The sequence below is a fragment of the Dermacentor andersoni genome, chromosome 4 (genome assembly GCF_023375885.2).
Source record: "Dermacentor andersoni chromosome 4, qqDerAnde1_hic_scaffold, whole genome shotgun sequence".
NCBI lineage: Eukaryota > Metazoa > Arthropoda > Arachnida > Ixodida > Ixodidae > Dermacentor > Dermacentor andersoni.
Window position 1 is genome coordinate 126,575,158 of NC_092817.1, and position 144,179 is coordinate 126,719,336.

Sequence of the window (144,179 nt, forward strand, 5' to 3'; positions counted from 1 at the left end):
CTCCTTGTTTTTTAGGTATTTGGATTATTTTATCTGCTTTCCAATCATGAGGTGTTCAGGCTTTGTTTAGTGAATTGTTTATAACGTTTAGAAGGTCGCTAGGAAATAGATCGAATAAAATTTTTGTCACGTCAACGGTAATTCCATCAGGACCAGGGGCTGACAAGGGCAAGTTAGGAGTCACTCGAGGTAATTCGTGCAATGTAACTTCAGTAAACACTGATGTTGAGGCTGACTTTTGCAAATTATAGGACATCGACGATGTGAATCTACTCTCCAAGCCTTTAGCAATGAGTTCAAGAGATTTTCACATTTCATCGGAAGACAGATTTACATGTTCAATATTAATTGGCGATGGCAGAGTTTTGCGATATCTCATATATCTAAACAACGATCTTTTGTTTTTAGGTTTAGAAAGGACATCGCAGTGTTTCCTACCACAATATTTGTTAGCTTGAGCGACTGTGCGTTTAGACACAGCAGCGTGAAATTCGTTGTCTTGAAGGCTCATCTTCTTCTTGGCCCCGTAGTGGGTAAGTGCACATTCGTTGGAAATAAGAAGAAGAACATTCGCCGCGAAGCCGCGCGACCGGTGGGGTCCCTGCCGCGAACCGGCACCGGTGTCCTGGCCGTCGCAAGACTGCCCTGACCCCAGCGGAGGAGGCAGCGCCTGCGCGGAACCGCGACGGGCAGGACGGCGGCCGCTGCGCGAGAAGGGTAACCCCGCTCGTCGTGGCCGAGGGGTCCGATGGGCGCCCGGCAGGGCACCGTGGCCCATTCGGAAGATGAGGAAGACCCTTCTCCTCCGGCGAAGAGACAAAGGACCGACGACCGTGACGCGTCCGAAAAGGCGGTGAGTGAGCGCCATTTGTTGTCGGCATACATACACTGTTAAATACCCTCGGCTGAGACCAACTGGCTATTTACCCGCTTTGAAGGCGTGCACGCACATTAAACAGAATCTGACGCTGTGGACGTTCAACCGCCGTAGTAGTCGTGGGGAGCACATAGTTTCTGTTTCGTCTTCTACTATTTAGCGCGCGCTTGGTTAAGAAAACACGTCTCGGCTTTCGTTATTGCTTTGTGTGGTTAGATTCTGCTAAGTGCTATAACTTGGCAACCGAATGGACGTACTAAAAATCTGCGATGGAAATTAGCTTCGTGAGGGGTCGTTAGAAGCCATAAGGGCGAGGCAAGTCAGCTCAGGGGCGCAGTCGCTCGGTCCATATATGCGTATGCTGCTCGCAATTCACGGACTGGTTAAGCTGCCACTGATGCACGTCGGCAGGAGCGTGAGATCGACCTGAGTTTTACAGGTATGAAACAGTATAGGGAGTGGCTCCAGAAGACTTCCGGTTTCGATTGCGAACTGCACTACTGATGAATTGGGCGTACATTTACGAAGATTTAGCAATACTGCTAAAGCGTATTGTCGGCAGCTAATCACAATTTTATAAGTGAATTTTGTATTCAGATGACGCAAACATTTTACATACGTGAGGTCGAGGCATGGGGCTTCTTTTTTACTTGAACGGCTCAAGCGTGACGCAACACGGGAGGGCTTTCTTTTTTATCGCCAATCACGCTGTTCACAGCAAGTGACTGGAAGTTTTGAGGTGTCCTAAGTACACCACTTCCACAATTCAGTGAAATGTTCTCGAGAAGGCAAAAAAGAAAAAGTCCGAGGACAGCTAAGCGCTTCTTCTGAGTTGCGAATGAGAAAGCATTAATGTCTAATCGAGTGCCTCTGAGCTGTCCTTCGAACTCCTCGCGGGCAATCGAGCGCATTCAGACGCTTGGCGCGTTTGGATTTGGCCTTACCGAGGGGCAGGTAGAACGCAGGCGAGAGCTTGCGCGGACAAAGAACACGCGAATAGCATAGGCTTCCGAGAGCGAGAAGGGTGACGTGGCGTCGCGGCGATGCCCTCTCCCTTCACGCAACACCAGGCGCGCTATCGGCTCTGCTCCGTCGAGACGCGCTCATGACGTGGCGGCGCAGTGGATAGGAACTCCTTCGAGAAGCGCTCGTGACGTGGCCTTCGCAGCCAATAGAAATTTATCTGCCGTTTCGCTGCTACAGATGACAGGCGCTGGTTTTTTCGCTCAATAAGCCAGTTGACGCTTTCACATCGAAACCTCTTTGGACGTTCTATGCCGGTGTCTCAGGGGCGACAAAGTGACGCGTTGAGCTGTGCTGGTTATAGTACACGCTGTGGATGGCGCGAAACAAGAGAAAGAGTTACGTACTGACTCTGGCTGACAACTAACGATTTGTTTTGCAAAAGGCAGAGCGCGATCGAAAGTTGCAGAAAATAGAGAAAGCACGAAAGAAGCAACATTTCCATACAGCCATTATTTAGCGGCTCAGCGTGTCTCAACTAGCGTGCATGATCTCAGAAGCGCAACCCCATTTTTTGATGGGTGTTGGTATGTTCCAAATAAGCCACAAGTAGTAATTCGGCGCCTGTGCAGCCTTCTTATCTGTCCTCGCTCTATTCGTAGTGTGGTAGATATAAAGTGGGGCATTTAACCGTGTCGGCTGTCGGCTGTGCCGAGGCCTTTTGGACCAACGAAAACCCACAACTGCTAATAGTTACTTATTCTCGAACAGCTCTTCGGCAATCATTCGCCATCTCGAAGTCGCGAGCGGAAGCTAAGATGGGCCTCGGACGAATCAATCCTCGGCAGCGCGGTGGCCGTCAGTGACTGTTGAGGCAGTTATTGTCTCACCGTTTACTGGACTCAACCGCCAGCAACAACATCATGCCTAAAGGCACCGTCGCACAGACTTGACAGCATTAATTTACGTCAGCCTCCATTTGAACCTTTATCATGACACTTCAAAATATGTGAAAGCAACGCAATCTGTCGTTGACACAATTCTACTTATTCCCGCAAACGTCCGAACTACATTACTCCATCTGAATTGCCCATTGGCTATGTAAACTTCCTTTGTAACACGTTCATTTAATGGAATGGACCATTGTTTGTTAGTTTTTTTACGCATTGCTTAACCCGCGCAACTGACGTTTCCTCTTATAATCTTAACTAGATTATGTTCGATCCGCGTTAGATCTCTAATCAATGTTTCTGCCTTTCTATACCTTAAAACGTCATGCCTATCAACCTCCTGTCTATCGTGCGCAGCGTGGTCATTAAATTTCTTCTAAGCGCCCCCCCCCCCCCTCAGTTCCTCCCTGAATTTCACTCGCAATAGGTTGATGTTGGCAAATAGCCGCGAGTGTATCATATTTAACTAGCACTAAAAAGACAAGGCGAGAACGATAAGCACACAGGACACGACGCTAGACTTCAACTCACTAGCTAGCCTAACTATAGCCAAGTGGCCCAACTTGCTTCCCTAATTGTACATGCTTTCCTTTGCAGCGGTACTGGTAAGCCGCAGTTCTTCGAAATACGCCCTAGTTCATTTTCCTTATTCTAAAACATTTCCTACTTCATCTTTTTTCACCAACCACATATGTGCGATTATTTGCTCGAGTAAACGTCCACATCTCAGTCTGACCTTTATGCCTTCATATGTGCAGGGACAAGCGGCTACCTCTGACCCGTCGGAACAGAAACCGCCAGACATCGATGAGAGCCTTTACTCTAGACAGCTGTAAGTCAATGGCTTAAATGACGTGCGAGGTCTGTTAAACTGAATGAGCCGACGTCGACCTGACTTTCGGCAAGACGTCGGCATCACAGACCGATCTAGCGAAAAAGGACACAAAGCAAATACCCGTTTGTGATCGGTCAAATGGTGGTCATCATGAAAAATTCAGAAAAAATACAACGCAGTTCCATTCGCGCTAGTGGATGTTTTCGCGAATGAGTGAGGTTGGCGTCGCAGTCAAGGAGGGATGGGGGTCACTGTGCGGATGGTAAGACGGTGTTTGACAAGTGTGGGGAATATGTTTGCTTCAACGGGTAAGCTTTAAGTCTGGCCCAGGTATACTGTCTTCATTCTTACACGAACCGATGCAAATTCTTGCATGTGCATGGAACTATTTGCATTACTCGGCACGCATCTCTTGCGTGCAACAACACATCCAAGAACAATCATTTTTTTGCAGTACTAATCTAAACTTAATGTAGAACCATAGGTGCCATGGGGTGCTGCTTAATCACATGCGCATAACATTTCATTCAACGCCGCTTGAATGGGTAGTTTCGTGAATTATTTAAAGTCTCTGCAAGCCACATCGCACTGCAATACACCCAACTCGTACGATAAAATCTGGTTAAATAACTCCGTACACATGGTGCACGACTGATTTTGACTGACTGATTGATTCAATGGAAGAGCGTTTCAAGTGACTGTGAAGAAAGCAGCCAAACTGAGAAAGACGAAACTAGCGCTTTATTGGGCGAACTTTAGCCCTCAAAAGCAGGCTACACTCAAAGAAGGGCGACAGCGGCGAACACTGTCGACGATGGTCGAAAATCTGATCAGTGGGTCAAGCGCGTCGGCTTTTATACATCAGTCGTCGAATGTTCCAGAGTAATCGCTGGGACCCGCGTGCGTTCCACAAAGATTTACATTATTCGCGTCGCGCACCCATGCGATCAGATTACACACGGTTCGGTCACAGACAGCGGATGGAAGCATCGATAACATTCCAGAAACTTCCGATACATGCAGGCGCGCCCTGCACTGTGCGATAACATTTGTTAGGCGGTGAAACGTGTCGCCTAATAAAGACAAACAAGTACACGCGTGTCAATATGGTGGAATCATGGACACGCTGATGAAGCTGATGACAAAGTTTCGGCTGATAAAAGGACTACAAGCCGTCAAGCGAAATACAAGAGAGTGTGTCGTCGGCAGGCGCTTCAATTCAAAACCTCTTAGACAAGAAGCACCACCACCCTCATAGCAGCTGACAGCGTAACCCAAGCACAACCATTCGAAATCATCGCAGTAGTTTTTATAGACCCACTGCGAGCAAGCACACAAACCAGGATAAGACCGGGAAGATATGCATAGTTATTTTACTTATGCGGAGACGCAAATCGTAAATTTGGAAAATTGTAACAAACGTCACAACCAAAAGCCTCTAACAATCCTTTCGACGGTTCGTAGCAAAGTGAAGAATATGCCAGACAATTTACAGTAACAACGTACCTACCTGCAAGAGAGCCCCCAAGGAACTCAAAGCTGTCAAAGGCATCTCGACTGACCACACCATAAAGGACAGTTACAAGTCATAACGTAATACGGAAGTACGTTCATTCCAGAGAAGGCCCCTTGGTGCGTGATTTTATGAAAGATACATCCGGGTTTTAAAGGCATCCCTGCGCAAGGCCGTTGGACGGCGATTAAGTGGATAACAACTCCAGCATTCCTGTACCAGAAGACATACCGGGCATCTAAATCCTCCAGGAGGGTTACGTCGCCCATGCAGCCAACTTGTTTGGGCAGTTGAACAGCCCCTTCCTCATCAACAACGTTACTGATCCACTGCTACGCTACACGGCTTTTATTAACGGCTGTAGAAGGCGCAAAAAAAGATGCCCCAAGTGACTGTCGGTGGTGCCCTTTAAGTCTACATAGTTCGCAGTGAAAATAAAGTCAGGGCTCTTACAGGCACGGCAACGGTGCGATCCACTCGCTTCTTGTTCGCGAGATTCGAGTAGCACGACCACGGTCCAAACAACGCCACTTCATGTTGTAAGAATACCGAACACCAGGCTGCGCGTAACTCCCTCGGTAGTCACCAGCATCACTCTCCACTCTCCGCCATCCTTCACATTCGGTGGCCCAATTCAGTGGCCTGTATGACTACTCCATTTCAAGGACTAAGTGCTCACGTCGGGTCGGACCGCCACTCCCGAACAAACCAAGGTGTGCACGTTCCTGCAATGAATGGGTACTCAAGCACAGGACATCCTTGCTTCGCTCAAAACGGGCGCCTAGGCCCATGGTTCCTTTGAAACCGTCTAAGAGGTGCTCACTGGCATCCGGTCAAAGAGCTGTACGAATCTTGCCGGTTGCACCGACGTACAGCGGTGCCCGCGGTAACGGTGGACGCCTTCTACACAACGCTCGAAAACATGGTGAAAAAGCGCAAATACCCGTCAGCAACAGACGAGGAACGCCTCGTATGTGAGGGGCTCATCGTGAGCCTGCGCGACATTTGCTTGAGGGACTAGCTTTGTCGAAAATCAAGTGTGATGCTCTGGGACAAGCGCACTCAAGATAGACAGAGCGAACACGAAGAAAACTAAAAGAAAAATGGCAGACACTATCCCACGATGGCATTCGACGGTACGCATTCAGCATTGAATCAAAATATTTACAGAACGTGTCCGAACCGCCAAAAAGGGTTATGTATGAGACGTGTTCTGCAGCGGGACTCTTACATATCGCATTCGTAAGGGCACTCGTCCACATCTAGCGTGGCCGACCAGAAGCGCATGGTTGCAGAAATTCATGGCGCACGGGTGCGTGTGAGCCCATAGAAACGGTAGAAACGCGTCCTACGGCAACCAGACTCCTTTCTCGCGTTCTTTTTGGAAGACGCGCTGTGCCATCTAGTGGCTCTGCCTAAAAGCTTGCGCGCGACCTCCGAGGAGAGAAGCGCGGCGTGCCGGTGTCTGCGAACGCTAACAATTGTTTCCACGCCTAGTGGAAATGTTTCCACACCTAGTGGCACATACTCAATGATCAAAATGGCGAGGGCTTCACTGAAGCTTATAACGACAGAAAGCTGAGCTAGTTGGTAAGGATTCATTATGCAAAAAAGAGGTGAGGCATGCAGACAGGACACAAGAGTAGAGAAGAGGACAACACGAACGCCGACTATCAACTGAAGGGAGCACTGAGGCGAAGAAAGCTGAAGAGCTGAAAATACTCATTGCATTCATGGCGCAGCTCGCTTAAACGTTGGTACACCTCAAGACACTGTCTCGAGACTTTGACTCCCTGAATATACAGTTGCTTCAAGCTCATTGATGGCTCGGTATAAACAAAAGAGTCAATCATCAGTATCTGCCGATTCAAGGTTCTATGGTATGGGATAAATCCTCCTTCAAGGTCAACCAATCAGAAAGCCTAGCTAGAGCTTTCGCATCAAGAGCCTTGACTTTCGTCGAACAACGCTACAGCCAAATCTAAAAGGAGGCGCTGGCCGTCTCATGGGAAATTCGAGGTTCGATACGTCCCTGAGGGACCTCAGCTTTGCCGTTGAAACTGTCCAATAGCCATTCAACATCTTTCTGGGATAGCCTCACCTAGACCTCATGCCTTCTTGAGTGCAACGGTTTCGCATCAGGCTTTTTCACTACCAGTTCACGGTCAAGGTTGTTTCGGGCAAGCTGCTTGCCATGGCTGACACTCTGTCATGGGATCAAGAGCGCTCCAACTCTCCTGTCTTTGTGGACAGCGTTGAGCTACTTGTGTCGCAAGTTGTGAACGCTATTTCATCAGTTTGAGCTGTGTGCCATGAATACTTCAGAGCTGGTAAGGAATCAGAAGAGGAACGTGCAGCGATAAAGGACTACAGCTCCGAAGGTTGGCCTAGACTTGACTGTTTGCCATTGAACGTAACTCGCTAATGGCAACACCAGGGCAACATCTCCATCTGCGATGGTCTTCTCATGAGAGAACGCCTTGTGGTACCAGCTCAACTACGTCTAGACATGGTGAACCTTTGCCTCCTACACGGCAATCACCAAGGCGCTAACCGATGTTTGGCACTAGCCAGAGTCGGTGTGGTGATCAGGTCCTAGGTGCCAAATGAAGTCTGCAGTGGCAAACTTGTCCAACGTGGCCAAACGATGATGGGAACAGAAACACCTGCAGCTGCCTGTGAGCGGTGTCCGCAGACAAGCTTCATCCGGATGGTCAGAAGTTTCCGTTAGTGGTGGAATACCGTTTCGGTACACGGAAGTAATCACCCTTCGGTCCACTTCAACTAAGGAAGTAAGAGCGGCGCTCAAGAGCATCTTCGCCAGGCATGACATTCCCTACACTCTGCTTAGTGACAACTGGTCTCAGTTTGCCTGCAAAGCCTTTCAAGAATTCGCAAAGACCTAAACGTCTAGAAATACCACAAGCAGTCCTCGCTTTCTCAAATATAATGGTGAAGCAGAGCAATAGCAGCATCTTTACTGACGTCTACGGCGACCTCTCTGTTTATATACTGACGTCGTCAGTGATGCGGTATCTCTCCGTTCTAGCATCTCTACAGCCATTGAGTTGTCTGTAGAAATATGCATTTGTAACATGTCTCGTTAATCGAATTAGGCATGGCAAAATGTATTAAATGCGTAAAAATATTGAAAATGCATGCATTCGAAGATTGCTCAAAGCGAAGCCGTAGCGACAGTGCCTACCGTAGCCCGTATAACATCTCAAGGCTGCGGAGAAGCGCACCCTTTGGTTAGTTCATGGTTTGTAATATCTTCTATATAACACAGTTTTCGCGGAAACCAGGTCTCTGTACCTCATATATAGAAACACGCTCCACGGCCTCAATAGCCACACGAGGCCTACATAACTCGAAAAGGTTGCAGGCTCGTTTTATTTACCTTGCCATATTTTCATAAAAGTTTACCGCACCTCTAACTGCGAATGACATTAGATCCGTGCACGTAATCATATAAACAGGGCAACTTTTTAATGACCCAACACCACGTAACATTTATATGTGACTTTGGTTAAAAAAAAGAAAACGTTAGGTCTTTGGTCCAGTTTTTGGAGGTCGTCTTTTCCATTACTCGCACTTAGTCGTACTTCAAAAGTTCACTGTTCGAACATTCGTAATTTCAGGTGTATTGCATTGGGGTTGCCTTTTTATTTAGAATAGAGTTTGTTTTAGATCACCCGTGGTAGAAAGCGTAATCGAAATCCTTGAGCTGTGTCACACTAAGCGGCGCAAAATACTGGCTCGAGAAATCGAAGCGCATGATTGAATAATTAGCAAAAATAATTATTAAATTTTAGTTACTTAAATTACAGCACATGTTGATATTAACGAATTGTAGTCGGCTAATCTGCAAGGCGCGTAAACTTGGAACGAACTTTAAGGATGGCACGGGTTCTTAAATATGCGTCTTAATATTGGCAACAAATATGCAGTATTGTTTAAATTGCATATTCGACAAACCACCGTTTTGTGGATCGAAGCTCAAAAGTAAGAGAAATGCCCACCTATTTCGTTGGAAGCTTTGGCAATGAACATCTCTGAAGTGGTGTTATCATGCAAATTCGTCCAAAATGAATAAGCCTTGGGAACTCACAAGCTTGAATTCGTAAATTGGAAAACGCACAATGAAGCAGTAAATATGCGAATGAGATGTGTCTGCGACTGCAAGGGAGAGAAACCGCACTTTCACAGCATCTCCATGTGTAAGCCTCAAAAATTGCTTCGCCAATAACTCGCCCGTTGGAACCATCCTGTTCCTTGTGCTTTCCTTAGGCGTCGCTGCAGGGAGTACCCTTCGTGGTCTTAGCCCCGGCAGTCACCAGGAGGCGCCTAGTGAATACGACAGCTCTAGAGGATCATCACTAAGGAATAGAGGCAGAGTATCGCCAATAATCTGCTTGTAACGTTGGTGCTAGGTATATTCACGTTGCGCAAGTAAGCAAATACTGTGCACCTCTTGCCCTCCTGCATTTTGCGTGTATATACATCGAACTGCAAAACAGGAAAGCTGCCATTGGAAAATATCACATGACTACTCATCGATTACTTTTTCTGAGAACATCATTAGGCGCTATAGCAACTTGACTCACCATTCCCAACGACTGCAATTGGCTTGTCTGTGCGTAATAGTTAGCACAAGCGTCTGGTATCTTTGCAGTCCCAGTTGCCTGTGTAGAGTACACATATGGCCGGAATACGGTTTGTGGCTTCACTACTAACCATACTCATACCTCTCCTCACTGGCGCAGAAAATACATACGGGGAAAAGAATTTAACATTTTCTGTGCATTTCAACGAGCAGTTGATCACCACTTTGTTTACCTCCATCTCAAGTCATGATCACGTGGCACTGGCTACCTGCAGAAGGCATTGGGAAGAACAAGACAACGTTTTGCTTCACCACCTGCCGTGGCCAATCAGTGTATGGAAACTGCCCAGGATAACATTTATCAGTGATTTAAAGAAAAAAGTTGCAAAAAGTGTCAAGACAAAAGTACTTGTCCGAGATTTAGGTTCAAACATGCATACATGTCTTAATGAAACATTTAAGTTTCATGTCGCGTCATACTTGGTCGATTGGTTGCTCATAGATGATAGCGTTGAATCGAGGGACGCCATGGATCGTTTCGTTTGTAGAACACGCTTGAGAAACTTCACATGTGGGCCCAAACTAAAATATGAAACCGCAAAAGATCGGATGACAGCGTCGCAATCGCTGCAGAATGCATTTGTATCTCTGTACACAAAAGGCTCCACATTAAAGGCAACAAAAAAATATAATATACTTCTCAGCCACAACGAGCTGAGAAACAGAGAAATGCGCGTAGGGTACACATATGTCGTAACACCACATCAAAACTACTTTGAATCAGCATTCACCTTGAAGACACTCAACATGTACAACGTTACGCTCACGTGGATCCACTACAAACAAGTAACAGCATTAGACAACGACCTCTTCGACGGCAATATTGACATCAGCGGGGACGTAAGTCCTGTGAACTCATGGATGATTCGCACTTTCTCCTTTCCTGCAGCATACAGCCAAACCGAAGAAAGATTTTACGTTATAAACATTCAATCAGTGCCCGTCTCCTTCTTCGACGTTCTGGTCGAGTCAAAGCTCGGCCTTTGTTTACTTGTTACAGCGTTCTCTTGCACCTTGCTCACTCTGGCTTTTTTTCAAAGGCAAGCTGTGGGTCGACGTCCTGGAATGCGTAGCAACATTAGTGGCTCATTCATGTTCCTGCTTGCTTCGTTCTACTCCACTTCTGCGCCGCTTCCACGCCCGCGACGTTCAGCCGTGAAGCGAGGTATGTTGTGTGGTGTATGGCTCTTGGCCATTCTCCCGCTTTCGAACTACTTCCGAAGTGAGCTTGTCTCGAGGCTTAGTTCCAGGCGTGCGCCGGATGTCGTTGACACTATCAGTGAACTTGAAGAAGCCCTCGACAATCTGAAGGTAAATCCGTGCGTGCTGCTGGGCACAATGGTACATATGATTTTGGCAAGAGCGCACACGCAGAACGCTGGTATTTATGCGAAGCTCGACGCAGCATTTCAAAGAAAAGAATTCAACTGGGTCAAAGATCCTTTGCGTTGCGTGGAATGTGCAAACCGAAAGGGGCGTGCATGCATCACAAGGCGGTTCCCGCCGTGCTTATTAAGGCATCTGCGTATGCATGGCTTTGTGGAATCAAAGGAGGAATTTCTGACCGTATGGTTAACAATGCCCGCTCGAAAGAACTTCCCGTTTCTGCGGGGATTCCGGGACTACCTCCGCAGAATTTTCGAAGGTTCTCTGCTTCGATGGCCAGAATTAATGCATCTTCGTCAATGCGAAGTAAGTTCATTTGCTCAGCCAAGTATTGACGTCCCTCCGAACCAACTCGCTCACCTGGCGCCGTTCTTCTTGCTTTTCTTCACACTGTTAGGCTTTGCGACTGTTGTTTTTCTCATGGAGTTGGTCATTGCAAGGCGTCCCTTGAAGATCCCTAGAAAAAGCTTGGCTTGAGTGTTAAGCCTGACATATCTCGCTTCGAAGAAGTCAATCAGCGCAGCATATTGCGTGCTGACAGACGTATAAAGGTTGTAAAGCTTTTCACCTATCTATAGCACCCGTCACAATTGTTCCCGTGTGTGTGTGTGTCTTTAAAATAATTGAGGGGTGTCATATTACTGAGAAAGCATTGTATGTTCTATTACGCCAAAATTTGGTGTTGCCGTCGGCGGCGTGACGGAATGAGGGTACCACAAATGGCTGGCAAAGTGAAGAGTAAAAACACATCAAATGTACTCGGATTGACACCAGATTGGGCAGGCAGGTTTCTCTAAACAAAGTCAATTAATGGAATTGAAGAGAAAATTTGCTACATTACGGTCAGCGTGGGGATCGAGCCTGGGCATTCGAAGTGCGAGACGAGAACGCTCCACTGAAGCCACGGTGGCTCCACGGTTACGTTCGACTAAAGTTGTGCGTTGTGCGTGCGTCACTGCACACGTGACGTCACTGCTTCCTGCGCGTAACTTGCTCTTCGCACTTCATCGCTGCTGTGTCTACTGCGATGCATTCCGACGCGTCTACCTCCGCGGCATCTCTGAAACGTGGTCGCCCGCAGAAGCATGCCGCAGAAGACGAAGCAAGGGAACAGAAAAAGGAACGCCGTGCAAGCTTACAACGTGCACGACGACATACGGATGAATACATAACCAAAAACTTTTCCCCAAAGAGACTACAGTGCTTTCGCATTCCCACACGTAAGCAGTCTTAAGTGACTGGTGAAGTTTTTTACCGGTCATTTCTCACTGCCTCCTTTGCCGTGTACTCATATAATATCTTCATTAGATGCAGTGGAATAACGAACAAGCTTGCTATTCCGGTTCACGTCCCGGTCCAAAATTTTCACGTCCTGTTCACGTCCCGGTCCAAAGTTTAAGAGATTGCGAACCTCCGGTGTGTGATTCAAAGCTTGAGTTAGTTTAGATGAGCGCTTCGGCTGCGCAGCTGCTTGTGGTTGTGTCGCTTCGCATACATAATTCGTCAATTGTAACCCACTTGCTACTACGTCTTTCGTGTTCTTTGTCACGGTGCGTTAAGCACATACATTGCGTGTCTTTTCCCTGTAACCAGAACTCGCCTTCTTTGCCAATAAAGCTGCTGTCACTTACATGTACATGTCGAATCGTTTTGATTGTACTTAATCGACGAATAAACACGTTTCATTTTTAATTCACAGTGTATCATCAAGTTAAACATGTGATTGATGAGTAATAATGCAACAACACTAAGAATTGGAAGTATGATATGAGCACCAACAGAAGATAGCTGAACTTTTGTAGAAAATAATGTAAGAGCTATAAAACATTGACTAAGGTAAGAAAGAATTTTGTCACCTTCATGCTATGGGCTGTTCCAACGGCGGGCCTCCATCTTAAGGTCTCACACTACGTACTCAGCTTCCCACATTTCTCCTGGTGTCACAGGTGCAGACTGCGACGGATGGCGGGCGTTCACATACAGGCAACAGAGGTTTGCTAACAGGAAAAACATTTAAAGGAGGAGGCAGAAATAAAGAGGGAAGGCAGGGATGTTAGCCAGAAATGCGTCTGCTTGGCTACTATACTCTGGGTGACGAGAAAGACGGAATAGAAAGACAAGATAAGAAGAGAGGGAGGGTGGGGGAGGAAAGTCGCGGTGAGTTCGCGCACTCTTTAACCACTGCCTATTGGTCAGTTTGCAACGTCAAACATTTATATACGTCACGAATTAATAGGGTGTGGCTAAAGCTATATCCGACATATCCGTTTACCTTTTTTTGCCACAACCTGCACCCTTGCACCAGCCTAAAGACACCACCTATGTCCAGTGCCACTAGCTCGTGGCAGTGCCAAGGCCAATAACAGTCTAGCATCACAGACTGTGCATTCGTCACATGAGTTTGGTGACACCGACGACATATCACCTAAATTGTGCCTTCTAAATCACGTCTTGTACGGCACACCCGTTTAGCACGGATAGTTAAAACACCCCACACACTGGACTTGTGATATGCACGGCTTTTGTTTTCTTTCTCTTACCAGGCTTCCGGCGTTTAGTTTGTTTCGTCAGGCAAGTCAATATAATGGGCTTTGTATTGCTAGAAACCGATGGTCCTGAAATGAACGGATGTAGTGGGCGCAATAGGCATGCTCCAAGGGATTGAAAGGTGACGCCCTCCAAATATGTATTGGAGGCGAGCTCCACCACGGGAAAAGCTGGCACCATCGTCGGCATGACGTGGTATGAGGGATCACGTGGACACAGCGGCCGCGTCGGCTGCTTCGGAAGCGCCGACACGAACTGAAAACGAAAGTTTAAGGTCCTGCTTGCGTTGCGGTTCTGATTAAGTGGTGATGTTTTCCCGCCTTGGGTATCTGCTTGACAACATTTGAAAGCACTGTGATAGGTAGTAGTTGCTTTTGGAGGCGTGCAGCATGGTGGGCTACTGCTCGACGCCGCAGTGCCGGACGTACGCAACGGAGCCTGGTGTCAGTCTTACTCACACGTAGCCGCAGGACAAGAATATGCGTGAAGCTTGACTCGCGAAACGCCGGCAAACAGCCATGAGCTATCACTCGGGTATGCGGCAAAGCACAGACGCGAGGAAGATTTTTGCTAAGGCGTCGGGACTGCGATGTCTGGCGAGTAGCAGAAAACGCGCACTGAGACGCTCGCCCGCACCCTCTGCCCGGCTAATGTCATGACGCTTTATTTGGTCTATGAAGTCGATGGTGCTAGACTCCGGCAAGTTCACTGGAATGGAAAGGGAGCGGCAAGAAACACATTATAAAAAAAGGCATGTCGCATGGTCATGTTGGTATATTGAATTAACGTACTGGATTACGAAAAAGAAGCAGCGGGAGATCGCACGATGAGAAGAATGATAAACATACAGTGCGATGCAACTGCAGAAATAATATTGAAAAGTTCAAGAATTTAAAAAAAAAAGAAAATTGAATCGTTGCGATGGCACATTCCAGTCGCCGTAGGCGTCGAAGTCTATAACGAAATTATTTTTTAACAGCTCTGATAGCGTTTCAACGGAACAAATTTCGAATATGATCAGAAGAGTCACAAACAGACAAAGGGGATTGAAGGAGGACGATGTACTGACGCTCGTCCAGGCCTTCTTGACGTCGCGCATCGTTTACGCGGCGCCGTACCTCAAATTACTGAAAAAAGACAGGGACCACTTGAACGTCATTATACGAAAGGCAACCAAGATGGCGCTGGGCATTCCGAAGCATTCTTCGACCGACAAGCTTCTCGGCATGGCCAAGCACAACGCCGTCGAAGAGTTAATAGAAGCTCATCTGTCTAATCAAAGAGTTCGGCTCAGTCAGACGCCGGCGGGACGTCGCGTTCTTGCCAAGTTGGGCTGGCAAGAGGCAGAGCGGAAGGAAACGGGGCCGTTACCCAGGTTGTGGGCGCATAAAATCCACAGTAAGCCGCTGCCTAGAAACATGAGGTCGGGTCGTAACGACGGCCGTAGAGCGGCTCGTATAGCGGCCTTGACGGAGACTTTGGGTCAAATAGTAGAAGAGGAAGAGGGAGTCACTCTCTTCACAGACGCTTCGTTACCCAAGTTTTCATCAAAAGCAACGCTGGCAGTTACGACGCGGGATGTGCTCGTAACCTGCGCCTCCATCAAGACGTCTTTTCCAGAGGTGGCAGAAGAGGCCGCGATAGCGCTAGCACTCGCGCAGCCCAAGGTGGGAAGAATTGTCACCGACTCGCAAAAGGCGTATAACAACTACAGGAAGGGGTGGGTGTCTCTTGCGGCACTAGATATTCTCCAACGTAAACGCGACGTACCTGAAAGGAAAGTTGAGTTAATATGGACACCGGCTCACTCTGGGCTGGAGGGCAACGAACTTGCCCACCAGTTCGCCCGAGAGATGGAACACCGGGTTGAGGAAGGTGAGCCACAGTCCATATTTAGTTACAGAGACATTACGAACCATTATAAGACGGAGAGGCGCCGTTACCCCGATCCTCACAAATCGCTTAGCAGAGAACAGCAAGCGATCTACAGGCAAATACAGGCAGGATCATTCCCGCACCCTTACCTTCAAAACAAGATGTACCCGGAAAGGTACGACAAGGATTGTAACTTCTGTAAAACTCAGTTAGGCACGCTCCAACACGTCATTGGAGTATGCGATTTCATCAAGGCGATCCCCCCACCTCTTAACTGCCCCGCTACCTTACCCCACCCCTCATCCACCCTTACCGAGCGATGGGAGACCTTGCTAACCAGCACCGCCCTGGAAGACCAGCTCGTCCTGATCTCCAGGGGCCAGGCGGCTAGGGAAGCATATGGGTCCCGTGAAGAGGGAACCACTTCCATCGACGGCGTCTAAGAAGATGTCGAGCTCGGCTCAATGAAGTTGTTTCTCTCTCTCTCTCTGATAGCGTCCACACAACAATGGTTGCCTGTGTGCTGTAAGATGCTCATATTCTGCCGCAAAACTCACGGCATGGTTCGAAAACGCGCTCGCAGTGAAAGCAAAACATTGTGCGCGGGCATGCATGCAGACGTGCAGTCAATCGCTGCGAACCCGTCCGATCGCTGCATTGAGGCTTCATTCTGTTATTCTCCATTCTGTTATACAGACAGCCCACTATAACAACATATTTCACATAGTTTGCTCTCAGCGGTTGCCTACATTTCACGCAAGAAGCTGGTTCGGGGAACACGATCGTGGGGACCGCGCGCAGGGGCGTTCACTGTACATATTCGGTAAAGAGATATAGCGTCTGTAAACGATTCTCTGCTTTCAGTTTGCCGAAGATTATTATTTTGACAGTAAAAAACTTCCCTGGTTTTGAGAGTACTTACAAATAAGTCCTGGAGGGTTGCCACGTGGTGTTTTTATTGAGCGCCGTAAGCAAAACCTATGACGAGCGCGCCGCGTTATCCCTCATACTGCGCAAGGGAGGCGCTTCCGACAGATGGCGACTCCGTAAGTCCTCGGCCCCCAATTTTCTTGGTGAAAATATTGTCAGGGTTCTCGAAGTCACAGTAATCGCGCGGTGCATTCGCTTCTTTCTGGCGAGCTCAAGGTAGAAGGCCATGCCCCAATCAAAGTCCCTTCTACGGCGACCTCCGTGCGCTTTACTCACCCCGTCAATGATGCGGTTTCTCTCCGTTCTAGCATCTCCGCAGCCATGAAGGTGTCGGCAGTAGTGTGCATTTGTAATACGCATCTTAGTCAGCGTAACTGCTGTAAAAGGAGTTAAATGCGTAAAAATATCGAAAATGCATTCGAAGGTTGCTGAAAGCGACGGCATAGCGACCGTTAGGCCACTCGCCCATTCCTGCACTAGCCCGTATAACATCTCAAGGCTGCAGAGAAGCGCACCCTTCACTTAGCTCCTGAAATGCATTATTTTGTGCTATATAATGCAGAGTTTTAGCGCAACTGAGTTCTCTGTACCTTCCATACAAACAAGCTCCACGGACTCAATAGCCACACAAGGTCTGTACAACTCGACAAGGTTGCACGTTCGTCAACTTTACCTTGCCATGTTTTCATAAAAGCTCGCCGTACGTCTAACTGCGGCAGACATTAGATCCCTGTATGAACTAATATGAGCAGGGCTCCTTTCTACTGAGCCAACGACATGTTATCTTTATATTTGACTTTTTTTCAAAAAAAAAAAAAAGGTTGCAGTGCCGCCGGAAAGACGAAGCACCGATTGCGATAGCAAATTAGTACATAGCTGTACGAAGCAATGAGAGTAGTTTTATCGGCCGTATAAATTTGTAAACCTTCGCTTGCAAACTAAATTAACAATGATAGAATAAATAAGCTTGAGTGAACGAGGACGTAGAAAGAAACAGACACCCAGAGACAGCGCTGTCTTTGTGTGTCTACTTCTTTCTACGTCCTCGTTCTGTCGTTCTGACACATTCTATCATGCATTCAAACCAACTAGACCACCAACGTGTTTCAACAAAATTGGCAGTGGCTTAGCTCGGCTATGCCAGGATATACGTAGCGAAAGCTAAGGCATGGCATGGTTAGCCTTGGTTAAGCTTGATTGCAAGTCGAGGTTAGTCTGGTTGTCTAGCTATGTTGCGGCGTTTAGCCAGTCGTTCGGCGCGCTGTTCGTCTGTTTCGTGGGCGATTCGTTTCCTTTTCATCTCGTTCAGATGTAGATTCCAGGCCTCCTCCTGCTTATCAGAATTGTCGCCGTCCATACTGCCGTCTCAACTGTGGTTGCGGCGCACGCGAGCTCTCCATTTCAATCCTCCGACACGTTATGAGGCATGCGACGCAGCTGGCGAAGCGAGCGGAGGCGAACGCAACGACGACGAACGCGGTGTGACGTCATGTGCCTTCTCGGAGCACGTGCCACGGCGAAATCGCAAGTTCGCAGCCAGTTCTATAAAATTAACAGGCACGGTCTCGCGCGCGCCGGTAAGCATGAACTCACCTCGGTTGATGTGCGCGGAAACTCGCTTTCAAAATGCTGGAGGAAAGAATCGCGGCAGAAGCAAGCGCATTGTCCTTCATGCATCTCTTGCTTCAACGCGTACGAAACGTCGAAAGCACAGCGCATACGAAGCTACCGGCACTACGAGCACTCTGCAAACTCCGCAGATCGCTTTCAAGAAACGCGAGCGCCGACAACGCGTGCTACGCTGTTCGCCATTCGCGTGCCCAACGCCGTAGTAGACACCGCGGATGTCTCCGCTCGGTACGGAGTGGCGGGCGAGGAAGGCATTGAGACGCCCTAGCAGCCGCCTGAGGAGAATGCCGCCCCCCCCCCTTCCCCCCTAGCCTGGCCCCTGTGCCGCGCGCAAGACCGGAGAGGGCACGCTTCCGGCCCGCGTTCCTCGCCAGCGCACGCCAGATTGAACCGCGTTCGCCGGCTCACTCTCGCAAGATGTCGCTCGCAAATACAGCACACGGCGCGCGGCAACGCATATAGCGCCCTTGGACTTTAACAAAACCTCACGGCGACGTCAACGGCGTCGCCGACGGCAGAAATGCGCCTGGAGTGTCCATATAATTGATATCGCAATAAAAAAAAATACATCATCTTCGGTCATTTATTCGGAGGTCGTCTTTCTCCATTACTTGTATCTATAAAGCTGACTATCAGAACGCCCCTAATTTAAAGTGGTTTGCAGAAGGGGTGTCTTTTCTTTAGAGCAGATCTTTGTTAAATCGTCTGTAGTAGAAAGCTTATTTCTAATCATTGAGCTGTATCACTTGAAGTGTACAATACTCGCTCTAGAAATCGAAACGCATGATTGACCAATTAGCAACATTCACGAATTAAACCTTAATTATTTACTTTACGGTACACATTGCAATTGACGAATTGCAGTCAGTGAATTTTCAAGGCACATATATTTGGAACGAATTTAAAGATCGCATGGGTTCTTGGATATGTGCCGTAAAACTGTCGACAAATATGCACTGTTGTTGCCCCTGCATTATCGACAAATCGCTATTTTATGCATCGAAGCCTAAAAGCAAGATCAACGCCCATGTATTTCGTCGCAAACTTCTGGAGCAAGCATATTTAAACTGGTGTTATCCTTAAAATTGGCTCCAAGCGGATACGCCTTGGGACCTCACGTCTTGAATTCGTAAATAGTAAAATGCACAGTACAACAATAAATATACCATGAGAGATACATCTGCAACTGCAAAACGAGGAAAACAGTCGAGGAAAGTGCACTTTCTGAGCACTCCATTTATATGCATCGAAAATTGCTTCGCCAATAACTCCTCCCCTTGGTAGCCTAATGTTCTTGTTGCTTTCAACAGGCATCGCTGCGGAGGCTGCCGTTTGTGGTGTTTGCCGCGGCAATTTTTAGGAGGCGCCAAGTGAATACAATAGCTCCAGAAGATGTGATAAGAATAACACTCAGCAATAGAAGGAAGCGTAGTGGGATAAATATGGTTGTTACGTTGGCGCCAGGTATAGTCATTTGGTGCAAGTAAGCAAATAGTATCCACCTCCTGTCCTGCTGCATTTTGCGCGTAAACACATTGAACTGGAAAACAGGAAGGCTGCTATGGGCAGAAATCACGTGCTTTTTTATCGCTAAGGCTTTCCGAGAAGATCATTCGGCGCTATAGCAAGTCAGCTCACCATCCCCAACGGCTGCAAGTGGCTGGTCTGTGAGTGAAAGTTAGCACCAGTATCAGGCATCTTTACAGTCACCGTTGCTTATATGTGTACAGTACACATATGGCCGGAATACGGTTTATGGCTTCAATCCTAACCATGCTCATAACTCTACTCACTGGCGCAGGAAAGACATGCGGAGAAAACAACCTAACATTTTCTGTGCAATTCAACGAGCAGTTGCTCACCACTTTCTTTGCCTCCATCTCAAGTCATGATCACGTGGCACTGGCTACCTGCTAAAGGCATTGGGAAGAACAAGACAACGTTTTGCTTTTCCACCTGCCGTGGCCAATCAGCGTATGGAAACTGCCGAGGTTCACATTTATCGGTGATTTAAACAAAAAAAGTTGCAAAAAGTGTCAAGACAAAATTTCTCGTTCGACATTTAGGTTCAAACATGCCTACATGTCTTAAAAGAACATTTACGTTTCATGTCGCGTCATACTTGGTCGATTGGTTGCTGACAGATGATAGCGCTGAGTCGACGGACGCCATGGATCGTCTCGTTTGTAGAACACGCTTGAGAAATTTCACATGTGGGCCCAAACTAGAATATGAGACCGCAACAGATTTGAAGACAGCGTCGCAATCTCAGCAGAATGCATTTGTATCTCTGTACACGAAGGGCTCCTCATTAAAGACAACAAAAAATATATTATTTTGAGCGAGCTGAGAAACAGAGCAATACGCGTAGGGTACACACATGTCGTAACACCGCATCAAAACTACTTCCAATCAGCATTCACCTTGAAGACACTCAACATGTACAACGTTACGCTCACGTGGATCCACTACAAACAACTAAGAGCATTAGACGACGACCTCTTAGACGGCAATATTGACATCAGCGGGGACGTAAGGCCTATGAACTCCTGGATTCTTCGCACTTTCTCCTTTCCTGCAGCACACAGCCAAACCCAAGAAAGATTTTACGTGAAAAGCCTTCAACCAGTGCCCGTCTCCTTCTTCGATGTTCTGCTCGAGTCAAAGCTCGGCCTTTGTTTACTTGTTACAGCGTTCTCTTGCACCTTGCTCACTCTGGCTTTCTTTCAAAGGCAAGCTGTGGGTCGACGTCCTGGAATGCGTTAGCAACATTAGTGGCTCATTCATGTTCCTGCTTGCTTCCTTCTACTCCACTTCTGCGCCGCTTCCACGCCCGCGACGTTCAGCAGTGGAGCGAGGTATGTTGTGGGGAGTATGGCTCCTGGCCGTTCTCCCGCTTTCGAACTGCTTCCGAAGTGAGCTTGTCTCGAGGCTTAATTTGAGGCGGACGCCGCATGTCGTTGACACTCTGAATGAACTTGAAGATGCCCTCGATAATCTGAAGGTCAATCCGTGCGTACTGCAGGGCACGGTGGTACACATGATTTTATCAATAGGGCGCACGTAGAGCCCTGGTATTTACGCAAAGCTCCACGCAGCACTTCAAAGAAAAGAATTCAACTGGGTCAAAGATCCTTTGCGTTGCGTGGATAGTGCAAACCGAAATGGGCATGCATGCATCACAAGGCGGTTCCCGCCGTGCTTCTTAAGGCATCTGCGTATGCATGGCTTTGTGGAATCAAAGGAGGAATTTCTGACCGTATGGTTAACAATGCCCGCTCGAAAGAACTTCCCGTTTCTGCGGGGATTCCGGGACTACCTCCGCAGAATGTTCGAAGGTTCTCTGCTTCGATGGCCAGAATTAATGCATCTTCGTCAATGCGAAGTAAGTTCATTTGCTCAGTCAAGTATTGACGTCTCTCCGAACCAACTCGCTCAGCTGGCGCCCTTCTTGCTTTTCTTCGCACTGTTAGGCTTTGCGACTGTTGTTTTTCTCACGGAGTTGGTCATTGCAAGGCGGCCCTTGAACATACCTAGAAAAAGCTTGGCTTGAGTGTTAAGCCTCACATTTCTCGCTTCGAAGAAGTCGATCAGCGCAGCATATTGCGTGCTGACAGACGTATAAAGGTTGCAAAGCTTTTAATCTTTCTTTAGCACCCATCACAATTGTTCCCGTATGTGTGTGTGTGTGTGTGTGTGTCTTTAAAGCAATAGAGGGGCGTCATATTACTGAGAAAGCATTGTATGTTCCATTAGGCGAAAATCTGGTGTTGCCGTCAGCGGAGTGACGGAATGATGGTACCACAAATGGCCGGGGGAGTGAAGAGTAAAAACACATCAAAAGTACTCGGAATGACATCAGACTGGGCAGGCAGGTTTTTCTAAACAAAGTAAATTAATGGAATTGAAGAGAAAATTTGCTACATCACGGTCAGCGTGGGGATCGAACCCGGGCATTCGAAGTGCGAGACGAGAACGCTCCACTGAAGCCACGGTGGCTCCACGGTTCCGTTCGACTAAAGTTGTGCGTTGTGCGTGCGTCACTGCACACGTGACGTCACTGCTTCCTGCGCGTAACTTGCTCTTCGCACTTCATCGGTGCTGTGTCTGCTGCGATGCATTCCGAAGCGTCTACCTCCGCGGCATCTCTGAAACGTGGTCGCCCGCAGAAGCATGCCGCAGAAGACGAAGCAAGGGAACACGAAAAGGAACGCCGTGCGAGTTTACAACGTGCACGACGACATACGGATGAATACATAACCAAAAACATTTCCCCAAAGAGACTACAGTGCTTTCGCATTCCCACACGTAAGCAGTCTTAAGTGACTCTGGTGAAGTTTTTTACCGGTCATTTCTCACTGCCTACTTTGCCGTGCACTGGAATAATATATACATTAGATACAGTGGAATAACAAGAAAGCTTACTATTCCAGTTCACGCCCCGGTGCAAAATCAGTGGTTTACGACGGTGCGAACCTCCTGTATGCGGTTCACAGCTTGAGTCAATTCAGATGAGCGCTTCGAAGACACAACGGCTTGTCTTAGTGTCCCTTTGCATACATATTTGTGAGATTTGTAAACCACTTGCTACTACGTATTTCGTGTTCTTTCATGATACGTTCTGCACATACGTTGCGTGTCTTAATCTCCACGTAACCAGAACTTGCCTTCATAGCCAATAAAGTTGCTGCCACGTACAGGTACATATGTAATTGTTTTATTTTACTTACCCGACGAAGAAATACAAACTCCATTTTTCATTCCCAATGTAGCATCAAGCTAAACATGTGATTCATCATCATCATCATCATCATCATCATCAGCCTGTTTTATTTCTTTAGGACTAAGGCCTCTCCCTCGATGTCCAATTACCCCTGTCCTGCGCCAACCGATGCCAACTAGCGCAGCGAATTTAGAAATTTCATCTCTCCACATAGTCTTCTGTCATCCTCGATTGCATTTGCCCTCTCTCAATACCCATTTTTAACCCTAATGGTCCAACGGTAATATAACCGCCGCATTACATGACCTTGCCAGCTCCACTTTTTTTTCTCTTGATGTTAATTAGAATATTGTCTATACGCATTTGCTCTCATCCAAACCGCTCTCTTTCTCTCTCTTAACGTTATGCCTAGCACTATTCGTTCCGTCGCTCTCTGCGAGCTCCCTAACTTGCGCTCAAGCTTCTTTGTCAGTCTCTAAGTCTCTGCCCCATATGTCAGCACTGGTAAAGTGCACTGATTGTACACCTTCCTTTTTAATGATAACGATAAGCTTCCAGTCAGGAGCTGACAATGTCTGCCGTATGCGATCCAACCCATTTTTATTTTTCTGTGAATATCCTTCTCATGATCAGGGTTCCCTGTGATTAAGTGACCTCGGTAAATGTATTCCTTCGCAGACTATAGAGGCCCACTGGCGATCCTGAACTCTTCTTTTGCCCAGCTATTTATCATTATCTTTGTCTTCTGCATATTAATCTTCAACCCCACTCTCACACACTCTCTGTTAAAGTCCTCAATCATTTGTTGTAACTCGTCTGCATTGTTGCTGAATAGAACAATGTCATTGAGAAACCGAAGGTTACTGTGATATTCGCTGCCGATCTTGATATTCGCCGTCGAGCCTACCCTGTTTAATAGCTTGAATACTTCGAAGCACGCAGTGAATACATTGGAGAGATTCTGTCTTCCTGTCTTACCCCTCTCTTTTTAGGTACCTTCCTGCTTTTCTTGTGTAGAATTAAGGTAGCTGTCGAACCTCTGTAGATATTTTCCAAGGTATTTACGCAAGAGTTCTGTACTCCTTGATTACGTGATGCCGCTATGACTGTTGGTATCTCTACTGAATCAAATGCCTTTACGTAATCTATGAAAGCCATATAGAGAGGCGTATTTTCCTCTGCGGATTTCTCCATAACTGATTAATGGCATGGATGTGATCCATTGCAGAGAATCCCTTCCTGAAGCCAGCCTGTTCCATTGGTTGGCTAAAGTCCAGTGTTGCCCTTATTATAATAAAGATTATTTAGAGTTATCGCTATCTTGTGAAATGCAAGTGACTCAGCCCGACTCGGCTGGCTGAGAAACGGCCGAATGTCACCGATAGCGTTGCGCGCGCCAGAGATATCCACTAGCGCGACGCAAGCGCCGGCGCTGCCATCTCTTGTTCATTTCGCTGGTTACTCGCACCGCGGGAGGAAACTTCAAGGCGCCGCCTTGTGTACATTTCTTTTTATAAATTAGAAAGAGGCCGTTGTCATAACTTTTGATTGTGCGAAAAGGCATTAATATTGATTACAATACAAATGCAGCAGTGAAAAGTGGACAACATTGCCGAAAGGTTGCTATGTTCAACCAATGTTATTTCGTATAAACGCGTTCTTTTAAAAAATGATGGCCCCAAACACAAATGCCAACACCACCCGAGAGCGATGCAAATACTATGAGCACGCGTTAAGAACAAAAGATTTTCGTGGTGCCGAATGACGGGGAACATGTGGCGATACGCATTCCTCTCGGCTGCCATTGCATATGGTTGCTCATTAGCATAATTCGCGCGGCTCGTCGCAGCAAAAATTATGGTGGGAAATCTCAACAATGGCGGCCCAGCGCAACGTCACGCATCGTCAAAATGACGTTTACGAAACAGCCCTTCCTGTGACGCTCCTCACGAGATATTTCTTCAGCCAATCAGCAAGCTGGCATGGCGCATATCTTGGATCGCCACCACATATTCGCGCAATTGCAGATGCATTGCACTGGTTGTGCATGCTACCGCTCACATTCTTTTTGAAGCGCTAACATCGCAATATAGCTGCCAAGGACCAAAAAATGTATAAGTCCATCAAATTTGCAGCTCCACGTCACGTTTCGTCATCTTGATGAAAACGCAACATTGCATTTTGCAACACTTCCGCTTCGCGGCACAAATTTCAAAACACGTGACCTCTCGACAGCCAATCAGCGAGTAAACATGGCGGATAATGGCGGCATGCGCATGCGTGAATAGCGCCCAAAATCGTCACTCGCTCGGGGTACAAGTTCCAGTGTTGCCAGGTTTGGCTATATATAGCCAAATTGGGCTACAGAAAAAAAAAATTTTGGCGTCGACTTGGGAGAGTTGGCTATGTGCCTATATTTGGGCTACTGAAAATCTGCGACTTGGTTTTGTTTAAACAAATATCGATGGCTATGTTTTAGATCGTTGAGCAGCCGGCAGTGCGGTTGTGCGTGTGCGCGTGCGCAAAACGCCCGCATCCCCATCAGTGCGCCGTTGTCTGAACTGATGGATTTTATCTTTGATGCAGCTAAATTTGTACCGCGCTTCACCGTACGAACATCTGTGCCAGCAACATCGTTTCATCATCGCCTTATCGGTTTCAATCATCAGAGGCCCGATCACCAGGCATCGGAATGATCCTGGAAGTAGAGGGTGTTTCACAGTACACTGTACTAACATGGCTATGCTCAAAAAGGGAGAGCAATAATATAGGGTCGGGCAACCGTGCATGAAAGAAGGGTAGCACGAATAGATGACACGCTCCAGTTTGTTTATGACCATCGTTTCTGGGTGGAGTATCACGCCGCGTGCAGCTTTCGACTTGCTCCCCGTTTGTCGCGGTAAGATTTACTGCCATTTTCCTTTACCTGCGTGATGAATTTTAACGGAACAGCGTTAAGGGCACCGTGCAGCAAGAAATCCGGTGTTGGCGCGCCCGGTGTTTACGCCGCTGTCCGTATGAGAAAAATGATCCCGAACCACGCAGGGCCTCCGAATGGCGCATAGGCGTTACTGAACTAACTGAATTTCTCGAAGTAAAATGCGTCAGAAAATTTTGTAAGTACGACTCGCACACAACGTACAGGCATGATAGCGTCAGATTGTAATTTGAATGCACGAGAAAACATATTTCTATTGCGCGGAAACCCAACACAAACCCCATTTTCTGGCTGCCGTTTGAGGTCTGTCTTATGACGAATTCGGCAAATCGCACCGACACGCACCGGGCCGTCCTGGCGCGACGATCACTGGATGAATCGGCGCATTGGGGTGCGGCGGTGGGTAGCGGTGCGATTTGCTGAATTCGCCATTAATGGGAATGGTGCGCTCGGTTCTCTGCAACACCGTCCCGATGGCGCTCGCACGCGCGGCAGCGGCAGCGCCTGCCGTGCGACGGAAAGAAAAAAAAAAAGAAAAAAGAAAGAAAACAGAAAGCCCGTCTCTGTGCATAGGGTGAGGCGCCGGCGTTTGCTGGTAAGCATTACGTTTAGATAAGCTGCAGTTGCAAGGAAGCGTGAGAAACAGCAAAGGATCTTTGAATGCTATAGCGTTCCACTTTTAAAGGCAAAGCGCCCTCCAAGTTTTTAGAGCGAAAGCTCTATATGACTAACCTTTCGTCGTTTTTTCGGCGTCCGGCAACAGAAACGCATTTAGCGACTTCTTACGAACCAATGCGGGTGCACTGCGGCGGCGCAGATGTCAAAATGCGGAACAGATCATAACGCTCAGGGTGAACAACAGCGTGACGTCAAGGTTATCGCAATATATAAGCAGGAGAGGTATCGGCGCTAAAAACAGCTGCGTTATCGATGGGGCGGACACGTATAGTTCGTACACCCGAGGAACAACATGCCTACGAGGAGCGCCGGAGGGAACAGCAACGAGAATGTTAACGGCACCGGCGCGAAACGACCACCGACGAACAACGTTCCCGCGATGCGGAACGAAAGCGACAATCGCGAGCCCGGGCACCTCCGCGAACGAGCAACGACGCCAGACTCGCAACGCAAAAATGACAATCATTCCCCTCTGTGAAGGTGGAATGGCAGCGAAAGCAATTTTCTTTTCGTTTGAAAGCTTCGACTGTCGTCAGCTTTCGCTGCTATTCCATATTTACTTTTTGTTTGTTCGTGCTTACATTTAAGATTCATCTCGATAGGTTCGCCCTGTGCAGCGATTCGCCGGCACTTGAGTTTCCTGGGCCAACTAAAAAGTGTTTGTGCAAGCATGATGTCGCTGTTATTGATGCCAGGGGGTCGACCGTCACATACTTTTTGCTACGACGGGTTGCGCAAAAAGTGATTGACGTAGTCGAATGTGAAAATATATATATGCAAATAAAACTGCAAATAAAAGTGGCTATATTTGGCTACAATTTTTCCTTGCTATTTTTAGTGTTTGGCTACATTTAGGGTGCAATTTTTCTAGCTTTGGGCTATGCCGCCTTGTCCAACCTGGCAACACTGAGTACAACTTGTAGGCGACGAGCCACGGAGGAAGGAAACTAAGGAGAGGCCCTACCCCCTCCGCGCGCTAGGAGAAAAGTGTGGCGGAAATGACGTAGTAGGTTCTCTTTTTTTTTGCTGCTTTTTTATTTGTTCTGTTGTATGGCCACGCCTTTTGGGCCACAATGGCGGCGTTGTTATGGTTTTGAGCGCTCACACGTGTTGCTCTGGTAGGTTTCGGGCCGTGGCAAAGGCGCTGAGTGGGCGGGTTTGCGTTAGTCACCGTGTCTTGTTGCGCTGTGTTACCTGCACCGTGCTCTGCCAGATGTTGCGCGAGCGCGCGACACCACGCGCAGCGCGGCGTGGTTTCGCGAAAGATGTAAACAAGCGAGGAGGGTGGCCCAAAAGGCGGAGCATCGCCATGAGCAACGCCAAATTCCGGCTTCACTTTTGCTTCACAAAGAGTGACGTCAGGGCCTCTCCTTAGTTTCCTTCCTCCGTGCGACGAGCGAACGCGACAGCCATCTCCATCGCATCGCTTGTAGCTGCCGCGCGCAAGATAGCTTATATGGGGTTTATACTTTATTCAGCATAAAACATGGATTCCTCGTGGGTTTTCAGTAAGTTCAAGATAACGCGCCCAACTGACCCTTTGCCGCATGCAGCTGGATGCCTGCGGCAAAGTTTCTAACTGGCACTGGCGCTGCACGTAACTTCAGCGATCGCAGATTACCCATGAGCGAGACACCACCAAGCGCGGCTTATTTATAACGAAAGCATGCCGCCAGCAAAATGACGCCTTCTATTATGTGACTCCTTATTTCAACAGCGTTCCGTAAACCGTAGACAGCCAAACTGAATAAATTCAAACACACAAAACACACGCTAAGCACGCACCGCATAGGTTCGGAATCATAGGCTGGTGAACAAACCATTTTAAGCGTCGTCTCGCTTCACGTCTTATTGAACATACCATGGTTCTGGCAGCGTTTGCGATTTTCAAGCTCTTACGGATAGCGGTAAGTGATAAAATCACATGCAATTATCGCGACGACTGGCTTTTTCGATTGACATCGAGAGAGACGGCGCGCTTGCCTAGTCTCTTGTCAATCGCGTCGGCTAAGCGCCGCGACGACTTCCTGGCGATAGCATGTCATACAGCAGAATGTGCACCTAAGTTAGAATTTATTTAGCGTGGAGGGTTTGTTGTGATATCCAACGAATGAAGAACGAGTGTCGTGTTTTCACGTAGACGCGAGATGGCTGACACACGATCTCCCTTGGATGGACTTCGTTACTGCTCGCTGGAAGGATCACCTTCTCCGGCGCTGTGCTGTTCCGCGATGTTGAGCGCGCGCTCAGTAGAGCAACTCCGAGTGAAAAAGTAGAGCAATGGCTCCACGTTCCTTTGAACTGTGGCTGCCTGTTCTCATAGAAGCAAAACGGTGTGTTCTTTGCTCAGCGTGCGTGAGTGATACATCGCCATGTTCGGGGCCAGCCTCCTACAGTTGAAGCAGTTGATTACGCTACGTTTTGTTCTCTATTGCCGCAAGAGTAGAACGGGCATTCTACTCTCCCTCAGAAGGTCAGAGTGAAAAGCACATTTCACTCTCTCCTTGGTGACGGAGTGAATAATGCATTTCACTCCACTTGACATTTTGTGAGAGTAAAACAGCGCTTTGAAGAGTAAATCGGCCGCTTCACTCCTGCGATGCCCTCCCTAGTATTTAGAGTGTAGTTGGAAACGGTTGGCGCAGGACAGGGGTAATTGGAGATCGCAAGGAAGAGACCTTCGTCCTGCAGTGGACATAAAATAGGATGATCATGATGACGATGGTGGTGAGGTTGATGATGATGATGATGATATCTCAATTAGGGACGTGATTTCAGTGACTCTGATGCTCCACTGATTTACAAGTGGCTGCCCATGGCCGCCACTTGTGTTGTGCCTAAACATAGTAATAAACAGGAAGGCAGAAATCTGGTCACGAGACGTACTCGGGACGACTTGGGCTTCATGGCACTCTCCTAGGAGAGGAGGTCAGATACTAATAAGTCACGACTCATACTGCAGCTACGTGCTCGGGCGCGAAGCCATGGTCCGCATGGCCCAATCGGACGTGCTCATTTCGGGCATGGGTGGCCTGGGAGTGGAGATTGCCAAGAACGTCATCCTGGCTGGCGTCAGGTCCGTCACCATTCATGACGAGGCGGTGTGCACGCTGGCGGACCTCTCTTCTCAGGTTAGCGGGCCTTCCTATCACTTTGGGCCGTTAGCCTTAGTTTCATTGTATAGAGATTGGTACTGACAGGACATTTTCGACTGTTCATTTGGTTGCGTTAAATGAAATTGGTAGACTTCTAAACGATAGAAAAAATAGCGACAAGCCTCAGAGCACCGTAAATGATATGTTAACTGTTCAACATACAGTTTCGGTTTCGTTCCCCAGGAGGATAACATGTTGTGACGTCATGAAACAGTATGTGGTCACGTGGGAGCTGCAAGTTGCAATGTTTTGACACTCGCTCCGGCTCGCTCGGTTGCTTCGTGTGCTGCTACTCAGTGCGAGGGCCAATGTAGAAGCATAGCGGACGACTAAGCTAGACTGTGTGATTGTCAAAACGTCGCAATCTCCGGCTCCCACGTGACCATATATTGCGCCGTGACGTCACAACGGATTATCTTCCAGGAAAACGAAACCAGAACTCACCCTAGAAAATCTATTATAATGAAATAGTTAGGGCACTGTGAGGCTTGACAGCGCAGTATCTGGGGTTTAGAAGTACAGGACTTTCATTTAAAGCAAAAAAAGAAAGAAAGATTCGACAATATCCTGTCAGTACCCCTTTAAAGCTATATATCTCTTTCTCTACGCGCAATTTGGTTGGATGGACGGACGACTTTCTTGTACAATAAACTGGAGAGGGCAACAACAGCAAGGAAGAGGAGGATAGCAGACGAGAAAGCGCAAGTGCGAGAGAGGAGACAGGGGGCACCTGAATGCCTGAATGGTTGGCGCAGGCGACTGAAGCCGCGAGCGGAATGACGTCACCGATATCACGTGAGGCCTTCGCCTCGTCGGCGTGCGCGCAGTGCGAGTCACCATATATCGCAGGCGTAGTGATGAGACGTTTGATTTCACCGTGTTATCACCGCTATCCAGATATGGCTAGACGCGAGATGCTCCTATACTCCACGAGATTTCCTTGATGTTGACGCTGATTCTGCAACAAAAGCGTATTGTCTAATCACATTGTACGCACAAGCAGGGTTGCCGTGAATCACGGGAAGGCATGAAGATTGAATCGAATTGTAGGTTTTTACGTGCCACAGCGTCGTACTGGGGTACGCCGCACGAGGCACGCGGTATGGGGGACTCCGGAAATTTAGCCCACCTGAGGTTCTTTAACGCGCACCTAAATCTAAGTACACGAATGTTTTCGCATTCCGCCCCCATCGAAATGCAGCCGCCGTGGCCGGGATTTGATCCCGAGACCTCGTGCTTGGCAGCCCAACACCAATAGCCACTAAGCAACCGCGGCGGGTTGGCATGAAGATCGACGGACAGCATAATTGCATAGGAACGCTACTGCTCAGTTTGACCATCATCTACGATGGTTTCTGCCACTATTGCTAAGGGCTTGACGCATATACGCTATAGTCGGAAACCTCCGTACTTCTTTAGATCACCTGGTATTATTTAATTTGCACCGAAACCTTACCACGCGGGTGTTTATGTGCCGTTTCTACTTAAGAATATCACCGCGGTGCCCACGAATTGATCACACGTCACTGCAGTCACACGCCTCACGTTCCACGTCATGACACGTTACTCGTTCCGCAGCTGCGGAACGTTATAGGTGACGAGACACTGCGACGGCTAGCGCTTTAATATCTGTTTGAGAGGCACGTCGTATATACGCCAAAGTTTACATAGCATCCATGTCACTTTTCCAGCAACCATGGCTTAGGATTCACGGCACCTCTGGCCACATTGGAATGAAGTAAGGCTACCGGACTGCTAGGTATTCAGTCTGTAAGGTGTTTACAAATAAATATAGCGGTGTAATTTGTTAAAGCAGGAGTAGGGAATGTGGCCGGGCGGGAAACGACCACGATATTCGATCGCAGTAGTATCCAGCTTTCGTCTAACTTTCCAAGTTTTACCTGAGCCACACGTATATATGGCTGCTTTCATTGCCAATTTTTATACTTATTGAAGGAAAGTGTAAAGGTTCATGAATATTGGTATTGACAACATAGCATAAATATATATCTTAAACAACAACAACAACAATAACAACACACCGCTTGGAAATTACTAATCACTACCTCATCAAAATAAAACGTTAAACCAGGCGCAACCAAGTTTGTAGTTGAATGTCTGAAGCTCAGTCACTCGAAAGCGCGCTGTCTAGAGTCCGGCACTGCGGAGAGACTGGCTAGTATTTGCTGTAAAGCTCGTGTGCACAGCACCAGCGGCGTCCGCTCGATTCTTTCGTTCGTTGCAGTACTACCTAAGTGAACGAGCCGTGGGTCACAACCGGGCAGACGCTTGCGAGCCTTTGCTGGGACGGCTGAACCAGTACGTGCAGGTGAAAGCCCACACGGAACCGCTAACCGAGGATTTCCTGAAGCAGTTCACCGTGAGTGATCCGACCTCCCCTGAATGCCTTCCGCCACATAAAGTAGTGCCACTTCATTAAAGCATAAGCAGTGAAGCGTTGTTCGCACAAGTACACTGCTAACTTGTAGAAGTACGCATGAAAAAAAAAAAAATGTTGCAGAGCTTCGCTTATGAGTGTTTTACGTCAATGTTTTAGCCATGACTCTCAACTTATGTAAGAATGAAAATGTATTTATTACATTTTTTACATTTTTTTTTAGTACAGTGGCTGTATGTCACCATATTTCAATACGCAGCATTTGCGCGGACAGTGTTTGTGTTGTACTAATTCCTTGTTTCACTCGCCGTCGTGCTTACGATGCGTGTCACCACGTACTGAGTTATCGTTCAACAAAATATCGCAAATATATTCACATCCCTCCCACTCCCCCATCCGATGCGTTTGCAGGGAATGCAGGAGTCAGCAATAAATAAATAAATAAATAAATAAATAAATAAATAAATAAATAAATAAATAAATAAATAAAAACTCGTCACAGCACTGAAATGCCGCTGCCGACGTACTTTTCGTGGCCTTACTGTCAACTAATTTTGCCTACTTTATGATCAGTGGCCAACGGTCATTACGCATTGCTATCGGTACTTCGTCAATAACAAAATTGAATGACTACTACATTCATTTCGACGCACAAAGCGCGTGATTAAGCACCACCGTTGTTTCATCAGTACTGGTTTCTCTGTCGCATTGCAACTCTTTTAGGACGCGTATCGTGCACTGTAAGTATAGACTAACTAGCCTATCACCAACAAAGGCCGATGACAGTCTTGTATATTTGCTAGTAAGTTGACAAGGCAATCCATAAACACCATTCCACGTGAATAAAAATTAAACCATTTTGTTCCCCTTTATTTCTGGCCACGGATTGTGCATTCCAACAAAATGCTATCGACTGTGTTCTTAATAAAACGAATTAGTAGGCCTACAGTAATAAATTATTCAGTGATCGGCTTCTTGCACTACTCACAACTAATATGACACTTTCCTTATTTACCCGTGCACATAATCAAGAGTTCGGAGGTGTGCAATTGAACGTATAAAAACGATGCGTCAGGTTAATGGGGTGTAATGCGTCTCATGGCTCCACTCCAACGTTAAGTTGGTTGTCAGTGCAGCTTGTCAACTGTTTTGGGGAGGAACAACAAAGGCATTGCCAAGTTCACTGCAACTACCACCACCACTACTACTACCGCGATTAGTAATTACAGTAGTGCGATCGACAGTTGCGCAAACGAGGGGAGCGTCAGTCTGAAACCGACGTTTCGACAAGAGTCCCCTTCGAAACGTTGGCGGCCAGCCTAAGGCCTTCCACGAGTCGCCCACTGTGGTTCACTTCGAGCACCATATTCCTGCGAATATATTTCGTCTGCACAAGGCGAGTAGATTTCTAGGTTAATCCGTTCACATTGGTGCTCGCAGCAAAATCTGCTGAGACGCTGAGAAACTTTCAGTTATGTTCTGCTGATTTCCGTTTTGAATGATGCTGAACATGCAAGAAGTAAGGCAACATAATTTTTTTTTAGGTATGGAAAGATTTTTTTGTGATAAATAAATAAATAAATAAATAAATAAATAAATAAATAAATCTCAGTGCCCTTCTACTCCGTGAAGAAGGATGACCAGCGAAGCTGTGTATGTGGGTCCCTTAATGGCGAACTGCACCTCCGCCGCGAGTCGGTCCGATATTGTACTATCTTCGGTATCGGCCCACGTATGGGAAGTGCTTGCCGCCTGCGTCACCTCCGCCGTTGGTGGGCCCGTCATTGCACTATCTTCGCAATATTGTTCTACACGCGTAGCACGGAAGTGGGAAGAGTAGCCCTTAACAGTTTCACTGCAAAATAAATAAATAAACTTATGCGGTACGTATTGGTTACAATACGAACTAATAAAGATCAAAGCCCCATTCTTAAAGAAAGATGGTGGAACGCGAAGCTTTCCCCCAATGGACACTGAATCAAAGTTAAACTCCAATGTTGACGACCACGCAAAGAACACAATAAATGCTGAGCGGCCCGATTTGATTGCGTGTTTAGGGTTGTATTTCTTGAACGCTGAACTTGAATAAAGACACAGTTCGTTAAGTTGCGTAGCCTGTATTTTAACACGCACACACTCACACTTTCACGGACGACGCTACACTTGCATAGTATATATATATATATATATATATATATATATATATATATATATATATATATATATATATATATATATATATATATATATATATATATATATATATGTATGTATGTATGTATGTATGTATGTATTGGTCGAGAGTCGGTACAACTGCGAATGTAAACTGTAGTGTTCTACGCGGATGCGTAAGTTGGCTTTTCTGCAGGGCTTTTTCGGAGAAAGCTTCGCTTTAAAATACGCGAACTCAGGTGCCTTTTGCGGTAGTTGGACACCGTCACCAAACAAAATAATAAGTTAAGCGTAAACACACAAGCAAGGCAAGAGAGGACGGCTGTACACAAGTACAACCCATATTTGATTCCCCACTATAGGTGGTGGTGCTGACAGAGACCCCATTGGAAACGCAGCAGTCCATCGCGGCCTTCACCCACGAGAACAAGATCCCTGTCATCGTCGCCGATACCAGAGGCCTTGCTGGGTGCGTACACTGCAACCAGGTCGCTATACGTGGCGTCCAAATCCACGCACTCGGTGACCTCTACCCCCGGGCAACAAAAATGAATCTCGAAGGCTATGCTTTTGCTGTCAGCACGCGCCTGAAGCAATGTTTTGGACATCACCTGTAGCGAGCTGTCGCTTCCCATTTGCGTCACTGAAATGACGCGAACTATTGTGCGTGTGTGTTTCCACCTTGGTCCTTCTCTCCGCAGGCAGATCTTTTGCGACTTCGGCGACAAGTTCCGCGTGCACGACCCCAACGGAGAGCAGCCGCTGTCGGTTATGGTTCAATCCATCAGCGAGGTGTGTGGCAATTAAAAGCGTTCTCTCATACGCTCCCCTGCCAAGCTCTCCTTTAAAAGCGACACTTAAGAGGACTGTGGAGCTGTAAGAGTAAACTACGCTTCTACAACACCAAAAGAGCCACTCTTGCCGTGAGGGGGGGCCTTGCTAAGCTAGAAAAGACGCAAATTCGAAAGGTTGGTGGCGACGCCGCCGAGTGACTCGCTCGCCAGGTCGCCACCACGCCACAAATTTTGAGTGTCTGTTTGGGCCTAGTAAATTGTTTTGCTTATCGCAAAGGACGGACCACATTGTATTCTAAAGGAACAAAAGGTCGAACTTACGAGTTTCCGGAACATTTGCTGTGCTGTACAAAGGCCCAAATACGAAAAAAGAAAGGAATGCTTTGAAAGACATGACGTCACATCGACACAATGGCGCTGGGTCGTCGGCGCGAAAGTTAAAATGAAAAGAAAGCTAAGTGGAAAGCTTGATCCTAATTTTCAGTTTTAGAAAGCAGTGCAACTTTTACGCTGAAGTTAACTGCAATAGAATTTCGGGATAATACTTTGTAGGACTAAATCGAATCAGCGTTTCTCCTTAGCGTCCGTTTATAGGGCGGAGAAAAGGGGAAGGGGCAGAAGGTAGGCCCATAGAGAAAAAATTGCAACAAGAAGGGACACTCTCATAGAGCCCCGCGGCCGAATTGACTGTAGCGCACCAAGCCGATGGTATTAACACCTTCTGGTTTCGGTTTCGGGCGCGCGCGTATCGAACACCAGTTGGTACACGGAACGCCGGCTCCGCTGATCGCTGATCATTTTTTTTTTCGCTTCTACGGCTGAACCACGCGCGGTCTTGGCGCGGAATCGTTTTATTACTTAGTAAAAATGATTGCGAACGATCTTTACAATCCTCCACCGAATGTGTGTCACGTACAATTTCATAAAGAAAACGCAAGACGTCTTCTGAAATGATGAAATGTTTACTCTATTCTATATAAATGCTTTTTCCGGGCTTCTTGTGCATTCATGCAAAGTTGTGGCACTAGGTACGCAGCAGTCGTTGCCGTACGAAGCTCCACCGGATGCCATCTACTGAAAAAAATTAAATTACAAGCATGTATCATTTTGGTATATTGACCTAACAGGAACATTGCGTGTAGAGGCGAAACGTGCGTAAGTGGTGAATGAGCGGCATTACAGGTAAATTGACTTTTATGTACATTTCCTAACAAATAGACTCCTCCCAAACAATGCCATAAAATCTGAAGAAAACATCCGATTTCCAAGCATCCCTCCCTTCCCGGGCATTACTTCCTGCACTTTAAGAGCACAAATACACGGGTGACTGCGCGTTTGTAAAACAACTTGGCCTCCGTCGCCGCGATAGGACGCCAAGTACACAAGGGTGGCTACAACACAGGCTCTCAAGCCAGACCACGTTACACGCTCGCAGAATGCCTTCTAGTCGCTCTCAAGATAGATTCGTGGGTGCAAAGCCTGTTTTGAGTCATTCAGAAGACAGAAATGTCAAGTTCTTGAGCTCCTTGGCGTTATCTTTTACGCGTCCTGCCGGCGCAAGCAACACGCTCCCGTGTTATCACTCTCGGCAATCGCTCGTCGGGTTTTCGACAAGTGTGAGTACCGAAATAAGGTATATGTTGCTGCATGGCCATAAAAGGCGTCACAAGCTTGTCCCACTAAAATTCAGTACACGCAAAACTAACTCACCACGGCCTGCTTGCTTTTTTCCAAACAGCTTCACAACCCGAGGCGCGGCGAGCTTGCCTCAAAAGTATCCCAAAAAGTTACGAAATGAATTACAATAATTTTTGGGTCAGAGAATGCGTCACGAACTTCTCCCAGCAAGATTCAATACACGCGAAACTAACTGCGGCACACAGCGGAGCGCGGCCAGTGTGCTTGAAAAGTACCCCAAAAAGTAGCGAAATTAGTTAGAATAATGTCTGGGGTTAGAGAAAGCGCCAAAACTTGTCCCGGTTATACACGCGAAACTGCGTCACACGGCCGAGGTACTTTTCGTCACAGATCCAGGTGCGGCGAGCGTGCCCAAAAACTACCGAAATAAGTTGTAATAATGCTTGGGCTCATAGAAAGCGCCGCAAACATCTCCCAGTACGAACAGTTAACTGAAATTAACTAGGCCTGGACGGCGGAGCTGTTTTTCGAGAACTGCGTCACTATCTAGGTGCAGTTTGCGCAGTAAGCCTAAATGTGCTTGAAGTGCGTCGTAGACTGCCAAACAAAATTCTTCACCTTGCTGTAGTCCAGTAGTGCAGCGGTGCCGTATCGAAATGCAGACGGAACACAAGAGAACGCCGGGAACACCCCCTTCCCCCCCCTCCAAAAAAAACGAAAAAAAAAAATTACCGACGATTACGTTACTTCCTAATGCGAAATTTGAGCGCAGCAAATAAGCTGTTTCACCTTTTCGATAGATTGAGGCAAAGAAATCGAGCAACACATGTATGCGCTATCACAGAATTTTTTTTTTATTTTTCACACGTATTCCTTTAACAAAGACTCCACTAACAGTTCTTGACAGTCATGAAGGAAGCTTTGTGGTCGGAGAAATAGACTGATATATGTTCGACTTGGTACACCAATGCTTGATTCTCAAAGACGAGATCTATACAAGTGCCTCGCGAGGTTGTCACAGCCGTGGGACGCGTTACGAGCGAGAGGAACGGGATGTTCTCCCGCATAAGTGTTAGGAAATTGCTGTTTGTCTTTATGTCAAGCCGCCACCGATCTGGCTCTCTGATTGCCACCGCACAGGGCGAACGGCAGCGGCAATTTCGGCTCGGGCGGTGCACATATACAGATCCGCCGCCACCGATCTGGCTCTCAGATTGCCACCGCACAGGGGTTGCATTGGAGGAGGAGCGAAGAAAGGAATTAAGTTCGAGCCGGCGCTTTGACAACCGGAGACTCACAGGAAGAGGGGGGAGGGGGGCGGCGTGTACACCCAGCGGCAAACGATGGGGGCAGAAGCGCGCGCAGCAAGCGGACAACACGATAAAGGGAGGAGGGAAGAGATAGCAGCGACTGACTGATGCCGCTGACGCCGATAGTGAGTCAACCCCAGCTGCGGAGTTGGTTTCAGGGACAACGCCGCCGATGCCGACACAAACAATATGATACCCTCGCTTCCGCAGCGCTAAGAACCAGGTCTAGCCGTGGGAAGGTGGTCACGTATTCGTCGACGTGCCGGGGCCTACGTGAAATAACCGGCGCGTCGGCAACTGAAGAGCACCCTATCCGCCACACAAGAACAGGGGGGGGGGGACCCTTTCCTCCTCTTTCTGCATGGCGGCGACGGTGTTCTATGCAGTCACGTTATCTTGACTCTCTAGCGGCGTCAGCGGCATCCAGCGGTATCAGTCGGTCGCTGCTAGCGCTGGGGGGATGAAAGGGGGGCGGAGCTGGTTACGAAGCCGACGACAACGCCGACGACGACGCGAAACCCAGGAACGGACGCCAAAGAGCTGCGCTCTAAAAAAACCGGGCTACATTCAAAACAGACCAGTCGTCGAGCATGCCAGCTTCGCATGCGCGGCCCACCTCGCTCGCTCCTGTGGCATGTCTGGCGCATGACGTACGCACGCGCGTCTGGCTTGCCGCTAGCTTCTTGCTAGACAACGCAAGAAAAATTAGTCGCAAAGTATAAGTTCATTTACACACAAAACTTTTTTAGTTTTAGTGGCAAACATTAAAAAAATACGAAACATCGTCTGTAAGTTCATTTCATATTCTTTTTTCCCTGATGCTCGCATCAACGGATGGAGTCGACAATAGGCGTAAGGTGTTTCCGGTTGCCAGTTTTACAGAGTGTCGCCTCTCGTTGAATTTCTTTCTCTATGGGAGGCCTCTGTAAAGCCGGCTAGTCTCGATATTCCGAGTACACTAATCAAGTAATATTAAAAACAATAAACAGAAGCAATATGCGCAAGCACACGTGGCAGTCACATGTTTTACCTCTCGGTCATTCGGACAAAATGATTTTCGAACCACACATACCCAGGCCATTCATGTGACGCAAGCAATTCACTGAACTAATTGAATTTCTAACGCTAAAATTCGTGGAAAAATCGTAAACTACGACTTAAACACTACCTAAAGGTATGATAGCTCTCGGACTGTAATTTGAATATACGAGAAAACATAATTCTGTTAGGCGAAAACTTATGCAAACTTCTTTTCCAGTGTTTTTACAATGCACAGACCGGAGACGACGTCCGCCAATTGCGCACGCGGGCGCGTAAATATCTCCGAGTCCACGAAGCAACGCGCCCGCTTCCTTGAAAGAATTGCAGATGGCGCTCGCCTCTGCTGCATCGCCACCGCTTGCTGCGGAAAAGCTAGGGAAACGATGGCGCATGTATTATTAGAATGTGAAGACGTCTGCCCAGTGGCCGATTTCGGCACTAATGGCCTCCTTGAAGCCCTTGGGTCCAGCGAGAGCAGGGGAAAGTAAACATGTCCGCAATAGAGATTAGTAGAGGCTATTGGAAGATTGGTGGAAGTACACTCTAAGAAAAGTTTATACCATTTGGAGTGCCCCTTCTGCCACACAACGATAATCGTCATCTGCCTTGGTGCGTTTCCTTTCTTGAAAACGCCGCGCCCGCTACTTTTCTGTCGGGAATGCTATCATGCTGATAACGCGCATGTCGTTCGTTACTGGAAAGTACCGGGCTCGCAGCGTTAAAGAAAGGAAACGATCAAGGCAGATGACGATTATCGTTGTGTGGCAGAAGGGGCACTATAAAGAGTGTAAACTTTTCTTAGTGTAGGGGAAACAACAAAAAACGGAGACGCACAAAAACAAAGTTCACAATAGGGAGTCGGAAAATTTGGTTATGCGAATTCATCGTGGGTTCTTTCTTTTCTTTTTTTTCTTGTTTACCCTATGTAGGACATTAGGCAGTATAATAGCAAGAGCTTGGTGGCGCAACCAACCGCCCCGTTCCAAAGGGGGTGCTCATAACATCCATCCATCCATCCATCCATCGCTCCCACTGCAAGAGGCCGCGTTTCGACCAGAAAGCCCGCCTTTGCGCATAGCGTTCGCCGCGAGCGTTTTGCGGTAAACATTACGGTTACATACGCTGCAGCTGCCGGGAAGCGTGATAAGCAGTCAGGGATCTTTGAATGCTATCGCGTCCCACTCTTAAAGGCGAAGCTTAAGCGTCCTCCAAATTTTTTTGTTGCTGTCGTCGACGTCGTCTTGCGCGTTTGTGGTTGTTGCTGCAGTCTAACACACAGGGAGAAAAAAAACGAGATGGCTGTCAGGCAGGCCCGCACTGGACACCACAACCGTCCCATTACCCCGGGGAAGCATTTGCATCGAAAACAACTAAAATTAAACGCCGATGTATGGAATTACGGGGCTCCGAGCGCTCAATATAAACACTTTATCAAATCTCAGTAGCTAAAACGTTCCTGAGAAGCATGTAAGGAACACTATAGTTGCGGGCCCACGTGAATGTCATATGAATCGCACAGCGCAGGATCAGCAATTCGGAATTGAGCGGGAGCTGACCAGGTTTTCCCGCGATGCTGCTCACGATTGATGGGCTAAAATCTGGCTCTGTATATGGAAGCCCATGAAAGGCTGGGTTTTGGATGAGGCTTACCAATGGTTCTAACACTTGAATTGGGCCCATTACTTTCAAGGGACGCTTAAGAGGAACGATAGGCTGATCTGGGGCCCTATAACGTAAAACTATTCCAATCTCTTTTTATACCACTCTACTGACGTCAAATTTACGTAACCACCGACGCAAGCATCGGGCGGCAACCCGCAGCGCTGTTTGAAAAACCCAATCAAGACAGAGAGAGAGAATAAACATAATTATTGGATGAGTGCAGCTTTGGAGAGGCGTCCTCATTCCAAATGCCTTGAGCTCGGGCCGCGTCCTGGGCCCTCGCAATCAGCCGTTGCTTATCCTCGAGGTCAAAGCTGGCCAAGGCTCGCTCGCAAAGCTCGTTGGTGGGGTAAGGGTTCGGAGGATTTAATGGTGCCGCTCTGCAACACCCTGCTATGTGCATGAGGGACCCGGGCTCTTCGCAGAAGCGGCATTGCGGAGAGAATTGTGTAGAGGCTAGCAGGTGATTTCTGGTTGGGTGGGGGAATGTATTGGACCTGTAGAGCTCGGAGGAATCGCTCCTGCTCTCTAGGTAGTGACTTGCGTGCGGGTGCATATGTTCTGCGGGTTAGCTTGTAGTGTTTTGTGATGTCTTGGTACGAAACTAGAGGGTGCTTGCGCTCGGGTTCAGATTCATCGGCGTCGGCTCGGTGGGTCAAATCTCGAGCCACGTGGTTGGCGACCTCGTTGCCAGGAATGCCGGGATGAGCTGGCGCCCAGATGATCATGACTGATCTCGTTGGCTGCTTTTGATTGATGATCTGGAGCGTAGTGGTATGAATTCTGCCGCTAGCAAAGTTGCGGGACGCCTGTTGGGAGTCGGTCACTATTACTTCAACCTCTGTTTGGGAGAGCGCGAGGGCTATGGTCGCTTCCTCGGCTGGGAGGGGATTGTTTCGTGTGAGCGAAATGCTGCTCCTATGTTCTTTGTTGACGACTACGGTGGCTGTTGTGGCTGCGCGTCTGGGGTAAGAACCTGCGTCCGTGTAGTCTGTAGACGGTAAAGTCCCGTATCGCTTGTGTATGGCCATGGCCCGGGCCTCCCTTCGCTCTGCGTGGTGCACTGGGTGCATGTTGCGAGGTAGAGGACGTACGGTGATGTTGCTCCGGATGGCAAGGGGTAAGCTCACAGTCTGAGGCGGCGGATGACTGAGAGGGGCAGAGAGCCCCACGCGCAATAGGATGGACATCCCCGCTTCCGTAACTGCCAGCCTTGTTCGCTGACTGGATAAATATGCCTCGTTCAGCTCCTCGGCCGTATTGTGCTCACCTAGTCGTAGAAGGCGTTCTGTGGACGTACTGATCGGCAGGCCCATCGCCTGTTTATATGCCTTTCTGATCATTGTGTTGATTTTTTTGAGTTCCGTCGCGTTGAGTAGTGCGTATGGAATAGCGTAAGTTATTCGAGGCACGACGAATGCTTGGACAAGCCGAAGCGTGTCCGCCTCCCCCATGCCTCTTGTCTTGCTTGTTATTCGCCCGATCATGTGGGTAACTTGGGCTGTTGTATTCTTAAGCTTGTGAATTAATATTGACACGTGTACTTATATTTAACGGGCAACCACGTTTCGCCGCCTAACAAATGTTATCGCACAGCGCGGGACGCGTCTGCATGTATCCGAAGTTTCTGGAAAGTTATCGATGCTTCTAACCACTGTCTGTTGTCGCCGAACCTTGTATTATCTGATTTCATCGCGTGACTCGAATGTTGTAGGACTTTGTGGAAAGCATGCGGGTCCCAACGATTAGTCTGGAACATTCGACGACTGTTGTATAAAAGCCAACGCGCTTGACCCGCTGATCAGATTTCCGACGATCGCCGACTGTGTTCGCCGCTTTCGTTGTGCTATAAGTGTAGCCTGTTTTGTGGGCACAAGTTCGCCCAATAAAAGTTAGTTTTCTCGTTCACAGTATTGCTACTGTGTTCTTCTACGTCACCGCCACGTGACAATATTGTATTGGTGCGATCCGACTGGAAAACCATTCCCAATATCTTTACGCTCTGAGACGGAACGATGGTGTGTCCCTCCAGTTGTATGTTGATAGTTGGCGAGTCGGATGCGCGCTTCTTTCGCGGTGAGACCAGGAGTCGCTCCGACTTTTGGGGGGCGCAGCTGAGGCCACATGACTTAGCATAGTCGCTCACCACGTCTGCCACTTCCTGCAAGCGGCTCGCCATTTCCCCGATGGAACCTGTGGACGATCAGATGGTAATGTCGTCGGCATATAGGCCAAGCCGGATCCACGGTTTGTTATCGAGGAGTGGTGGTAGGCCTATTAGGGCGATATTGAAAAGGAGAGGGGATAACACTGCGCCCTGTGGTGTGCCGCGCCCGCCCAGTAGGAAGGGGTTTGTGGCTTGGTCCCCGACTTTTAGGATGGCTTTTCTATCTGAGAGGAAATCTCTGATATAGGAATACGTCCTTGCCCCACATCCCAGCGTGTTTAGCCTCTGTAAGATTGCTGTATGCTTGACGTTATCGAACGCCCCTTTAAGATCTAAGGCGAGGATAGCCGTGGGGGAGTTGCGTGTCACTAGTACAATCACCTCCTCTTTCAGCTGAAGTAGGATGTCTTGAGTTGAGAGGTGCGGACGGAATCCTATCATCGTTGTTGGAAGTTTCCCCGAGTCCTCCAGGAATTGTTTGTAGGAGTTGTCGGATGATCTTGCCGCTGCCACCAGTTGTAAGATTTGGAGAACGATCCCACCGCTGGCATGCAGTTGTAGGGGTTGTAGGTCGTAGGGAGGAACTTGGGAGGACAGGACTAGGCGAGCAGGATTTATTTACAGATATTTACATTAGAACAAGGGATACATTCGACAGTGTAGCGCGACTCCCAAATGGAGCACGCAAGACGAAGCACACAGCATGCGAGCACGAACACAGAGCACGATGACGAGCACACTGACGAGCACACTGACGAGCAGCCGACAAACTGCCGCTTATAAACACTCCGTTCTCCCTAGATCCCTAGGTGAGGGAAAAACGGCAGTTCACCCCCCAATTCGTAGCGTCCAACGTCATCGAAGTTGGCCCGCCTTTTTGGAGGAGGAGGGCTCACACACACACGTACACACTTTGGATTCCCAGAACCCGAGTTGAGCGCGTCCTCGTAGCCAGGTGGCCACGCCTGACCCCAGCCGGCGCCTCAAAATTCCAGAGCTGGCTTTCTCCTGTAGTCGCCACGAGTGTCAGCAGACTGTGACGAGTCCTGGGGACCACGCACCGCAAAGCAACCTTTTGTTAGGGTAGCTCTTCTTGCTGCAGAGAGACCATAAATACCCGGCAAATCAACCAACAATACACGGGGCGCCAAACGTGGCCAGCCCTGCTGCCGTCGCCGATTCTCCGAACGAGGCACATTGTGGATTAACGCTGCCGTAGTCTCTTCTCCGAAGGAACTTAATGGTCGGTTAGCGCTGTCGTTCTCGCTCGTTCTCTGAAGGGCACCACCACCGCGGGTCGATCGAAGCACGTGCAGCGGGCTGAGATAATTTTGCTGAGAAGTATCCCTGCAGGCCGATCCTAACAGGTTGTAGCGGGTTGAGAACGATGTGCTCTAGGAGCCTTCCTACACACGAAGTGAGGGATACCGGTCGTAGGTTCTCAATGGCTGGTGGCTTGCCTGGCTTCGGTATCAGACGAACCTCGGCCATTTTCCAGTCCTCGGGAAGGTTTCCTTCCTTCCATACTTCGTTAAGATGAGCGGTAAGCTCTAGTAGCGAGGGGCTGTCAACATTTACAAGTACCTTATTGGTAATTTGGTCCATTCCCGGGGCTGTGTGGCGTCTCAAGCCCATTATCGCCGCTGTTACTTCATATAGATGAATGTCCTCATCTAGGAGCTCGTTGGGGGTCCGGTGTAGGGTGGCAGAGGCTCCGATGACTGTGTGGGGAAGTACAGGGCTTTGAAAGTCAAAGGGAGGTCCGCCTCGTTTCCTGGAAATTGGTGAACTACTGGGGCCGTATTGTGGTGGGATTCCGTTTTGCTGCTGGCCGGGTTGATTAAATACTTCAATAACTTCCACGTCTTGGAAGTACTAAGTCTTTCTCTCAAGCTGTCGCAGAGGGATAGCCAATTTTCTCGGCATAGCGTGGTAGCGTATTCCGCAGCCTCCTGTGTGAGTAGTGCGATTTGCCTTTTGAGCTTGCTATTTAATCTTTGCCTTTCCCAACGCTTCAGCAGGCTACGCCGGGCTTCCCACATGCGGAGCAAGCGAGCGTCGATGCTCGGAGTGGTGGTGTATGTTTCAAGCATTTTAGTGGGCGCCTTCACATCCTGGTGAAGGATGTGAAGGCGCAGCTTGGTCCAATCCGTGAGGCGAGCACTGCCTATCCTGGCTTTGTATTCGAGTCCATGGGGAGTGGTGGTTAGCAGCGCGTGGTCGCTGCCTAGGTACTCCTCCAGATTGGTCCAGCAAGCTTGGGGGATACTTCTCGTGAGGGTTAAATCGGGGTTCGTGTCTCTGAAAACTTGTGCCGAGCCTCGTGCTATTCCTTGGATCGTTGACGAGTGTGAGATCCATGTCCTCAATAACTTTGTGAAGCAGGTTTCCCCTGGTGTTGGTTTACGTATAACCCCAGAGGGGGTGGGCTGCATTAAAGTCGCACACTATTAGAAGCGGATGGTTGCCGGCTGCGCGCTTGGCTTGCTCCGAAGCCTGTTTGAGGACCGATGGCGCGCTTTTCGGCCGACAGCAGACGTTTAGAACAAACATGGGATCCTTCTTTTTTGCCTGTGGGATAATTTCGAGCAAAATGGCAAGCTTTTCGGATTGTTGGAGATGGTGTTGAACGGCCACTAGCTTCTTACTGAGCAGGGTGTGAATGCTATCACTTGTATCGTTGGCATACGTGACGTATCCGGGTAGGCGGACGTGTGTGTTCGTTTTTGAGGTGCGATGATTTCAGGTGGTCTTGTTGATGCAGCGATGTGTTGTATCAGTGATCCATACTTGTTCTTGCAGCCCCGGCAATTCAACTGTCACACCGTGGTTTCGCCTGGGGAGCCCCCACGCTTACTGCATATATGTTGAGGCGGAGCCATCTTGGTTATTAAGGGGTGGTGATGCTTGCACAAGATGAGGTTCTGGGGAGCCCAGAGAATCTGGGCTCCCCAGTGAGTGAGTGAGTGAGTGAGTGAGTGAGTGAGTGAGTGAGAAAAACTTCATTTGGAATCAGAACGATTCGCGTCCGGCGAGTTAGTGGGCTGGGGCCCCCGCCGAGGTTACGGCGAAGAGTTCTTGCCTCTCGGCGGCTTCCTTGGCCCTGCTGGACTGCCCAGAGTTCGTCTTCCAGGTTCGAGCTGAGCAGCGCGGCTTGCCATCGCGCGTGGAGGCTGTCGATGGAGGCTTCGCTCGCATTGTCCTGTATTAGTCTCTGGCATTCCCATAGCATATGTGTTCTAGCGTGGCTCTTGCTCGAAAATTTTTTGACCAATCCTGGAGGGCTGACTGCAGAATTCGAAGAGAAAAGTTTGGAATAGTTTTACGTTACGGCGCCCCTGTATTGGTAAACTGAGCTTACGAAGTGCAAAGACAAAGTTTCATTGTTAAGCCGCCAGTAAGCCATATAAAAGACGAGAAAACGATAGACGGGCTTGAAGATTCCGCGCTAGCGTGCCGTGACGCCATCAGGAGTCGACAACATCGGCTGGAACTAGTTAATAGTATCGACAAAACAATGATCTCATTGCACTTTGAAGAAACGAACGACTCTGCCTGTCGAGCTTCGATAACGTTCTTATAGAAAAATGTCTCAAGCACGCGAGCAACTTTGAAGTCCGTGACGTCAAACTGAAGTACAAGGGCTGCGTTTTATGAGCGAAATTCGAAAAGGCAAATGCCGGTCTTAATTTTGTCCGCTAGTGACAAACATTTTCTTGCCAAATACAGCAAATCTAGCCTTGGAAAAAACACTTCACAAGACTGAACTAACCTTGTTTTACTCTTTGGCGCCCCTTTGACGTCGCGTCGCGTCGTCGTAACGGTTACATGAGTTCTTACACTGCCAGTAACTGTCATACCCGTGGATTCCATAGATATTAATTGCTATCACTATAGAACAACGGAGCTAAATGCTGTCATAGAAAGCCTTGAGCTTAAGCCCTTGTATGCTTCTCATGCGCTCATCGTAACGCCTTCTTTTTGATTCACCTGTCTACGTACGACAAGAAAGGAGAAGTCAAAACCTTGGACAAAGTACGGCATGGTTTCGAAGACGGCGACTACGTCAAGTTTTCAGAGGTCAGGGGCACGCCCGAGATCAATAACTGTCCGCCCACGGAGGTAAAAGTTTTATGTGAGTGAAGCTACCTTTCCTCTACAATGCTGTGCCATATTTTTTTTTACTTTCAGCATATCACCGTTATGATTCTTAAAAATATTGGTGAATGATTGTTGCATGAGTTGCCATGTTTCTGTAAGGCTCAGACAAACTTTCATTTTAAGAAATATTGAAGCTACCGGTTGGCTGGTATTTCTGGCTATGGAGAGTACACTTGTACAAAAACAATGACATATTATTTCAGTAAGAACCTAATTAGTAAACTAATTAATTAGCCCCTTCGTTTCCTAAACTCCCCACAACTCAAACTTCGCTACAGCTTATCAAAGCGCCACTACAGGAAGTCACGTTTTTTCGGTGCTTAAATCAGAATTTCGAGGTATCAAACTCAGCGTAGCGTTAGAGATACGTTGATCATTACAGAGACCTGAATTCTTTTTGCCTTTAGTTAGTAATATAACAGAAAAAAGGATCAAAACGCCATGTAAAAAAGGGTAATAGGGAGAGTATATGCACGCTTTTCGCGTTATAGATACTAACTTGTCCTGAATAATAATAATAATAATAATAATAATAATAATAATAATAATAATAATAATAATAATAATAATAATAATAATAATAATAATAATAATAAAACGGGTCTTTTGTGACTACTTGGCCTAGATGAACTATACCATTCACAAACTTTTGGATAGCTGTAGGTTATTGAACTAGCAACCAGTTTACCATCGCAGGGAAACAATGTCGGAAATGGAGTCATTACATAACCATAGTATGTGCGTCAGGAAGTGCTACGATATGGAAGTTTTCAAAGTTGAGCAAGTGTCTCAAATTCGCGATAAAATGGCCGCGTTTGCATAGTACGGATAACGGTGTTGTACGGACACAAGTACAAGAGGTCACTGGGTGTCGTTGCGAACGCACTCTAAGAAAGATCTGCACCTCCTGAGGCTTTTGTCCCCACATAATAATAATCGCCGTCTATGTTGCGTTGTTTCTCTTTCTTGAACTCTCTGTGAGCTCTCTACCTTCCTGTATATGAAAGCTGTATACGTCATGCTCGTATACGTGCACGCTGTTCGCAGCGTGAAAATACCCTGCGCTCAGCATTAAACAAATAAAAGGCACGCAAGACAGATTACATTTATCGTTTCGGGAGAAGAGATGTGCTCGAAAGCGTTGCAGACATTTCCGAAAATGTGAAGTGGCCTTCGTAACTGCAGTGGGTATAAAATATTGTAATGATTAAATCGGGTAGCTTCGTATGGCTCACGCGTTATCGCCTATACTGTAGCGGTTATTTTGCAATAAAGACCGCTTATGGCTGTCTCGTTTACCTTTCCTGCTTTTGTCCTTCTTTCCTTTAGGTCCACACACATTCTCCGTGAAGCTTGCGACGAAGTTCGGAGAATACGCCATCGGAGGCGTTGCAACCGAGGTTAAGATGCCGAAGGATATCAAGTTTGTAAGCGGCTATTTCAATCGGCATGTCGTATAGCCATCAGAGCGTGACGCTGCATGTATCGCGGCATGCTTCACGTGACTGTAAGCAAGCTTCAAACAAAAAATAAAGTGGTGCATTTTAGAAAAACGAGACCAGCGGCATGTATTGTTCTTATTCGTCTTAATTATGTTACTCAGTCTATTCGTCGAAGTGTGATTAGTTAAGTAGTTGCGCTTCATTAGCGAAAAATAAATGTGTGTTTTAAAGCATAACTCATTTCCGAAAAGCTGTAGAGAGCGCTGAAAGCATCTAGTAAAGTTGTTTCTATGACGTCGTATATCTTATGCGGGGATCTCCTTTTCAGGGCACTGCACCCTGTGTTGTCTATTCCCCTCCAATCTTTTCGCTCTGTTTTCCACGTAATATCCCAAGAAAACCTGCCAAATATGAAAAAGAAGGAAAAGGAAATGGGTAGGCTGTAACAGGGACGCTGCCTCTGTGGGCCGCGTGAAGTATCATATCCGTACTGAAGACAGTGTATGGGCACTACGGTGCAGAAATCACGTAATGAAATACATAAGTGACATTTGTTCACGCATTAGAAAGGTTACTTGCCTAACTTATGCTAGAGCTAGTGGGCGTCTTCGTAATGGGCCCGTTTCTTTCGCAGAGGCTGTTTGGACACTAGGGTAAATAAATAGAAAAATAAAAATATGGATGCAGGCATAATCGTTTGCTCACGACAGGCATGCGGGCTTCGTTCTGTTGAAACATGATTGAGAGCACTGCATATCCAGATTGCGCCAGCACGCAGGGACGTCATCTTGAAGCCATTTTTGATGCGTTAGCATTAGAGAGGAGAAAAGTGCATGTTTGGGAATTGTGGGAAGCCAGTCACATGGTCTGACGGTGATATGCTCCGGAATCCCGCCAGTTCCTCGAAGGGGCAGGACGTGCGTCGATGAGCTCCTGAAAAACACTTTGCAATGTGGAGAACGCGGTTTAAACCGTTGATCCGGGACCTCAAAGAAGTGCGGTGTAATGCTAACGCATTCCTCTTGCATTTACTGCTAAATCTCCATTGAATTGTTCTCATACTTCTTGGGTTCCTACAGAGCCTGGTAAAGAAGAACCATTTAAAAGATATAAGGTGATACAGACAACATTATTGTTTGTATTACCTTGTTTCTTTTTCTTTTGTATTCACCGTAAAGATTGTGAAATACGACTTACGCCCTTAACAAACATTTATATTTTCCATAACAAAACGGATGTAATTAGCTATAACTAATCGCATTTCGGAAAATAGCCTGGGTAAGTCGAGACGACCATGCGGATAGCACAAGGCTGGTCTCATTTGTCTAAAATGCATCACTCTAATTTTGAAGTTTAAAACTTGTTACGTGAAACACACAGTTTGGTCGGCACGTATACACATCACTTGCGGAAATAGGGTTCTTAACGTATGTCTTCATTAAATTAACTGCGGTTGTGCGGAAATACATGTGGTGGAGGAAGTTCCCCTTTCACGTAAACTTCCTTCGCCTGCCAGTTTCAGCGGCACTAATTTGATTATTCAGTGTTCCATGGCGGGGAAGAATTAATCAGCTGTACCTTGCCCTGCCATCTATTGGCCTACCGACAAGCTCACTTGCTAGGCTGACCGCCCCATGGTACCGCGTTCTACAACTGCGACGTGAACCGCCCAGAAACGCTAAGCGATGGAAATGTCAATGCCGAAAGTGCAATGCCTGAAGATGTAAGCATCTTTACAAATAATCAAAAGTCATATATCGCACTGAAAAATGGATGGGATGTGAAAAATGGTGAGAGCGATGTGCGGGCATTGTTACAATTAAGTGCGGGGGTTAATTAGCTAGAGTTTCGTTAATTGCTTGACCAAGTCATTGCCCGGTATTCAAGGGCGTTAGTGCATTAGTCTCGTTAGTCTAGTTGGGGCATTGTTCTCGCCATCAGCTTTCCTGAAAATGAGTTACCAAACTGCCCGCTTTTGCTGTTTTCTTCTTTGTTCAACTGAAAAGCTCTCTTGCTAAGGAGTGCGTATCGATTTTCTATTTAGCTTCGAGGTGCTTTCTTGTGGATGCCAGTGTTTCCATTCATGCCTTTTTTTTAATTTGTTTTTCAGAAACCTTTGAAGGAATCTATGGTGAACCCAGAATTTGTCGCTCCTAACTCGGCAAACGCACATCATCCCGCACAGCTGCACTTGGGGTTCCAGGCTCTACACGCCTTTCACAAGTTGCACTCGCGACTCCCGCGTCCTTGGAACATGGTACGGAAGCATTGAATGCCCGTGAGGCTAGCGTACAGTGAAGTACAGAGCTCTATGCTATCACAGCGTATGTGGACCGTGCGAAGGAAATTACTTGTGGAATGGCAGGGAGTACTTACGGGGCTCCCTCTTGAAGGAACACTAAAGGAAAATATCAACTCAAGGTGGATTGAAAGATCGGGCTTCTGTGATAACGAATTCGTCAGTGTCGCGAGAACAGAGCTTTTCTAAGCGAGAAAATAACGCAATTGGGAAATCGGAGTGGCGCTACCTGTTTTGGACTGCGGTACCTCTCATGCGGCATCAGCACAGGCTGATTCACAGAGCGGCATAGGTCATGTGGACACTACGGCAGCTCATGCGTATTGGCGCGAGTGGTTCAAATCAAGAACAGCGGGACCTTCAGCGGAAATTTTCTATGCAACAAAGTGATACACGTGTTGGGACACAGAAAACGATTATATATTTCTAGATGAATAGCCTATCGATCTAGCTCGACATAATATTTTCCTTTCGTGTACCTTTAGGTGACTGACAGTTTAGCGACATGCTTGAGGATAAAGTAAAATCTAAAGGCTATTTGCATAAAACTGCGACTGTGGCGAATTGGTATTGCAGTTTCACGGCTCATAAAGTGCCGATGCCGTACGGGTTCTTCCTCATCAATCACCACTTCGAATGTATGACGAACTTGAGCTGCAATGCGCAAATACCACACGTCTTAGCAAAGCGGCTGCGCTTGTTGCGGCGCTAATGCGGCGCGGTATTGTGGCGCCACCCAGCAGGTACTCTGCAACGGCTTTTCCTTCAATATTTTTCTGTGCACCTCTGTCTTTTCCCACTTTTTACAGCGAAGCAGTTTATCTCTAGCCCCCGTATGCGTCCCCTGCATGCATTATCATAAGGGGTAGGCTTGCGTCCGTATCGTGGACAGAAACGCTCGCAGCCGACCATTTAAGGGAGAGGGGAAATAGTGTGGCGACGGTGCCTGTGCACGTGGCCTACGCTTCAGCAGTTACAACGTCACGCGCGTCGGAGGTGCCGGCGCTGCTGGAATAGAGACGGGTAGTGGAGAGGGCGAAGGTGTGACGACGGCGCTGGAGCAATACAGACGGATAGGAGCGAGGGAGAAATAGTGTGACGACGGCGCTGCAGCAATGGAGACGGGTTAGGGAGAGGGAGAAAGATCGTGGGCACAGCACTACAACAATGGAGACGGGTAGTGGAGAGGGGGAAAGAGTGTGGTGACGGCGCTACAGCGGAGATGGGTAGGGGAGAGGGAGAAAGATTATGGGCAAAGCGCTGCAGCAATGAAGACGTGTAGGGGTAGAGGGGGAAAGAGTGTGGAGATGGCGCTTCAGCAATGTGGACGGTAAAGCCCGTTAAACTTCCTAAAGTAACGACATTCTCCTCCTCCGCCTTCCCTCCTCCTCTTTCTCCTCTCTTTCACGCGCCCTCCTCAACCGTGACACCGCCTACACCGCTCGAGCGTAGCAACGGCGCCAACATGCGCTCCTCGCCACTCCGTAGAAGCTTCTCGAGTGAAAATGGCGCTGAAGCATGGCGCGAGGGCCCACGTGATGCTATTAGGCCAATAGCGACGCGTCGTCGGCCTCGGCCAGAGCCCGCGAGGAGGAGGCGGCATTCTTCAAAGCTAGCCGCTACTTTACGATGTTTAAGGGGCTTTAGTGGACGGGTGTGGGAGAGGGGGAAAGAGTGTGGAAATGGTGCTGCAGCAATTGAGACTGGTAGGGAGAGAGGGCGAAATAGTGTGCCGACAGTGCTGCAGCAATGGGGACGGGTAGGGGAGAGGGGGAAGATTGTGGCGACGGTGCTGCAGCAATGTGGGTGGGTAGGGGAGAGAGAGGAAGATTGTGGGCACATCGCTGCAGCAATGAAGACGTGTAGGGGTAGAGGGGGAAAGTGTGTGGAGTTGGCGCTTCAGTAATGTGGAAGAGTAGGGGAGAGGAGGAAATCGTGCGGCGACGCGCTGCAGCAATGGAGATGGGTAGGAGGAGAGGGGGAAATAGTGTGCCGACGGCGCCTGTGCACATGGCCTGCACTTCTGTGGTTATAACGTCCCGCGCGTCGGAGGTGCCGGCGCGGCTGCAGCAGCGGTTACGGCAAATGGGTATGATTTCATAATGTATGTAGCCCATATATGCAGCCTACACAGCTTCACTGGCGATCAGTCCCCTTATGAATGTTGCGGCCCCACTCATACTTCCCTTTCTCGTTCTTGAGTTTTTTGCATGATTAGATGTATTACACATTAGAAGCCTCAGGCAAGCTGACACGAATGAACCACTGCATGGAAACACTGAGAATAATTTGCCATTGAAACTAAAATATTGGATAAGGAGAAACACGTTCGGCGCAAATGGCTTCAGACAACAGAATTCACGAAGTATAGCAAAACTATTACGTATAACTTGATATCGCGAGTAATAACAACATCAGCCGATGCGCAGAGTCTTTGGTTTACGAAGGCCGCTGATCGCCATGGCGCAGGACGACGCAGCGGCGGTAGTCCAGCTTGCGAAGGAGAAGAATGCCTTGCAGGCCAAACCATTGGACAAGGTGGACGAGAAGCTTCTCACTACGCTCTCTTGCGTGTCAGCAGGTTCCCTGTGTCCCATGCAAGCCGTCATCGGCAGTATTGCCGCACAGGAAGTCATTAAGGTGAGCTCTCAACGTGTTGCTCCACGGGTTGTAAACGCACTCGCTACGCATACTGCGGCCACTTTAATAGTCGGCCCTTTCGAAATAGCAACGCTTAAAGGATCACTGAGAAATAATGTAGTTGACATCAGGCAGAAAAATAAAATGAAGCTGGGCAGGCCATGTAATACGTAGGGCACATAACCGGGATCGGTTAGATTGACAGAATCTGTGCCAGAAAAAGGGAAGCGCAATCTCAGATTCACCTCTGCCATTCCATCACCGCATTGCAAGCCTGTCATTCATCTCACATCTTTTAATTCGCAAGAATTTTATGGCGAGCATCCCAGCCCCGTCACGCGAGAAGTGTAATGCCTTGTATCTGCACAAAAATACGTCATTTGCAAAGCCATTTAATCGTTATAATGGTGTAAATGTAGATGATTCGTAGGTTTATGAGGGATAAGGCACAATTGAAACAATAAAAATAAAAAGAGAATACCCGTCGGAATACATAGGACTCCTTAGAAAAATGGACGGGGAAAGTTATAGTAGGGGTGGGTCAACCCAAGTTTGGGGGTGGGTCAACTTGAAATTTGGGGGTGGGTCAACTTGAAATTTGGGGGCTGGTCGACTGAAATTTGAGCGTGGAACAAATTAAATTTAGGGGTGGGTGAACTTAAAATTTGGGGGAAGGCCAACTTAAATTTGAGTGCGGCCAACTTGAATTTCGGGGGTGGGTCAACTAAAATCCCAATGGGGTGGGCAACATGAAATTTGGGGGTGGTTCAACTGAAACTTGGGGGTACGCTTACGCATATTTAGACAACTCCACTAGAGTTTCTGCATTCTTTCTTTTGTTGTTCTATGTACTGCTCACCTTATCTTAAACTCCACAGATATTCGACGTGTTGGCCATTCTTTACAGGTCGCCCGACCGCGTGTCCGTACACCAACTCTTGTCACCTATTTTTTTTTTTTTCATGCAGCCACAAGCTGGAACAGCCTTCCTCATCATATGACCCCCATAACATGCACAGAAGCGATTACAAAGGCTGTCACTTCGCATTTTGCCCTTTTATATATTGATCTCATTCGGCAGACGTGCGTCTCTGATATTGAATTGTAACATCAGAATTGCGTTAGTACTTGTGTGTTTGATCTTTATACCTAAACATATGCCCCCCCCCCCCCCCCCCATAGACGCAAAACTTTCTTACGCTAAAAGCGTTTCTGCCAGCTTACAGTGATGTAGGACATATTATTAATGAAGGTGATTAGCCCATGAAAAACAGCACTTAGGAACGATAAGCTTTGTGAATTCGGCCCCTGTTCAGTTACGGGAAGTAATCGTCTTGCATTACATTAAAGTGTATTTATTTGCAGGGTCTTTTTGTATTGCAACGTTTAAATTCACTGTTATGAGTCTGGGGCTGTAACTGACCCTTTATGTAATACTTAACCGCTCAGAGGGTTATTGAAATGAAGTAAAACCTATTTACTGTAAAATGAAACAAGTCTGCAGGCCAGTGTTTTTTAACTAACCGTTAATTTCGGTAGGCTGTTGTAGAGGTGCGAAGGTTCCGCGAGTTGGAGTGGTGCCGCCGTCGTCGTCGTGCTGTCTCGCCATCGACGGCGCATGCGCCGCTGGTGCGCGGAACGTGAGAGGTTTTACAGAGTAGCGGAGTGGGCTTGGCTGAACGAGATGGCAATTCCTCCCGGAGGCAAAACACAGAAAGCGATAGCAAGGCTTAGCGTTGCGCACCGAACGCTGTTGTGAGGAGGAGCGTGCGAACGGCGGCGCGGCAGATGTCGCACCTCGACGACGCACGAGGTGAGAACGAAGGAAAACTGCCGGTGTTGGTCAGCGTGCAAGGAGGGGATTACACAAAGTTAGCTTGGCGTTCGCCACGGTCGGATGTGCACACGGCTGCTCAACGCAAACGCTACCACGTGTGCGCACAGCGCTCACGCCGCAGCATGGAATACACAACACTGCCGGTCTGGATCCGGTAGAGCCGACTGAGCGGTTTGGTATACGATGCGTGCACTTGGCTTCGTCGCTTTTGGCAGCCGAACGCGCTTCGTGTCTCTGGAGGCCTTGTAACATTCCATGCGTGCGCCGCGCATGCGTCGTTGATAGCAAGACAGCACAACAACGCCGACACCAATGGCGACGGCGCGCCTGGAACGTTCGCGTAATTACTATCGCAGTAAGACGACGGGAAGAATTAGGAGTGCGGATCAACTGCGAATATCTCAGCAACGTTCGGTTTCCAGATGACATTGTCCAGTTCGGCAACGGTGGGGACGAATTGCAACGAATGACGGAGGGCGTTCACGGAGAAAGTCTAAGAGCAGGGTTGATGATTAATGTGCAGAAGGCAAATGTAGTGTTCAAAAGCCTGGTGAGGAAACAAGAATTCATTATCGCCATTAATCCTCTGGAACTTGCGATGGAGTACGTTTATTTAGGTAATTTACTCACAGGGGGTCTTCGTTATGAGAACGTAATTTTCAGACGAATAAAAGTGGCTTAAAGCGCATACAGCAGGCATTACCAAATGAAGAACAGGAGCTCAGCGCTGTCGTTGAAAAGAAAAGTGTGCAATCATTGCATTCTACCGGTATGGGGGCAGAAACTTGGAGGTTAGCAGTCGCGGGTAATTGGAGATCACTGGGAGAGGCCCAGGACAGCGTTCTACCTTTCACTGTCGGCGTGAGCATTGTGTGCAAGCATGCTATAGGAGCACTAACGTTTTAGCTAAGCTGCTTTTGTGTATGCACTGGTCTGAGCGGAACGGACAGTATACGTCGGGCTTAAGATTCTCTAATATTTCACTGGATGCTGATTAGCGCCGGCTCTTTGCCGTCAGTATCGTCTCGTGCACCATCCAGGCGCGGGGGGTGTCTGACCGGGGCTCTCCAGGACCAAATAAAGTTCATTTCCCCTCACCTCACCTCCAGGGCCACTGGCGGCACCCCTCCTCACCTGAGCGTCGTGAGACGCCTGGTATAGCCGCCAGGGGGTTTGTACCTTCTGACCAGCAGGAGTTGCCATGTGTACGGCGTCGCGCCAACACGTCGCACCCGCGCATATCGTTAGAACATCATCTGAGAAGTTCGAGCGCGATAACAAGGCTTGATCTCGTTATCACTACTTCGCTCTTCGGGGGAAACTGCCAAATTTTTAAAGGCATTTCCTTCTCTGCTGACTTCACATTGGCTTAGCGTGTCTGGGATCTGGCTATCTTGTAACCACTACCAAAGAAATGGTTGGTTAGGTCACTTGTAGATGTCGCATGAACGTGATCTTGGTATCGGATATACCTCTCCATGCCGAGAACACGCGACAGTATTCAGTAACGAAGATTATTAACAAAAGTAAATATACTTAGCCTGAAACACCCGGGGTTGATAAATTGCGCAATATTTATTGCTAGAGCCGTCTGTTTAGTATACGCTAGCCTACACTCGTATCCCGGATGTTCCAACGTGCCCCGAGCTCTCGCCGCGCGTGTAAACTTTGCGTGCTTTTAAAGACAAGGTCTTCTTTGCTGACTTAACATGGGCTTGGAGTAGCTGCGATCTGACTATCTTGCAACAGCTTCCAGTAAAAGAAGGGCCAACCTGAATGTATTCTAGCGTTTACGTTCTAAAACCACGATTTGATTGTGAGGCACGCCGTAATGGGGAACTCCGGAATAAATTTGACCACCACCTGGGAATGTTTAACGTGCCCTCAATTCACAAGAAAGGACAAATCTAGTCTCGACGCTAAAGAAGACAAACGTCTACACATTCGCGCATGAAATACGAAAATACGAAATGAAATAATAATGAACACGAAAAATAGACAAAGAGACAGAATAGAGATATATATTCAACATATAATCATCTAACCATTTGAACCATCATAAACACCGGCCGTGTCTTTTCTAGCGTCGACAACACCCCTCTCCCCCCCCCCCCCTTTTTTTTTCTAACAGTGGAAGTTTTCGCAAAGGCTAATAATCTTAGTGGTCGCGTCAGTCCCATTTCTAAACTGGGTAGCACCCGTGCTGCAAAAGCATGGCTCGCGTCCTGCGTTGTAGCGGTTGTACGCATGTTTGCTAAAGCTTCAGACGACCGAGATTGCAGACCGACCAGCAATTTCACTCATACCTCCGCGGTAACATTGCTGCTAAGCACGAGGTGGCGGGAGCGATTCTCGGCCGCTGTGCGGCCGCATCTTGTTAGGGATGAAATGCAAAAAACTATCGTGTACATGGAGTCCCCGTTAAGGAACCCCATGTAAACAATATTGATCGGCAGTCCCACGTTGGAGCGAATACTGTCTCAACCGACGTGCTTCCTTAATCGAAAAATTGCGATAACAGAATTAAACGCGTACCACTCAATATATGTCGCAACCGGAATGGTTTTCACAGCGACTTGCGTCGCTCCGATTAACGCTGTTGTTTCGTTCTTGTAGGCGTGCAGTGGCAAGTTCACGCCGATCCAGCAGTGGTTTTACTTCGACGCCTTCGAGTGCCTCCCACAGGTGGGCGAAGTTCCGGAGGTGGATGCCAGTGCAATGGTGAGCACTACGGCCTGCGTAGATGACTCGTAGCTATGAAACCGTCCACTTCACTTTAAATGATGCCAACTCCACATTATGTTAGAGAGAAGCTGTTAGTGCGACTAGAAGTGATCGAAAATCTTACATGCGTGCTTTCAGAGTCCCCCCCCCCACAAATAAAAAGAAAGGAGAAGAAAACTAGGTCATTCAATCAGTTTATATTTGAAGGAAATGTGGTGCATGTTATGACTGATGTATAAGAAGAATCTGAAGTGTCTTGGTTTAGAGGCTTCGTGAAAAATGCTAAGCCTTCGTTTTTCATAAGCATATATTACGAACCTCGTAGAAAATCTGCTCAATGGTCTGGAAGATCTTCATGTGCCACAAAGTCCACATTTTGAGAGAATGGGGAGCATTTTATTAATGATATGTGGTCAAGTGTGAAGAGCGTCAGTTAACTACAGATCGTGCAAAACATTTCTTAAGCAAGCGTTCGAAAGCGTCATGCTGCCGTTAGCAGCTGTTTCTCAATATCCCGAGAGAAAGATATAAGCCACAAGTTGCCCGGCTGTTTTAGGGGAAGTAAACAATGTACCAGGTTTGTATTTAGTGAGACTAAAGGATGGGCTATGCGTGATGTGTAGGTAAAGTTCAAAGCGCGTGGCTTAATTCCTGTTTTTGTAGTAGATTACGTTTTCAATCGCTCCACAGCGCTATCAGTATATGTTTCATGAACGGCTCAAAATTTAGCCCTCTGTCCTGGAAAACTATAACTGTCACTCAAGCTTAAACTGAGTGAAAATAAGGGGAATATTAAGAACAATTTGCACGCGAAGTTAAAAGTTTGTGGATGAATTACAGCCGTTGTAAAAAAGAAAAGGGTCCAGCAAGTACTCGAAAGTGTTATACGCATTATCCGTTATCCGCTGTTTCCCAGTGTAAGGACACAATTCTGTCTAAGTTGGTGAAAATGGGAAGCATGTTAAGTGTATTGTGAGAGTAAACTGTAACGTTTCTCGATTATTTATAAGCTTTGAGAATAACTTGTCGACCTTCATTTTCCCCATATTTTCATGTGTTATACGAAGCGCCCACGGCGTTCCCGGTCAACTAAACGAGTCACAGTTTTTATATTTCGTCGAAGTATAATGGTGATTTGTAGGCAAGGGTCTATTGGTGTTGTTTAGTTTCAGCATTTGCAGTGAATTACGAGTCACAGTTTTTATATTTCGTTGAACCATAATGGTGATTTGTAGGCATAGGTGTAATGGTGTTGTTTAGTTTCAGCATTTGCAGTAAATTATGCAGGCAAGCGCTGTGAGTGTGCCCATGCAAGCGTGTCTTACGAACTGCGAGGAAATTAGCCCGCAGTCTTGGCAGAACTGTGATTGTCGCCGACGTCACGTCTGGCGAAAATGAAGAAAACATTGTCACCCACTTGCATGTGAATTTTAATGCGGGTGTATATAGTGCTCGAAACAAATTACTTTAGCAAGTGCTCATAAGCGGTATACGGCCGTTAAACTCAATGTATCCACGTAGAGAACTCTTCGTGGCATTCAGTTCACATTTATTGGAAATCGGAACATTGTTATAGGTGACGTGTGGGGAAAGTTTACCATTACTGCTTTAACTACGATTTGTTGGAAAAATGATGGAACCCTCAGTTTTTTCCCATATTGATGGCTTATGCGAGACTCCCGTAGTGTCGCTGAATAAGTAAACAAGTCATTCAAAGTGGTGAGGTGGGCTTGTTGGTTGCTAGATTTCGCCTTCATATGTTTGCAGCATGGATTTGAAAAAAAAAAACAGTTACACAGAAAGAAACGAGTACACCGGACGAGCACTGGACCAGTTTGGTCCGCTGGTCCAGTCGGGTCTAGCTATGGTGACTGGTCCAGCGCTCGTCTAGCCTACATGTTTTTTCTTCGCAAGTGTTTTTTCAAACCCGCACAGCAAGCATGAATGCAAAAAAAATTTTCTTTTTTGTATATATTTCGTTGAAATAGAGAACAGCCTATGGTTGATGTGGAGGCGAAATTCAGAGTGAGTCGATCTAATACGCACCTTTTAGCCCATAGTCGTGGAAGACCTATAACGGACACCGAGATGAAATTTGGTGCCAATGAGGTGTCGGGGACGTGGGGGGGGGGGGAGGAGACATACGAGGTCACGGGACTGAGTCTGCTGTGTGAGCTATGAGCGAAATAAAGAAAAGCTTATGATTCTGTCCAATAATATGATGTCTTGCTAGTGTGTGACGTAATCTTAGCTTTCTGGGGTCATTGACTTTTCTTATTGGTACATTTTTTTTTCACCATTGTCTTTGCGATCCGGCCAGCTGTAAAAACTGCGGACTGAACCATGAGTAAGGAGCAAGGAAGTACCCTTAAATTTCTTGTTCGTTTGGAGAAAAACTCCCTCAGAAGCGCTCCAAATGCCTCGACGGGTATATGAAGATGACGTCACGGGACGCACACGTGCGCTTGAGTGACACAAAAGGTTCAGAGAGGTGAGCGAGGGCGTGGAAGATGACTCAAGAAGCCGGAGACCGTCAACAAGCAGGAATGATGATAACGTTGACCGTGTAAGGCAGATGCTGTGTGCTGATCGGCAGGTGACTGTTCGAATAATCGCCAAGCAGTTGAACATGCGAAAGGACAGCATTTGGAGCGCGATCACTGAAGATTTTGGCATGCAAAAAATCTGTGTAGGGATGGTGTCGCGGCTGGTGAATTCTGGTCAGAGCTAGCTCCGCGTGAGCATGTCTGAATATCATCGCACCACTTTCAAACTGAACCATGTAGATGCTTTTTCCAGTGATTACCGGTGATGAGGTGTGAATTTTTTCAGTACGACCCAGAATCCAAGTGCCAGAGATGTCAGTGGAAGTCTCCGTTGTCCCCGCGCGAGGCCGAAGGATCAAGGCACTCCAAGTCAAGCTGTTGGCGTTTTTCGATGTCAGAGGCATCGCCAACAGTTAGCTCTTGCCACGTGGCCAGATGATAAATGAGCATGTTTACAAATAGATTTTGCAGCGTTTGCTTCGCTCAGAGTGCGAGGAGAGACGGGAATTGTGGCGGGACAAATTCTGGTTGCTGCGTCAAGGCAATGCACCGAGTCTCAATGCCTTCAGCATCCGGCACTTTCTGCCCAAGAGAAACATTGCCACCCTAAAGCTACCAACCTATATTCCCCCGAATTTTCCCCCTGTTACTTAATTTTGTTCCCCAAGCTCAAGGGAATTATCAAGGAAACCGTTTTGAAGGCGTGGAGGTGATTAAGAGAGCCGTGACTACGGAGCTGCGGAACATCCCAAAGGAATCTTACCAGCGATGCACAGAAGCGTGACAAAAAAGGATGAAAAATTGTGTTACACTGAAGAGTGATTACTTTGGAGGGGATGCCAAATAGTTTGCCATTTGGCACATAAATAAATTGTTGGTCACTTCAGTGACTTTATAGACAGACCTCGTCTGCGAAGTTAAACGTCCGAGGGCGAAGCACGGTCTTGGCTACATAAAGAAATGCTCGAAAACATTACATGTGGGAAATATTGCAAATTGGTGAGTAATATGCGAGCAACCTCTATAAAGTGTGTGCTTTATTACAGGCAACTGAAATTCTTATTGCAACTGCTCGAAAGAAACAGCTTCGCTGAAAACTGCGCTGTTATTCCGCATGGTCGCACAAATCTGCTGTCTTTTTTTTTTCTTTCTCTTGAAGCGAACCCTTCTTAGCGAGGTCTCCCGAATTTTAATGACCACGGCTGGTGCTGGTGCTGACGACGACGATGTTGTTGTTGCGTCGACGTCTTGCCGAATAACTCCCACAACTACATCACTCATATAACGAATCCGCCTACGTGTAGCCTCATCTGCAATAACCCTGCAGATGTGTCGGCGGCTGACTCTGTTCTCTACGGAATTGCGCAGGTCAAACCAAAAACAGGAAACGGTTCCTGCGTATCCCCAGTACAACAATTGTACCCCGCCAAGCGCACACTTATTAAAGAGCAGATTTCTATGCCATCTTTTCTGAGGTTCGACGCCTCTTCTTGATTGGTCTCTAGCCGTGTAAAATGAGGCGATCCTGGATGTAGTGTCATAGCAAAGTGGGCCGATCTCGCAGGCAATGTATGTCCGCGGTCGCGGGAGTGGGTGTTTCAGAGTCTTTGTGGTTTGCCGGGCAAGAGCGTAATGGTTATGCTGCTGAACGCGTCGCACAGGATGAACAGTGCTTTAGCGCCTAACTACCCGCTTCGCGAAAGCTTCCTTTCACACAGATTCAATATGTGCGTTGAATCTTCATATATTTTTTTTTTCACTTTTACTGAGGACTGCAGTTAAAAGCTCGAAACAGTGTTCTGTGCGCCTGGTCCTTCCGTTGCACCGTCGTAGTACAGCGTCGCCGTCAGATCACCATTGTCTGGACTCGTATTCACAGAAAACGTCCAGCGCTAGAATGGTTCGTCAGAGAAAATTTCAGCCAATCGTGGTGCTGGATATATCAGCGAATTAAGGTGGCTGACCAATGGCAAAAAACGCGTGTACGAACGAAAAGCGTTGTTAATTTGAGCCCCTGCTGATTCTCAGCTTTGTCCTCCAGCACAGGACAAATAATAACAAAACATCGCCTGCCACGTATCACAGCACCTGGAAATAGAACTTATCTCCCTGCAGCAATGTGCGATTGGAAGGCGGACGCACGATAACCACTGAGCTGTCTCACAACGTTCGCGCAACATTCGCGCTTAGCAATTCCTGCGGAGTTGTTTTGCGTCACGCAGATTCTGAGAGAGGCGACGCCTGTACGAGTATTTCTGAGGCCGCGGCATGGCAATACTGTCGCAGTCGAAGATTCACCAGAAGTCGATAATTCACCAGAAAGTTGGTCACGTTGCTTCAGTCTGTTGATCTTTCCATCTAGATATGTTTGATGTAACAGATATTATATTTCCATTTTTGTTACCTCTGTTTCCTTCTGCAGGAGCAGACGCGGTACGCCGGGCAGGCCCGTGTGTTCGGTACCCAAGTTCAAGACCTACTGATGGCACAGACGTATTTCGTGGTGAGAATCGGCTCGGGAATTTCCGCAATTCGTGCTTCGTACGAGCGAATTAATATTTTCTAGCACATTGTATGGAATAATTCGTGTACGTAACTTGCAGATCAGATCAATTCGCTTCCATTGGTATTGTTTTGAACAATTTTAGATCGATTTTCGTATTGCTTCTAATAATAACAAAATAAAAAGGTGAGTGAGATGTTGTTCTCATGGCAAAAAAAAAAAAAATGTTACGAACAAAAATCAAAAGTTAGTACGGCTAGGATGACCCGTTTTGACACCGCAATAGAATGTGAGCTCGTGCTTCAGTGATTAGCCGACTTCCTGATATATTACTTACTCTTCCACGGTGCATGTATTCGACGACAACGCACCGTGTGATAGAAATGCATCGGTCAACTGCACACGCAGCAGGTCACTGTCAAATGAGATTGCAGAGTATCATTTATTCAATTTGCGCAATACGGCAGCACCATATAGGCCCAAGCAGGAAAGGCAAATGCAACAAAAAACACAATCGCAACAAAACAATTGCGCTTCCGGACGTACGTACGTACGGACGGATATAACCATTGCTGAAAACGCGCTAATGCGTGACACGGCATTTACATAGTGATCACACCTAATTCACCATAATTTTCTAAATAGTGCCTTCTTTAAGTCCACTGGGGAGCGATTGGGAAAGCTACACTGTAGAAAATAACGTCACAATCAGCAAGAAGCAGATAAACCGCTATAGGGTGCATTATTATTGCTGAACAAAGCGGAATCCCGTTTAATGAAGAGAAAAACATGCTAAAACAGCAAAATTGCCATGGTGACACTTGCAAAGCAAAATCACTTATGTCAGGGTCGATGCCTTCAAATGCGCAGGTTGGGGCCGGGGCCATCGGCTGCGAGCTACTCAAGAACTTCGCCATGATGGGCGTTGGGGCGGCCGACGGCTGCATTCACATCACGGACATGGACGTCATCGAGAGGTCCAACCTCAACAGGCAGTTCCTGTTTCGGTCCGATGACATCGGTGTGCGTAGGCCGTCTTCGTTTCGTTGAGGTGTACGAGATATCCGTTTCGGTTTGTCAACCGACACAGTTTGCTAAGTTTATCTGCAACGCGAGGGTGGTCTTTTTCTTCCTGCACCACATAAACTTAGCAATCTGTGTCGGTTGGCAAACCGGTCCCGTGTCGTAAAACTGCGTGTGGCCGTTCCAAGAGACATGGAAACCATTTCGTTGATTGTGAAGAGGCAGTGTCGTAGGTCCTGCCGTTGCCCTGTGGCAGGAAGCGCATAGAACAGACGGTACGATGTCTTAACGACCAGCCAGGAGGAGCATAGTTTAAGTGTAAAGAACTCAAGCGGACGAATAAGATGCATGATTCACGTTTCTGAACTATGCCACTATATTTTACGACTTTCGCTAGGCGCTTGTAAACAATGTAACATTTTCACTGGCACTACGATTCCATATGTCAAATTTGCCCGCTTTAATGCCCGAACAGATGCAATTTACCGAACTGCTGCGCTATCTGTTCTTGGTGCAGAGTTATAGGTCTGTAAACATTGTGCTTGTATATTTTTTTTACCTAACCCATTGTGGGCAATTCGTTTAGAGCATGTAAAGTCATAAATTAAAATTGTGCTTCCTGAACCAGTTATCATGTAACTCTATCTCTTAAATGCAACACGATTTCTCCAAATTGGTACAACGGTTGCCTCATAACAGAATTTCTGCGTTTTAGATGTGTGTGTGTTTTCGTTTTTTGTTTTCTGTAGCAAAATTTGAATGGGGCCCCAGCTACTGTTTTTATTATGCGTTTCTGGCACAACACGCGCGTTCTTGCAGCATTTTTATTCACTACTGCTTTCGCACGCTTCACATAATTTTATTTCACTGCATGCCATTTAATACAGCTTGCTCTACAACATATAAAGCTGCTAATTTAACGTAACACACTGACGAAAAAACATCTTCGAGCTTCACATACATCTATCCGTTGTAGCTTGTTCTTGAGTGTATGCGTGTGCATTAGTTTATCGTTATTAATATTATATATTATTAAATTATACATTATATTTATTATATTATTATTGTTATTATGTTAACTATCTATGTGAGCTATCATGTCATAATCATGTCATGTAATAATGTCTTAATGATATCATGTGTGTGTAATCATGTATATATGTGCATTTTAGCATGTATGAAAGATGGTTGCACTTCATGTGGTGTGTGTAATTGTAGTGGTGCGTGTTACGTAGTTCGCAGTTATTTTGCCGGATTTACGTGCATGCTGACATGACTAGCCATAGCGGCTACGGGCCAAGATGGTAGTTATTGTACTTTGCCTATAGGAAAACATCGATAAGTACACAACACTACAGGTAAAGCAACGTGCAGAGAAATACGCAGCAAAAGTGGAAAAGTGAACGCCGTGATCGTGAGGTTGTTACGTATAACGTGAATGACGGGCAGGTACCACGGATGAAAATGTCTTATTCTATATGTTGTTACTTTTGCTTTATGCTTCGCCTGCTGTGCAGGCGCCAACTGTCCAGCTTGCTTTTAGCTGATCTTTTTTTGTTTGTTTCTCGTACGTCTCAACGCAGCGCATGAAGTCAGCCACCGCCGCGGAAGCTGTGGTCCGAATGAATCCAGAAATCAACATCAAGGTTCACGAGGACAGGGTCGGTCCAGATACAGAGAGCGTCTACAACGACCACTTCTTCGAATCCCTGGACGGCGTGGCCAACGCACTGGACAACCTGGACGCACGTGAGTGGCCGCCTATTAGTATACTGTGTACGACTCATTAATGCGGATTGCGATGAAGTCGCATCCAACATGAAGAAGCTGCGAAAATGTGTCGTCGCGATTTATTCTCGATTTAACGGAGTTGGCGGGGCAGTCGCTTCTGCCAAACTGACCGTCAGAGAAGGTGACCGGGCCATAGTTGGGGATTTATGTTGCAAATTCACAGCGCAGGAATGAGACAGGGACGAGAAGAATGTAAACTAGGCGTGCCCGTGAAGGATGGTAGGCGGCATATATTACGCACAACCACCTCAGTCTGGTGCCTTCTGATAAGAAAGGTGTATTACTCTACTGCAGTAAAATAGAATTCATACGAAAGCTAAGGCCGCTATTGACTCTACATTTGACATGCAGGGCCATGTTCTTAAACGCATGAATGTTAAGACAATGGATTTACGCAGCGAACTTAGCAAAATTGGCTCAGTCGGTGGGCAGTAGAGAAAAGTTGGCCTTCGACATGGTTGTTCCAGCAAAGTTCAGCAATTACTGATATGCCATTTCGTGTCATAGTCTCAGAAAGAGTAACCTGGCAAAAATCCGCCAAATAAGTGCACGCTTCGATGACGGAGCTTAAGAGAAGGACCTGCCATGAAGCAGTATAGTAGAAAACAAGTTCTAGGCCGCGGATATAAAGTGGCTGACTCATGATGATTATAGTCAACTATACTGCGGTAATCAACTCACTTTTCGATGCCGCAAGTCAAACATGTGTCTTATACGACACTTCCGTCACCTCCACCTCACCCTCACGCCCTTCGTGGTACCCCAGCAATCGCACTCCTTTAACATATCATGCCGATATCTCGTTGACCCGCAACTTTCATTCGACGTAATCCGCGGGCAAGCTTGCCTCGATAACCTTGCAACGGAGTTTGAGTCGTGACTCGCTAAGCACGGTTAAAATATTTGTTTTGTTTCAGTCTTCTGTTGGCGAAGAAATTTCTCTCGACATCTCTTGGCCCCCATGCACCAACCTATACGCCTCTTATATGCAGGCATCGCATCTGAATGACTGTTGCAAATACAGGACCAGGCGCTAGTTTGAGGAGTCTCGCTTCGACACTGATATTAGCGCCCCTACAAGCGAACAGCTACGCTCTGCTCGTTTTTGCGTGAGTTAGACGCTGACGCGAACGTTAAGGTCAGCGCTGTCCCGTGCATACGCGAATGCCTGTGTGCGTACCCTACCCGAGAGCTTGGCTGCTTCATCACCGCGTTTCCTGTAAAATTAGCGCCACCGCATGCGATCTACTTCGAGTGTAACGGACTCACCAAATCACGGAGATGGCGCGACCCGGTTTTAGAGCGCAGCTCTTTTAGGCGTCCGTTCCTGCGGAGCGCGTCGGCGTTGTCCCTCGTGACCGAGCGAACGAGCACAGCGAAAGCGAACGCAGGGCGCAGCGGGAGATGAAAGAAGAGAGCGCGAGTAGGAAAGTGGAGGAGGAGGCTACAGTGAAAGCATGTGGCGAGAAGGACAGAAGGAGAAAGAGAGTATGACGATAGGGTGAGGAGGAAAGCAGAGTGCCGTAAGAGACTGCGAGAGGGCGCCATAATATTTGTGGTCTGATTGTATGCGCGACGCGAATCGTGTATTACTTTCTGGACGCCACGCAGGCACCAGTGATGAAACTGGAACCTTCGACGAGTCATGTATAAAAGCCGACGCACGTGACGGGTTTACAATGTCAAGTACTTACCATGCCTGATCCGTAATGAAGCACAATTATATCTCCGTAAAGGCTTAGGGGTAGATATCACAAAATTTCGTTGGGGAAGCCATTCACGCCTGACTCGACATAATATCGTACGGCGGCTAAGTACATGCACACACAGGCAGCGGCGGATCGAGAAGTGGGCCCTGGGCCCACTCCTCTAGACATTCTGGTTGGGGGGGGGGGGGGTTGAGGCAGGCAGGAACGCGCTTTTGTTATTCGCTATTTACTTTGATGACCCGGCTGTGAATGCTATCCTGGATTTTATCATTCGTTGAAGCGTACGTGCCTTTTTGTGGGCAGATGCACGTAGAAGCCCATACTCGCATTTACTCTTTGATCAGCCCTGCGCCATTGTCCACAGCCCGCCGCAGCCCTTTACGTCGGGTGCACAAATCACCATTGCTCTGGGAAGTCTCGCGACAGCTATCACAAATATATTCTTTTAAGCCAATTTTTTGTGTTTTGGGTCCACTGGTGCACTCACTCTATTTCGGGTCGTTGTCGACACGCTGCCAGTAATCGACAACATCTCAGGTTGTCGAACAATGGTATACGTGTCGCGCAGGCCTGTACATCGACCAGCGATGCGTGTGGTTCTGCAAACCGCTGCTCGAGTCGGGCGTAACGGGCACGAAGGGCAACGTCCAGGTCGTGGTTCCGCACATGACCGAGTCCTACTCGTGCTCCCTGGACCCGCCCGAGGCGTCCGTGCCCGTCTGCACCATCAAGAACTTTCCCTACACAATCGAGCACACGCTGCAGGTCCGTTTGCTCCTTACTATAATTATGCGCAGCCTCGTTCGCTTTACGCGAGGCACGCCTCGTGGCCCGTCGCCTACTGCAGCATCGGTAAACCATGCCCGATATCGATCTGTTTGTCGTAATTAGGAGCCTGGTAGGAAAAGAACTAATAAAAGAAAATAATATGTTATTTGTACGCGCGGCGTTACGATGAAAATGAGTTCACGGAGTCGCTTTCCAAACACGCAGGGAAAAAAAGAAAACGTCTTGAAGATGCAATATTGACCTGCAGCCCTAGTGATGGTTACCTTACATAACTTTTGGCGACATTTTGCGAGGACGTCTCGAGCGTACGTTCTCTAGCTCGTCTTGGCCGTTATGACAGGTTACTGCAAAAGAAAGACGGAGAGAATGAAAGAAAATGATAGGAAAGAAAGTAACTGAAATTAAACGAATAAACGTTTTGTCTTTTCAGTGGGCACGCGATGAGTTCGAAGGTCTGTTCAGGTTGAGTGCTGTGAATGCCATCGAGTACTTGAGGTGAGTGAAACACCCGTGGATTGCGTCGGATAGGAGAGCATAAAATTCGTGTTCTCTGCACTGTGTGAACACCTTCGGAAAGCGAATCCGTAAGGCGAGAAAATTCGCTTGGTATTTAAACGAAATAAATAAAAACCCAGCCTCTTGGAATTAAAAAAAAAAATAGGGGAATGTGGTCTTCGACGCCTTCCCCACTCCGACCCATCAAGTGCTTGGACGCCCCTGCTCAAATGTAAATAAATAATTAAGCGAACGAACGAACGAACGAACGAACGAACGAACGAACGAACGAACGAACGAACGAACGAACGAACGAACGAACGAACGAACGAACGAACGAACGAACGAACGAACGAACGAACGAACGAACGAACGAACGAACGAACGAACGAACGAACGAACGAACGAACGAACGAACGAACGAACGAACGAACGAACGAACGAACGAACGAACGAACGAACGAACGAACGAACGAACGAACGAACGAACGAACGAACGAACGAACGAACGAACGAACGAACGAACGAACGAACGAACGAACGAACGAACGAACGAACGAACGAACGAACGAACGAACGAACGAACGAACGAACGAACGAACGAACGAACGAACGAACGAACGAACGAACGAACGAACGAACGAACGAACGAACGAACGAACGAACGAACGAACGAACGAACGAACGAACGAACGAACGAACGAACGAACGAACGAACGAACGAACGAACGAACGAACGAACGAACGAACGAACGAACGAACGAACGAACGAACGAACGAACGAACGAACGAACGAACGAACGAACGAACGAACGAACGAACGAACGAACGAACGAACGAACGAACGAACGAACGAACGAACGAACGAACGAACGAACGAACGAACGAACGAACGAACGAACGAACGAACGAACGAACGAACGAACGAACGAACGAACGAACGAACGAACGAACGAACGAACGAACGAACGAACGAACGAACGAACGAACGAACGAACGAACGAACGAACGAACGAACGAACGAACGAACGAACGAACGAACGAACGAACGAACGAACGAACGAACGAACGAACGAACGAACGAACGAACGAACGAACGAACGAACGAACGAACGAACGAACGAACGAACGAACGAACGAACGAACGAACGAACGAACGAACGAACGAACGAACGAACGAACGAACGAACGAACGAACGAACGAACGAACGAACGAACGAACGAACGAACGAACGAACGAACGAACGAACGAACGAACGAACGAACGAACGAACGAACGAACGAACGAACGAACGAACGAACGAACGAACGAACGAACGAACGAACGAACGAACGAACGAACGAACGAACGAACGAACGAACGAACGAACGAACGAACGAACGAACGAACGAACGAACGAACGAACGAACGAACGGACGGACGGACGGACGGACGGACGGACGGACGAACGGACGAACGGACGAACGGACGAACGAACGAACGAACGAACGAACGAACGAACGAACGAACGAACGAACGAACGAACGAACGAACGAACGAACGAACGAACGAACGAACGAACGAACGGACGGACGGACGGACGGACGGACGGACGGACGGACGGACGGACGGACGGACGGACGGACGGACGGACGAACGGACGAACGAACGAACGAACGAACGAACGAACGAACGAACGAACGAACGAACGAACGAACGAACGAACGAACGAACGAACGAACGAACGAACGAACGAACGAACGAACGAACGAACGAACGAACGAACGAACGAACGAACGAACGAACGAACGAACGAACGAACGAACGAACGAACGAACGAACGAACGAACGAACGAACGAACGAACGAACGAACGAACGAACGAACGAACGAACGAACGAACGAACGAACGAACGAACGAACGAACGAACGAACGAACGAACGAACGAACGAACGAACGAACGAACGAACGAACGAACGAACGAACGAACGAACGAACGAACGAACGAACGAACGAACGAACGAACGAACGAACGAACGAACGAACGAACGAACGAACGAACGAACGAACGAACGAACGAACGAACGAACGAACGAACGAACGAACGAACGAACGAACGAACGAACGAACGAACGAACGAACGAACGAACGAACGAACGAACGAACGAACGAACGAACGAACGAACGAACGAACGAACGAACGAACGAACGAACGAACGAACGAACGAACGAACGAACGAACGAACGAACGAACGAACGAACGAACGAACGAACGAACGAACGAACGAACGAACGAACGAACGAACGAACGAACGAACGAACGAACGAACGAACGAACGAACGAACGAACGTATAGCTCAAATGTATAGTAAGGAAATGAACGAACTGCCAGAAGCTCTAATTAGAGCGGATATGCAGCAAAGGCTTTACGCTATGTGGTAGTTAGTGTTTGGAACATGTTTTACTTGGCACTTATAAATGTCGTCATAGATATTATATTGTGTTTCTAATCACCTCCAGTCGCCTTGAATAGCATGTTCGTTGAGGTGCAGGGAAATACCACGCGAGATTTATTTTAAGAGGAACGCCTCCACCAGTCTGCGCTTTTCTTACGCCTATATATATGGGACTTCGGGACCTCGCAAGGCATATTCCTCTCGAATTCTCTGTTTGTTAGAAACGAACGGCTTAAAAACATTACCACGTGACCAGGCCACGTGATTCCTGCCTGTGAGATTGCTTAGAGCTGTGAGTGTCGGTCATCTTTATTAGTGCAGTTATTAGAAATACTTAGAGCTTTTCAGGGTACCTGATTCTTCTCAATCCTTCAAACAGCTCGCGTTTGGAGGCACTCGGTGATTAAGCGAAGCATGGATCACGTTACCTGTAGGTTTTGCGTTGGACCATATATAAGCATAACGAATATGCATTTATTTCGAGACATCAATGCATAGAAAAAGAAAAACAAAATGTCCCCCATATTGGTGACTACGTGCGTGAGCCATCAAAATTTTCGGCTTGTTTTCTGACGCCATCGCGGGGCTGATTGTTTTCAGAGATCCCAATTTTCTGCCCGGGGCACTACAGACGATGCCACTAAGCCAAAAGGTAAAGCACTTTTTTTCTCTGTAATAACGCGGGCTGCACAAGTACGCACTAAATTCAGTGCGAGCTATCTCCTATCGCGAGTGGGGCAACACAGTTTTCAATGTCACGACCTTTGGGACAACCTCTCATTGCGCAATCTGTCCCGGAAATATATTCAATTTTAGCATCTCACAAAAGTACACAGCGCACGAGTTTGCTATGGGCTGCGTTCTTTTGTATTCTAGCAACATTAACATTTCTTTTTTATTTGACATGTACAATATTTTATACTCTTGCTTTGTTGCATCAGTCAATTCTCCTGAGGATACCTCCTGTTCAGTGAGTCTTCATGAGGAATGATCTCTTTAAGCGTCGCCAAATACTGGACACATACGAGCACTTTCGGAATACGCGAACAGCATGCATCTTGGGAATTGAAGACGCGCAAGTCGGAAGGCGGAGAAGAAAGAAATTAAAGAAGGCGAATGAGAGTCAGTCTGATTCGTTATTCCCTACAACGTTCATTTTGTTACAAATTATATCGCTTTGCTGCCCTACACTGTCTCTAGACATGCAGATCCTCCAGAAACAAACTTTCTCATGCCCATCTTCCTTGCTAACCCTATGCACACGCAGTAGTCCGTGCTCGCGCAAGACAGGACTTGCAATGCTCTGACGCCTGTGGTTCGTCTTCACAGTCGTATCGATAACTGAAAGCGGCTCAGGGATAACGAAAAGCATTTTCTCTCCCGCCATTTTCTGGTTGCCCACCTATACAGGGCTGATGTGTGTAGGTGCTTCAAAGAAAGTGAGAAAACTGTCGCAACTGTTTTTTCACTTGAGTGAGTGTGAATAAGAGTAATGTCGCGTGCAGTCGGGGTCTGCTTTACAGAGTGATGGTGAGCACTGTTCCGCCCATTTGTAACACTTGATGTTTCTGTGACGGGATCTTGCCTTCAAGAAAAGCGCACCGCCCAGAAAACGGGACAATGAGTCATGACTACTCTCTCCTTAATTCATTCCACGTGGGAAAGTTAGTCTTTTCAAGGAATCAAATCTGACCTTCGCTGGCGCATTCTACTTCCGAGTACGCTGCCGTTGGACACGCGATGTTTGCGTACGCCCTATATAGTCGAGCGTTGAATGCCCCCTGAGGACAGGCACATGTCTTGCAGTTGTCCCGAAATTTAGTTATAAATACGGGTACCCCTGTCTTACTCTCAGATGTGAGGCAGTCGACTACGGTCTCCGCAGACTGCTGCGTACCTAGCTTGGCCTCCTCAATTTGTGCCAGACGCCGTATACTGTGCATTGAAGCGCGGTTGTGCCCTATGTGCGCGCGTACACTTAAGAAGTTCGGACCGTGAATTTGCATTCGGCTGAAAAATCTCGTCACGCGCTTCACCTTAGCTTTGCAGATCAAATATGACACTGACATCAAATATGGAGAGCTGTTTGAACCATTACCTTCCCAACGCTACACCTGGATCAAGTCAGGCGAAGCGTTGGGAATACAGCTCCGGAGGGGTTTCGATGGCCTTGTTTTTTAAGAGCACTAATATCTAGATGCACGGTTTTCTTTACCTCGCCTACGTATTGCGTTACGACTATGCAACCACCGCGGCCACGAATTAAGTGCGAACTCGTGCTAACGGATGCCATGGTATCAGGAGCTATGCCACTCCGTTTCAGGTCGTCCTGCTGGAAGAACTCAAGAATATTCTGGTGGACGAGCGGCCGAGGGTTTTCGACGAATGCGTCGATTTCGCCAGGCTGCGCTTTCAAGAGCAGTACAACACCCGAATCAGGAAGCTGCTCCAAGCCTATCCCGCAGAACAGGTGAGAACTTTATCTTTCGGCGGTAACAAACGCGGAGAAAAATTGCGTGGCACTGGCCCTTTGCCGCGTTCACACCATTAAACGCATTTCCTAGCAATGCGCGCATGCGCAGATGGTTTGACTAGAGTCCGGCGTTGGCATGGTAATAAAGCTATTCGATTTGGCTGATTAAAAAGTCTGCGCGCTAGTGAATGAGGATACACCCAGTGGTAGCCCACGTATTTATATATAGCTTTCAGGTGACGTCACGTACAAAACTTATCGCCGTGCCGGTGCGTCAGCATGGCGGCTAGTATGAGCCATTTATACTGCCTTTGGTGCTTTTGTACGGAAATGTATATGCACATGCTTGTAGCTCCTTTTTTTTTTTCTCTCGCTGCTGCAAGCGGTGCACATATACCATACTCCCAAGCAGAATATCTGTAAATTGAACTCCCTCTGCTTGCAATCCCTCTCTTGATAAAGGCCGTACACCGGTCGAAACGTAGAATTAAGTGTTTGCGTTCGTTCTTCTATATATATATATTGTGAGACGAGGTTTAGGCAGCCAGTCTCCTCTTTATTCTCTCGAGTGAGAGCCCCACCACCAGGCCCCAAAACAGTGATGATGAGTATGTACAGGCGAGAATATGAAGCCTATGAATAATCCTCACACTAATTTCCCGGCACGCGCAAGCGGCCAGCCAGGCCGCGACTTAGCCAGGAGGGGAACGCCGAACGAAGCGTTTTAGGCGCGAAACGTGAACGATCTCCGAACCACGACAACGATGGTCGGAAGAAACGTCTACGGGAGTAACGCGATAGTTCACGGGGGATGTTTGTTCGTTAATAATATAGGGTCCAAGAAAGCGGGATTCAAACTTCTCGCACAAACCGGGTGTACGAATGGGCGTCCGAAGGAGCACTTCCTCTCCAGGACGAAAGGAGACGTCGCGACGAGAGATGTCGTAACGTTGCTTGCGATCTAGCTGACTGACTTCTGTGTTGAAGCGAGCACGTTGACGGCATTCCTCAAGTCTCGAGACGAACTGTTCGGGTATACTGGTCGAGGTGCTGGTTGGGACATTGAAGAAAGCGGCGTCGATGGTGAATGTCGGTGAACGGCCGTAAACTAGGTAGAAAGGTGAGTATCCCTTAGTTCGTTGGATAGCGGTGTTGTGAGCAAAAGTCACGAAAGGTAAAAGTTTGTCCCAATTGTCGTGGTTTGGCCCGATATACATTGATATCATATCTATTAGTGTGCGATGAAATCGCTCGGTTAAGCCATTTGTTTGTGGGTGATATGCGGATGTTGTCTTATGAACTGTGCCACAAGCTCCGAGTACTTCTGCTAGCATTGTTGACATGAAAGTCTTGCCGCGGTCGCTTAACAGTACACGAGGTGCACCATGGCGCAGCACAATGGCATCTAGAAAGAAGGTGGCAACGTCGGAGGCCGAACTAGAGCGTAGAGGAGCGGTCTCTGCGTAACGTGTGAGCTGGTCAACAGCTGTCACGACCCATCGATGACCCGCTGGCGTTATGGGCAGAGGGCCGACTAGGTCTATCCCAACGATGGCAAACGGTGTCTCGGGACATGGAATGGGCTGTAAAAGCCCAGCAGGAGGCGAAGTCGGTCTTTTCCGCCGTTGACACTGAACGCAAGAAGCGACGTACTTGGCCACAAAGGTAGACATGCCTGGCCAAAAGAAACGGCTCCTAACGCGGTGGTATGTTTTGTGGAATCCCAAATGGCCAGCAGATGGGTCGTCGTGCAAGGCTTCAAGGACTTGTGTGCGCATTGAACGTGGAAGAATAGGTACCCAGCGGTGTCCGTCGGAGTTGTATATGTAGCGGTACAGCACATGGTTGTCAAGCTTAAATAGTCGCAGTTGTCGACGTAATCTGGCATTTGGTGCAGATGTAGTTCCGCACAGGCGTTGGATGATGCTGTTGCAGTAGGGGTCAGAACGTTGACACGAGGCGAGGTGAGTGACGCGATTGGAAGATAACGTGTCAGTAACCGATAGAGGTAATAACGGTAATAACGGGAGTGACGACTTAGTCTCATCATCAAGTGGCGAGCAATGGGGAGGTGTACTCGAAGCTAATAGTGGCAGCGGGCAGCGAGAGAGAGCGTCGGCATCTTGATGCTTTTTCCCAGACTTGTAGACAACGTCAAAATCGTACTCTTGTAAGCGTACCACCCAGCGACCAAGTCGTCCGGACAAATTTTTGATTGACGACAACCAGCATAAGGCGTGGTGGTCAGTTATGACCGTGAAATGGCGTCCGTAAAGATATGGTCGAAATTTTTGGATCGCCCAAACTACTGCGAGACATTCCTGTTCTGTGATCGAGTAATTCTTTTCGGCAGGTGTTAGTGCGCGACTGGCATAGGCAACAACTCTCTCTCGTGAGGTGGTATCACGCTGTAAAAGTACAGCACCGATCCCATGGCCACTAGCGTCGGTGTGCAAGCAAGTTGGTGCGTTCTCATCGAAGTGACAGAGGACAGGGTCGGTGGTTAATGCCTGCTTGAGGGCTTGAAAAGAAAGTTCGCATTCATCTGTCCAAGGGAAAGCAGTGCCCGACGTGAGCAACTTTTGGAGCGGCGACGCCACGGCCGCAAAATGACTGATGAAGCGGCGGAAGTAGGATGCCAGGCCCAAGAAACTTCTTAACTGCTTTTGATTTTCAGGGCGAGGGAAGCGAAGCACGGCAGCAACCTTTTCGGGATCTGGTCGAACGCCATCTTTGCTGATAAGATGGCCCAACACTTTGATGTTCTTTCTGGCAAAATGGCATTTCTTTGTGTTGAGTTGGAGTCCAGCGTTGGAAATGCATGTGAAAACTTCGTCCAAGCGCTGAAGGTGCTGACGAAAAGTTGTAGAAAAAATAACGATGTCATCTAAATAGCACAGACAGGTCTTCCACTTAAGGCCACGTAAAACTGTGTCGATCATGCGTTCAAATGTTGCAGGGGCATTACATAAACCAAATGGCATGACGTTGAACTCATAAAGTCCGTCTGGTGTGGCAAAGGCTGTCTTGTCCTTGTCCGCTTCGTGCATGGGGATTTGCCAGTATCCGGATCGGAGGTCTAGACTAGAGAAATATTCTGCACCCTGGAGGGAGTCAATGGCATCGTCAATTCTTGGCATCGGATATACGTCTTTGCGCGTGATCTTATTAAGGGCTCGATAATCGACGCAGAATCGTACAGAGCCGTCTTTCTTGCGAACCAGCACGACAGGAGACGACCAAGAACTGGAGGATGGGCGAATGATGTCTCTTTTTAGCATGTCATCAACGTTATCCGCAATGATTTTCCGTTCTGCGGAAGACACGCGATACGGGCGGCGGCGGACAACCGAACTGCCTTCGGTTTCGATGCGATGTACTGCAGCGGAAGTGCGCCCCAGAAGCTTGGAGTGGACGTCAAAGAAGGCTCTGTGTTTGTGCAGGAGTGCCAGAAGGTCTTCTTTCTGCGCAGCGGTCAAATCGGGATTTATCGCGGCCGTTAAAGCAGCGGCAGCAGTGTGATAATCAGTTGTGGTAGACAAAGGTGGTGATTCGGTGTGAAGCGGTACCAGCGAAAGAGGTTCGGTGTCAGTAAAGCATGTCACAGTAGAGCCCTGGGAGAGCACAACTGGCGAAGAAGTAGGGTTATGAACAGCGACTAACGCTCTACCGCCCTGAAACCGAACTAGGCTAGGAGTAAGGCTAAGCCCACCAGAAATGCAGTAACCGCTCGGTGCAAGGAACACATCACCACTAATAATAGTGTCGGAAGTCAGCGTCAGAATATGCTCATTGCCCGCGGGAATGAAACAGTCGGTAGACGTGACAAAACGCAGGCTATGATCATTGACAGCGGATGAAGATTCAGTGTCTGTCATATGAATAGTTCGCTGACGGCAAGAGATGAAAGCTGAGGCGGAGGACAGGAAGTCCCATCCCAAAATCATCGCGTAAGTGCACGAAGATAGCACGACGAACTGAATGTGGTGGAGGATGCCATCAATGAAAACGCGCGCAGTGCAAACACTAGAGGGCTGAACAAGAACGGCATTAGCACAACGAAGGGGAGGGCCATTATACGGTGTCTTCACTTTTCGCAATCGAGAACACAAGTCAGCACTAATAACGGAAAGCGATGCACCTGTGTCAACCAAGGCTTCGATTCGGACACCTTCAACACACACCAGAAGTACATTTGACGGGCGCTCCGGAGGAGTTTCACGTTGTCGAAAAGATGCAGCTTTCCCTCCTGAAGCTGCACCATTTAGTTTTCCGGGCGGTGATCGGGGGACGAAGTAGCCGGTCGTAGAGGGGAAGAAGAGCGCCGCATCGGTGATGGAGAGCGACGACGCGGGAAACGCAATGAACCGGCAGTGTTGAAGTCCTGTGGAGATGGGGAACGTCGTAGATAATAATCGTAGTCAGAACGCCGCCGTCGTGGTACAGGGCCAGAAAACTGATCCCTTTCAAAGCCGTCATAGCCACGTCTTTCATCTTGCTGACGGCGTCGGCAAAACCTGGAAATGTGGCCACGAATGCCGCAGTAGTAACAAACCGGTCGAGGTGGGCTCCATGCGTTATAAGACGGAACAGGCGATGGTCTTGCAGTGATAGGATTCAGGGACATGTGCGGTGCAGGTGCCTGTTGTGGTGGCTGTTGGGAGGGTGGCGCTATAGAGGCAACCTGAGCGTACGTTGGCGTATGGATAGGGTGCGGGCTCGTGATTTGCGGGCAGGTCACGGCAGCTATCTCTTCCCTCACGATATGGCGTAGGCCGCCACCAGGGGGCGTCAGATGGACCTCAGGACGGTTTGACGAAGCTTGGGCGTGCAGTTCCTCACGGACGATGGAGCGAATCAAAGCACGTAGCTCGCTGTCGTTGGACGCCTGGAAATCAGATGTGTCAGGGCGTAAGCGGAGCATATGAAGGTCATCGAGACGCTGACACGTAGTGATGATGTCGGCGACGGTAGTGGGATTGAGCACTACAAGAGCATTGAATGCCGCAGTCCCAATACCCTTGAGCAGGTGGCGTACACGGTCACTCTCTGCCATCGAGGTGTTCACGCGGCGGCAGAGGGCGAGGACGTCCTCTATGTACGAAGTGTAGGACTCGCCTGAGTGCTGTACACGCTCAGCAAGCTTCTTCTTAGCGATATCGGAGCGGACAGACGAGTTCGCGAAAATCTGGCGTAGATGGTGTTTAAAGATGCTCCAGTTGACCAAATCGAGCTCATGATTGGAAAACCACGTTTTCGCAACTCCGGTTAGGTAGAAGGCGACGTGAGCAAGTTTTGCTGATTCGTTCCAGTGGTTAAAGTCACTCACGCGCTCGTATAGCTCCAACCAGTCTTCAACGTCGTCGCCTGGAAGCCCAGCAAATACCGGTGGATCCTTCTGAGGGGTGGTGACTGTCCAAGAAGGAGTTCCCGCAGGAGTAGGCAAGGTGGATGTCATGGTACTGGTCTGCTGGTCTTGCGACATGGTTGAGTGCAGTTGGTAGAGGCGGCGACCCGAGCGGAGCTCCAGGGATGTAGCGTAGGTGAGTCTGGAGAGAGACCTGGAGCGAGAGGGCGAAGGAACCGGACAGCACACTCCACCACTTGTGAGACGAGGTTTAGGCAGCCAGTCTCCTCTTTATTCTCTCGAGTGAGAGCCCCACCACCAGGCCCCAAAACAGTGATGATGAGTATGTACAGGCGAGAATATGAAGCCTATGAATAATCCTCACAATATATATATGTGTATATATACATCTGCCTGCATTTGACTTCCTAAGCGCCGGATACAAGATAAGCTACTGCATATATATATATATATATATACATATTTCTTCTAACTATAATATTTGGAAGTTGATTAATTAATCGAGACTAATTACCTCATTGGGTGGAATGAAATAAATAATTTGAGTATCTCCAAGCGACGGCAAACAACGTCACCTTGGTTCTGTCCAGCTACGTGGCATTCGCACATTTTTCAACTCCGGCTCAAGTTAGCCGGGACACCATTTATATATATATATATATATATAGGACAACACAGGGGAAATTACTGGTACTTAATAATTGAATTAAGGAAATGATAAATTAATGGAAATGAAAGTGGATTAAAACAACTTGACGCACGTGGGGAACGATCCCACGTCTTCGCATTAAGCGTGCGATGCTCTACCAATTGAAGTACTGCGGCGCTGTTTTTGCATCCACATTCTGGGGTATTTATGTGTTACTACGAGAACTAAACCTGGAAGTTGTTAGCTAGCACCACCACTCACAATCCTTGGCGGCGGATATGGAACATGCTTTTTACCGCAGGCGTCACGAGTACGTGATCTTTTTGCGTGAAGGCAAGTGGTGAGTAAACCCACTCGTGCTACCTGAAGGCATCAATTTTGCCTGATACGAGACCCTCGTTACACAATCAACGAGAAGAAAGGGGTTAACTGAGTGGCCCGATTGCTTAATACTATCATAAGAAGTCAACATTTGACAGTAACATTTAACAGTAAAGTGCGGGTGCAAATTATATGCGAATTTTGCCATGAAGTATGGCTTCACGGCAGCGCGACGCGCGCTGCCGCGAAGCTACACCTCGAGGCAAGGTTCTCCGCCATTGAAAACTTCGTTATCTCCTAGGGAGCTCCACCTCCTCCTCACCCCTGCGTATTCAAGCTCGCTCCTCTTTCGCGGTCGCGCATTCTCTTCCGCTTTGTAGGTCGCAATCTTGCGTGTAGTAGTCGGCGAAAAGTGCACGCGGCACCGGCAAATTCATACGTCACCGATTCCCGCGGCGCTCCCTCATTCTGCGCGAAGTGCTTCGCGATACAGCGCTCAGCCAAATCACCGCTGGAATTTTCGGCTTCGTCGCGTTTGCTCGGCCGCCGTTGCCGATGCAAGGGCTTCTCCGTCGGCGCTGCCATCCGCTGTCGTGCGAGTGCTGGCTGCGATGTGATCCAATTCACGTCACATATCATGTGACTGACTCGTCCGGGATAACGTCCGGCGTATGAATCCAGCTTTGTCAGCATCGCCGAAGAATGGGGGAACAGAGCCGCTGGCCGCACAAGTCGTGCATCTGTGAATAGAGCCCGTTTTTGCAGATTTGAGCAGAGTTGTGTGCAGTTACTTCGGCTGATTATGCATGGGGATATTTTTTTTCTTTCCGGGGCTGTTGTAAGTGGGTACTTTTTAACGCGCCAGATGACAAACGAATGTAAATAAAGTTCACATCTTGGCGGTACTCATGCCTTTAATGCCGACCTTGATCTGCGTGTGTGCGTGTATGTGTAATCAAAACGCTTGTTTATGCATTGAATTGAATACTGAGGTTTTACGTGCGAAAACCAGGATTTCATTATGAGGCACTCCGTAGTGGACTACTCCGGTATAATTTTCACTACAAGGGGATCTTAACGTGTCCCTAATGAACGGGACACGGTCGTTTTTGCATATCGCCCCCATCGAAATGACGCCGCCACGGCCGGTATTTGATCTCGCGACCTCGTGCTTAGCAGCGCAACACCGTAGCTGCTAAGCCACCACGGCGGGTTTTGAACCATTGAAGAACAAAAGTAACTTGAAGCAGAAAAGTGATTTTGTCCCACACTTTGGGAAATAGTATATCAGAGCTGACGTCATCCTGGAGATTCATTTCAAGCGGATGATACGTCTTATAACTCACCGGCTACAATTCGTAAATTCCAATATGTGCCATGAAGTTATTAATAAGGAAGTTAATTAGTAAATTTCCGTTCATTAGCTAAGTGTTCGTTTCTATTTGTCATGCCAGTGATGTCTGCGTTTTCTAATAATTCAGCTCAAGGACAAAGATTCCGGAAAACTTACAAATGATCCCTCCGTCGTATACATAGCTTTTGTGGAAGTAAAGCAAGAAATTTTGGGATACGCGGCCCCCATCACCATCACCTGACGCCGGCTCCATTCGTTGTTTACATCGCGCGTGCTTTCAGCGCACGCAGTAGTCATGGCGATGTGCTCAGTTATCGGCTGCAGCGCGAGGAGGAAGCCTTCTGCGCAAAAGCACGAACACAAAGGCAGGCACAGGTCTGCACTGCTTTCTTAAAGTTATAACTTGACAATGCTGGCGCACAAGAATGCTGTCCGAGAAAAGTCATAGCGCGTGGCTTGCTCGTATTAACAGAAAGGCTATCAGGACTGTGTGCGTGTGCGTGTGTGAGAAAATATACATTGCTTTCAATAAATGCATTACTTCCTTGTTTGTTTCCTTCACTTAGAGCTAGCAAATCCGTATATAACGAACGCATCACAGATCTGTTTAGGTATGTTATAAGCTAGTTTGGGTAATTACTTCATACGTCTAACGATTTCAAGGACAAAAGTCAGTTCGATATAACCGGGTTCGACATCATGTAAGTTTCTGATAGAACCATTTCAGGTAATAATAAGCGTTCATTCTGTGTTCTTCAGTCGTCTGCTTCCCTTCCCGCTTGCATATCCGCGAGTACACGCTAATTCGACCAGTTCGCCATTTTGCTTAAGAAAGAAGAAATTGGGCTATCGCCTTTCTGTCGTTATTCTTTAGTTGCCTTTGTCGCAACATCCTGACCAAACTAGCTCGTGTGATTCCGCGTTACGAAGCGACGGGCGGAATAATACGACCGGCACGTTCTCTGTCTCTTTTCTCCACAGCTCACCAGTTCGTTTATGCCGTTCTGGTCCGGCCGCAGGCGCTGCCCCCATCCGATTGAATTTGACCCCAACAACGTAAGGATTTGCATGCCGTGTACCGACGCCTATTGCGCGTGACACTGATTTGCAGATATATTCATTGCTTTTGCCCTTCTGTGAAGAGTAAACTGATCGTTTCGCGGTTTGTTTGCCTTTCTTTTTCTTTTTTTCTATCCTCTGCCCTGCCTGCCATCTCGCCATAGACGCTGCACATGGACTACATCGTAGCTGCGGCGAACCTGCGGGCAACCATGTTCGGTATTCCGAACAACACGGACCGCGGCGTGCTTGCCAAGATTCTCGAAGAAGTCGACGTCCCGGTCTACGTTCCCCCCAAAAACGCTGAAGTCGTCGCCAACTCGAATGAGCCAGTGGTCACGCCACCTGACGGTGCGTTTGTCACCGGTTTCTTCGCTTACTTCTGCGCGGTTTTCGTTCAGTTTTTAAGTGTTTGAAACGCACATTATCCGCCACCCCGATGTAGTATACTTCACATGAGGGGCCGCTGTGCGCTGGGGAGTGCTTAGCGCCGTTTGCTTAAGCTCGGTGCTCAGTGGCAGCTTGCTCGGACGGAGCATGCGCAGATGGGTGGACGCACGTAGGCTGCATGCAGCATGCTGCTCTAACGGCGCTAGTAGTGGCACGTTCGGCTGGTGGTTACGCTCCTCTGCACCAGAAGAGACTGATCTGTAGCCGCTTTTTCCGTCTCTGACCCTCACAACGTAATGCTCGACCTCTAGTCGAAACCTTGTCGGATTTTCGAAGCACAAAGGAGAGGGCTCTGAAATGCGTGCCTTGTATATAGGTAAGTTACGCTAGCGCTCGCACGAATCGTCATTCGTCATCACGTAACGCATATGCCTACGAACAGAGTTACTTTTGTGCTTGAATGCATAAAACGACGTTTTGTTACGAAAGTAATTGGAACGCCAATGAATTTCTCCGCAAAGTTCGGGAATGAATATCTCGAAACTGATGTCATCCTGAGAATTCATTTAAGTGGATCCGCCTTGCGAACTCCACGGTTAGAACTTGTAAGCTACAATATGGGCCATAGGGTAACTAATAAACACTTAATTAAGTAATTGTTAATTAGTCGATTATGCATTTAAATTTTTGTGCGAGTAATGTCCTTCACTTCGAGTAGTTCATGAACTGGAATTGTGCTATCTGTCACAGGCATCCTTTAAAAATTGTTTGGAAGTGTTCGCTGAAACACCCGGTCTACTCTGCGCATTCACTGCATATGTAACGACCTATGATTCTCTTGTGATGTAGTTAGTTGTTGTCGAGTCTCGCTGCCTTCCAACGGCGCGTGCTTCAAGCTCACCTTTTCGCCTCGTATACCAGCGAAGCTCGTATAAACAGTGAAGCTACGCACATAATTTTTCGCAATATTGTATCGCTGTCGTTCACGCTACTATTGGCTCCGGCCATAATGGGGCGCGATATTACGAATGGGCCCGTCGTCCATGCGCCAGGTGTCCCTCAGCGTCAGAGCATTCTCCACGCTTATGTGGTCTCGCGCACTGACTCATGCCCCAGCCCATAACGCTTATTGCTTCGACCATGGTGCCCAATTACTGCAAACCGGAGAATGGAAGTGGAACATCTTGAGAGTTTAGTTGACTCATGATTAGCATAGAAAATCAGCTTAGCGAATTGAAAGAATGGACACCGCACAAGAACACGCTTACACTGTTCCCGTGTGCCTTCGTGCGTGAGAAGCTATGGTTGATCGGCGATTACCAGATGAAAGTATAAGTGCGTGAACAGAAGGAATGGACACCGCACAAGAAGACGCTCTTCTGCGTGTCCTCTCATGTGCTACGCCTTTCTTCCACTCGCGCAACAATTTCCCGTGATAGACAATGGAAGCTCGTGTTGCGTCGATCGGCCCCGTTCTCCTCCTTCACCAGTGGCTGTCGCATTTCTTCTCTTACGTAGACAATGAACTCCTGGACAAACTGCAGAAGGAGCTGCCCGCTCGAAAGGATCTCGACGACTTGACCCTAACGACGCTCGAGTTCGAGAAGGACGACGACGCCCACATGGACTTCATCGTGGCGGCCTCGAACCTGCGCGCCGCGAACTACGACATTCAGCCGGCCGACCGACTCAAGAGCAAGCTCATCGCGGGCAAGATCGTCCCGGCCATCGCCACCACCGCATCGCTCGTGGCGGGCCTCGCCTGTCTCGAACTTTACAAGGTGCAGGGAAGAGCAACACTGGTTCTGTATTCACGAGAGGCTCTTACGCTACATAATTGTTCGTAAGAGAAAATTCCAGCCAATCTCAATGCTGCACATAAGGCGGCCGGCCAATGGCAAAGAAAACTTACGAAAACGAAAGCTTCGTCGATTAGGCCCATGGTTCTTTTCTGAATGCGTTTTATTGGACCATTATCATACAATCGACACTTTGACGGCCATTTTTTTTAATTTCTATATTCTTATTTAAGAAAGGCAATTGAACGCTGCAGTACTTCACCATTGACCCGGGCTAATTAGGGACAGGTGAACACAAGTTTCCTGACTGATTGAGATGAATTGAGTAGCTAACAACGTTTCACCAAGTAGCCTTTACTTATGACTAAAATAGTCGCATAGCTTAATTCATTCGTAGTTGAGGGTGATCATTCAGCAGCACTGAAGACATTTTTCCCTCTTAACTCCGTAATTCGAACCACCTTCGTAAATACAAAAGAGTGCATTTTCCTTAATGTTCGCAGAGTTATAAACGCGCAGCTTTGCCAGCGGGATGAGAAACTCGTATGACATGGTCTGCTGGAATACGGCCTGCTGGCCGAATGTATCTCATAGATATATTAACAAGCTCTCTCGTTATCTTAGAAAATCATATAAAATGGAATGCCTTAGAAAGTCAGTGTGTTTGAGCGCAGTATCTTAACTTATGCCCTGAAATCAGCAATTAAAACGTTTGTGGCACAATTTCTTATTATTTCTTACCGGCGATATATCACCTTGTCACTCGAGGAACGTGAACATGTCGACATAACTTATCCGCATGGGTGACACTGTGATGTGCTTCACAAGGCATATCTTATAGACTTGTAGAATTAAAGAAACAAGTATGTGGCAGTTTATCCTAAATGGCAAAGCATCGACAGCGATAGCAATGGAATTATTCCACGAAGTATGGCTCGTGGTTTCTACGGTCGCGCAGCATGAATAGCAGTATAGAGATTTGCTTACTAACTGGACACGCGTTCACATGGTCAAACAATCGCGTCATCGGCTTGCCTTCGCCCTAGCACCAGCAGCAGATCGTGCACGTGATCTACAACACACGGCGCGCGATCCGCGCATGCGCGAATGCGCCTGGGGTGTCTGTATATTTGTTACCCCAATAAAAAAGCATCTGCGCGCACACTCCATACACATGTTCCAGATTTTGGATAACTTGTCATCGTGAGTTGCGACATCTCCATAGCTACGTCTACATGAACACGACAAAGTCGAGGCGAGTCGTCTTGTACAGCGGCAGCATCTGGTACGAGACCGGGCTAATTGATGATCCACGTTAGTATAAAAAAAACAGCTGGCATCCGGGGAAAAAGACAGGAATACACGAGGACGAGCACTTGCACTTCGTCCATTCTTGTCTTTGTCGTGGTGTGCGCTGCAATCTGTAGTGACATCCGGTCGCCAGTTCGTGGAAACGTCAGCGGCCGAGCAAATGTCTGGGCGGGTCGAGTCGCACCGACTTGGAGCGTGGCGACTCGATATGATCGCGCCGAGTTCCTAGAAACGAAGTTTCTACATGCTTTATTCATGTCCGAATTCCGCAGGCCACCTGTGCAGGTTACATCTATAGTAGTAATGTTATGCATCCGTGTCTCTTCGGGCAGAAAATTGTTTCAGTGTGGTCGTCGTGCAGTTGAGTATAACTTGTCTTCGTAGTTCCGGAAATATCTAGGGTACTTGTGGAATTTAGGCATTCGTTATCCGTGAAAGCCCCGCTATAGATGTGAAACTGGCAGTTGCTATAACACTATTCGGAACATTGTCCTTGTATCCAAAAAGTTCGAACTTAAAGAACTCAATCAGATGGAGAGAACTCCGAGTTGCTGATTTCTGTTGGCAAAGATTCTGCGATGTCAAAAGTGCAAGACAAGTGTAAACACAAGAAAGAATCCTAGGCGACTATCAACTGAGCGCGCTTATGCTGCTTAACGGATACAGATTTGATAGCCCACGCAAGCATTATTTCGTTCCGATTTTTGTATTGTCGCTTGTATTTTGTGCCGTTTACATCGCAAGCCAGACGAGGGGATCTTGAACTGTATGTGCTCTTCGGTAGCCATATTGCAAAATGAAACGATGACCGGCAGTGCGACATCTTTGCCTTTACCCGCTTTCTGTACGCAGCTGGTTCAAGGCCACAACAGACTGGAGCTGTACAAGAACAGTTTCGTCAACTTGGCACTGCCTTTCGTCGGTTTCTCAGAACCCGTTCCAGCTGTGAAGAAAAAGGTGCACTTCCATTTTTCTTCCTTTCAATGCGATATCATTAGACAGAACGCTATAGCTGACCGCCATTCTTGGTGTCGACGCACAGTAGCGCCAAGCACTAAAACCAGTTTTTCCCCTAAATGGGATGCCTAAATTCCCTAGATTTACCTAGATTCTTAAAGGATGCAGTTGTTCTCCTTGTCAATACGGTTTTTGTAAAGACACACTTTTTTGTTACGCAATTAGAATGCCTATGCATGCTTTATATTTATTTCCAAGCTCGCTTTTATACATTTAAATAATTAGTCACCCCACTCCACCTGAAAGTATGTTGCAGTGTAAATTGTGCTAACCGAGTTATTTGTGCTAACAATACAGCCTCCTTCTTGAGACTATATTCTCAAAAGAAGACGTCAGTACATCTATACGTACTTCGCTCGACATGCAAAACAAAATTGGACAACAGCAAAATGCCAAGATTGACATAGAGCCTTATTCAAATATTAGGGAAGCTTTAACCGGACGGCCCTTACAGAATGTAACAGTGTCAAAACAGTGGGGACTTTTCAGCGCACAAATATAAAGAACGGGCAACAAATTTTTCATGTACGCAGTGATGAAGTGACATATGGCACCACCAAGCTTACGTGCTTACAAGTCATTTTTCAGCACAGCCATGCAGATACGCGTCCAGTTTCTTAATCTCCTCCGTGTCACAACTCGCCCAAACACGTGACCACGGGGCTTTACAATGCAACTTTGTACAATGTTGCTCTGCCTATAGACGGTTTCTGTTAAATTTGCGTTCATAGTCGTCTGCGCAACGCCCCAGCCTCCTTGTTGTGCTCAGAGCTTGGTGTACGTGCCAGCTTACGCCGACACTTTCATGCGCTTCTTTGTTTGGTATGAACGAGAGATGGTTCGATTTTTCTTACTCATGACCACATATGAAGCCAACAGACAATGAAGTCAAGGAAAGCATAGGGGGAAATTAGATGCGATTGAAATTGGCTTGTAGGAAACAACGAAGAAAAGACAAATGAACGTGGAGGCAAAGATAACTTGCCGCCGGTGGAAGCCGAAACCACAACGTGCGCATTAATCGCGCGTTGCACTGTCGATTGCGCTACGGCGACGGCTGTCGATCCGGCCACTATCTAGCGATCTACTAGATCTAGATCTAGACTAGATCTAGCGTTTGCCAGTCCTAGCCCTGGAAGTGTTAGCCAGCGCCACTCAAAGCCATCGCGCGCGGTTGTTGAAAATCCTTTTTTTTTTTTGCTCGATGGCGTCACGTAACACGTGAACTTAGAAGAGCAGGGACGTGCCTGAAAAAATAAAAATAAAAAAAAACCCTCGTATGCTACTTAATGGCATAAAGGCCATTGCTTGTGAGTTTGCGTATTGCAGCGTACGTTTGTTTTGACAGTTACAGATTAACATTTCGTTTAAACGGCGCATGATAATTGACCGCATATATAGCTGTTCAGCGATCCACGCCTTGTCCTTTGCTTGTCGAGAGGCGTTCACTGCCACCCCAGTGCAACCACAAGTTATACTTCGCATAATAACGCGGAGGTAAATTTCGCTGACTCAAATCAAAACACGCCGTCACGTCAGCAGTTACACATATATAGGTCGCATCGGCTCGCGCCTGCGTCAAGTTATCTTTTCGTCCACTGACTTTCTCTTTAACTATAATATTTCTAGATTTCAAATAAACCTAACGATTAATTTTCCCTCTGCTTTTTCTAGCTTCATTGCCTGCTTCTTCGTATCAGTAACAGCGGCAGAACTTATGCAAGCAAGCCTTTGAGCATCGCTAAACAAAAGACGAATTGTCGTGCCGGAACCAGCACCCGCACAGTCCTCCTTTCCCAGCTTTTAGTGAGCGCACGGTAGCGAGTGAGTTCACTGAACACTCTACCTCCCGTAGTCACAGATATTGTTCTCGGTCATATTTCTCACATATACAGTGCAACAATATAAAACCCCGAGGCGTGAAACCTCGAGGCAAGACCGGAGGGACAATTCATCCGCAATAAACCCAATACGCCTCAACGATATGTGGCACCTTCACTATATTTTCAAGCTGCTTAGGCCTCGCCTCCTTTACTTCATTCTTAGTGCATTGTGTTTCTTGTTCCTAACAGTTTCGCGATCGTGAGTACACCTTCTGGAACTGCCTCGACATTGAGGGGGAGTTGACTCTTGCGGAGTTTCTTGACCATTTCAGGGTAAGTGATGTTTGTTTAATTGTGCACTCGTGTACGCGCGCGCGCTTGTGGTTTGTGTCTGCACGTGTGTGCGTTTGCGTGCGCGCGCGTGTGTGTGTGCATGTGTGCGTGCATGTATGTGTGTTTGTTTGTGCTTGGGTGTGTGCGCGTGTTGGAGGGGGGGTGAAGCGGGAGGTGGGGGAACTTTATCCCGTATAGAAACTAAGTGAAGAGAGTATGGCGATGCCGCGCCACAAATACATTGAAAAGGCGTTTTATGCGATTCCTTGTACAGAATATGGCTTTGGATGTCAAGTTGCCTGTTTAACAAGCAAAGTTGTGTCGATACATTCCCGCGAATGCTCTCACCAATTGTATATCAAAACTATTGTGGCAAATCAAAATGCGCGCCAGGCGAACAATACGTGGGGTACATTCTAGAACGAGTGTCTTATCCTTCACCGTCAGAAGAACGTAACAATATTTGCCTCCAATGAACGCAGCCGTAACTGCCGGAGTGAGAACGAGACCTCCAAGGCCGCTTACGAAGCTGTGGATCAGCGGAGAGAACCGGGACACTTGAGTGACGCCACTTTCAACTTGCGAAGCATCTTCGCGTTCACTTGACTCATCTGCTGACTTCCTATTGGCGGATCAAAGAACTTTCTTGGCGACGACAGATATTGCTTTCTGGCCGATCTGCGCGCAGAGTTCTTCGGCGCAATTCATCATCGTCATTCGAGGAGCCAAACGTTCCTAGCGTAAATGCAACCATAAGAAATGTAGCCACGAAATATTGGTCAAGATTACGACGAGAAGTTCTAGCCTAACCTTTTATTGCGATTAGCATTCTTTGGTATAGTAGATCACAGAGTCTTCCGCAGTCGTTGTTTCTAACCATTTTTATTGTTAACATTACTACTCCAGCTACGCTTCATTTTTACGACTGCTTGCTTTTTAATAAATTCCAGTACGTTTATCGCTCACGACGTGAAATGCAGTTCCTTCGCCCTCGTTTATTAATTTTTTTTTCCTTTTCCCACAGAACGAGTTCCAAGTCGAAGTCCTATACCTTTCGGAAGGATCCCGCTTGCTTTACGACGCCTACGCACGCCCGTCGCGGAGTCGCCTGAACCTGGCGTAAGCGGACCTGCGTTAGCTGCTTCAACGAGGCAATGCGATGGCTCAAATTCAGGGTTGCTGCTTTAACCCTGCGGTGCCCTAGTACAGTTACACATCCAGGAAAATTAAAACCGCATGTTCAGTTTTGTTTTTTGGCAAGGAGAGTAGATTTCTACAACAACAACAACAACAACAACAACAACGACGACGACGACCAAAATAACAATGACATTATTTGATTAATAATTTGATTAGTAAACAGCAATACATTAATCAGTAATCGGTATATTAAACTACTATACTAGGAGTTATACTATACCACCACCAGAAAAATTTCCCATGCTTAAATAATAATATTTTTTAAGAGTTGAACTCAGTGCAGCATAAGTGATACGTTGAGCTTTACAGGGTTAAAAGGGACGCAAAAGAGAAATAATGGAACTGAATAACTTGAGATGTACTGAATCATTTACCAATAGCAAACAATAGCGATAGTTTTCATGGAATAACTATCCATTATATTATAATGTGGCCAGAAACGATATACGGTGTAATCCGTAAAAGTGGAAGGGAAAAGAGATCGTCAGCCCGGGGCCTTACTGACCCTCTTAACCCTTTGACAGTTAAAACACTGATGCTTTCGTTTTTCTTAAACCCAAGAATTGAGACGACATTCCGTGGTTTCCTTTCTTTGTATGGTTGTCTCTTTTCACACCACAGACGTGTCATGTTCATTTAGATTTCAAATTTAGTGTGCCAGCTTACATACTGAATTATTGTACTGCCCAACTGCCACGCTCTCGAAGGAGAGCAGCAGTATTGAAAATAAATAAATAAATAAAAAATACAAGTCCTGAAGTACTGTAAAAATCGCATGCCTGGGTGACGGCGACATTTGTTGGCGCTAGCATACGAAGGGTTAACCTCAGAAACATGCCTTTTTGGAGCAGTCAGTGGTCTAAAATCCCAGCTGCCGAAGCACTATGTTTCCACATTTGACGTCACCTGCTTTCTGTTCCCAATGCTGCGTGCGTTGCTTTGTATTAGACTGTAGCGTGCGTCGGATTTAAACTAGTTCTGCGCTTTCCTTTCTGGAAGACTGTAGACGCAAAAAAAAGAGAAGTGCTTTATCACTTAGACGTTGGACGAAGCAGGCACGTACCCAGGATTTTTTTTCGGGGGAGGGCCCACCACCTCCATCATAATCATCATCATCATCATCATCATCAGCCTGTTCTTTGTCCACTACAGGTTGAAGGTTCTCCCTGCGATCTCCAATTACCCCTGTCCTGCGCCAACCGATTCCAACTAGCGCCCGCGAATTTCCTAACTTCATCGCTCCACCTAGTGTTTTGTCGTCCTCGATTGCGTTTCCCTTCTCTTGGTACCCATTCTGTAACCCTAATGGTCCAACGGTTATCTAACCGGTGCATTACATGACCTGCCCAGCTACATTTTTTCCTCTTGATGTCAATTAGAATATCGTCTATACCCGTTCGCTCTCTGATCCAAACCGCTCTCTTTCGCTCTCAACGTTATGCCTAGCAATCTTCGTTCGATCGCTCTTTGCGCAGTCCTTAACTTGCTCTGAAGTCTCTGCCCCATATGCCAGCACTGGCAAAATGCGCTGATTGCACACCTTACTTTTCAATAATAATGGTAAGCTTCCAGTCAGGAGCTGGCAATGTCTGCCGTATGCGATCCAACCTATCTCTATTCTTCTGTGAATTTCCTTCTCATTATCAGGGTTCCCTGTGATTAATTGACCTAGGTAAACGTACTCCTTCACAGTCTCTAGTGGCCGACTGGCGATCATGATCTCTTGTTCCTTTGCTCGGCTATTTATCATTATCTTAATCTTCTGCATATTAATATTCAACCCCACTCTTACACTCTCTTTGTTAAGGTCGCCAGTCATTTGTTGTAACTCGTCTGCATTGTTGTTGAATATAACAATGTCATCGGCAAACCGAAGGTTGCTGAGATATTTGCCGTCGATCTTCACTCCTAAGCCTTCCCAGTTTAATAGCTTGAATTCTAAGCACGCAGTGAATAGCTTTGGAGAAATTGTGTCTCCCTGTCTGACCCCTTTCTCTATAGGTATCTCCCTGCTTTTCTTGTGTAGAATTAAGGTAGCTGTAGAACCTCTGTAGATATTCTTACGCGAAGGACGAGTCAGTAAGACGAGAAACTATTTACAGATTATATTTACAACAACGGTTGCAGCGGTGACCGGTTAGATTCACAGCGCGAGCCCAGTTCGTTCTTCCTCCTCTTTTCTGGAGTGATGGCGCCTACGCGCCTTGTTCAAACAAACAAATACCACACGCATGTAGCAATATTTTCCAAGCTTTTTACGTTTTTTACGTAAGCGTTCTGTACTCCTTGATTACGTAGTGCCTCTACGATTGCTGGTATCTCTACTGAATCAAATGCCTTTTCGTAATCTATATAAGCCACATAGAGAGGCTTATTGTACTCTGCAGATTTCGCGATAACCTGATTGATGACATGGATATGATCCATTGTAAAGTATCTCCTCCTGAAGCCAGCCTGTTCCCTTGGTTGACAAAATCCAGTGTTGCCCTTATTCTATTGGAGATTATTTTGGTAAATATTTTATATAATACTGGGAGCAAGCTAATGGTCCCATAATTTTTCAATTCTTTAACGTCTCCTTTTTTGTAGATTAATAAAATGTCTGCATTCTTCCAGTTTTCTGGGACCCTTGCAGTCGATAGACACTTCGTATAAAGAGCCGCCAGTTTTCCAAGCATTATGTCTCCTCCATCTTTGATTAAATCGACTGTTATTCCACCTTCTCCTCCCGCTCTTCATCGTTTCATGTCTTGCATGGCCCTTCTGAACTCATCGCTAGTTATAGGAGAGTTTCTGTATCCTGTTCATTACTGTGTCTAAGTGAGGTATCGTGACTCCTCTGGGTACTGTATACAGGTCAGCTTAGAATTCTTCCGCTGCTTTTACTATATCTTCGAGATTGCTGATGAAATTATCCTTCTTATCTTTTAGTGCATACATCATGGTTTGTCCTATGCCAGGTTTCTTTTTTACTGATTTCAGGCTGCGTTCATTTTTTACGGCTTCTTCAGTCTTCCTCATGTTATAGTTTCGAATATCAGTTATTTTCGCCTTGTTGATCAGTTTTGACAGTTCCGCGAATTGCGTAACGCTGTGCGGCCGCCAGTCCCATACAACCGCGTAGAGCGCAGGACTCTGCGATTCTAGACGTACTGCGCTCACCGCGAAAGGTTAGAAAAACACCCACATAAGCACAGCAGAGAAGCGGCTACGTGAGGCGGTTCGACCGATAACTGCAGAAGCGTCATTCAAAACAAGCAATTTTTCTCCACTTCCAGCGGCGTTTTCTCTATTTCCTTTTTAAATAAAAAGATGTTGATCCATAAATATTCTCATAAACAACGGTTAACTTTTTTATTATTCGCTTTTGCTCGCAGTTTGGTTGTTGCCTTGGCTCTCTCCCTTAGTAGATCGCTTAATTTCTCAACTCCTTGCGATTTTTGTTTCCAGTTGCCAATTTTGCACGAGAAGTGCTATACAATTAGGGAAAAACAGACGAGGTAACGGGCGACAGTCATCTTGCTTATGGGTTTAAGGGTTATTGCAGGGTTTCATGATGGACGCTCTTTCACATTATGTTATTTCCCACCTTATCTAACCCATATCGCGTGTATATGGTTCCGGGCAGCGCTTCCGGCGCATCTGCCAGCGTCGCGGCGAGCCGTAACTCAAGGAAATAATGAAGCAAAGGGATAAGTTAAACGCAACTGGCGTTTTCTCCGGCCGCAACTCGTTCCATGAGAGTACAGACCAGCTGAGTAACAGCCGCATCCCTCTCCTGGCCCCAGGATCAGCCTAAACAAACAAGGTTGAACTAACAAAAGCAACAGCTATGCGCGTGACGGTTGAATAGATGGTGACAACTGAACGCATCTCAAGTTAATCGCGCGGGTGCGGAATCTATGAGAAAACCGTCCTTCACATTACAAGACATGCCGATAACTACCGCCATCTAAAAGGAGTGAAAAAAGCAGCATAATGCTGACCGATGAACAGCTGCCAAGTATCAACATTGATCTGGCGGTGCTTTAGGAATGTGTGAGGAGTGGTGGCGTGGGTGGGGAGGGGGGGGGGGGGTGTATGCCACTTGATTTCGGGGGGGGGGGGGGGCGGGCCCCCCCGGGCCTCCCCTTGGGTACGTGCCTTGGACGAAGCTATATAACTTCCAGTGTGCAGCAGCTGTTTAACGGTTGTTGATTAGGAGCGTTGTCCATGGCTTTTTTTTTGTTTGTTTGCAGCGTAAGTAAAGTGTTGGAGATGGTGTCCAGGACCGAGATCGACAACGGGAAGCGCGCCCTGATGCTTCAGCTAATGGGCAAAGACATCAACACCGGCGAGAAGGTGGAATTGCCTGACGTGCGATACGTGCTGAGCAAGTGACAGCGCCACCTGCCCGCTCATGCTAAAAGGAATGTACGTGCGATTCGTTCTAAACCCAGGTGCAGTCGAATGCCTTTATATAACGAAGTGCTCGGGCCCTCCGAGATAATTCATTGTACAGGTCACTTCATTGTAAAGGTCGCGAACCGCGCAACTCACAATCACAAAACATACGGGACAAAGTTATTCCTTAGTTGTACAGGCGCTGAACTGTATACAGAAAACGAGGATTTAAAAAAAAATATGTCCAGAACCCAGAGCGTATACTAGACGATATATTTTTGAAAATGATCTAGAACATAAGTAATATATACGCCACCGATAATGTAAGTAACCCAGAAAGTCGCGGATGATCCATATTATTTTTGCTTTATTATTTTCCACATTTATAGAAGTCAAATCTTAAATTCTGGGATCTTACGTGCAAAAATCACGATCTTTTTACGAGGCACGCTGTAGTGGGGCTGTACTCCAGATTTATGCTGACCACCTGGCCCGGGGTTCATTAAAGCACAACTAGACCTAGTGTTGTAGTGGGTTTTTGAGGTGACAGGTTTGCCCCATTGGGGCGCCTGGCTTCCCTGTAGAACTCTATGATAAGTATTAGGGACCGGCACTGGAGTGCTGTTCAATTCTGGAAATGACTGAGACTGTGTGTAGCCTGTAGAAACTATGAGGGCTCTGTTGATCCTGTACTTGGATTCAGCGTCGTGACATGGCTTGGTTGATCGATGACAACTCGAGATGATTGGAGCAATGTACGAGATGGCAATTTCTGCCACTGTGCTAAGATATTTTCCACGTGTGTGTGAACACGTTGGTCGGCTGCGGAACGGTTGCCAGAATTTCTGCAACGTTATTTTCGCTGGTCTTAGCAGCATTTGTTCATTTTCTGGAGCACCGGCCAACCTTCAACACATCAGCGTGAAGAGTCGCTCACGTATGGACATTAGTGGCTACAAAGTTACTATTTTTTACGTATATTTCAACATCCCTCAATATTGTTTTGTCAGTGTCAACATTACAATAGTCAAAACTTAGGTACATTGGCACCAATATGTAAACTCAATATTTTGATTTGCTTAGGGGATCCAAATATTTTCTTTCAGTTACAGTTCTAAAGTATGTTATTCCTCTGTTCATGTGTAATAACGCCAACTCGCTGAATTTAAGAAAAGGGATGTGGATTATTGTAATAGGAAACAGAGACGATTGTAATAAGTGCTTCTGGGTAACATTAAATTACTTATCTATGCTTTTAGTTTCGTATGGTCATCATCATGTATTACTTCATCGCTTTCTCCCTCTCTCTTTGTTCGTCTTTCCTCCTACCCCAACGCAGAGTAGACCGACCCCCCAAAGTCGTTTCTCCCAAAATAAATATCGCTCTATCTCTCGCTCAAGGATAAAAGTAGGCACAGTATATACTGCAGAATCTTAATTTCGCGGTAAACACATAAGCCTGTTTTGCAGGGGGTGAGCATGGCATTTTCTTATTCTCGCTTTTGTTTTACGGCGAACCCCCGTATCATGAAAAGTTAACAAGGATTCTTTCCACCCATGTTTCACTATATTAATACAGTATACAGGATACATGGATCAACACCTTTGCGCTTCTTGCGATTGGCTGGTATGCCTGCATTTCTGCATATCTCTTGTTAATCACTATTGGAACGTTTCGTTTTGGTGACCTGACCATCGCAGCTATATCGCGTATCGAGGAGGCGTATGGCGCTTTGTTGTGCCTGATGCGGCACAAACAGCGTTTATAGGTGCTTCCTGTGTTCTTTATTTCAATAGAAGCTTCGTTTGCCTCTGGGGACCAACCGCTATGTATGTCTTAGTGGCTATTCATGGCGTTCCGCCGCTGAGCTCGAACTCGCGGGTTAAATTCCGGCCACGACGGCCGCATTTCGATGGGGGCGAAATGAAACACTCGCGCACGCTTAGATTTAGGTGCGCGTTAAACAACCTACCGCGGTCTCGCGCATAGTCCCCGACTACAGCGTTCCTCATAACAACATCGTGGTTTTGGCTTTATAAAACCCCAGAATTTATTATCTTTATTTCTTTGCCTCTTCCCTAGACTTTGGCTGTTGCTGGGGGTATTCCCGAGCTGACACGCCGGAGGTCTCATGCATGCTGTTGCTCAGTGAAAGAGGAATTACGTGTCTTATGGCGGGACTTGAACCACATGGCCGATGGTCTCTATCCGCTAGGCCGCATACGCATTCGTGTCGTGACGAAATAACAGCGACCTTAGCACTTTCATTGCCACGTAGCATCGCACAGCCTTTGGGACCGGCCTGCAACGCAACCAAACAGGTTGTAGTGTTTCCTCAGCGGAGCACGATAAATCAGTCGTCATGTTTACCGTCCTCGTCCCACTACCACAGTCATCTTCAAGCCATTGTCGTTGTCACGTCGTCGCCTCGCACGAGCCGCATACAGGGAGACCGCCTTGCACCAAACGGGCTTTACCTTGCACCATAGCCATGTACACCCTCCTTGCACTGGGTGCCTGTATGCGCGCTGAGACGCGCTTAGAGGCACTCTGTCTGGATGGACGGATGGATGGATGCTATGAGGGTCCCCTTTGAAACAAGGTGGCGGGTTGCGCCACGGAGCTCCTTTCCTTATTTTTTGCCTACTGTGTTACCTATGTTATTTTTTTAACAGACAAAATGTTCCCAGCCTCAAATTTTCTGAACCATTATTGGGAGCATTGTACGACTCCGTTTTTTTGTGCACTCCCTACTTTTATGCCACAACACCCCCAATCACCTTTTACTAATCTTTGTTGCTGACATAAAACGCGCGGACATAAAACGCAATCTGGTAATCCTTTGCGCAATTCCAAACAATGCTACATAACCAAGTATACCTGCAGAATGTTTCGCATTACATTGATTCCCGCAGCGCGTGGGACCTGCATAATGCTTCTTTTTTTTTTTTTTTTCAGGGACGTTAAACAAGGCTGCCTCGGCCCTACGAGCCTCCAGCCATGCAGTGAAACAAGCGGCAGGCCTTGCAACCTCATACATGCTTGTCACACTTCCAACTCGCAGTCAACCCCTTAAACTTCATTTTTAAAATGATTCAAACTACAGCCCTGACGTATGAGTTCTGGACTTGTTTGTTTAGCTCGTGCTGTAGAATCAGTGCGCCGGTTTCTCGGTCCTGGATAATACTATCCGTGATAAGTTATCAACAATGAAACGTTGATGTAAAGAACACGCTGAGAAAACTACAATAGCGGCGAATCGAAACTAGCAGCAGGCAAGATATTGTCATTTTCTACTTCTGTCTGCATTCTACACATTCTTCATGCCTCCAGCAAGGCGGCACAGGTCCACCTTCGCTTTCGTCTTTTCGTTTCTTACCACTAAAGCCTCTTCTTTCTACGTTGTGTAAAAATAATACTGCAGAAACTCCCTATTGGAACTCGTCAGATTTTTCGTAAGCATTATTTTCATTCCTCCATGTTGCACTCATGCAACGAATGATTGCTTAAGCGCCCGAGTTACGCTCCCAATGTGCTGGTTGAGGTGAAGTGGTGAAGGCTGAGGTGCGATAAAGAAGCGACACATACTGTTGCAGCCCTAATGGGAGCATGGCTCAGTGTCTGTGGGGAGAGGGAAGTGGGAAGAAAGACGATAGAAGAATGAGGGAAGGATTAGAGGGGGAAGGTGGCGTCCCATAGCAGGACTGGCAGTGGTCAGCAGCAGACCCCGGTGCTGGGCAGCGAGATGTCTGTCCTTGAGGAAGTCGAGCGGCGCATTCGTCGATGCTACCGGTGCAGCTCAGGGAGCGAACAGGATGCCGCCGTTCTGTGACGTGAGGCTTACCTAATAGCCGGCGTCCGGCTTCTTACATCTTGACCGTTTTCCTTTCTCTTTCTGACCTGATTTTCTTTACCTAATCGCGTCCACGCGTCTCTCCCACTAGACATTGTCTACTATGATAGCCCACAACGCCGAGAGCGCTTTCGTTCTCCACATGATGGTATCGCGCGCAGATATTTCCAGATGGCCCGGTAATGATTTCTTTTTAACATGGAACTCACTGGCCTCTCCAGCATCTGCGAAAGAGAATGCAGGCATCATGTACGAACAGTTGCACGCGTTGAATTATGTCTCTTGTAAAGTTCCAACACGCGGTCAAAGCCTTCCAAGACATTAATTATACGAATCAGCTGCCATGACGGTCCTCCATATGTCTTCATTCTCCTTCTCCTCCTCTTCATCTCTGTCGTCTTGGTTATCAGTTCATCCAGCATCACTACATCTCTTCCATTTACTGTTGAAGCTGCGTTTGAGCGCTCCATAAAAAGTTCTTAAGAAACGCGTTTGCGAGAAAATGGCATACTCGGAAAAGTGAAAAAAAAATAAACTAGAAGAAAAAAGAAGGCAGCTCTTGCTGGACATTTACTCCCCATTTCTCGGATTCCCTGGGGAAACATTCTAAAAGTATCACAACTAACCTTCGGCAAGAACAATAATTGTGCGAAACGGCATTTAAGAACTATATGTTGTCGCATGGCAACTGAAAGCCCTGGTTCGTCTCGTGCATTTAGCCCGTGAACAGAAGCTCAGTGAAGTAACCGGAAGAAGTGAACTTATGTTCTTTTGTAGATTTCGATGTGCAGTATGAAACAGCCTTTTTTAATGAGTCAGCATTTGGAGTGTCCAAGCAGAAAGTGTACGTGAAGTACTGATGGGACGTGTGTGGAGTGACCTCTTGAATAACGCTTCGCAATGTGGTGAACGCGCTTTAAATCATGGATCCCGGACCCTAAGTAGCTGCGATGTAATTAATGCTAGCGCATTTGTCTGGCATTGACTGTGAAATCGCCACTTTTTGGCGGTTCTAACATTCTCCCCGACTAGAGGCTCCCTTTATCAGGCCGCCTCTAGCTATTCATCGTTCGAACTCATTTATTTCTGACTGGCGTTAACCATATTCCTCCAGAAATACTAAGGGCTAACATGCGTTCCTCTGTATCTTGATGTGGTCGAGCGTTAGGTCCAGTATTTCGGCCAACTAGTATACTTGCTCCATACAGGAAGGAATAACATCAGAAAGGAGTGTCACGTGACAGTCTTGAAGCCTGGTCAACATAGGAAGTGCTCTTAGAAAATAGGTCCTCTTCGCTTGATAGGCAAGCAGTAACTTCTAGTCCTCGGGAACGCACAGGTCATGGGGGAGAGTAGAGCGGACAGTGGGTGTAGCGAGGGCCGATTATGACGAGGGTGTCACTAATAGCTACCACAATTCAAACAAGGCCCTAAGAGGTCCGGCAATCACTCTAGGCGCATTTTCCATAAGTCAACGCGCAGGTAGTAAATAATTTCTGCGGAATCGCGCAAAGTGGAGGAAGTAGCATGAAAAGGAAAAACTGCCATCCACCCGAATGTGGCAAGAAGCTGCAAAGGCAACCTATACGGGTTACTCAGAAAGCAAGCTTCGCAGCTGTGAAACTTCACAGTTGTAGCTTCTTGCTACGTTCGGGTGGATGACAATTTTTCTCTTTCACAACGTGTAGGTAAGCCAGAAGGAAAGGAGGGGCGGCGTAAGAGGACGTTGGCTCGGCGAGGCTAGCTGCCTGACGTCATGCTCCCTCCTATAGCCTCTTTCCTTTCTCCATGACTTAATCTATAGGTAATGGCGCAACGTTACGGGGCCTCTGTAAGGCCACGAGGTCACCTGAAATGAAAATCTGCCATGCGACAGAAGATTGTCGATCCACTCCTCTAAAAAACTTAAAGAAATAGAAGATCAGCTTCGAGTTTCCAATAGCAAAACGGTCGCCCGTTTGAATAAGCAATTACTGTACTGCCCGTATAAAGACAAACGGCCTTGAGGGCGGAAATTCGCGAAGATTAGTAGTACTGAGATACAAATTTAAAAGCGTATCTAGTGGGTCATCGACCGCTCGCTTGCGGTCTCGGATGAGGTCCAGTATTTCCGTCTTTTATTCCTTTCATTTCCATCTTTTATTCCTTTCGGAACGGGGCAGCCTGCGGCTATTCAGAAGAAAATTCAGTTTTGTTCGGCATATTAATGCATCTTTAACGCCTACACGTCACTTTTATGGGGTGAGTTTTTGTGGTTTTGTGACGTCGCGTGACATGCAGGTGAAGTGGGTGCAGCCCGAAAACTCTTGACCAATAGCCGAGGGCTAATGCCGAAAAGGCGTCGAATCAGAAATAACTATTTTTTTTTATTCGGTCAAATCATGCATAATCTGGGTGTACACATCATATCACTTGGGCAGCTATCGCTGTTTTCTTGACATCGCGTGACAGACACAGGAAGAGGGGGCGGTCCAAAAAAGTTTTTGACCAAGCGCGGAGGGTTGATTGCAGAATAGGAATAGAAAAGTTTGGAACAGTTTTACGCTATAGCGCCCCAGGAAAAATCGTGTGTTAGTAGGGGCCCTATAACGTAAAACTATTCCAATATGTTTTTATTCCACTCTCCTGACGTCAAATTTGCGTAACCGCCGACGCAAGCATCGGGCGGTCACCCGCAGGGTCGTCTGAACAGACCAATCAAACGCTCTGCTCGTTCATAGGAGGTCACTTTTGTTTGCTTGAAAAACGAATAACATTGCCTACACTGAGCGGCTTGTCTTATCTAATTGGCTCTCAAGAGGCGAGGCGCACGCTTAAGTGGAGAGGGATTCGATGGGGCCGAGCCACTGCACTTAAAATCGATAACCGGATGAAGAGGGTGGTGCCGGCGTCTGTGATTGGTCCGCTTTCCCTTACTTTGCTTGCGGTGGCTCGTCGACAATCGCGGCGGCATGCAACGGAAGCTTCAGAATGACGCTAAAACGGATCCTCAGCAAAAAATAGTTGGCATAACGAGGTCGCAAACGTGCCGAAAGTGCTCGAAAACGTCACACGGCCACGCAAAAAGTTTTATTACACGCAAATAAACCCATGCTCTCCGGCCGGTGCGACTAGCCAGTGACTGAGCGATCGCCGGCAGCCATCTTCTATTCATTTCGGAACGGGGCAGCCTGCGGCTATTCAGAAGAAAATTCAGTTTTGTTCGGCATAATAATGCATCTTTATCGCGTACACGTCACTTTGACGCGGTAAGTTCTTGCGGTTTTGTGACGTCGCGTGAGAGGCACGTGAAGTGGGCGCAGCCCGAAAGCTTTTGACCAATAGCCGAGGGTTAATGGCGATGAGGCGTCGAATCAGAAATAACTATTTTTCTTTTGTTCGGTCAAATCATGCATAATCCATGTGTACGCGTTATATCAAATGGGGAGCTATCGCGGTTTTCGTGACGTCGCGTGACAGACAGGTGAAATGGGGGTGGTCCAAAAAAGTGTTTCACCAATCGCGGAGAGTTTTTTGCAGAATTGGAATAGAAAAGTTTGGAATAGTTTTACGTTATAGCGCCCTAGGATACCTAAATCTCTATGTTACTTCCGTTCCGGCGATTTCCTTTTCGTGGTGTTGTTTATGTCGACGGCGCTTGTCGCACCCGTCTTCCAGGTTCGTGATTGTGCCTACGTCCTGTTCTTGAGCTTCCATGATTTTTCGCCAGTCAGTGAGTGAGTTTGGCTGTGCTGATCTGCCTGTGCAGGCGTCAAGTCTGTAGTGTTATGTTGAATATGTAGTGATCCCCGAATAAGTTTTCCAGTGTGTTGAGCCATTAGGCTCGCATGGTTTATGTGACGGAGGCGATGTTGGGAGTGGTGTCGCGTGTTACGCTGTTCCCTTCCCTCGTCGATAAGTTCGCGTGTGTGATGAGTGAGAGGTGACACTGTTCAATTAGTGTTTCTAGCTGGAGATCCTTCCAGTCCTGCCTCTGGTACCGCCACAGCGTGTGCGGAGCGTTGAAATCGCCTATGATTACCCGGGGCTCTCTCTGGTGCGGTGGAGGGTGTCCCTAAAGAGTTTGCCTATGTTTTCCCGCGTTTGGCGAAGGGGGCGGGGCAGTTGATGTTTAGGACGAAGGCCCTCTGTTTCTGGTTGCTGTTGTAGGCGAGTTCGAGGAGCACATGTAGTACATCTACGTCGTCTGTGGGTTTGTGTTGTATGATTGTGATGTTTCTGTCTACTAGTATGTCTAGTATGTCACAGTATGTCACAAGTCAATACTAGTATGTCTACTAGTATTGACTTGTGTAGTATTCTTCATAGTAAGGTAGTGTTGGTCGGGTACCGGGCTCTTGTAGGGCTGTGACCCCCGGTGGCTTTGAGGAATGAGCGATCAATTGTGCCAGCAGCCCTTTTTCATCCGTACCCACCGCTGTTCCATTGCCAAATTTCTAAGTTTTCTTTGACTTGCCTGTATGGTCTAGACATGTTTGTTGGGGTCGGTGATGTTATGACCCGGAGTATTTGGTTCGGTCGTGCCGCAGATGTGGCCTTGTAGAGGTTCGGTCGTAGTGTATTTCGCAGTTTTATGAAGTGAAGCTGCTTCTCAAGCTTGCTGTCTACGGCTGGTTCCATGTATTTTAGTGCTGCCTCTGTGCATTTTATTGCAGTATGTGTTATTTGTGCTAACTGGGTGCGTGTAGCGCCCATCAAGATTTGCATCTGGGTGCGGATGATATAGACATGGGCTTATAGGTCAATGATGGCCTGGTGTGGTGCAATCTCTTGTGGTATTTGTGTGAGCGGTGTCGCTTGTTGTTTGAGTTGTCTGTTTTTTGTCTGAGTATTTGTATCTGTGCACGCATGCTCGCGAGTTCCTGTTCACATTTCATAGATGTTGGCGTCCGCGCTTTCTATACGAGGGGGAGGCCAGCTGACCTCTGTTTCTTTTGTGGTAGTCCTCTTGAGTGAGGCTTCCTTGGTGTTCCGTGGATGCTGCTGGGGCCCTTGTCTTTGGGTGCCGCAGTGGTTTGTGCTGCCTGCTGCTGTTGCTTGGGCGTCGACCGAGGTCGCCATCTGGGCGACAGGAAGTGAGGCCAGGGGCGCGAGCAGGAGCGGGATCTGGACCTCGGGTTGGAACCGGACCGGGATCCACAGATGCGTGATGACTCCGAGTAGTCGAACTCTGAGTCGGAAAAGTGGTACGAGCGCTAACTTTCGCAAATACCATTCGGTGCTCAAAATCAGACATCTTGTTGGGATTGGAAGTTAACCAAAGATCGATAGGTCGGTTTGCTCTGGGGGCCCGTGGTGAAACCACATGTGAGGCAGTGCACGGTGACATGGGTTGGGGTCCTTTTGAAGTCGGGGAAGCGCCGAGTAGAATTATTTTCTAAGAAAGACTCAGAAAAATACATGAAAATAAATGGGTGACTAAAGTGGGCAAATATTCGTACCTCAAGACCGTGGACTCAGAATGAAGAACAAGTAAATAAATTCGGCAATCAGACAGTGCAATAGAAAGTGTAAATAGACAACTGGAGTCATCAAAAAGAAAATAGACACAAAGTAGACCATGGAGATTTACAAAATAAGCAAGAAAGTAATCAGCAGGGAAAGTCTGTATAAAAACGCAAGGGGAATGCCTTATAATTGGGACCGGAGCTGGCTGCCTGAGGATAAAAAATACCGGACCAAATAAGCCCCAAGAAATGAGGCATGCGTGCACAGAAAAAAAAACCGCAATTTACTAGGCACATCGTAATGAAATGTGAAGGGGTTCGCCCAGCGAGAACCGTTGGTAACGTCCGCATTCCAGAAGCGCTGGGATTCAAAGGGTATGGAGGCATTAACCGGTGAGCAATCGAGATAAGCAAGGAAAGTTCAGAATATTGGGGGGAAAAGTCATTCTAGAGGGCAAATTGTTTCGCATTAATGCTTTATAATCTCTCGCCCTTAGGTTAAATATAGCAAGCTAACTTTACGTTTTCCAATATGATTGGGTGGTTCCAAAAAACTGGGCATGATGGAAGAAGCGCAACATGCAATGTGTTATGTCGGGAACGGGCCAGTGCTGGCCTTCTTGAAGCCACCATATTTCATTGATAAAAACAGCAGACGACGTTACGGAGAGAGAAACGGGCTTAAATTAAAGCGTCTTGGTGAAGATGATACGTTCGAATTTAAGCACTTCGTACGAAAGCGTCAGTACGCCTAGGCCGTCAGTGACATAATGCCGGGCATGCACTGGTTGTTTAAAAAGCTTAAAGCAAGCGTGTGAGGCTACAAGGTTCCATCCTGAGCACCTCCATCTCTTAACCATCGTACCTCCACAAGTTGCAAGCAAACGTGTTCAAAAAGCAATCCCAGCTGTCACCACTTACCCATATGCTCATAAAGGCTTGAAACTGGCGCGAAAAGCACAGCATGTGGTAAGATTTCGATCAGTACACGTGTTCCAGGTTAAACCCATCGGATGTACAAGCTGCGCTCGACCGCTTCTCCAAGGATGAACTTGGGTGCTCTTGGCAGAGGCCGAACAAAAAGGACGTTGTGACAGTCCTCACGAACTGCCGGAGAGAGCAGGTGTCAAAGCAGATTATGACGTGTTCTATCCGTGAGACATTCCAGTTCCAGACGTTCAAAGCAGCTCACCCAGCAAGTGTCGTAGTTCTTCACCCTGCGTGCGAAATGGGTGCAGTTTGCACCACAAAGAGAGGTTTGCTTTGCGTTTATTGCGCTGATGTCAAACTTTGCGTCTCCGCTTTAGAGAACGTAGGAGGCATGGAAATCTCGTTGGAAAGCATGAAAGCATTGTGCCTTTGCGGCTCCCCAACCACAGATTGTACGTTGGGGGAATGCAAGCGCTATCCATAGGGTGCAATATTAGCTTTAATGGGCTGTAGTCTGGGAATTGTTACTAAGACGATCTCGCATTTGCTGTTTGGGAAAGCGGCGACTTAATCAAGGATGCATCGTCTCCAACCGTTTTTTGTGAGAGCTCGGCAAATGGGTCACAAAATGCATGCCTCACGAATACATATGCCGCACTCAAGCCGCGGATATTTATGAGTCAAAGAAGTGCGAGCAGAGCCGAAGCATTGTTCCGATTTTATTTTTGTGGGAAAATGAACTGCCATTCTCTCAAATGAAACACATGCATGTGTTTGTCGCAAGAAACAAGTCTTTATATTCACCTGTTTCGTCACCACAACGGAAGCCGCACACGGCCTTGCTCTTATAAGCAGCAACATGAACTGCAGCGGACGCCTGGTGCTCCCTACGTAGAGTGCCATATATGTTAGATGAAAAAAAAGACACCCATCTTCCGTCACGTCCCCTGCGTCAGTCATGGTGCAGATAGCCATCTTAAAGATACGTACCAACTGTATTAGTTGCGCCGGGCCAAGTAGATGTCTGCAATGTGGCCGTTTTCCGGTACCGGGCATGTAAAGAACACCCCGAACGTGTGCATTGACTCGTTAAGCACCAAGCTTCCCTGCAATACCTGAAGTCTGGAAAGGGCACTTCCTTTCAATCAGCGCATGATATGGCCCCTCAACCTTATGAGAACCTCAAGAATATTGACCTGCTACATGCGTCTGCGGCATTCATGGAGGAGCCTCGTCAGAAGAAATCTGTAGAGTTTAGGTTGGTGCGGCGTGTGCCAGGAATTCAGTCAAGGCATGTGTGGCTGTAACATCACGATCAGTCAAGCAGACATGTGATGTCCATCTAGAGAACTGCGGCAAGGTAGTTGACGGTGATTAAACGTTTTTAAGACATAACTGCAAAGGACACGCAATAAATTTGGTAGAGCACCACAAGGTGTCGAGTTTGTTCTCTCTTGCATTGCATCCCAGGAAATAAAGTAGAAAACATGCTCACTGTTTTTGCCAGAATAAAGAAGAACCAGGTAAACTTTCTTTCATTTGTAGCGACCATTGCCTCTTTATTCTATGTTAACCAACGGGAACAAGTCCTCGGGGCACTAAAGCTAGCACGCTCAACATCGGCCGCTTTGACCTGTTATATATTATCAATAAAGCAAATAAGGAAACATAATATCACATCCGTGTATTGCTTGGCATCAGCGGACTTTCATCCGAAATTTTTTTGTAATTTGGAGCAGTTTTCTTCTAAATGAGCTTTTTTGAATACCTTGCTTGTTCAACTTTTTTTTACTAATGTTGTACTTTTTGTAGGAACACAATCGTTTCCAGCTTGTACATTTTACAGAATATATTCTCGAATATTTTTAAGCGAATAAGGTGTAAGAACCAAGGTGACATCGATCAGGCAGACACAAACATAGAACTTTTTGTCTTCGCCTGTTGGGAGACGCTCCCAGCGTCTGAAAGCAGTGAGGACTAGATATCAGCACGCTATGTTTTTAAAATGTTATTGTGTGGAAGTCTTGCCAAACACTACCAAAACATTAAAATCATCGTGTTCGTAAAGTCACAAGGTTTCTGAGGATACCAAATTCTTGGACCTACGACGATTTCACAAAGAACTATAGTCGCCAGATAATTCGACGCACATGCGGAGGTGCCAACATTAACGCCAATTTCGGCCGGCGACGAGGTGCGGGAAGGCTATCGCACGTGCCGGACGCTGTGCTTGTGTGTGCTTGCAGGACTCCAAACAATATTTTACGGAGTCTGCGGTCATTTCCTAACGGCGAGAAAGCCGAAGGTGAGCGTTCCCACCACTTTTCAGACTTTTGAGTGGGAAAAGACTCACGATTTGACGCGAAAAGCCCAAGCCTAGGATTAGGTTTAGCGCGGCGGACGGCGCCAGTCGATCCTTTTTGTTTGGTCATTGAGCATGCCGGAAGGGGCTTAGCAGTTACCGTAGACCATATGGACGTGGATGAGTTGATTCCGGGCCCCTCTCTGGCATTGGAGCTTCAATCAAATGAAGCGAGAGACATCCTCCAACATGTAAAATCAAATAACGAGGCGCGGGGACATAATGACGCATCTCTAGATAACGGGGCGGATAGCTTAGCGTCTCAAACATGCACGGAGGACGGGTGGCACACCGTTCTATCACGTCGCAAGAAAAAGAACAGTCAGGAAAACGAAAAGGAACCTGAAGAGGGAACCGAAAGAAATATTAAGAAACACGCCGAAAGATAGAGAGAGCCGGGCTAACAGCTACTTCCGACGTAGGAAACGCCGTGGACCGCCGCCTCTCCCGAAGGATAACGTCAAGGGCCACAGAAGGGCCTCAGTGTTAAAGATGTGCTTGGATCGGAGCTCGCTAAAGCGAGGATAAAGGCCTGCCAGACTACTTTTGGAGGCAGCAGTTTTTTGCTGCGGATTCATCCCGGATTCAATATTGTCATATCCATACCACACGAACAAGTGGTGGGAAGGCTGCGAGAAATCAGACAACTGAAAATCAGGAGGAAGCTTCACTCTTCAATTCATATGTGGCATACCCAGAAGATGTTCTGCGAGGCATTGTGCACGGCTTATCACCCGGAACACCTCAGGTGGAACTAGTAGAGAATCTACGGATCCGCACTGAAGGTGTGAATATTGAAGGAACCTTCATGCTGTGCTCGTACAAATCGGCGATAGTGATTTTCACCGGAAAGGTGCCTCCAAGTTGTGTGTATTTTATGGAAGCGAAGCTGATCTGCTACCCACACAAATACAAAATCCAGGTTTGCAAAATATGCAGGTCAACGGGTCATCGTACCGATGTGTGCCCATCACCCGATATGAGCTTGTTCCAAATGTGGGGCAACTGAACTCGATCAGGAATACGCGGGCCATCTGTGGCCATCAGGAAAGTGGGCCATCTGTGGCGACGAACACGCGACGGGTGACAGCTCATGCAGAAAGAAGCTCAAGTACATCGTTACCCGAACTTCTCGAATCGGCCAACCTCGACGGAAATAGGATTGAACTAATTCGAAAAAAAAAGACTTCCCCGAAATCGAGCAACGCAACCCCCCCCCCCCTCGCCCCCGGTGGGTCAGCTCAGAACGGGAGGAATCGATGAGCCGAAGGAAGTCCCGATAGAGATCACGATCAGGATCAAAGCCAAGATCGAGCACACGCCAAACCAAAGCCAACAAACCCGAGGAGACCTCTTGGAAACCAAACCTCAACAACGCTTTTACCAACAAAAACGACAGGAAGAACCCCCCCCCCCCCGCCACCCGGAGTAGAAGGAGCAGCTGCCAACGAACCACAGAATCAGTTGAGCTTGGCGGGGGTGGTGTCTCCCAATGCTCCAATAGCAGGCAATCAGCAATACGGAAAAAATGATAGATGAAAAAGAAACTAACGCAAGAGATTAAACAGTTTAAGACCCAAATGGAGGCAGAGCTCAAACAATTCCCATTGGCAATCTCCTGATTGCATAACAAGTTGAAAAAAAAATACAATTAAAACGCTGCAGACTTCTTGCCTGGGGTCAACTCTAACGGGCACGACACGCAAATACATACCACCCAAGAAGTCGTCATTAAAGGCGGGTCTGGACGATGCGGAGGCTCTCGTACATCATGGCTCAAAATAAATTGAAAAGTTTGGAACAATTAGAGATTTCTCAATGAAATTGCCGCACTCCAAAATTATACAAACGGTGCACCAATTCGACCAGATATAATATGGCTGCAGGAAATTGCCCCAAAAATGGTCAAGCTGCAAGAATATTACACCCTGAAAAATTCAAGTTATCCCCGCGTTGCCACCCTGGTGAGCAGGATTATTACGGCCAAAGTAGAGCAGATAGAAAATATTCAGGTCAATCACCAGATAATAAGCTTATTTCCTCTAAAAAGAGGCAAGGCAAAGATTATAACAGTAAATTTGTGCAGTCCCCCCAAAGACAGGAATGAAGATTTTAGCAAACTCCTTGCGAAGGCACTTAATATCTTGGATAGCAAGGACCGCCTCGTGATGCTGGCAGACTTCAACGCTCCCAACACCGCATGGGGCTGCCCAAAAAACACACCCAAGGGAACGCTTCTCGAACACGCTGCATCCAGGCTGGGGCTGAGCCTGATCACGTTCCCCACCATGACCACTAGAATGGGCAACAGCGTGAGTAGAGACACGTTCCCGAACCTCACTTTCACACGCATCATCAGGGACGCCACCTGGACCAATCAAGATGAAAATCTAGGAAGTGTTCGTTTCGTCATCAGCGTTTCCCTATCGACTCCCAAACTACGCCGGGTGGCGGGGGAAACAACGCTGAAAAACTGGACAAAGTTCCGACTAGACAACCCTCCACCCAATGCCGAACCGGGGTCGAAAGGGGAATGATCCGATTTCATTGAAGCAGCACACGGGCAGGCATAGAAAAAGATTACACGGACGGTGGAAACACCGGCGGTGGACAGCACCTCCTAAGCCCTTGGGAAAGCAAGCGTAAGCTGCTAAAAAGGTGGCGAAAACAACGTTTGAACAGAAACCTTCGGCGCAAGATTGCAGCTCTGGCAGACGAAACAAATCAATATGTCAGTAAACTAACAACTGAGCTGTGGATCCAATTTTGCAGTTCGCTAGAAGACACATTGAGCAGCGCAAAAACCTGGGTCATCCTGAGGAACATCCTAAGCCCGTAAAAGTCCAAATTCGCGACCAGCAGAACATTGCAAAGGATCGCAGAAGAATTGCCAGGCACGAATGAGGAATTAATAGGCGCTCTGAAGGAAAGATACGTCGGGGGGAGCGCGGTATATTCAACAGGCCAGATTAGTTATACGGGAGTCTAAAATGCGAAGATAGACGGCCCAATATCCACGGAAGAGGTTCTTGCGGCAGCCCAAGCGGCCAAGAAGAATACAGCCCCTGGTGCCAATCAGATTACCAACGCTATGATTAGAAACCTTAACGATAAAGTCATAGAAGCTATGACAAATGAATTTAATGAAAACTATATGCTTAAGGCAGAGATCCGCGAAGAGTGGAAAACTGCAAAAATTATTACAAATACCAAAACCCGGAAAGAAACCCTCCCTGCCGGCGCTCAGATCCATTTCACTGACGTCTTGCATGGGTAAGCTTTTCGAATCGGTCATACACACTAGGCTTAAGAATTTCAATGAAGACAGGGTCTTGTTCCCGGCCACTATGTTGCGCGTCCGCAACGGTCTCTCCACAAAAGACGCGGTCCTCCTGTCACAGGAAGACGTACTAAAAGGCGTACCCAAGGCTGGGGAGCACCTATTGCTAGCTCTTGACCAGAAATGCGCCTTTGACAATGTATCCCATGAAACGATACTTTCCGAGATTAATATTGCTGCGGAACAGCCGCCACAGTGAGGCTGCACTGAGGAGGAAGAAGACGACGTGGACCCGCTTGATATAGCGTCGCCATTTTGGCCTTCCGTTAGCTTCCCTTCCCTGTAAATAAACTGTATATAGTATTGGGCTCCAGCTACACGTAACATTAATTTGGTGGAGGTGGACATTCCCCGTACCCGTCATGGAGCTTCGTAGCGGTCGCAATGGCGACAGTACAACTTCGGCTCCTGCTGGCGGCACTTCATCTACGCAACCGTCTCCGCCTGCAGCCCCGACTACGTCGCCGTTTCCCCCCCTCGAGATCCTGGTGTTTTCAACGGGGTCAGCAGTCCTGATGTTGACGACTGGCTCCGCTTATACGAACGTGTCAGCACCAGTCACAGGTGGGATCCGACTATTATGCTTGCGAACGTTCTTTTCTACCTCGACGGAGCTCCACTTGCATGGTTCCAGACTCACGAAGAGGAGATCTCGAGCTGGGATCTCTTCAAAGAGAAGCTCCGCGACCTTTTTGGCAATCCGTTCGGTCACCAAGTCAATGCCAAGAAAGCCCTTGCCACTCGTGTACAGACGTCGACCGAGTCCTACGTGTCTTACATTCTCGATGTATTGGCCCTTTGTGCCAAGGCTGACCCGACCATGTCTGAGGACGATAAGGTTAATCACGTCCTCAAAGACATTGCTGACGACGCCTTCAATTTACTGGTGTTTACGAACGTCACCAGCATCGATGCGATCCTCAAGGAGTGCCGCCGTCTTCAGCATGCTAAAAGCCGCCGGGTATCCCAGAACACCACGCGACTTCCCAACACAGCTGCTACGTCATCCTGTGACGACCTCTTCCACCAGCCGTCGCGATGTGACAACTTGACCCACATCATTCGTCGTGAGGTCGAAGCGGCACAACCGGTGGTCCCTTCATTCCCGGCAGCTGATCATTCTCCGGTGACAATCTCCTTGATCCAGGCCGTCGTCCGTCAAGAGTTGTCCAACGTCGGCCTGCAATCCATTCGTTCCATACGCTCGGAAGCTCTTTCTCCCCGCACGTCCCCACCGCGCTCTTCTTACTCCTCTTACGGACAGCGCAGCCCCTCCGAATTGCGAACAGTGGACGACAGGCCGATCTGTTTTAATTGCCGACGCATTGGACATCTCGCTCGCCACTACCACAGCCGCTGGACTTCTCCGATGCGCTATTCTCCTGATTACCACCTTCGCCCCTCTAGCGCGTCTTTTTCCTTCGCCCCTTCTATGCCCGCTCGATCATCTGACCTTGCGACACCTCTGACACGACCCCGCTACTCCCGCTCGCCTTCTCCCTCCCGTCGTCAATCTCATTCGCCCCCGTCACGCCGTGCTCCTTCTCCGACCTACTCGCCGCACCGCCGACCGGAAAACTAGACAGTGCAGCTTCTGCAGGTGAAGCTGCAAAGACGACATTGGCACGAAATCCTCGCTTCACCTTACCCACGAAGAATAATCTTTTGGACGTTCTCGTCGACAATGTTCCTGTGTGCGCCTTGATTGACACTGGGGCGCATGTGTCCATTATGAGTGCTGCTCTTCGCCGTCGTCTCAAGAAAGTTCTGACGCCCGCCCCGAACCGATTTGTACAAGTCGCCGACGGAAGGACTGTCGCTATTGTTGGTAAGTGCTCTGCCCGACTCACCATTGCTGAGAGACAAACCGTCGTTCTCTTCACCGTCATCGAGCATTGCCCTCACGACCTCATTCTCGGTCTGGATTTCCTTGCCAGTCATTCGGCCCTCATTGACTGTTCGGCCGGCTCACTTCGCCTTGACTTGCCTCTTCTTGCCGACCCTGTGGACCCGCCTCCAAGCCGTTTGAGCTGCATGGATTTTATTCGCCTACCGCCTCAATCTGTGACACAAGTCGACTTGTTGTCCTCACCAGCGGTACCTGACGGTAATTACGTCGTCGCACCAATTCCGGCAGCTATACTTACACATGGTGTTACCGTGCCGCACACTGTGCTGACAATTACTGGCAACCGCACCTGCCTTCCCCTTGTCAATTTCGCGCTAACCGCGCAAGTTCTGCCTCAGGGGATTTCATTGGCTATAATTAGCACTTTGCAGGATGATGAGATCGAGCCATTCACAGTGGAAGATCGTCACAGCTCAGCCCATACCATGACGTCACCGCACGGTACTGACGTCGACATTGAGAAGATGGTTTCCTCTGACCTTACGCCTGTTCATGCTGAAGCCCTTTGCCGCGTTCTTGACGGCTATCGCGACATTTTTTACTTTGACAATCGACCCTTAGGTCAAACGTCCGTCGTGACCCATCGCATAAACACTGGCGATGCGAACCCTATTCACCGACGTCCATATCGTGTTTCTGCATCCGAACGAGCTGTTATCCAACAGGAAGTCAAAAAGATGCTTGCAAAGGACACTATCGAGCCTTCCTGTAGTCCCTTGGCTTCTCCCGTTGTACTTGTCAAAAAGAAGGATGGAACGTGGCGTTTTTGTGTAGGTTATCATCACCTGAACAAAATCACAAAAAAGGACGTGTACCCTTTGCCACGTATTGATGACGTTCTCGACTGCTTGTACGGTGCCACCTATTTTTCTTCTATCGACTTACGGTCCGGCTACTGGCAGATATCCGTCGACGACATGGACCGAGAGAAGACTGCATTTATTACCCCTGACGGCCTTTATCAATTCAAGGTGATGCTTTCGGTCTCTGTAACGCGCCCGCCACCTTCGAACGAATGATGGACTCTTTGCTTCAGGGGTTCAAGTGGTCCACCTGTTTGTGCTATCTAGACGACGTCATCGTTTATTCGCCCACATTTGACACGCATCTAGACCGTCTTTCAGCGATTCTTGACGTGTTTCGCCGCGCCGGTCTCCAGTTGAACTCGTCAAAATGTCACTTCGCTCGCCGCCAAATCACCGTCCTTGGACACTTCGGGGACGCCCGAGGCATGCGACCTGATCCGGACAAAATTCGCGCCGTTACGAACTTTCCTGTTCCGAAGTCTACCAAGGACGTTCGTAGTTTTGTAGGGCTGTGCTCATATTTCCGACGCTTTCTGAAGGATTTTGCGACTATCGCACGTCCCCTTACCGACCTCTTGAAGAAAGACGCCCCATTTTCTTGGGGACCTGACCATGCCGCATCTTTTTCGCAGCTCACTACCCTCCTTACCACGCCTCCAATTCTGGCCCACTTTGACCCGTCTGCCTCAACGGAAGTTCTAACTGATGCCAGTGGTCACGACATAGGAGCAGTGTTAGCACAACGCCAGCGTGGACATGACTACGTTATAGCCTATGCCAGCCGACTTCTATCACCCGCTGAGCGCAATTATTCAATCACAGAGCGCGAGTGCCTCGCTCTTGTGTGGGCTGCTGCGAAGTTTCGTCCATACTTGTACGGACGCCCCTTCTGTGTCATCACTGATCACCACGCGCTCTGCTGGCTATCCTCACTCAAGGACCCCACGCGACGACTCGCTCGCTGGGCATTACGCCTGCAAGAATATACCTTCTCTGTGGTATATAAGACGGGACGCTTGCACCAGGATGCCGATTGTTTGTCCCGCTACCCCGTCGACGAACCGGCTGATGCGGATGCTATCACTTGCGTTTTCTCTGTCTCCCAGTTGCTTGAAATCGGCAACGAGCAACGCCGCGATCCTTCATTACGAGCCCTCATCGACCATCTGGAGTCAACGCCTGACGACGCCTCTCCCCGGATGTTTCTTCTTAAGGAGGGGACATTATACCGCCGCAATCTCGATCCACACGGCCTTGACCTTCTGCTCGTAATTCCATCACACCTGCGTTCGACTGTCCTCCAACAACCTCACGACGCTCCCTTGGCTGGACACTTGGGCGTCTCGCGCACATACGACCGTGTACGCCGTCGATTCTTTTAGCCAGGTCTCGCCCGCTCCGTGCGGCGCTACGTTGCCGCTTGTGAGCCCTGTCAGCGGCGGAAGAAGCCTTCCACACCTCCAACTGGATGTTTCTAGCCGATCGACATCCCATCGGAACCCTTTTTCCGTGTTGGTCTAGACCTTCTTGGACCGTTTCCTCTCTCGGGCTCCGGAAATAAATGGGTCGCCGTCGCTACTGATTATGCTACGCGGTACGCAATAACCAGAGCCCTCCCGACAAGTTGTGCTACTGACGTTGCTGACTTTCTGCTCTATTACATAATTTTAGTGCCCGGTGCTCCGCGCCAATTACTCACTGACCGTGGCCGCAGCTTTCTGTCGGCAGTCGTCGAGGACATCCTCCGCTCCTGCTCGACTAGGCACAAGTTCAGCACGTCCTACCACCCACAGACCAACGGCCTCACAGAGCGCCTCAACCGGACCATCACCGACATGCTATCCAAGTACGTCGCGACTGACCACCACGACTGGGATCTTTACTTACCATATGTGACGTTCGCGTGTAATTCATCACGTCACGACACCGCCGGCTATTCATCATTCTATCTCCTATATTGCCAAGAACCCGCGTTGCCCTTGGACAATTTGTTGCCCTCGGCCACACGTTCAACCACTGAGTACGCCCGTGACGCGATCGCACACGCCGACCACGCGCGCCAGCTCGCCCGCACCCGTCTCGAGGCCTCACAGGAGCATCAAAGACGCCTCTATGATTGCCACCATCGCGACGTGCACTTTACTCCGGGTTCTCTGGTGCTTCCCTGGTCACCCATTCGACGTGTGGGCCTTTCAGAAAAGCTGCTGTCGCGCTACACTGGCCCATACCGTGTGGTACGACAAGTGACCGATGTCACGTATGAAGTCATCCCCGCTGACCTGTCAGCGTCATCGTCGGCTGCAAGTGACATCGTTCACGTGGCGAGACTGAAGCGATACCAGACACCTTTCACCGCGGATGTGTAGATTAAGCACCGGGACGGTGCTTCAACCGCCGGGGCTGATGCTACGGAACAGCCGCCACAGTGAGGCTGCACTGAGGAGGAAGAAGACGACGTGGGCCTGCTTGATATAGCGTCGCCATTTTGGCCTTTCGTTAGCTTCCCTTCCCTGTAAATAAATTGTATATAGTATTGGGCTCCAGCTACACGTAACAATGTATTCGGCTGTAAAAGAAAGGTCTTTAATTAGATTAGAACATTCCTCATGGGGAGGAAGGCTACGATAGGAATATCGCATGTCAAGGAGGGAGGAAGAAGAAGTGCCAGCGCTGCGGACGCACTTCGCGACGGCTCTGCCTTTACGAATGTCTTCTGCAGAATTATCGAGTCAAATACCTGAAAACCGACCACCATAGGATAGAGCAAATCGACCCGAAGCCAGGTACACCGAGACCCGGGGTGAGCGACCCTTTTCGAAGAGTTTTCGAAGTGAAAAGCACAGCTAAGCTTAACGCCGACTAGGCCTATAGCGGACTCCTACCGGTCCCCGGCAGGGCTGAAAACGGTGTCGCAGTGTACAACAGAGGATCGGAAACACTTCCGAAATGGAGGTAGACGAGGCAGAAGTGGGGGAAACCCTGAATACTAAGTCCGGAGAAGAAATGAATGATCCCGCGAGCCGAGCCGAGGACGGCGAGGCGGATGGATGGATCGAAGTTACGCCCAAAAGAAAGTGCCGCGCGAACGCTACCCAAGAGGCAGACAAGCAAGGTACCCGCTGTAGAAGCCCGACGCGCAAAGGCGGGAAGCGCATAGTGAACAACATTCTACGAGCAAGGAAGATGCCCAGGCTACCTAGAGACGACATCAAGATAATTGTCAGACCGAGAGACGGGCTGAACATCAGAAACACGTGCAGCGCCAGCCTAGACGAGGTGATACGCAATGAAGCAAGAGTGAGCAGCGACGAAATCATTACGATCTGCCCCAACCACACGCAAAACATCCTGGTGATAAGCACACCGGACGAGACGACGCGTGACGAAAGTCGCCAAAATCAAGGAATTAACAATCAACGGGAGGGAGCACATGACCAACCTGTTACGTCTCGGCACCAGAAGAGATGGCCAAGGGGATAATCCGCAACATTCCCCTGAATTACACACAAGACCAGCTCGTGCACGCACTGGTCAGCGTAAGGAACCCTTCCCTGGCGTACGCCAAGAGACTGGGCAGCACGACCACCGTGATACTACTGTACGATGGCAACAGGGTCCCTGCGTGGGCGCACTTCAACAGCATCATGATGAGAGTATCCCTCTATCGGAAACAAATAGACTTTTGCAAAGAGTGCGGCAGGCTCGGGCATAGACCCGATGTGTGCCCCAGACCGGACGACAAGCTGTGCCCGGCGTGCGGTAGCAAAAACCCGGCCAAAGACCACGAATGCACATCTAAATCCAAGCTCTGCGGAGAAGCTGACCCCATGGCGGACCGGACTTGCAGGGCTAAATACAAGACGCCGTACATGATCAAACTAAGAAAATGGACAGGGAGAAGAAACTAGGAACTCTTGCGGGTAGCCGGCTCACAAGACCCCGACGGCGGGGAAAGCAACCAAACACAACCATCTCCCGCACCCAGATCCAAGTCCAGCTCCAGGTTCAGATTCAGATCCATGTCCAGGCCCGGAGCGCGGGGACGACCGATCTCGAGGTCCAGGTCCAGGTGCAGGCCGGGAGCGCAGGGACGACCGACTTCGAGGTCCAGGAACAGGAACAGGACCGGGAGTGGGTCCATATCCACCTCGAGGGGGAGGAAGCCCGAAACGAAGGGGAAGAAGCAAGAACAGACGACACCAGCAAAAGTGAGCTCGTCAGACGTAGTGGCCAATCGCGAAACGGGAAGGTCCGGCAATACCAGTAACGATAGGGGCAAGTACGAACACATAGAGGAACGCGTGAAGGAATATTGAACGGACAGCCAGCTACTCAGACAGGAGCTAGAACAGGCAAAAAAACAAAACAGCGAATCAGCCAAAAAAATTGACGAACTACAGAAAACACTTAATGAAATACTTACCAAAATGCAGACACAATCGTCGCCCCCGTCAGCCGCCTTCGCCTCCGTCTCCACCCCATCCACAGAAGCCATGGAGGAGGAAGTGGATACGTTAGCAGGGGTAGCACACCCACTGGGCGCCAAGCGTAAGATCTCGGAGACCAAGACCAACGAACATGTCGCTTCGGTACAGGAGGTCAAGAGACCCCGACCTAGCACAAAAAAAAAGGATGACGTCCTTGAAGACATGCTCAACAAGCCCTCGGACAAAATGGGGAAAATGTTCGAGATGCTGGCGGCACGCAATTGTGACAGCGAGGCAGAGAGGAAGGCGCAGGTCCTAAGTACGACAGGCGGCTCGCAGAGCTGGAGAAGAAGGTCTCGTAAAGATGGCGGGCGCCAAAAAGGGAAGACTCGACATCTGGCAGTGGAACTGCCGCAGCTTCTCAAACAAAAAAGCATGATGACACAACACATTAAAATGTCATCAAAAATGATGACACAACACATTAAAATGACCTAAAAAAAGTCCGACGTAATCATTCTCCAGGAAACATTCGACCACGCCAAAATTGCCGGGTACGCCACCCACAAACAACGCACAAAAGGGACGGGGAGGGACATAGTCGTGACCGCATTAGTCAAAAAAAGGACTGGTCGCGATCGTGCGAATTATGAGAAAAATTACGGACATTAGCCACATCCTCATAGAAGTCGTGCCACGCAGCAAGAAGGAGAGCAGCACTTTCGTCCTGAACGTCTACAGCAGCCCGTCCAAAAAGGGCCTGACACACAATTTCGAAGATTTAATTAACGAAACGATGACCATCGCGGGCGACAACAGGCTCGTCATCGGAGCGGACTTCAACGCTCCACACACGCAGTGGGGATATGGACACTCGTCCAAGAAGGGAAAAGATCTGGCCGACCTCACAGAAAAGGCCGGCCAGATCGACTTACTAAGTGCTGCCTTAGTAAGTCGCTGCTTAGTAGTAGTCGCTTAGTAAGTGCTGCCTTAGTAAGCACTTAGTAAGTCGTGTCAGCATGAGCGCAATCAGTTTTTTTAAACCAGATAGCGCGATTACACAACGCAGGCTTTCCCAGTTCTGTGATCACTTCAGTATGCGAAGCCATTTTGCAGAAAGAGAAAAGAAGTTCCGAAACGTCCCAAAAAGCAAAGAAAGACAAAAGACAAGCGCAAGTGGTGCCATACCTACACAAGTTGTCACACAATCTGAAGAAAGTTTCCAATAGACATAATAATAATTTGGATTTCAGTGCCCCGTGTAAGTTGTCCTCGATATGTAATCGCAGGAACAAGCGCGAAAGGCACCTGTGCACCAAAAATCATAAAACTCGTTTCACTCAGTGCAGGCGCAACGTTATCTATTGATACCGCTCAGCTGTGGAAAATCTTATATAGGTGGAACGGGACAGTGCTCCAATGAAAGAGCTCGTCAGCACAGCTGTAACCTAAAGAATGGCTATGGGAGTCATTTAGCCGCACACTGTAACAATTGTCACTGCACCCCCATATTTGAAAAGACAAAATTCACAGGGAAAGGAAAGGGTAAGAGGGAAACGGAAATAGTAGAGGCCTTTCACATTAGGAAGGAAGGAGATAAATGTGTAAGCGCTCCCTCTCTTGTCTTGTCGGGAAAAGAAATCACATTTTTGGAAGAAAGATTAAAATGTTGTTGATTTGCAGATGTTTTTGCGACTGATATGCGCATGCCTATGCTGAAGAAAGCATAGATGTCCGGTGAATTTCAAATAAACTTCCACTTGGCAGTCGGCCCTTGTCTGTGGTATTTGTCTCCTTGTGTCCTCGTCTTTCTTGTGTTGTTTAACCCCAGTTCTAAGTATGAACCAACTAGCCCTCATCAAGATCTTACTAATAGAAGAATGGAACGGAGAGCTGCTACGAGACGTAGAAAAGGCCACGACCGAGATGGAGTGGGACGACTGGGAGGTTCGACGCGAACATGAAGACGACGACAACGGTGGTGGTCACTCTCCGCGGATGGACAGGAGGCTCGCACACCTCGTACAAGCAAAAAAATGCATACAGAAACGTCTGCAAGGGCAAAAACACACTAGAAATCTAAGGCGCAAAATCGCGGAACTAAACAAGAACATCGAAGCACACTGCGCCCAGTTATGCAATCAGGATTGGGACGAGGTATGCGACGCGATGGACGGCAACATCAACACGGGCAAGACGTGGACGATCCTCAAGCATCTCCTCGACCCGTCGGGAACGAAGACAGCGGCGAAAGCGGAAATGACCAAGCGCAGACACAAGTACAAAGGAAACATCCGTGAAATGGCTGATGAAATCGTCAAGCTATACCTTGAGAGACCTCCAGCGGTTGAACACCGGAACTACTCTGGCTCTGCCAACGAGGACCTCGACAGAGATTTCTCCCAGCAAGAAATCAAGGCGGTCCTGCAGAGCATCAAGACCAAGTCGGCTCCGGGCCCGACAAAGTGACCAACAAGGTGCTCCGGAACCCGGACGACCAGGCGAAGAGCCGCTTGACAGACTACATCAACGAGTGCTGGCGGAACGGTGGCATACCCGACGAATGGAAGAGGTCCGACGTGATCCTCATCCCCAAGCCGGGTAAATCCTTACAAATACAGAACATGCGGCCGATCTCTCTCACTTCCTGCGTTAGTAAAGTGATGGAGCACGCTTGCCTGAGTAGAGTTAACGGCTACTTGGAGTCAAATGACCTGTACCACAGCAACACGATTGGCTTCAGAAGAGGGCTCTCTACCCAATACGCCATGATACAACTCAAGGAGCAAGTCATGACACCACGGGGCGGGGCTTGAGAGCAATACTTGGACTTGATCTAAAGAAGGCCTTCGACAGGGTCAAGCACACGGCCATCCTCGACAGAATCGCGCAACTCGGCCTGGGCGATCGAACGTATAATTATATCCGAAATTTCCTTACGGGAAGAACAGCCAGAATCAGACTAGACGAGGAGGAGAGTATCCAGGTGGACATGGGCAGCGCTGGCACACCGCAAGGGTCCGTCGTGTCACCGATGCGTTTCAACCTCGTCATGATCGGACTATCGGAAAAACTGGAGAGAATAGAAGGCATTAATCACACCGTTTATGCAGACGACATTACGATTTGGACCACGAAGGAAGGAAGCGAAGGCGATATGGAGAACAGACTTCAAGGATCGGTGGAGGCAATCGAAAAACATCTGAAGGGCACCGGACTAGAATGCCCGCCGGAGAAATCGTAACTACTGCTCTACCGCCCCAGGAGGCTCGGCAAACCGTCCAGAGACGTAGCGGAACTACACAAAAGGGGAATCAGATTAACCACGAGAAAAGGCACGGAGATACTCATGGTCCAAAAGATTAGAGTCCTGGGTCTCTGGATCGAAGCCAGGGGAACAAACACGGAAACTATTACGCGCATGGAAAAGAAAGTCACGCCGACCATTCGGCTAATACAGAGAGTCTACAACAACAGGAGGGGCAGTAAAGAAAGAAACGTCGTACGGTTCGTTCAGGCCTTCGCGATCAGCCACGCCGCGTACATGGCGGCGTTCGCCCACTGGAACAAGGCTGCGAAAGAGAAGATCGACGCGCTCATTAAAAAGGCCTATAGAACAGCACTGGGTCTCCTCCAATACACAAGAAACGAAAAGTTGCTACAACTCGGGGTACATAACACGCTGGAGGAAATCGCGGAAGCACAGAGGATAGCGCAACTCGAAAGACTCTCCGGAACCAAGCCGGGCAGAGAAATCATGGAAGAGATCGGCATAAACTACCACGGAATGAGAGGCCCCAAGTCGCAGATTCACCTAGACGCTCGAGCCGCAATAAACACGGAAAACATCCCGAAGAACATGCCCCCCGTGCACTATGTCGAGAGAAGAAAATGCCGCACGAAAACAATTCTCAAAAACCCCGGCGCGCGGGAGGGGTGCTTTTCGTAGAAGCCGCGCGGTACCCCCGAAACCGGGACGACAATGGTCTTATCGGCGCTAACAAAGGTAACTCCCTCTTCGCAATGGCGGTCGTATGCACGAAAGGAAAGACCATGACTGCGGGCTCCGTAAGGACCAGATCGTCGGAGGCAGCGGAAGAAACGGCAATCGCATTGGCTGTAATCAACGGTGGGCAACAATACAGAACAATAATAAGCGACTCCAAGACGGCTATTAGAAACTTCACAAAGGGCTGGGTCTCCACCGTGGCGGCCAAAATCCTGAACCGCAGAGCAGAAGACTTTAAGAACAGCAAAATTACACCCAAATACCTCAAATGAATCCCGGCACATATGGGAGAAGTAACCATGAATGCCCGTCCCAACTTCAATGAGAATGCCCACCGAGCCACGCGAAAACTAACCCACCGCGGCACGGACAGTGACGGCCCAACACCCCGCAACCACCGGGGAAGGGGGAAGGACTGCGGCGGAGGCGATGGAGAAGACGGAGGAGGTGACGACAACGAAGAAGCGATAAAAGAACAGGGACAGACTGGTCACGTACCACGACATACTGACACACTACACGAAACAAAGAGAAGCATACCCACAACACCACAAACAACTCGACAGGTCTCAAGAAACAGATTGGAGAAGATTGCAAACCAGAACGTTCCGAAACCCAGTTCACATAAACAGAATAAATTCAACACAATACCCAGACGCGAGCTGCAAGCTCTGCAAACACGAACACGTAGACATGGCACACATCTTATGGAAGTGCACACAGATCAGATCAGTATATTTAGAGGACAAAATAGAACCGGACCTTCTCGAGGAGCGATGGCTAAGCGCTCTGACTAGCTCGGAACTGACCAATTATGGGCTATCCAGCGGGCCCGGGCAGCGGTGGAAAGGCTATGCCTCACCGCACATAATGCCCGGGTGGACTGAGTCCGTGCTGGCAACCTCGCAGGTCCTTCTCCCATTAAAGCTTTTTTCCGTCCGTCCGTCGCTTGTCAAATGCGATGCGTTTCAAATGCCAAACAAATGTACGCCTCGAGGAGCCATCATCTATCCTCTACTATTTAACACCGCCATGTGTAGACCTACACGCACCCTATACGGTGTCCCGCTACTGGTTATACTACTGGGTCCCTAGCAAAAAAGTAGCAGGCCCACCAAGAGGTGGTCACTGCAGTTGTAAACTTTGCCGCACCCAATGGTCTCAGCTATGCGCCTGAAAAATCGGAAATAATGCGCATCCACGGGAAGCGATATCAAAGAAATGGGGACATAGGAACATAAGAATTCAAATAAAAAATCAGCAAATCAATGACGTCATTGTTGCTCAGATGTTTAAATTCTGGGTTCAGAGCAACGGCAGGGCCAGCGAGACCATCAATTTACTAAAGTTGGCAACAAAACAAGTGGAAAAGATGATTTAAAGAATCACCTTCCACAAACAAGGCAAGAACGAAAGCGACAATTTCCGTTTGTTACAGGCGCTCGTAATCAGCAAACTAACATACAGCCTCCCTTTTCACACACTCAACAAGAATGAGGAGGAGCTGGTTGATTCTATTGTCAGAGGCACCTACAAGGTGGTCTTGAGCTTACCGGCAAACAGCCCAACAGACAAGCTCTTTGGCCTTGGCATATACAACAGATATGCCGAGCTTAAGGCGGCAACTTTAATTTCACAAATAAGTCAACTTAACCAGATGACATCGAGCAGGGAGGTCCTGGTGAGAGCGGGCATGCCACGGCATCCACAAAACTTGGAAGAAGTACTGGTGGATATTCCCGGTCCCGTCCGAAGCAGGATCTCAGTTGCTCCTGTCCCGAGCAATATGCATGAAGACAGAAACAAAAACAGACGAGACGAGGGGACGAAATGGCTAGGCAAACTAGTCAAAAGCAGCGAAAATGCCGTTTATGTTTATATCATCATCATCATCAGCAGCAGCAGCAGCATCATCATCATCATCATCATCATCATCAGCCTGGTTACGCCCACTGCAGGGCAAAGGCCTCTCCCATACTTCTCCAACTACCCCGGTCATGTACTAATTGTAGCCATGTTGTCCCTGCAAACTTCTTAATCTCATCCGACCACCTAACTTTCTGCCACCCTCTGCTACGCTTCCCTTCCCTTGGAATCCATTCTGTAACTCTTAATGACCATCGGTTATCTTCCCTCATCATTACGTGTCCTGCCCATGCCCATTTCTTTTTCTTGATTTCAACTAAGATATCATTAACTCGCGTTTGTTCCCTTACCCAATCTGCTCTTTTCTTATCCCTTAACGTTACACCTATCATTCTTCTTTTCATAGCTCGTTGCGTCGTCCTCAATTTAAGTAGAACTCTTTTCCTAAGCCTCCAGGTTTCTGCCCCGTACATAAGTACTGGTAAGACACAGCTGTGATAAAGTTTTCTCTTGAGGGATAATGACAACCTGCTGTTCATGATCTGAGAATGCCTGCCAAACGCACCCCAGCCCATTCTTATTCTGATTATTTCAGTCTCATGATCTGGATACGCAGTCACTACCTGTCCTAAGTAGATGTATTCCCTTACCACTTCCAGTGCCTCACGACCTATTGTAAACTGCTGTTCCCTTCCGAGACTGTTAAACATTACTTTAGTTTTCTGTCGATTAATTTTTAGACCCACTCTTCGGCTTTGCCTCTCCAGGCCAGTGAGCATGCTTTGCAGTTGGTCCCCTGAGTTACTAAGCAAGGCAATATCAGCGAATCGCAAGTTACTAAGGTATTCTCCATTAACTCTTATCCCCAATTCTCCCCAATCCAGGTCTCTGAATACCTCCTGTAAACATGCTGTGAATAGCATTGGAGAGATCGTATCTCCCTGCCTGACGCCTTTCTTTATTGGGATTTTGTTGCTTTCTTTAGGGAGGACTAGGTTGGCTGTGGAGCCGCTATACATATCTTTCAGTATTTTTACATACGGCTCGTCTACACCCTGATTCCGCAATGCCTCCATGACTGCTGAGGTTTCGACTGAATCAAACGCTTTCTCGTAATCAATGAAAGCTATATATAAAGATTGGTTATATTCCGCACATTTTTCTATCACCTGACTGATAGTGTGAATATGGTCTATTGTTCAGTAGCCTTTACGGAATCCTGCCTGGTCCTTAGGTTGACGGAAGTCTAAGGTGTTCCTGATTCTATTTGCAATCACCTTAGTAAATACTTTGTAGGCAACGGACAGTAAGCTGATCGGTCTATAATTTTTCAAGTCTTTGGAGTCCCTTTTCTTATGGATTAGGATTATGTTAGCGTTTTTCCAAGATTCCGGTACGCTCGAAGTCATGAGGCATTGCGTATACAGGGTGGCCAGTTTCTCTAGAACAATCTGCCCATGATCCTTCAACAAATCTGCTGTTACCTGATCCTCCCCAGCTGCCTTCCCCCTTTGCATAGCTCCCAAGGCTTTCTTTGCTTCTTCCGGGCGTTACCTGTGGGATTTCGAATTCCTCTAGTCTACTCTCTCTTCCATTATCATCGTGGATGCCACTGGTACTTCATAAATCTCTATAGAACTCCTCAGCCACTTGAACTATCTCATTCATATTAGTAATGATATTGCCGGCTTTGTCTCTTAACGCATACATCTGATTCTTGCCCATTCCTAGTTTGTTCTTAACTGCTTTTAGGCTTCCTCCGTTTCTGAGAGCATGTTCAATTCTATCCATATTATACTTCCTTATGTCAGCTGTCTTACGCTTGTTGATTAACTCCGAAAGTTCTGCCAGTACTATTCTAGCTGTAGGGTTAGAGGCTTTCATACATTGGCGTTTCTTGATCAGATCTTTCGTCTCCTGCGATAGCTTACTGGTATCCTGTCTAACGGAGTTGCCACCGACTTCTATTGCACACTTTTTAATGATGCCCACAAGATTGTCGTTCATTGTTTCAACACTAAGGCCCTCTTCCTGAGTTAAAGCCGAATACCTGTTCTGTAGCTTGATCTGGAATGCCTCTATTTTCCCTCTTACCGCTAACTCATTGATCGGCTTCTTATGTACCAGTTTCTTCCGTTCGTTCCTCAAGTCTAGGCTAATTCGAGTTCCTACCATCCTATGGTCACTGCAGCGCACCTTGCCGAGCACGTCCACATCTTGTATGATGCCAGGGTTAGCGCAGAGTATGAAGTCTATTTCATTTCTAGTCTCGCCGTTCGGGCTCCTCCACGTCCACTCCACGTCCATCCCGCTTGCGGAAGAAGGTATTCATTATCCGCATATTATTCTGTTCCGCAAACTCTACTAATAACTATCCCCTGCTATTCCTAGTGCCTATGCCATATTCCCCCACTGCCTTGTCTCCAGCCTGTTTCTTGCCTACCTTGGCATTGAAGTCGCCCATCAGTATTAGTGTTTTGTTTTACGTCTCTCAGTAAAACTGGAAGCGTTCGGTGGTCGCTGTCATAGGCAACGGGGCCAGCATAATCCAAAGTGCCCCCGTGGTCACATCCTCGATTGCCAAGGCAGAATGCTTTGCCATCGCCTTGGCAATCAAGGACCGGGAGAGGACGGGAGAGTCGTACAACACCATCATCCCGGACTCTCAGGAGGGTGCCGCTTCTTTATGAATGGCCGCCTCCCTTTCAAGGTTAGCAACCTCCTGGGAAAGGAGCTCAAGAATACATACATACTGGTCTGTTGCCCGGGACACGCAGGCCTGGAGGTGAATGAAAGGGCTGACGCTCTAGCTCGAGTTTTGTGACGGTGTATGAACAGACGGCATTGAGACGTAGTGTTTTGGTTGTTCTTTCGGCACATTTTGACGCAGTGGACACCAGCTTGAGCTGCTTAAGCAAGGAACAACCCACAGTTATGAGCACAATAATAGACAGTTTTATAATAGCGTTTGTCGCCTTACATGCGCTAAACGTAAGCACCTTTGCGGGACATTACGGTGTGCACCCTTTCAAGACTTTTAGTTAACCGTAAGGAAACGCAGACGCAAGGAAAATGTCATAAAATAGGGCGCCATTTATGGCCTCTTGCCAAACGTATCCAACCAAAGACTAATCATTAGCAACCATCCTGTTGCAATGCCTGTTGTTGCTATGCTAACGCATCTGGTTAGGCCTAAGGGCGCCGGAATCGCCCAAGGATCCCAGAAATTGGACGCGCTATGCACTCATCACTAACGTTAAGGTGAGTTTCGAGAAAGATAGAGGTCATTTCAATAGTTATTGGTGATCAACGCGAGTGAGAGCTTAGCCAAGACGATAATTAACGCTGGAGCGGGAGCCATGGATGCCGCCAGGACAACGCTATTTATTAGCGTCCGTAAACATCACGACCGTTAAACTAACCAAATACTAGACAGTTTTTGTTCAGCGCTTGCAACCAATCTTAAGGCATTACGTACCTAAAGAAAAAGCTTCATCACTGCGCATGCTCATAATGTTATTGGGTTTCTGAGGTTTACGCACGCTATGATGATGTACGTTATTTGGCGAGCTGATAATGTACGAATGTTTACGTACGCTAAGAACTAGTGTTGTCGAACATGGCGGCAACATGGCTCCCGCTTCAGCGCGAATTCCCGTAGTTGAAATGAGCTTTCGTTTTCGCTCTCTCTACACTCACCTGAAGCGTTAGTTGTGAGCGCATAGCGCGTCCAACTTCTCATATCATTCGCCTATTGCGGCGCCCGTGCGCCTAACGAGACGCGTCGGCATAGCAACAACAGGATGGTTGCTAATGAATTGCCTTGGCTTGGATACGTTTGGCACGAGGCACTAGATGGTGCCCTGTTTTATAACGTCTTCCTTACGTTTGCGTTCCCGTATACGGTAAACTAAAGGTCTTGAAAGGACACGTGCCGTAACGTCCCGCAATGGTGATTACGTTTAACGTACGTAAGACGACAAACGCTATTCTAAAACTGTTTAATGTGCCTAAGCATACTGCACGGCAACCAGACACTCACTAACGTTCGGAGCATGCGCCGTGAGGACGACGGTATTTCTTACGTACGTAATGCGTTTACGTTTGGTTGCAAAAACAACCAAACGTTGGGAGCAAAACTGTTTAATAGCAAAACAAAATTGCTCAAGCAAACAACCTCATTTTCAAAGATTGTGTTTACAGAATTTTTGCAAGTATGATTTTAAGCACGACGTAGCAATGCCTCGTATCACTAGTTTAGTGTGTGCAGAGTCGTATGGTAGGCTTCCATACGCCTGCTATAACACAGTCTGTCGCTTTACTGATTCAATGCTAACGCATTACTGTCGACAGTCATCGTCAGATAGGTTCTGACGCAATTTCTCAAAGTGAATGTTTCTTTGCTTCTTCCTGCGACTCTTCCAATCATGCTGCTGCCGCTGCCGCTGCCGCCACTACCACCGCCGCTACCGCCGCTGCTGCCGCCGCTGCTTCTGCCGCTGACGCGTTGTGCCGTCTGATGTAATGACAACACTTACCTTCTCGGAGGTAATGAACAATAGTGTAAAACAACGCCTCTAGCAAACACGTCTCGCTGTATGTTCTGTGTACTACGAAGACAAAGAGTAAGGGTGCATTGAAGGTAACATTTACCATCACTCTCCACACTCGTGTTGCACTATACGCTGAACATCCGCCGCCAACATCAGCACTAATTATCGTCAGTCAGAGCAAACACCACAGAAAGCTTCGTTTAGGTTGATTGTAACCATGATTTGATAAGCCTAAATTTGTTGTTGTTGTTACCTGTTTGCTAACGAAGTGCAATTCTGACGATCCCCGTGACTTGGACAGCATCGCGCCTTACTTCGCTTCCACTAGATTATCCTGGTGTACTCGGTACTCCACCTATTTTTTGAACGCCGTCTATGTTTACGTTTCGACGCGCTGCTAGCGGCCATTGTGCTTCATGTGTATGACAATTATTCTTGCGCTCGGGCTGCGAAAGCACCCATGCAGGCCACTGCTACTCCGGGAGTCGGTGTATTACTGACGCTGTAGGCATGTTCGCTTGTCTCCCTTATGTCTCTGGACATAGTGTCGTCTGGTAGGATTTTCCGACGGGGTTTTCACGCATTACGTAAACTTAGCGGCGTCACCTTTCCGATCGTGCTCTGCGACAGTGCTTTACCATAGGCTGCCACCTCGTGACATCGTGCACGCGTCCCCGCCAAATGCGCGCTTCTTTGCCTGCACTCTGCGCGTCTAGTCTGCGTCAAGTCGGCGCTGACTGCGAGATCAAATGTTGCGAGCCAGGAAATGCATGAAGAATCGGATGGTCACAGAGACACGTCCTGCATGACTCCTCTCGATCTTTGCGTCAACAAAGCCATCTTGGCCAGGTCAGCAAATGAAAAAAAAAAAAGTAGTAAAAAAAAGCATTTTATTTTTCATCAGTTTGGCACCACGTCGCAATATATTGCAAACCATGAAATGTTAGGGTCAACACATCAGTGCACCGGGAACAAATTATGAAAGCAGACTCCGACTTCATAGTTTTACTATCTGCTACTTTAATGCGACGATTCAGCGATTTACGCATGCTGCGCGACAACTCGCTCTGTCTGTAAACCCGTTGCAGTTATGTTGCTCTCCGTGAGGGAAACAGTCGTGGGAGCGGCTGTCATAGTAATACATCTGTTGAAGAACCATTCCATGGCCTAACCGTGAGGGGCAGTGACAGCCTGCGAAAGAAAATTCAATAAAGGTAAATCAAGTCATGAGACGTAGTTAGAAATTAATGACATAGAAAAACAAAGTATATTTTTATCTCCATATTTTGCTTTGTGGCGACGTTGAGGCCAACCCTGGCGCTACCGAGAAGGAAATATTGATGGTACTTCTTGCTGTTCAAAATTCACCGAAAACATCTGTACAAGATGTACATGCGTCTCAGAAATAGATTGGCAAGCAAGTCAGTTCATTAACTGATCGTGTTGATGGTTTAGAGCACCAACTGAGAAACCTAAGTGTAGTTCCTAAGGGGGTGCAGGATATGGAGACTACGATGTATACGGTTAGAGCAGATATAGCCTCCATTGTTGAAAACCTAGATGACCTAGAAAATCGCAGTCGAAGAAACAACTTGGTCATTTGCGGTCTTGACGAACCAAGCAATGAATCTTCTCAGGATCTTGAAGAGAGAGAGTAAAAGATTTGTTTCACAGCAAACTGGGTATTTCTGTGCCGAATATAGAAAAATGTCATAGAGTTGGAAACAGAAATGTTAGCTATGCACGACCGGCCATGCTTGGGTTGCTCGATTATCATGAAAAAATGTCAATTTTGAAGGCTGCATTCAAATTGAAGGGTACAGCTGTTTCAATATCGCAAGAATTCTCACGTAGAGTTCGAGGAATTCGAAAGAAGCTTTCGAACAGTTCTACTCTAGAAAGAAATAATGGCTCGAAAGTCAAACTTGTGCACAATAAACTGAGCGTAGACACCGTAAGCTTTGGCTGGGATGAAAAGAAAGGTGCACGTGTCCAATGTAAGAAAAATAAAAATTGACGTTTCGTACAAAAGCCTCAGGAGCTTAATATACTTAACGTGAACTGCTAGAGTGTTGTTAACAAAGTCACAGAATTTAAGGGAATATTGGTGACCCATAACCTTGAAATAATTATTCTCACGAAAACATGGTTAAATGCTTCTATTAAAGATAACGAATTTGTTCCTCGTGGGTACAATGTGCACAGGAAAGATCGAGCGAGCAAAGGTGGGGGTGTTGCTTTGCTGTTCAAGGAGCGTTTTAAAATATTGAGAATGCCAGATATACCGTGCATTGAGGGCATATTCCGTAAAGCTTATCATTGCGCAATTAGATATGTATTGGGAGCGTGGTACGAACCACCAAATTCTTCTCCTGATTTCTTTGCTCATTTGCAAAGTTACCTGATTGCTCATGTGAGAGAGAGAGAGAGAGATAAAACTTTATTATGTCCTTGATGGGGTTTAGGGGTGGCGGGGGTCGGGAGACTAACTCCCAATCTCCCCCTTCCTCAGACGGCGCCAGTCCTTGCTTTCTGGCGGCGTCTTCGGCCATCCGGACGGCCCAGAGCTGCTCCTCTGGGTCCAAGCTGAGCAGCAATGTTTCCCACTGCTCGGCCGTAGTTATGATGTGTGTGTTAGTACGGGAAGTGTTAGTGGGTGAGGCTTTGGGGCATTTCCAGATAATATGATCGAGGTCAGCGCGGGCCTCGCACGCTTTGCAGAGTGGGGAGTATGTATTGGGGTACATGCGGTTGTAAAGCACGGGGTTCGGAAAAGTTCGTGTCTGGAGGAGTCGCCAAGTGGTGGATTGAGACTTATTCAGTGTTTTGTGCGCTGGGGGGTAGCGTAACCGCTCTCTGCGGTAGTGCAGGAGAATTTCTCTGAACGTGACCATTCGGTCCCGCGCGTGACCGCGATGCAGAACAGAGGGCTGGTCGGGATCGGAAGACGCAGGAGAAGGATGATGCGCCCGGTGTGCGAGAGCTCGGGCGGCATCGTGGGCGGCTTCGTTTCCAGCCAGACCCGAGTGACCAGGGGCCCAGATGATCTGCACACGGCGTTGCCTTGAGGGAGGAGTGCCAGAGAGAATCGTCTGAGCTTGGTGTGCTATCAGTCCTCTTGTGTAGTTACGAATGGCCGTTTTTGAATCGCTGATCATGCAGTGTGCATAGGTAGCCGCGTAGGCCAAAGCGATGGCCGTTTCTTTTCCTACTTCGGGTTGCGTGGTGAATATTGATGCGGCCGCTGCGAGGCGGTACTGCGAACCCGCGACTGCGACGATCGCGATGGCGTTTTGGTTGGGGTATTCTGCTGCGTCCACGTAGGTTACGTCAGCGGCATGGTCGTAGCGCTTTTGTAGTTGCTTAGCTCTTTCTGCACGTCGCTCCGGATTGTGTTCAGGGTGCATATTGCGAGGTATGGGCGGGATAACTAGCTCAGCACGAATGTTTGGAGGGATGGGTACTTTTGGTCCGAATTGGGTGGTGTAGGTTATGCCTAGGGTGCCTAGAATGTGCCTGCCCGTGGTGGAATTGGCGAGTCGTTCGTATTGGCTAATACGCTAAGCTTCAATTAGCTCGTCTATGGTGTTATGAATGCCGAGGACGTCCAGTTTCTCGTTACAGGTGGTGATGGGAAGATGTAGGGCTTGTTTATAGGCCCTCTTGATCATGGTATTGAGTTTCAGCTTGTCACTTGCATTGAGGCTAAGGTACGGGGCGACATAGGTGATCCTGCTCAGGGCGTAGGCGGTTACCAGGCGTATAAGGTTGCTTTCTTTCATGCAGTGATGTCGATTTCTGATGCGTGCAATGAGGCGAGTGGTTTAGTGCACATGATTATCTAATTGCTTGAGCATCTCCGTGTTTCTGGCGTTTTGTTGGATGCGTAAGACAAGGATATGAATGCTAGGTACAGTAGGTATGCGCTGCTGGTGCATGTGGAGTTCTATCTCGTGCGGGTGAGGGTCTGGACGTCGACTTCCCCAATTAAGCTTGTACAGAAGGAGCTCCGATTTCTGTGGGGAGCACGCCAGGCCGCGCGGTTCTACGTATGCAACGACCTCGTTGATGGCTTGCTGCAGCGTGTCTTGGATGTCCCCGTCGCTGCCCCCAGTGACCCACAGGGTGATATCGTCTGCGTAGAGGCTATGCTTGAGGTTGGGGATGCTAGCTAATGCAGGCGGTAGTCCGAGCAAGGCAACGTTAAACAGAAAAGGGGATAGAACCGATCCTTGCGGCGTGTCTTTGCTGCCGAAATGAATAATTGGCGACTGCAACCCTCCGATGGTAATGGTGGCCGTGCGACCGGTAAGAAAATTCTTCACGTAGTTATATGTTCGGTGTCCAAGCTGGAGTTGTGCCACTTGGTTCAGTATGGCCTCATGCGTGACGTTATCGAAGGCCTTGGTTAGGTCTAGCCCTAAGATGGCTCTGGTGTCCAGCCTGGAGCTTTTGTGGCCATCGATAATTTGGTGCTTGAGCTGAATCATAATATCTTGAGCAGAAAGTTTCGGGCGGAAGCCAACCATGGTATTCAGGAAGAGGTCGTTGTCGTTCATATGTCTTTGTAAGCGGGTGAGGATGACGTGTTCGAGGACCTTTCCGACACATGAAGTGAGGGAGATAGGGCGGAGGTTTTCGAGTAGGAGGCGCTTCCCGGGTTTGGGAATCATAATAATTTTGGCTTCTTTCCATTGTGAGGGGAGGTTTCCAATTTCCCAGTATGCGTTAAAATAAACTGTGAGGGCTAGTATAGAATCCTCATCTAGGTTGCGAAGCATTTTATTAGTAATGCCATCAGGCCCCGGGGCCGAGTTAGGGCGGAGTGCGAGGATGGCTTCACGTACTTCTGCTGCTTGTATGGGCGCGTCCAGGTGGTCGTTAGCGGTTCCTGTGTGTGCTGGAGTGGGTGTAGTAGGTTGAGGTCCTAAGTATCGGTCTATCAGCTCTTGAAGAACTTGTGCGTCCATGCCCGGATGGGTGTGAATAATTTTTTGCCTGTTGTGTGTTCTTGTTGTTGGTCGGATCGAGGAGGCAACGGAGGATATTCCACGTTTTGGGCAGGTTTGGTTGCCGCTCCATGCTGTCGCATGTGCTGTGCCAATTTTGACGAGTAAGTTGTTGTGCATAGTCTTCGATGTGATGGGTGAGAGTACTAATACGTTTCCTGAGCGTTGGGTTGAGCTTGTTGCGTTTGTATCTGCGTTGCAGACTTGCGAGGGATTCCCACATATGCAGTAACTTGCTACCTACCTCCTGCAGATTGGCTTCCTCAGGCACCAATTTAGTTGCTTCACTCGCGTCTCGCTGCAAGGATGCAACCCAATCTTCGAAAGGGGGTTGGGTACCCGAGAAAGAGGTGAGGGCTCTGGCCTGCCGGAAAGCGTCCCAGTTCGTTATGCGGAGTTGACGGCCCTTAGACTTTCGCGGGCCCGCTCGAACGGTTGTTTGGATTAAACAGTGGTCGCTGCCCAAGTTGTCTTGTGTGTTGATCCAGTCTGCTTGTGGAATTAGTTTTGCGAATGTCAAGTCCGGAGTAGTGTCTCTGCTAAGGCTGTTTCCCATACGAGTGGGACAAGTTGGATCCGTGACAAGAGTAAGACCTAGATCCTGTCCGTCAAGCCATAGTTGTCTTCCCTTTCGGCGGTCCATTGGGTATCCCCACGCCACCGCAGGGGCGTTTAGGTCCCCTACGATGAGCAGGGGGGCTCCCCTAGCTACTTGATCAGCTTTGGTGAAAAGTCGTAGAAATCTATGTTGTTCTTTGGGGCTGCTGTACACATTGAGGATGAAGAGGCCCTGTTGCTTGCGCCTTGCAAACGGGATGATCTCCAGGAAAATGTGGGCGGCGTATATGTATAACCGGAATGTTTCGCTTAACTAGTGTGGTCACTTGAGGCCTGCGGTTATCATCGTCAACTGCGGTGTATGCTGCGTATCCCGACAGCTTAGCCGCTTCTCCGGTCTCTTGTAATGCGATAACATCGGGGGAAGTATGTGGCGCGAGAGAGGTAATGTATTACTCTAGGTGTGCTCGTTTTCGCCGGGCGCCCCGGCAGTTCCACTGCCAAATGCAGTAGGTAACACGTTCTGGATCACTCGCAGCCATCTTTGTCGGGACGCGAGTACGGCTTCTTTAGGGGACCTGCTCTGGGGCTGAGTAGGGTGTTTTCCAATTCTGTCAAACGGGTGTTGTGATTTTGAGCCCGAGTCGCGACCATGTCTTCAAGCACTTTGCGAGTGTCGTCCATGTTTTCCTGTCGCTGTTCTCTTGCCGCAAAGGCTTGCTCAATTCTGGGCAGTAGTAGCGTTTCTAATTTCGCAGTAAGGAGATTGTCCGTTGCGCGTTCGAGAGCCTTTGCAATGGAGGCGTCGAGCAATGTGGCAAGCTTACAGTCTAATGTTTCGTTGAGGTTGCGTTCTATCCGCTGTTGCAGCTCAGTGAGAGCCTCACAGTTGACGTTTCCTTCTGAAGTGTATGCTGGTGTTGCCGCTTTTGAGATTGGTTCGAGGGCTTTGCGTTTGTGCGGGGTTGGTTGTTGGATGGTTTGCGGGCAATCTATTGCAAGGACAGGAAGGACGTCTGCATTTGATGGTAAGTGTTTGGGTTGTGTGTCTGCAAGTTGTGATTTGAGTTTAGAGTTTTCTGTCTTCAGGTCTTGTATCTCAACAGGTAAGGATCGGAGCTCCTGCATGAAGCTGTGCATGGTAGCGTCGCTAACTGTGTTCACTGGGGTTGCTATAGGTTGTGTGGTGTGACCTGTGTGGGAGACAATGCTGGCCCAGCTTACCTTGGGAGGTGCGTCTTGCACTTTAACTCTGGTCGTTCTAAGGCTTGCGTTTCCTTGCTGCTGCCGCGGGGTTGAATTCGGTCCGCTCCAGGAGTGACTGCGTCCTTGTGACTGACTGCGACCTCGGGAGCCGCTGCGTCCACGAGACCGACTGCGTCCTCGTGAGCTGGAGCGTTGGGGAGCCTGCGGTTGTGGCGTCGACTTCGGTGTTGGCAGAGCTGAGTCTCCATTTGCAGAAGTCGATGGACCCGTCTCCTGGTCCGCTCCTTGCTGTCCCAGTCGTAGGCGTTCCCATCGTCATTGGAGTAGGAGGTGTGGTGTCTGGAAGCGGCGATGGCAGGACTTATCGCCAGTCGGGTGGTCTTTGCCGCAGAGCGCGCAGCAAGGGCGACAGGGGTGATCAGCCGGCGGATTTACTGTGTCCCAGCTCTTGCCTTTCTTCTGGGTTGGAGTGGGGCATACATCGGCCCTGTGGCCGACGGTCCCGCAGATGTCGCAGACCTCGATGCGCTTCTTATGTAGATAGCATTTGTATTCTGCTCCGCGGTAGTTGACATGGTAAGGTACTTGCTTTCCGTCGAATACGATGAGCACTGAATTAGTATTGCCCATGCGTCGCGCCTGCAGAATCGTAGGGTTCTTCTTGTAAACGAGACTGTTGGTAATGTCTTCTTCCGTGTCATATGAAGGGATGTTATGTACGACTCCTTTGGCTGTGTCCTCCGGCGGTGTGACGTATGCTGTGGCAGCGTAGAGGATTGCTCCGACGGGGAGACTGCGGATGCGGCAGTATTTTTCGGCGTTAGACATGATTGGCATGCTAACTACAATGACGCTATTATCCGTGCATGAGCGGTAAATGTCGTCCTCTGCTTCTTTGGTTCTTTGCTTCTTTGGTTGCCCGTGATCTGTAGTATTGAGTCGCGTATCTGGACGTCTCCTAGTTTGGACACGTTGAAACCGTCTCTTGGGCGTATGACGATCTTGATATCGTTCTTCGGAAGTCGTGGTTGCTGTGGTGCGCGTGGGCGTAGTGCGGACTGCTGGATACTCTCGGTGCGTGCGCTTGCTGTTGCACGGAGGGATCCGGGTATGAGTAGTGATGATGCCTGCGTAGTGTGTCGTTGCTTACGGTGGCTGACAAGCCACCCTGCTTCAACGGTAACTTCTTCGGGCGCTATTTCCGTGCCTTCAACCTCTACTACCTCCATAATGACGGGAGCGGCTGCGCTTACTTGATCTCACGGGGATGCGAGTCGCTGGGCGAAGTCCCCGGGAGCCGGGACTGCGACAGCGACGCCGCGCACCTTCGTAGCTGCGGCGCACCTGTTTCTCGGGCAGACGGAGCAGCTGAAGATCTTGTTAGGGTTAGCAACTTTGTGGTCGTAGAAACCCTTCTCCTGGGTCCCTCGCGTCGGGACTGGGCTTGATCGGTAGCTGACCACTTCCGGAAACTGGTTCTGACGTTAGTTTGGGTCCAACGGTGATTGTTTGGCCACAAGAGTTCGAAATATACGGAGCCCATACGAGGCGCGCGCACTCCGTCAGCGTCGTCGTCGTCTTCCCTGCTCATGTGAAGCATGGTGATCGATTCTTTCTGGGCGGAGTCTTCAATATGCCAAACGTGTATTGGTTAACCTTGACACAAGACGTTTCTAATGACAAGCTGCAAGAACGGTTGTTTGATATGATTTTTTTCTTTTGATCTGCGCCAAGTAGTTGACAGTCTCACTAGAATACAAGGTAACTGCTGCTCCATCCATGATCTGTTTTTCTAAAGTGGATCTATTACGGGGCAAGCAAAGTGCGAAGTACTGTCTGGAATTTCCGATCACTCTCCTGTGTTGTTGACCCTTTCGGGCGTCTCTGTGAACGAATCCGTTGATGTCACTTCTGTGCTCAACTTCTCGCGCGATGATGATGTCGCCATATTGGACATGCTTTCGTTTAGCACAGACATCCATACACTGTGGTATCAATTTAAAGATATTGTAAATGATTGCATAAAGCGCTTTGTTCCTTGCATGTTAAAGAAAAGAAAAGCCAAATCTCCTTGGATTTCTCGGGACACATTGCAATTAAGAAGACGATTAAAGCGCCTGAAGACAAAAAGAGGTACCGCAAGAGCTTTGGACGCTTTGCTTAATAAAATTTCCGAACTCTCTTCCGAGCTAAAAATGAAAGTTTCTTCAGACAAGCAACGCTACTTTGGGGACAAACTTCCTAAATTTATTTCAACATCTCCTGAAAAGTTGTGGAGGCTAATTTCTCCCAGTAAGCAAATTAATGATGCTTTTGTCATAAATGGTGTTTTGAGTGATGATAGTGCAGTAATAGCAGATGCATTTACCTCACACTTTAGATCTCTGTTAACACATGGCAATGGTTCATTGCCATACTTTCATGCTTCATACCCCCCTATGTTTGACGTAAGTATTAATGAGAATGGAACACTTAGCATGCTCCTTAACCTTGATATTAAGAAATCACCCGGTCCTGATGGTTTGCCAAATGAATTCTTAAAGCGTTATGCACCATGGGTCTCTAAATATCTGAGTGTACTGTTTTCTAAATCATTAAATGAAGGCGAGGTTCCAATCGACTGGACAACGGCAGCAGTAAAACCCATCTTCAAGAATGGTAATAAGCAGCACGTCTTGAACTATCATCCTATCTCTCTGATTTCAACTTCATGCAAACTTCTGGCACATAAAATACATAACCATATTACTGAGTTCCCTTCAAAGAATAAGGTATCATGCCATCAGCATGGCTTCAGAAAGGGTTTTTCTACACGCACACACTTAGTAACTACTGAACACGATTTAGCCAAGACAAGGAATTTTGGTAAGCAGGTTGATCCAATCTTCATGGACTTTGCGAAAGCCTTTAACAAGGTGTCCCACAAAAAGCTACTCCCCAAACTTGATGTTACTCTGGGTAATCCCAAAACTGCAACTTTGCTTTCTGCATATCTTTCAAACCGATATAAATAAATAAATAAATAAATAAATAAATAAATAAATAAATCATCGTCATCATCATCATCATCAGCCTGGCTACGCCCACTGCAGGGCAAAGGCCTCTCCCATACTTTTCCACTACCCCGGTCATGTGCTAATTATGGCCATGTTGTCCTTGCAAACTTGTTAATCTCATCCGCCCACCTAATTTTCTGCCGCCCCTGATACGCTTCCCTTCTCTTGGAATCCAGTCCGTAACCCTTAATGACCATCGGTTATCTTCCCTCCTCATTACATGCCCTTGCATTGCCCATTTCTTTTTCTTGATATCAACTACGATCTCATTAACTCGCGTTTGTTCCCTCGCCCAATCTGCTCTCTATATCCCCCTTAACGTTACAACCATCATTCTTCTTTTCACAGCTCGTCGCGTCGTCCTCAATTTAAGCAGAAACCTTTTCGTAAGCCTCAAGGTTTCTGCCCCGTAGGTGAGTACTGGTAAGACACAGCTGTTATACACTTTTCTCTTGAGGGATAATGACAACCTGCTGTTCATGATACGAGAATGCCTGCCAAACGCACTCCAGCCCATTTTTACTCTTCTGATTATTTCAGTCTCATGAGCCGAATCCGTGGTCACTACCTGCCCCAAGTAGATGTATTCCCTTACCAGTTCCAGTGCCTCGCATTCTATCGTAAACTGCTGTTCTCTTCCGAGATTGTAAAACATTACTTTAGTTTTCTGCAGGTTCGTTTTTAGGCCCACCCATCTACTTTGCCTGTCCAGGTCGCGACCTAAAGTAAACGGCCCCCTTCATCCGGACGGTTGATAAACGGCCTCCTTCGCGCGTAACAAAGTGGCGGAGGTGTGGAGTAGCGCTCACAACAACGGAACCGTCACTGCCGCAGCTTCGTCGAAGCCGTCTACTTGCCGGCCTCCCGCCATCAGCCGTGACCGTCTTCGAGATGCCAGAAGAAGTAGCCGCTCCGAGGGCAGCGCCTAGCAGTCCACTGCCATACTACCGAGTTCCACTCACCTTCGGAGGTAAAGCGGGGGAAGATTCCGACGAGTGGCTCGTCCACTACAAACGAGTGAGCAAGTCCAACGGGTGGGATGCAACCGCTCAGCTGATCAATGTGGTGTTCTCCTTGATCGATACCGCCCTCATGTGGTACGAGAACCACGAGGACGCGCTTACGACGTGGGAAAATTTTGTTGACGAGTTAAAGGCCTGTTTTGGGGACTCAGTCGCCAAAAAGAAGCTTGCGGAGCAGACACTGTCGCAATGGGCGCAGCTACCAGGTGAGACATGCACCACATTTATCGAAGTGTTAAAGCTGTGCAAGGGGGTCAGTGCTCACATGTCTGAAGAAGATAAAGTTGGACATTTGCTGATAGGAGTGGCTGAGGATGTGTGCAATTTTCTAATTGGAAAGGAAAGCCCCAGTTCTGTGTCCGACATCATACGGCATTTCAGAACTTTTGAAACGCTCAAGGTGCGTCGGATTGCGCCAAAGTTTGGTCGGTTAGCAAACGTTACGATGGTTGCCAGTGTGGCAACCGTTACGACAAGCCCTTGCCTCGACCTTCCTTCGACCATCCGACAGATTGCTCGCGAGTAACTTTCCCGCCACGAAAAGATGTTGCATTCTACTGCTGACCACCATGGTGTGTACACTTCACGTGAGGGTATGATGGCGCCACATTCGGCCCCTTGGCAACCGATGGCTAGCGCAGCGGCCGTAGAGTACAGCGCAGCCCCACAGTCGAGTACGACAACACGCCCTCCGACTCCGCGCTATGACCAACGCGCTCTGTGCCTTCTCTACGCCCGATGTATCGTCGTGACACACGCCACGAACCAGCCCACTACATGAGGGAAAATTATAATATCCAGTTCACCGACGAACCACCAAGGTTTCGATCTCTCCCGGTATGTTACTCCTGTGGCGTCCAGGGTCATAACACGTGGTTTTGCAACCAGCATATGAACACGTGGTATGGCCAGCCCTCATAGTTCTCTCGGCCCTCCGAACGGGCACACGGTGCCCCGTGGCCAGCTCACGTATCATCTGGCGACGAGTATTGGCCGAGCCGCTCCCGGAATCGTTCCCCGGCATCTGACAGGAATTTGACACCCTCAACGCAACGTCGTGCTCCCCGTTCTCCCTCACCGCTGCGTCGCACCACGTCCCCTTCGTCACCAGTCTTCGTTTTCCTCATGCGTAACAATCCTCTCGTCACTGGCCTAGTTTTAAACTCCAAGAAATAGCAGTTCGGACACCGCCAAACCGTTGTGCTTGGGCACCTCGTCGATAAGGATGGCATCAGCCCTGATCCGCCCTGAACAGCTCCTGAAAACAGCAGCTCTTGAAGCGTTCAGTGTACCGCGCTCTGTCAAGGAGCTCCGTAGTTTTCTGGGGCTTTGTTCCTAATTCCACCGCTTTATTCCTAAATTAGCCGATGTCGCGTATCCGCTGACATGCGTGCTACCAAAGGACACCCCCTTTGAGTGGACTCCGGAGTGCGACTCTTCTTTACGTCAGTTGAAGTTTCTGCTGACGTCACGACCGGTTCTTCAACACTTCAGTCCTTCAGCTCCGACGGAACTCCATACGGATGCCAGTGGCACAGGTATTGGTGCCGTGCTAGTTCAACGCTACGGTTACCGCGAACACGTGATCGCATATTCAAGTCGCTCATTAAGTAGGCCCGAGCAGAATTACACTGTCACGGAACAAGAAAGCCTCGCGGTAATATTTGCGGTTCAGTGGTTTCATTCTTACCTGCACGGACGCCCCTTTACATTGGTAACCGACCACCACTCATTGTGTTGGCTTGTGAATATTCGTGATCCTTGTGCCCGCCTTGCACGCCGGGCGCTCCGACTGCCAGAATACAGCCTCACCGTCTCTTATAAGAGCGGTCGACGACACAGTGATGCGGACTGCCTCTCGCGTGTGCCACTTAGCACTACGAACTGTGACGCCGACGACTTTGATCACCTCGTGGCTTCTGTGTTTCCGCGTTTTCCAGATTTTGACTGTTTCAAAGCCGAACAGCGAAAAGACGCTAAATTAACACCGATCTTCACCGCTGCGACTGCCTCCACGACAGCAAACCATTTCTGTGTACGTGATGGACACCTGTATAAGAAGCACTTTTCCAGCACTGGCGCACGTTTTCTCCTAGTAGTACCGGAGAGCCTTCGCACAGCGATCCTGAGTACTATGCACGACGACCCTACGTTTGGCTATTTAGGTTCGGCGAGGACGCTCTACCGGATTCAGGAACAATTTTATTGGCCTGGAATGCGGCAGTATGTTGAGACGTATGTGGCCAGCTGCATGCAGTGTCAGAGCCACAAACGGCCATCTACTGCTGCAGCTAGTCTACTGCAGCCGATCCCGCCTCCAAGCACGCCTTTCCAAGAAGTGGGCATTGACTTCGTGGGCCCTTTTCCAAAATCAGCCAATGGAAATCGTTCGATAGCTGTTTGCGTCGACTACCTCACACGCTACTGTGAGACGGCGGCCGTGCCCTCCGCAACTGCCACTGACGTTTCAACGTTCCTGCTGCAATATGTCGTCCTGCGACGTGGTCCGCCTCTCGTGATCATCAGCGACCGTGGACAATTCATAGCGGATATCGTAGGGGAGCTGCTTCGTTTGTGTGAATCCCATTTGCGTCACTCGACACCATACCATCCACAAACGAATGGGCTTACGGAGCGCACCAACCGATCAATTGTAAACATTCTATCTATGTATGTTTCGCCCGACCACAAGAACTGGGATCGTACGGCCTTTTATCACGTACGCGTTCAACACCGCTAAGCACGAGACTACCGGCTATAGCCCTTTCTTCCTGCTGTACGCACGGCCGACACTGTTTTCCCTTTCTGTAGTCACGAAAATCCCACTGTTGCCGAGACTCTATGCCTTGCCGAAGAAGCTCGTCGTATTGCTCGTTTGCGCTCTTTGGCACCGCAGGACAGATCAAGAGCACGCTACGACGTTCGCCACCATCCGGTAACCTATCGCACCGGCGATTTAGTCTGGCTGTGGACTCCAGTACGGAAACGCGGGTTATGCCAAAAGCATTTGGCCACGTACGATGGACCGTTTGTTATTATTAACAGACTCACGGAAGTCGCCTATACCATAGCTCGCCTCACGGCGAGTGGTAGAAGGGCTGCCACGACCCAAGTGGTCCATGTCGCCCGCTTGAAATTGTTCACTTCAAGACAAATAAATTGACTCCCCCGGCGGGCTTCGTCTGCGACGAGAGGAATGTTACGCAATAGGAAAACGAAGACCGGTGAACGTGCTTGCGGTCCCGAGTGGGGGAAAGAAGAGAACGACGCTGAGTTCATCAACCAGCTGTCCGCTCATGCGCTAACCTTCGCGACCTAAAGTAAACGGCCCCCTTCATCCGTAAGGGTGATAGACGGTGTCTTTTGCGCGTAGCAATATGTTTCATTTAATAACCATGCCTCTCGGAGGCTTCCCGTTGACTCTGGCGTTCCACATGGTTTGGTGCTCGGACCACTTTTGTTTCTTGTCTTTATTAACGATATCGTTAATGACATTCTCATGAAAATTAGACTGTATGCGGATGATTGTGTAATGTATTCACAAATAGATAGCGTCAGTGACCAATTACGACTAAATGAAGTCTTTCAAAAGTCATGGAATTTTGTAGCGATTGGCAAATGGCTATCTATTTTGACAAAACTGTATTTATGAAAATTTCGCACAAACATAGCAATCTGCACTTTCAGTACTCGGCGTGTATTCTCTTGCTATCTGAGGTTGAGCACATAAAATATCTTGGTATTTGGATTTCTAAAGATCTTAGATGGAACATGCACATCAACACTGTGCAATTCCGCCAATCAAAAGCTTTTGTTTCTCAGGCGGGCTTTGAGACTGACAACACCTGAAGTTCGCCTTCTTGCATTTAATGCAATTGTGCTGCCGCTTTTAGACTACGCATCTATAATTTGGTATCCTTTCACTAAAGAGACATTGATAATATAGAAGGTATACAAAAGCGGGCGGTTCCTTATATATATAACAGCTTTAGGCGCACGTCGATGACAGCCTTGCTAAACAGAGCCAATCGGCCAACTCTGACCCAAAGTAATCGTGTTCTCAGAGTAAAGCTTTTGTTTCAGCTCATCTAGGGACACTACAGCATAGATATTTCCGAGCTTATTTCCTTTTCAACAGGTTATGCTACAAGACAACGGCATGCACTAACAATTACCCCCTTCACTAGCCGCAAAATTGCTTTAAATACTCATTTCTTCCCAGCGTACTAACTGAATGGAATCAGCTGTCCAACGATGTGGTGTTGCAACCATCCCTGAATTTGTTTATGTCCCATATTGTGTAATTTGCTTATTCTTCTTTTTCGCTCTGTTATATTTGCACTTGCAGTAGATGCATTGATTCAGTTGTATCTTTTATTTCATGATATAGTGTCTTTTTACTAGTACGTGTGCATATATTTTTTTCTCTTGTTTGTCATGCTAATCATGCCATAATGATGTATCCTCATCCTGCGAAATTCCCGTAACGGGATTGCAGTATTTCTAAATAAATAAATAAACAAATATCTCAAGCTATTAGCAGAGGTGGTCGGTTAGCAGTCAGTGCCTTTTACAACTTCGCGCTGCTCTTCTATTGTAACCTTCACCTACGTCAGTCTAAGTACACGGGTGTTTTTGCATTTCGCCCCAATCGAAATGCAGCCCCCATGGCCGGGGTTCGATCCCGTGGCCTTGTGCTCAGCAGCCAAACACCATAGCCACTGAGCAACCACGGCGGGTTCACGTACTATCGTACAGGGTCCTGTGCAGCGCGGCAGCAGCTTTGCAGACAAGCCGACGCGGTGACATGGTGTCCATAGGAGGACAACGGAGCCAGGTGATAATCGAACGTCCCGATGTCGGCTGTCGTACCAGATCTTCTGCGTGGCCTAAGACTCAGTGAGCTGGGAGCCGGCAATCTGGCGTGCCCTGCGAGCCGGGCGAAGACGTCTTGAGTATGTACAGTGGGAGTGTTCGTGGTGGGAGGAAGCAGTATGTCAAAGTGCAAAGAAGGTTGGCGGCCGAATAAAAGGCAAAAGGTGAAAATCCAGCGGTCGCGTGAAGGGAGGAATTATAGGCGAAGGTCACAAAGGGTAACGTGCT

General features: G+C 48.1%; 1 protein-coding gene across 1 annotated transcript; it reads left to right on the top strand.

Annotated features, from left to right (window-relative positions):
* The first annotated feature begins 556 nt into the window (after positions 1 to 556).
* Positions 557 to 97,857, top strand: LOC126537439 (ubiquitin-like modifier-activating enzyme 1). Its single transcript, XM_072287917.1, has 26 exons — positions 557 to 853; positions 3,549 to 3,622; positions 29,473 to 29,641; positions 31,911 to 32,045; positions 34,598 to 34,704; positions 34,937 to 35,027; positions 46,856 to 46,982; positions 48,338 to 48,435; positions 50,561 to 50,707; positions 53,219 to 53,389; positions 57,843 to 57,947; positions 62,919 to 62,999; positions 63,870 to 64,022; positions 65,606 to 65,771; positions 68,091 to 68,287; positions 68,742 to 68,806; positions 71,843 to 71,894; positions 73,566 to 73,712; positions 82,389 to 82,463; positions 82,631 to 82,817; positions 84,375 to 84,637; positions 86,819 to 86,923; positions 89,056 to 89,139; positions 90,164 to 90,258; positions 94,578 to 94,752; positions 97,682 to 97,857. The coding sequence occupies exons 1-25, from the start codon at positions 749 to 751 to the stop codon at positions 94,717 to 94,719; spliced, it is 3,141 nt and encodes a 1,046-aa protein (XP_072144018.1). The 5' UTR covers positions 557 to 748; the 3' UTR covers positions 94,720 to 94,752; positions 97,682 to 97,857.
* Positions 97,858 to 144,179: the final 46,322 nt, after the last annotated feature.

What these genes read in the sequence shown, in the direction of transcription:
- LOC126537439 (XM_072287917.1), top strand. Translation starts at nt 749, where the DNA reads ATGGGCGCCCGGCAGGGCACCGTGGCCCATTCGGAAGATGAGGAAGAC. An exon ending in ACTGGACAACCTGGACGCAC is followed by an intron (nt 65,772 to 68,090) that starts GTGAGTGGCCGC and finishes CGTGTCGCGCAG; the next exon opens with GCCTGTACATCGACCAGCGA. An exon ending in TTGAATTTGACCCCAACAAC is followed by an intron (nt 82,464 to 82,630) that starts GTAAGGATTTGC and finishes ATCTCGCCATAG; the next exon opens with ACGCTGCACATGGACTACAT.